The sequence below is a fragment of the Schistocerca americana genome, chromosome 1 (genome assembly GCF_021461395.2).
Source record: "Schistocerca americana isolate TAMUIC-IGC-003095 chromosome 1, iqSchAmer2.1, whole genome shotgun sequence".
Lineage (NCBI taxonomy): Eukaryota > Metazoa > Arthropoda > Insecta > Orthoptera > Acrididae > Schistocerca > Schistocerca americana.
In genome coordinates this window covers 313132275-313276453 of record NC_060119.1, presented here as the reverse complement: position 1 = coordinate 313276453, position 144179 = coordinate 313132275, and the positions used below count along the sequence as shown (strand labels likewise).

Sequence of the window (144179 nt, the reverse complement as noted above, 5' to 3'; positions counted from 1 at the left end):
ATGTCATCGGCGAACCTCAAAGTTTTTATTTCATCTCCATGAATTTTAATACCTACTCCGAATTTTTCTTTTGTTTCCTTTACTGCTTGCTCAATATACAGATTGAGTAACATCGGGGAGAGGCTACAAACCTGTCTTACTCCGTTCCCAACCACTGCTTCCCTTTCATGTCCCTCGACTCTTATAACTGCCATCTGGATTCTGTACAAATTGTAAATAGCCTTTCGCTCCCTGTATTTTACCCCTGCCACCTTCAGAATTTGAAAGAGAGTATTCCAGTTAACATTGTCAAAAGCTTTCTCTAAGTCTACAAATGCTAGAAACGTAGGTTTGCCTTTTCTTAATCTTTCTTCTAAGATAAGTCGTAAGATTAGTATTGCCGCACGTGTTCCAACATTTCTACGGAATCGAAACTGATCTTCCTCGAGGTCCGCTTCTACCAGTCTTTCCATTCGTCTGTAAAGAATTCGCGTTAGTATTTTGCAGCTGTGACTTATTAAACTGATAGTTCAGTAATTTTCACATCTGTCAACACCTGCTTTCTTTGGGATTGGAATTATTATATTCTTCTTGAAGTCTGAGGGTATTTCGCCTGTCTCATACATCTTGCTCACCAGATGGTATAGTTCTGGCAGGACTGGCTCTCCCAAGGCCATCAGTAGTTCTAATGGAATGTTGTCTACTCCCGGGGCCTTGTTTCGACTCAGGTCTTTCAGTGCTCTGTCAAACTCTTCACGCAGTATCTTATCTCCCATTTCGTCTTCATCTACATCCTCTTCCATTTCGATAATATTGTCCTCAAGTACATCGCCCTTGTATAAACCCTCTATATACTCCTTCCACCTTTCTGCCATCCCTTCTTTGCTTAGAACTGGGTTGCCATCTGAGCTCTTGATATTCATACAAGTGGTTCTCTTCTCTCCAAAGGACTCTTTAATTTACCTGTAGGCCGTATCTACCTTACCCCTAGTGAGACAGGCCTCCACATCCTTACATTTGTCCTCTAGCCATCCCTGCTTAGCCATTTTGCACTTCCTGTCGATCTCATTTTTGAGACGATTGTATTCCTTTTTGCCTGCTTCATTTACTGCATTTTTATATTTTCTCCTTTCATCAATTAAATTCAATATTTCTTCTGTTACCCAAGGATTTCTATTAGCCCTCGTCTTAGTTCCTACTTGATCGTCTGTTGCCTTCACTACTTCATCCCTCAGAGCTACCCACTCTTCTTCCACTGTATTTCTTTCCCCCATTCCTGTCAATTGTTCCCTTATGCTCTCCCTGAAACTCTCTACAACTTCTGGTTCTTTCAGTTTCTCCAGGTCCCATCTCCTTAAATTCCCACCTTTTTGCAGTTTCTTCAGTTTAATCTGCAGTTCATAACCAATAGATTGTGGTCAGAATCCACATCTGCCCCTGGAAATGTCTTACAATTTAAAACCTGGTTCCTAAATCTCTGTCTTACCATTATATAATCTATCTGATACCTTTTAGTATCTCCAGGATTCTTCCAGGTATACAACCTTCTTTTATGATTCTTGAACCAAGTGTTAGCTATGATTAAGTTATGCTCTGTGCAAAATTCCACCAGGCGGCTTCCTCTTTCATTTCTTCCCCCCAATCCATATTCACCTACTATGTTTTCTTCTCTACCTTTTCCTACTGACGAATTCCAGTCACCCATGACTATTAAATTTTCGTCTCCCTTCACTACCTGAATAATTTCTTTTATCTCGTCATACATTTCATCAATTTCTTCATCATCTGCAGAGCTAGTTGGCATATAAACTTGTACTACTGTAGTAGGCGTGGGCTTTGTGTCTATCTTGGCCACAATAATGGGTTCACTATGCTGTTTGTAGTAGCTTACCCGCATTCCTATTTTCCTATTCATTATTAAACCTACTCCTGCATTACCCCTATTTGATTTTGTATTTATAACCCTGTAATCACCTCACCAAAAGTCTTGTTCCTCCTGCCACCGAACTTCACTAATTCCTACTATATCTAACTTTAACCTATCCATTTCCCTTTTTAAATTTTCTAATCTACCTGTCCAATTAAGGGATCTGACATTCCACGCTCCGATCCGTAGAACGCCAGTTTTCTTTCTCCTGATAACGACGTCCTCTTGAGTAGTCCCCACCCGGAGATCCGAATGGGGGACTATTTTACCACCGGAATATTTTACCCAAGAGGACGCCATCATCATTTAATCATACAGTAAAGCTACATGTCCTCGGGAAAAATTACGGCTGTAGTTTCCCCTTGCTTTCAGCCGTTCGCAGTACCAGCACAGCAAGGCCGTTTTGGTTAATGTTACAAGGCCAGATCAGTCAATCATCCAGACTGTTGCCCCTGCAACTACTGAAAAGGCTGCTGCCCCTCTTCAGGAACCACATGTTTGTCTGGCCTCTCAACAGATACCCCTCCATTGTGGTTACACTTACGGTACGGCCCTCTGTATCGCTGAGGCACGCAAGCCTCCCCACCAACGGCAAAGTCCATGGTTCATGGGGTAAATTAGCCTTTTAAAAATTAAACAACTTATCGAATATTAACGAGGAAATGAGAGTAGCAATTGACGTCAGAAAATGGTCTTTTAAACAGTTAAACCAAGAAATTTGTCGAACATTAAGCGTATGTAATGTCCCCTCTGAAAAATTAGTGAATTACTGTGCTGATACACATCTTACATTATTTGCTTTTGAAACAGCTGAGCAGAACTGAATGTACTCAGACATTTCGCATTTCGCTCTTTACCTATTCTGATCAACACTAAACTGACACACAATATTTTTAGCGCAACGCAATCTGACTTTCAATAATCCCTACAAAAGAATGGCCCTGACTAACATTAAACTACACCTTTCACAAATCACTTACCTCACAAAAATCTTCGTTACTCGAACTACTCCAATACAGTGAGCGCCAATACTGCCAGCTAAATAAAAGATTCTAACTACTGAAGGCACTAACTACTGATAGGCATAGTTAGCAAATGAAAGATTTTGATAGAGAACAAACAATGTATTTACCTTAATAGTGTTCAAAAGTCATAATATATATAGCAGTTCATCACATCCAGTCTTACAAATTTACTCTCTCTGATGGAAACACGTCTAGATCATCCGCTCTCAAAACTCCGCCATTTCTCTCACCACATCCACCACTGCTGGCGGCTCACCTCCAACTGCGCAACGCTACGCGCTGTTAACAGCCAACTGCCCAACACTACAATGGCGAATATTACTCCAACAATGCAAACCAACCACAGCCTTCACACAGCACAGTCAGTGATTTTCATATAGAGCGCTACTTGGCGTTACCAACATGCAAACCTAAACGGCCTACTTACAAGCGTTACCTGAAGTCAGCCAAGCTTCTTGTTAATAACCAAATCCTTAACATTCATAAAATTTTTCAATTGGCTCGTAAGTATAAAATCTTAATGATTGCGGCAAATTTTTTAGCAAAAACGGGAGCCACACAAGCGATCTGTAACGTCTGTTGGTGACATAAGTTTAAAAGCAGTAGAAAATGGTTCAAATGGCTCTGAGCACTATGGGACTCAACATATATGGTCATAAGTCCCCAAGAACTTAGAACTACTTAAACCTAACTAACCGAAGAACACCACATAACACCCAGTCATAAAAGCAGTAGAAGTTAGACGGATACAAGTCAGTTCCGCGACAGACGGAATAACACGACGGGCAGGATGGGTGGTGTGAACCCGCCACTCACGGGTGTGCTGGTGGATGGGGCACGTCCGATATAACGTCAACTGCAACAGACTAAGAACTAACCTTAGAATACTGGTAACAGTGCACAGCTTTACAATAGGCGGCACATATTAAATTATATTCCCAACGAAGAGCCAAACATAAATAAATAAAAAACAAGCATCTGGCCAATCAGCGAATATGGTGAAGAGCAACCAAGCACTAAACAACTAGCTAGCACTCTGATTCCAGGAATGAGAAATCCAATAAATCTTACGTGCCGCCAAAATTAATTGACAGTTACGTGTACTACCTATCCAGCAGGAACAGTCTTTAAATACTATTCTGAAATGGAAGAAAATTCAAACTCTGCCTTCTAACATGTTTTGCAGTAAGACACTAGCCATAAGTAACGAATTGGGTAGCTCTTATGTTCAAATGTGTGTGAAATCCTATGGGACATAAGTGCTAAGGTCAGCAGTCCACAAGCTTACACACTATTTAACATAATGTATCCTAAGGACAAACACAAACACACCCATGTCCGAGAGAAAACTCGAACCACCGCCGCGAGCAGCCGCACAGTACATGACAGCAGCGCCGTAGATCGCTCGGCTAATCCCGCGCGGCGGCAGCTCTTAATAATGTAAATAATATTTGAAGCGGCTAAGGAACCAAAGCTCAGATGTCAAACCAGACTGCCGTAACTACAGTGGAAAATTATGTTCTTACTTTAGCAGGGTGGGTCAACTAACCACCCCACCAAAATGTTTTACGAATACTTAACTAAAATGATTACTGTGAAAACAACACTCTGATTAAATCTAGACTTGGCTGTATTTAAAAGGAAGAACAACACACAGCTCAGCACTTAACGTGGTTCACATTAAGCCCCTGAAATATAACCAATTTAAACAGGCCGTTCTGATGAATCGGTACGGCAGTGGTACACACGATCGGCACTGACAAATTTCCAGAGTCCCATCGCCACTGCAGCCAACCCAAAACACCGTCTTTGCCGAATGAGCTGTGCTGTACAAAAACCGTTTACTGCCGGCTCCAGATAGCAGAGGTAAACCGGCCTCGGGCCCCGCAAGTACTTCCAATTCGGTGCCTCAAATTCTAACTGTCCACCATCGTGCCCGTCAAAGCTCCACGCGCCATGAACCACCAAGAATCGTCCCCTGATACAGCGATCCTGTGATAGATGCCAACTGGCATGGCTGACCACGTACATGCTTTACATACCATCCTCTACTAGTGCTGCCATCTGCCGTCTGCGAATAGTACTGCATGTTGATGTGGAACACAGACGATGATCACCTTTAGGTGACTAGATCCTATGTAATTTAAGTAGAACAATTTTAAACTACTTACAAGGGAACCTCCCCATCGCACCCCCCCTCAGATTTAGTCATAAGTTGGCACAGTGGATAGGCCTTGAAAAACTAAACACAGATCAATCGAGAAAACAGGAAGAAGTTGTGTGGAACTATGAAAGAAATAAGCAAAATATACAAACTCAGTAGTCCATGAGCAAGATACGCAACATGAAGGGCAGTATGAGCTCAGGAGCGTCGTGGTCCCGTGGTTAGCGTGAGCAGCTACGGAACGAGAGGTCCTTGGTTCCACTCTTCCCTCGAGTGAAAAGTTTACTTTCTTGATTTTCGCAAACTTACGATCTGTCCGTTCGTTCATTGACGTCTCTGTTCACTGTCATAAGTTTAGTGTCTCTGTTTTGCGACCGCACCGCAAAACCGTGCGATTAGTAGACGAAAGGACGTGCTTCTCCAATGGGAACCGAAAACATTTGATCGCAAGGTCTTAGGTCAACCGATTCCGCCACAGGAAAACACGTCTGATATATTACATACGACAGTGGTCACGGCATGTGCGTCACATGACAGGAATATGCTGTCGACCCACCTAACTTGTACACTTGGCGAATGAGTAAAAAGATTCTTCTACCATGCCCGATTTAGGTTTTCTTGTGAATGTGATAATCACTTCCAAAAAAGTGATGAAAACGTAAGAGTTTGTCACATAAACTGCAACAAATGAATGCAACAGTTTCACAGTCGCACGGTTTTCCCTGTGGTCTGTCAAAACATATGTTCTTAACGTTTTCAAATTTTTCCGTGTTTAGACCGCCAAATCCTGCATATGTCCAAGCAAATCTGAACATGTCCTGGAATTTTGGAGAGCGAAGTTGATTATGTTTGAGTGCCTGAACTTTGATAATTGACACACGATCACGTAAACAATACTGCTCTGTGTACCTGTGCAGCTTCGCAAAATAATTGAAAATAAAAAATTAAACTTGTCACTTCAGGGAAGACTTGAACGAAGGACCTCTCGTTCCACAGCTGCTCATGCTAACCACGGGACCACGGCGCTCCTCAGCTCAGGCTCTCCTTGATGTTGCCTATGTTGCGCATGGACTACTTAGTTTGTATATTTTGCTTATTTTTTTCATAGTTCCACACAACTTCTTCCTGTTTTCTCGAGTGATCTGTGTTCAGTTTTTCAAGGCCTATCCACTGTGCCAACTTATAACTAAAACTGAGGGGGGTACGATGGGGAGGTTCCCTTGTTAGAACTTTTGATGGAGAGAGAAAAGACTATCCATATTATATAAATTGCAGGATGGGAAGGGAAGGAAAGGAACTGATACGAGCTGCATCGAGCTTTTTATGCGGAAACGTGTGCCGGACCGGGACTAACTCAGGATCTACCACTGAATAGGCAGCTGCGTTAAGCACTGCGTCCAGCGGCCACACTGTTTATCGCAAACGCACGGACACACTCGCCACCTATCCGCTGTACCCATTCGTGTCCTCCATGCTCACTAATATTTAGGCTGCCCCAGAGTTCGAACGATATGGTGCATCAGTACTGAAGGTTTTGGATTTATTGACCATCGAGGACAATCAATTATAAGAATACGTGGTGCCTGTTGTTTCGGACATATCCGAAATAACAGAAGCCACCCATTCGTATAAAATACTACCCATGAGACGACAGTACTTTCATCTGTAGAGGTTGAAGAGGACTACCTAAACAGATCATAGAACGAAGATGAGAGTGACATGTGAACGAGTGGGTATCAACATATTAGAAAAGGACGACAGTTATTTCTTTTAACGAGCGGCATATAGTAATTATAGAAACTATTTCTATTCGTTTGCTTATATTGTTACAACAAAACTTGTTATTGATTAATATTATAGGTTTTTCTGAGATTAAGATTTGCTATTCTGGATTCTTGTTTAATGACAGATTTGTCTACAAGCTTATGGGCAGTAGAAACGATTTTGTTCGGAGACTGTAAAATGCAGTATGATTGAAAATTGATGAAGCATGTCGAGATATTGTGGTAAACGGTGTGGTTGTGTGTGTGCGTGTGCGTGTGTGTGTATGTGTGTGTGTGTGTGTGTGTGTGTGTGTGTGTGTATGTGTGTGTGTGTGTGTGTGTGTGTGTGTAGGGTAGTCACCTGAAACATTTCTGGTCCTTTTTTCATTATTCAGAATACAGTCTGCTATTTTCCTTTAAATATTTCAATTATATCTTTTAGCGAATAATAGTTATCGAGTGTGGCTATTCGTGTAAGTAAGTAATCGTAAATTAGGCCACATTGTACGTACGACGGATCCGAATACGTCTCTATTTTCAGAATGCAGCATGGCTTCAAGTCTGTTCACGAGTTGTTCGCTTTGGTTATAGGTTTTGGTCCAGTTTATAGGCAGCAGAATTTTAAAATATTCACTACATAAAACACTACATCCGCCTCACGGACGACAGCCGAGACACGGCTCTTTGTGATGTAGCAGCATAACAGCGCATAATAGAAAAAGAAAGTCTCACAAACTGGCCGATTACTCGCTCGGAGAAATCAGTGAAAAGTGGATTAGCCTTCTTATCGCAGGACTGTGAAGGACAAATCTTTCAGGCTGTGCTTGTAATCTAACGTTGTTACCGTTTGAACTCACTTACGATTGAACTTCCAGTAACTGCAACATGTCACGAATGAAAGTAAGTTAACTGTCATTAAAAACCTCTATGTCGCCTCACTTCAATGCATGTAAGCATTTTAATTTGTTTTCCGCATAGTCGTAAATCGACAAAGCTAGGTGAATGTAGTATTTTAGGACAGAGCGGCGAGAGTTTTCGATGTGACAGTGCACCCAGTGCCAAGTTTTGCAACACAATTTTATCTCCAGCGCGTTGTCATGTTTATGTTAATAGCTTCGCCTAGAGCTGGCAGTCGTCTCATAAAATCTCTATCGCATTCCGTTATCATCTTGAGGACGTTAAACGCTCCGAAAGTAGCCATTGTTTAAAAATGAACAGTCATTTTCCTTTATCTTTTGCTTTCGTCATTGTTAGCAATCTATGTAATTTTTTACATTCTTTGACTGGTCTCCGCTGTAGTATATTCATGTCTTAATGAGGAGGATGAACGCATTTATCTGAGCGCGACAAATATGACTGACGATCTTAAATTTAGTTTTAAATACAGGCCGGCCGCGGTGGTCTAGCGGTTCTAGGCGCGCATTCCGGAACCGCGCGACTGCTACGGTCGCAGGTTCGAATCCTGCCTCGGGCATGGATGTGTGTGATGTCCTTAGGTTAGTTAGGTTTAAGTAGTTGTAAGTTCTAGGGGACTGATGACCTCAGAAGTTAAGTCCCATAGTGCTCAGAGCCATTTTAAATACACTACTGTTTAGAAAAAACAGAACACCTTGAACGACTAGAGATAGGACGTTCCTATTCACAGGACATGTACATCAGTACGTTCTGCGAAAATGAAGAATATTTCAGACATCTCGGTTCACCATGTGTCCTGTTGCCTCGTAGGTACAGAGTCCGCCAAGAGCCCTGATGACTTGTACCATGTTTGATGGCATCTATGTGTGTAAGGCGCGAATGGCGTCCTGTGGGATAGCCTTCCACGCTGCGTCCACCTGGTTTCAGTGTTCATGTGGAGGGTGGTCATACTGCTACACCCGTCATATTACCATAACATTTTCGATTGGTGACAAGTTTGGTGATCTGGCGGGCCAGAGGCAAAGGCTGACATCCTGTGACAACAAGAAGGCACGTGTTCGTGCAGCAGCATGTGGACGTGCATTGTCCTGATGAAAAGTGTCGTCTGGGGTGTTGCGCAGGAAGGGTATAGTTTAGGGTAGCAGGATGTTATTCACGTAGGTCACACTGGTCACTTGTGCCCTCACCAGTGGGTTGTAGCCAATAGCACCCACACCGTAAGGCCTTGAGCTGGCGCTATGCCTTGTGCGAATGCAGTCATTGTGATGCCGCTCCCTTGTCTGCGGCGAACCAAAATGTGGCCATCATTTTCAAACAAACAGAGCCTGAATTCGCTCGAAAACACAATCTGACGCCATTCCCGTCCCCAGTGACGTCGTTCCATTCACCATTGCCGTCTAGCATGTTTCTGCACGTTTTGCAAAGGTAGGTGGAGAAGTGGACGACGCCTACGTAATCCTTGCCGTATTACGCTGCGACGGACAGTCACCCTAGATAGGGTACGATGTATTACACTATTCCACTACAGCGCCAGAGCCGAGGAGGACGCATATCCGTCCTGCAATGCCGTTCCGATGAGATGTCAGTCGTATCAGGAGGGGGTCTGGGTGATGAGACGCGACCCATTTCGATGTGTTCTATGATCCTCATCACGTTCTCTCACGACGTTAATGCGCCCATTTTTAAACTTACTGATCTGACAATACGGTTCGCGTATACAGGGTGTTTCAAAAATGACCGGTATATTTGAAACGGCAATAAAAACTAAACGAGTAGCGATAGAAATACACCGTTTGTTGCAATATGCTTGGGACAACAGTACATTTTCAGGCGGACAAACTTTCGAAATTACAGTAGTTACAATTTTCAACAACAGATGGCGCTGCAAGTGTTGTGAAAGATATAGAAGACAACGCAGTCTGTGGGTGCGCCATTCTGTACGTCGTCTTTCTGCTGTAAGCGTGTGCTGTTCACAACCTGCAAGTGTACTGTAGACAACATGGTTTATTCCTTAGAACAGAGGATTTTTCTGGTGTTGGAATTCCACCGCCTAGAACACAGTGTTGTTGCAACAAGACGAAGTTTTCAACGGAGGTTTAATGTAACCAAAGGACCGAAAAGCGATACAATAAAGGATCTGTTTGAAAAATTTCAACGGACTGGGAACGTGACGGATGAACGTGCTGGAAAGGTAGGGCGACCGCGTACGGCAACCACAGAGGGCAACGCGCAGCTAGTGCAGCAGGTGATCCAACAGCGGCCTCGGGTTTCCGTTCGCCGTGTTGCAGCTGCGGTCCAAATGACGCCAACGTCCACGTATCGTCTCATGCGCCAGAGTTTACACCTCTATCCATACAAAATTCAAACGCGGCAACCCCTCAGCGCCGCTACCATTGCTGCACGAGAGACATTCGCTAACGATATAGTGCGCAGGATTGATGACGGCGATATGCATGTGGGCAGCATTTGGTTTACTGACGAAGCTTATTTTTACCTGGACGGCTTCGTCAATAAACAGAACTGACGCATATGGGGAACCGAAAAGCCCCATGTTGCAGTCCCATCGTCCCTGCATCCTCAAAAAGTACTGGTCTGGGCCGCCATTTCTTCCAAAGGAATCATTGGCCCATTTTTCAGATCCGAAACGATTACTGCATCACGCTATCTGGACATTCTTCGTGAATTTGTGGCGGTACAAACTGCCTTAGACGACACTGCGAACACCTCGTGGTTTATGCAAGATGGTGCCCGGCCACATCGCACGGCCGACGTCTTTAGTTTCCTGAATGAATATTTCGATGATCGTGTGATTGCTTTGGGCTATCCGAAACATACAGGAGGCGGCGTGGATTGGCCTCCCTATTCGCCAGACATGAACCCCTGTGACTTCTTTCTGTGGGGACACTTGAAAGACCAGGTGTACCGCCAGAATCCAGAAACAATTGAACAGCTGAAACAGTACATCTCATCTGCATGTGAAGCCATTCCGCCAGACACGTTGTCAAAGGTTTCGGGTAATTTCATTCAGAGACTACACCATATTATTGCTACGCATGGTGGATATGTGGAAAATATCGTACTATAGAGTTTCCCAGACCGCAGCGTCATCTGTTGTTGAAAATTATAACTACTGTAATTTCGAAAGTTTGTCTGCCTGAAAATTACTGTTGTCCCAAGCATATTGCAACAAACGGTGTATTTCTATCGCTGCTCGTTTAGTTTTTATTGCCGTTTCAAATATACCGGTCATTTTTGAAACACCCTGTACATCTGCGAGGCATTCTGCAGGTCTGCTCAAGTCAATGATCCATCACCTTCGGCTCATAGCGACAACGAGAGCAACCGGCACATTTTACCGTTAGACAACGTTGCGCCGCGATATTGATGTTGATCTTGAACCCGTGGGTCGACATGGTTCAAATGCTAATCATTTCTGCAAAACATAATGTACATGTCCTGTGAATATAAACGTCCTATCTCCAGTCGTTCAAGGCGTTCTGTTTCTTCTGAACGTCAGTTTAGGATGTTTTGTAGATATTATTTGCTAGAACAGGCACAATTCTTAAGTATCTTAAAAATGTGAATAGCCTGTGATAAGGTTTGTTTACGTGAATTCCTTACAGAGTAATTCTGACATCAGAGCTCTGTTAAACTCTTATATCAACGCTAGTGGGAATCAAAGCTCTGTTGTTGCGTAATTTGCATTGCTGATTCGCATTGGATGTCACTACATCTTCACCTATACCTACAGCCTGAACTCACCGTATGGTGCATGACGGAAGTTACTTTGTACCACTACACTAATCACTTCCTTCCCCGATCCACTCGCAAGAAGAGCAAAGGAAAAAGGAAAGACTATCCGTATGCCTCCGTATGAGCTCTGCTTTGTCTTATCTTTGCAGTTCTTGCGGGAAATGTACATTGGTGGCTGTTGATTCATTCTCCTGTCAGCTTCAAGTGTCTCGCCTGTCGTCTTCATTGATGTTCCCATGGATCCATTCATTTCGTACCAATGAGATAGTGGTAATGTGTGTATGGGCACACGACATTAAGATCTTTAGCACCGATAATAAATATTTACTGTCAAAAACAGTCTTGATCACAATTTATTTATAACGGTGACCGGTTTCGACCACTACTGTGGTCATCTTCAGACCTACAAGTCGTATACAAAGCTTTAATACATATTCAAAAGTAACCGATAATAAAGTTACAGGACATATGTGGATAAAAGTGGCAGAAGAAAAAAAAGCTTTTACTAGAACACGCACACAATCATACATTTCCTCATTTCCAAAACATAGTGAAAAGTGATTGAACTGAAAGAATGAAGGTAACACTTCGAAGATCTTTGGCTAGTTGATCATTAGAACAAAAATAACGAGCTTAGTCTCGAGTCGAAACACTACGCAGAAATACTTAAAAATTTTTAGCACGGTCTCGACAACAGCTAGGACAGAGGGCTTACCCCCATCTCCATCACAGTAACGCGCATTCTGTTGAAATGGCATACAGTGACTTCTACGCCACGGGAATCACCGACTGAAAGGTCCTAAAGCTGGAGCATGAAGTCACGTGTTCGGGGGCAGTGCCCCATCCACATTCGGTTTAGGGTTTCTCCATACCGCTGGAGCTACCAGAATGACGTACACTGTGGCACGATAGCTTCTTGGACTGCAAGTTTCTCGTTATGAGAATACTTAAGGGCGATCTGTTTTAATTTTTAAAAACTATTAAAAACCGAAGTACACAGCAATTGATTGAGTACCGTACATGTATCATAACAAGCACTGTGAGCAATATGTATGTTCATATGGCTTTTTTACATGGTGCTGTGTGTTTTTCAGTATTTTAACGATGACAAACGGTTATAACGTGCTGAGTTTTATCCACTTTACACCCTGTGCATGAGGTTAAACTTGAATGAATATATTTTACCACAAAAGTTTTTAAGACCTGAGATGACTGCTAAGACTGTTGAAACCGGTTGTCTTGAATAAAAAAATATTTTGTGCCATCTTGGCTTTTGAATGGTTTTTAAGATCTGCAATTTGTTGTCCTCACGGTCAGCCATACCTTGTGTTACAAATGTGAGACGAAATGACAGCCTGCAGGTGAGTGGGATACGCTGTCCCTTCCTGTTCCCTGTAGGCCTAATTCTCTTACGCAACGATTTCGCACTCTTATTATGTTTTCCTGAATGTTCGTGTGGAATGTTTGTGCTTGTTTTACTCGGCAACACCAAAATTGGTGATTATGGAGACAATAGCACTCATCAAATAAACGGTGGTATGACTACCACACACTGCTGATAAAAAGTTACTTGACACAGCCTACAAGCAAACAGAACTATGGTTTTTGCCCAAACGCTTCCAATTCACAAGTGTTCTAATTAGTCAATGACGCCAATGTGTCTCCTCGTGTACTTTATCGTCAGTCTGCAAATGCAGGTCAAATTAACTCACATAACGGAGCCTATTTCATGCTATCGACGGCTTCACTCGTTTCAAAGTACTTCTCGAAGGAAAAAAAGTAGACTAAGGGCCAGTTTCAGCGTACTTAGACGTAGGTTTACATGCGAATTTAAGATTTTTCCTAAGATATAAACGGAAGAATTTAACTTGTTTTCCTTATAGATATATTTGGTAGCGCCTTTTATACTTCGGGAATTAAAGGTTATAAGTCCTATCTTTTATTTATTTTCAAAACGAGTGAAGTCTATGTCGCACATACGCGATCCCAGGCCTAATTTTTCGGGTACCGGTATACAAGTAACTTGAGTGACTTGTGATCTGTTGTTATTACATAAATTTTGTAAAAATATTGTAAATAACCATGAGCGAGAATTGTTTAAGTTACTCCAGGAAAGTTAATTGTGGAATCCTGTGCAGCGGTTGTGACATATGGTTGCTTTACGGGGAATGTTGTGGCGGGACACTGTGAAAGTGAGTTTTCCATAGTATTGCGGAGTACGTTCAGAGGATAGGAAAATAGCTGAACAAAAAAGGAAAATTAGAGCCCTTAAGGCTGTACTGGATAGTTGTAGGAAGGAACTGATGCAGTTGACGGGGGAGAAGCGTGGAGACGGGGGAAGTGCTAGCAAGGAACAAGGCCCACAGAACAGTACCTTCCAGTTTAATCACTGGCACAAACAACAGATTTACCTTGCTACATCAGTCAATCAAACAAGTCTCAGTAATAAACGTACAGACTTTTACCAGGAATCCAACTGTTACAAAAAAATTAGAAAGTAGGAAAGGTCTGTTGGTAAAGGTAATGGCCAGATGTTGCAGGAAAAATTAGGCACCACATACCAAGTATTTTTTAAGCCCAGTGCCTGTCCTACCCAAGTGAAAGAGGATGTAGGATCATTGTGCATGGGTTTTACAAAGCAGGATCACGTAGTAATGGGTGGAGCGGCTAACAGTATTGATTGCGATCAGGGCTACAATACTGAATGTGACCCGATAAAATATCATCTGGAACGAACCATATAAATGTTGCCTTGGTTCCTTCTTTCATAAAGGATGATCGGCCCCAACTGAACAGCTCTGTCGGGAGGGTCAATATGGAGATAGATCAGCTGTTTCGGACAGCTACTTCGTCAGGCGTACGTTTAGCTTCTATTGGAGCTATTGGTAGGTGGGACTCCACAAGGTATGGCCTGTGTGCCAGTAGGAAAAGGGTAAATTGGCTGTGATGATAGCAAATTTAGTATAAGATCAGTGTCCAGCGATTTAATATTGCATAAAATTAAGCTTAATGAGAAGCTCAGAAATGCAGATACTAGAGATGTTGAACATCGCAAGGTTCTCAAAAAAAGTTAGTGAAAAATAATGTTAATAGATTGTATCGGAATATCAGGGGATTAAAAAACAAAGTAGATGAGCTTTTTTGTTTATAAGATTTAGAAACTCCGGGTGGGGTGGATGTACTGTGCGTGTCTGAACAACAGTCAGAGATATTGAAATGAAATGTAGGTGCATTTAAGCTTTCAGCACATGTAGGTAGACACACTATGAGGAGAGGAGGAGTTGCTATGTATGTTTATATTTGTAGAAACATTTAGAAACGAAAAAAAATTGTGTACATCAACACATAGAAGCATCTGTGTGTGAGCTTGAACTAAATAATGGTACGTTTATAATTGTAACTTTGTATAGGTCCAAACTGGGAAATTTTCAGCTATTTTTCAAAAACATGGTTTCTTTGTGCTATCAGAGGAAAGCAAATTGACTGTGGGGATTGCAATACAGATTTTCTGAAAGAGTCTAATACAGAGCTTGACCTTGAAATATTACTTGGCTCTTTCAGTTTCACACCAGTTTCCTACTCAGATGGTGCAGGGAAATAGCACACTGACAGGTAATGTTTTTACAGGCCAAGATAAAAATCAAATAAGAACTTTCAAACAATGGAAACCAATCCAGGATGGAAGGTGACAGTATTATGAGAAGGAAAGTTGCTACTCACCATGTAGCAGAGGTGCTGAGTCGCGGATACACACAACATAAAGACTCTCAAATTAAAGCTTTCGGCCATTAACGATGTCAACGACACACACACACACACACGTAAACGCAACTCACGTGTGTAAGTTTAAATCCAGTCTTACGTTCTTCATTGTTTTGTTGTCTAAGAAGTACGTGAGATTAAATCTTTTTATGACATCGTGAAATACAACGTAATTATTATGATTTCGTATCTTAATAAAAAATATGATTTTCTTACGACTGACACGAATTAGCACTTTCCACAGACGTGCTATCTTTAAGATGTTAGTGACAAATTTCGTTCTCTAATTCATCAAGACATGAACCAGTTAATGGAACGACGTCAGAATATGAGCCCAACAGCCAAAAAAGTCGGGAAACTAACAAAAGAAACATGATATCACTTTCCGGATAAAGTTTTGGGAATTGTATAAAGTGAGCCGCTTCCGTACATTGATGACTCGTGGGACAGGAAAAAAGATCCCTCCTCATACGGTAGGCGGTTCATCGATGAAATTGGAAAACCGATGTGTTCATTAAAAGTCATTCCGCCGAAGAACACGCCGTTATGTAAACCCTGCGACGTATACTGTTACTGACAGATGAATAATTACATACAGCGATTACAGAACTTCCGTACTCTCATAGCGCAGATAAAAAAGGAAGTAAGTAGTAGCGATGCAGTAGATTACAGACCTTGGTTCATAATCATTTACAGGCTCCAGCGTTACAGAAAACTCTTCGATATTCGTGGTTTACCGCGAAATTATCTCCAGATCGTAGGTGTGATGTGGTATATGTGCCTTGGCACATCATTCGTGGTGCCCCCAATTTTTATCCTTTGAATGTTTTGTGAATAGACTAGTTCTTCTGAAGGATGAAAGCCAAAGCAAAAATTGTTATACAAGTACTAGAATTATATTTCTCAATTCCAGTTACTCTTAATTATGTAAGATTTGTCATGACACACAGTATTCCTAATAAGACTTGAAATGTTTATTTCTTTTGTCAACAATTCCATTGTACTTTACGGTATCACAAATACTGTTGTGATGTACTTCCGCGGCAACAAAAGGAAAACAACACTTAAGATTGGATTTGAACAGTGAGCGCGTAATTTCGATATTGTGCTCTTAGCCGCTGCGCGAGTGTGCTGATGTAGCTTCAAAAGTTTGACCATCACTTTCTCAAAAATTGAGTGTTGGTATATACGCTGAAACAGGTATCCCTTTATTTTCGCCCTTCTTTCACCATACCAACCTTCGACAGCACCAGAGAGCGATTCTGCGCCATCTCCGCGATCTATTTCTTCAGCCATAGTCTAGTTTCTCGCTATAGCATATCAATTTATACAATTTTCATAAACCTCATGAGCCATAACATTCGCGTCCTTCGCTATTTCGTCAGTCGAAAACATTGACTCTCATCTTTATTAGTAATTCAGTCATCAGATCTGCCGGTCGAAGTTCCTGATTACCCGTTTCTTCGGATTCCGGCGTAGCATCACTATCACGTTCACGATCCGTGGTTCACTCTCAGGCAGTCTTCACCGTAACCTGCATTTATTCAAAAACGTAACATCACGATATTTAATGTAGCTCTTTATTGCCCAATTCTTACTGCTATAACAGCACTACATACGATTCAATCAGTTAAGAAGAAAGAACAATCTAGCTGCTCTTCTTCCTTTTGTGTTAGCGCCTGATTTCACTTGCAAGTAACTAAGTTCTTAATCGCCCCACGATAATTACCATGTTGCGAACGTGACAACTGCTGACTGCACTTTGGTCTTTTCTGAGTTGTCAAAAGCTGGCACAAGAAGGGTAGACCCAGATTTACACATCTTACAAAGCTCACGCTCATTAACCAAACGGCGACCATTCTTATACAATGTTGGCCATGTGAGATGCTGTCGAATTTTAGTCAGGGTCTTGTAGATACCAAGTGTCCACCCACTAAGGAGTAGTGAAAATAGTGGAAGTTGGAGGGAACGAGTTCAACGGGTAAACAAATTTTAGGTCCATCAGTTCTACCGACTTTGTATCAATATACCCTTTCGTAATACATATCGAGGAATCAGTTCGCCTCCTAACTATCGCTTCCTAACTTGGCCGAAATGGTGATCTTGAACCTGCTTAAGCCTGAGACTTGTTGATCTGGGGTACCTCAGTCGAAACATCACATATAGACAGACTGTCCAGTAAATCGTTGACCACCAATTCCCGATTCCCCTCATCAAAAAAGGGACTAGGCGCATCGGCCACCTTACTGTCGGTGCCTCTAATTTAAACTGGAACAGCTCACTTGACTATCCTGCCGTTATCCTGTGGGATCCTAAGACCCAGTTCAGTGCCTGATTGTCGCTTTCATACTCAAGCTCTCTGTGCTCGAAATAAAATCTGAATTTATCGGCATCGAAGAAGACAGCCAAGGCCTCACACAAACGGGATACTTAAGCTCAAGAACAGCCAATCTCCTGAAGGCAAAAGCTAAAGGGCGCCTCTAATCAGAATGTTCCTGGAGAAGAACAGCTGCAATTCCAGCATTGGACGCATCGCTTTGAACTCTTTTGGAAATCCGGAATGGCAAGTAAAGGAGGAAAAGGAAGATCAACGAGAGCAGTCTTTATGGCTTCAAAAGCGGCTAGCCGACTGTGGCCCCAGCCAGACAAAACTTCCCATTTCTCTCGGAGGTTGAGGGAAGCAGCAAGGTCAGCGAAGTGAGGAACAAATTTTCTAAAATAAGGGGGTCATGCCAACAAACCCGGCAGCGCGTAGTGTGAAGCAGTCGCCCTCCGTTTCTGCCGGTGGCGCCGCTGTGGAAATCGCGGCTTTGGTGTCTCCCTCTGGTGGGAAAGGGGAAAGATAGCCTGTTCACGTGCATTTAAGGGGCGCTATCAGCTCGGAAGGTGGTCAGTCGGAGTGAGGCTGGGTCAGTCTCGCGTCTCCAGTTGCTGGTCTGTCTCTCGTTCGCATTCGTGCTGCAGTTAGTGTCTGTCGTCCGGAGTGCTAGTATGTCTGTCGTTTGGATCAAACTTTAAAGCCAGAAACTTACTTGCTACCCGCCAGTAGCAGGACTCAGCTAGTGGTCGCCCGGTCGGGGCTGTGTTCAAGCATCTCAGTCTGCGCGTTAGGCCGCCAGTCTGCTCGAGTTGCTTGGGCAACGGTTATTGGCGGTGGGATCGGTCGGTTGGTCGGTCGCGCACTGAGACACAAGATGACTGGTCCGTCTTGAGCGTCGGCGCATGTGAGGTGCCCACTTGAGTCCAGTGGGCCGCGCCGTATAGCGAGGGGTAGTGGCTTCGCGGTCGACACGAGGGCAACACAAGTCAAACCACGACATCGGGCTGGCCGGGGCGAGCTGCGACGCCGTGAGACGGGAAATCGGCGCGCCTTCCTGCGTCCGATGAAGCGGCTGGCGGCGGACGGTTCGGGAGAGCGTTGGGGGTGCTGCGCCAGGTCTTCGCCAGAAATCGCAGTTTATTAGAAGTTATGTGATTGGCGATATGTTGTTTCATTTACCTGTTAAATTCTACTTGTTTTCTTGGTGAGGTCACCAGCCGCTTTGTTTTGGGGTCATCCCACCATTCTTCCCCTTTTGCCCACCCGCGGGAAGGTAGTTACTTATGAATTGGGTGGTCCGTTTTCCCTTGTGGAGTTGGGGCCGGTTAGAACAATCTGCGGTTCGGGTTGTTCAGTAACCCCTCTGTCAATCTGCCGTACGTTAATAGCTGCCTCAGTCATGTTTGTCGGATTCGGTGTTAACGAATTTATTGCTTAAGGAGTAAAGGCCGAATTCCTGAAATATGTTTTTATCTTGCCTATCATCTTGCGAGGTGGTATATGTGTAATGTAGAGCATGTTGGTACATTTTATGTAAAACTGCATTTCATGGATTTTATTTAAATGGTTATTTTAGTATATAAAGTTGTCACCCTTCCAACGTAAGATTTCTTTTAAAAACAAGTTGCACTTTCGGTGGCAAATAATTTTTAATGTGAGTGTGTTGTACCATTTTCATCCCTCTTACGGGGTGCATAGTTTATGTGTTTGTGTGAGTTGTTAAAAATTTTAGTTTAAAGTAATCTGGTGTGTTGTAGATTTGCACCAGTGTAGTCTTTCAGAGGTTGTTGTGAGCGATCGTGACTACAGCCGTGTTAAAAGGGAGCGGCAAGGTTCTCAGCCCGAAAGCAAATACTGTCAAAAAAAAAAATGTTATTTCTGCCTCTGAATAAATTGTAACTTGATATTTACAGGATGCTTTATGATTATAATTTTAAACCTGTTTTTTTAATGGCTTTTAGGAATAAAATTTCTATTTATTAATTTTTTTTTAAATTTGTTTCATCAGTTACCATTGGCAACTACTTCCACGCTCACATAGTGTGATTAAATGTGTTAACGTTCTTGATGAATCGCGAGTAAGTAAAGTAAATTCGTAAGAAAAGATTTTGAAAGTAAATCCACGGTTCACTCCTTGTTTATTCCAAAGGACACAAATGTTTTCAAGCCAGAAGTGCGCTCTTGACCTATCAAAATAGCGTCGCTGGGAACAAGATGGAGATCAGGCAAGGGCACTGACACCATAACTACCTTTTCATTGAGAGCTCTATAATCAACAACGGGTCTGTCGTCACCTCCTGCCGTTTGTGCACTAAAAATATAAGTGGAGCGTCGGGGGAAGTGGATGGTCTGACAGCCTTGTTGCGCAACGTATCATCGATCTTCTTCCTCAGTATCTTCATTTTGGAAGACCAAAGACGGTAAGGGGCAGGACGCAACGGAATGATGTCTGAGACGAAACTTATTGGATTTTATCAGTCACCTCCAGACGCTCCGTAAGCACATCAAGAAATTAATACAAGACACTTCTTAATTGGGTAGCTCGCTTATGATCAAAATGACTTATCTGAAAATGTGATATTTCTGTACTTGAGGAATAGACGTTACTCTGAAATTTGCATGCAAGAACTGAGTGCTGGGTGACAAGACGGACGGAATTTAAAATGAAAGTTATTGCTGGCAAAATTTAAAACTAAATCGGTAAGTTGAATAAATTTACATTCCGATAGTAAGGTGACTGACATTCCTTACAACAAATAATCGAAACTGCCAAGAAAAATCACAACTTGACGAACTCCCCTGCAACTCTCCAACCGTAGGCATCGCTTGGCCGTTTGCCACATTGCATCTCTGGGGTGAATTTACACCAATTTTGGAACAAGGTACCACTCGTAATCAAGCAATGAGACCGAACCACCCGAACCCAACAGTGCGCAAACGGGTTCGCTATTAAAACGCACAGAGACATAAGGGAGGTGGGAACTACGGACACCAAAAGTACGAGCACAGCGGGCAGGATGTTTACCAAGAGAAACTCCGGCCCATATCCGACGGCGTTAACTGTTAGGCCTGGGCCTCTGCCTAACAGGACACGCACCAGCGATTTTGGGCACCAAAATGAAAATAACTTCTTTCAGTTGGTAAACCACGAGACAAACGACAACCACCACTTCGAGCAACCACGGAGGGACTGAGAACCCTTATTTTGCTCGCGATGGTCGTCAGCAAGCCTGAAGCCCTCACTAGAGGCCAGTACCTGATTTAACTCCGAAAATGTTTCTGGCTGGCCAGTGTGGCCGTGCGGTTTTAGGCGCTTCAGTCTGGAACCGCGTGACCGCTACGGTCGCAGGTTCGAATCCTACCTCGGGCATGGATGTGTGTGATGTCCTTAGGTTAGTTAGGTTTAAGTAGTTCTAAGTTCTAGGGGACTGACGATCTCAGCGGTTAAGTCCCATAGTGCTCAGAGCCATTTGAACTAAAGGTTGCTGGTTTCTTATCGAATAGGAAACGCAACCTATCCTCCAGCCTCATGCCTTCCAAAATATTAGAGACGCTATCCTGTTCTCTAACATTCAGATCTAAGGCGGCAGCAGCCTGCGAACACACACACACCGTACTGAATCGCCGTCTTATTAGGACCATGACCTTGCCAATAATAAAGGCGCTGAAGTCTTTGCGAATACTCGTCGGTAGCTCTGTTATTCAAGCCCTAAGTAGACACAAGGAATTCCGATTTACAAGGACAGGAAGTTACTCAACAAAGCTCTAGAAAAAGGATACAGCAAGGAAAGAATAACAGTGTACGAAACTTGTAATGGGTCAGCATGACGCTCAAAACGCAGAAGTAACCACAGCGTGTTGCGAACCTGACTGATTTCATCGATCATCAACTAAGAAATACCACCAAGTAAACACATAACGGGATTCGGCAACTTAGAAAAGGAATCAGACAACGAACACACAAAGCCTGAGCTTGGCTTCACGTCACCCCCCTTACTTGACTAACACTTTGATTACCGTCTTTCACATTAACACTTTCACTGTGTAAAAGGTAATAACTGGCACTTTATCCTAGCAATTAAGTCATCAACACTTTTCTCTTGTTGGACGGATAGCTCACGGCACTTTAAGTCCAAAAGACGATATGTCATTGAAATAAATGTGCTTGAACTCTAAGAATTTGCTTCTGAGTCTGTTGACTGCCACGGAAGAACTGAACACTGCCATACAACTCATCTACGGTTACAGAAGCAGCTGCAATGGCCAGACTACCTCGTCAGCAGTATTAAGCATTACGTGGAGAGGGCTGTCCAACACCACGCATAGCCTGGCTGCCAAATCCGGAACGACGCCTTCAGCAGGCATGTTTGTATCTCTCAACTCAAATTGGAGATCTGTCCTGAGGTAGGGTAATCCTAAACACAATCATGAATCCGTCGCTATATGGGTCGTAAACAATTTGAACAACCTTTTAGGACAATTTGCCTCGAAAATTTTTTGAACACTAACAGAAAAAGCTATGGCTTCTATAAGAGGGAAGACAATCACCATCCCCCACCCCCGCCCCCTTCACTAGAGAAAAAAGCAAACGTGCGCTCTGCTACTATTGAATATAAAAACATAGGATGGACAGAGGATAGGAGACATGGAAGGGTGAACCCAGGCTGAGCACGTTTTCTTAAGAAATTATAAATATATTTCAAAATGTTCCAGTAATCAGAATGATAATTAAAAGCATGAGCTTCTCTTGCACCTAATGTATAATAAGGAACAGCAAGTTTCCCTTACATAAGCAGACAAGAGAATCATCAATTTTAACAACAAACTTCACTTACAGAAGCAAATTTAAAACTGAGAAACAATAACTGGAATAACTACTGCTTACCACAGCAAGTAGGCTGAAGCCACCCTTATCCCGCATGGGCCACTCTTAATATTTATTAGACAAGATAAGGTCACACAAAATTTTAAATGGCCATAAAGCCCACTCAAGTTTGACAGTGCCAACGGCCTTGCCGCTGTGGTCACACCGGTTCCCGCCAGATCATCTAAGTTAAGCGCTGTCTGACTGGGCTAGCACTTGGATGGGTAACGATCCGGTCTGCCGAGCGCTGTTGGTAAGCGGGGTGCACTCAGCCTTGTGAGGCAAACTGAGGAGCTACTTGATTGGGAAGTAGCGGTTCCGATCTCGGAAACTGACATACGGCCGGGAGAGCGGTGTGCTGACCACTTGCCCGTCCATATCCGCATCCAGTGACGCCTGTGGGCTGAGGATGACACGGCGGCCGTCGGTACCGTTGGGCATTCATGTCGTTTTCTGGAGGCGTTCAAGTTTAACAGTGGAATTAAGCAGAGGTTCCTAAATTAAACTGGACAACAACCAAGAACAAGAATAAATCCTCCGAGAAAGAATGAATTTTAAACTTTAAGTCTGGTAAACTTCCAATGAGCTACAAGAAGTGTGCACGCAACTCAGGTCAAGCTAACTATCAAGAGCAGTGAATTATAATGGAACTTTAACGTTCAAAAACTTATGTATAGTAAAATTTCGTAACCTCAAGTACAGAAAATAAATTCTTAGCTTCGATATGCTGGACCACGAGTGAGGGAAACCTCGAAAAGGCAGTTACTTACACCCACGCCTCAAACAGACTACCCGGAAAACTTAACTTGTTTAACAGCTGCAGCTGGAATCAAAACTCCAGCGAGAGGTAACGGCCACCGGAGATGCCGTCTGGGTACATGTCAAAGGTCGAAATACAGGAGTGCAACACGCGGGCAGGCGGCGCGTCAATTGCGTCAGGGCTCGGAAGCCAAGGCTGTCAACAAATAGCACACACGTTACGACACAAGTCCAGAGCTCCGGCATTAATGTGTCCAGGTATTTCAAGACTTAATGAAACCCTCAAGGTAACGTGACGGTCGCGAAACAGTTACTTAACTCTAAGTTAACCGAAATAGGCTTAAAACTTATAAGCAGAAAACTGATGATATAAAATGATAAGACACTTGTAATAACCGATAGCAGATTTACCTACAGACGTCGAATGCTCTTTCGAAACTACAGAATAACAGATATATGTTTGCCCGCCAGGCACGGAGTGTAGGCTTAACACTCTCAGGTAAGATTAAGGTTACAAACGCTCAAGATTTAAATTCATCTACAATAAATTTAAAATAACATTAGCTTAAAACACCAAAGGCTGATAAAAGATAGTTCAAAACTTACAACAGATAAGGAACGACTTACAGCTAAGGAACAATAAATAGAAACATCAGTGCATATTATGTACTGCCGGCAGAATAGTGGCAGACCTGTTCACAGAAAAATTTACCCATTCAGCCAGTTGCTCACCTAAGTAAACATTCACGTAACTCGATTCTATCTTTGAAGTGCTAACAGTCCAGCTGCTCGTCCCGGCTGATCGTATAACACTTCTTACACACACATAATCGGAAATCACTAAGCAAATTAGCAAAGTTACACTCTCGGCTTCAAATAGGCTACAGTAATTGCAAGAAAACCTCACCTTTCCAAGTCCATAGGCGATGATCACTGAGGGAATAAACGCGATACGCCTCATAACTTCTTTAATACTTCATACACCATCATTCGAAGCACTATTCTGGTTGCCAGCGAGAACATTCCAGAAGAGAAATTGCCGAAGCACTCTCTCTCCAAAACACAGAAATCAGCGACGATGGATGCTATCGTGCATACGGCTCCGAATACAGCAAGAGATCCCAACTTCCTGCCACCTCGAACCAACACAACTCGCCAACCGCGGCACGGGCCCATTCTTTTCGTCACTGGCAAACAACGATAAACCGAGCGGAATCAGTGCGGCACTAGCGCCTCTTACCGGGACGCCAGACAATCAAAGGATCCAAAGACAACCAACGCCGCCAAGGCCCAGACCCCCTCCCCCATTTCCTTCCACACCACAGAACCTTGTGCTGACGTTTACCTTCCACCCTGGTGAAACCCATTTCGATGGTTGCCGTGTGTGGTTGTGCTCCACTTGGGTGGGTCAGTGTTAACATCATTCACAATTGTCTTGTAGTGCTAGTGTTAAATGTTTTTGTTTGTATGTTAAGTGCTTCGATTGAGTCTAGTCACTATGTTGCAAAGGTGCAGACACTGGAACTGGTCTCATGCAAGTGCGTAGATGCCGCAGGCTGAATTATTGAAAAAAAGAGCAGTTAACTTGTGAGCTGCAAGTATGAGCACAGACGCCTGATGGCACGGTGGCAGAGCTCACCGGGTGGTTAGGATATGGTTTGGACAGACAGTTGCAGTTAGCTTTGGAGCGACCTGACTCAGTTGGTGCGCCGGTGGCGCCAGTCTCCATCAATTCTCAATACGATCGTCTAAGTCGATTTTCGATGCCTACTTGGCTTCGTATCTTTGGCGGATGGCTGTTTAACTGCGGTGCGTGCGCTCTCTGGGTCTTCAGTTCGGGTATCAGTTGTGTCAGCGACAGTCATGTGTGGCGTTGTGTCTGTATGCTGCGTGGCGAGTGGCCGAGTCGGTTCTACGAAGGAGCGTGGGCCGCTGCTGCGGCGTGTTTAGCCGTTGTAATGCAGATCCGCTGCCGACGGTGATTGGAGTTTCTTGGATATGTGAAGGACTGATTTACTTCGTGTATCTTGCATGTCATTCAAAGTCAATGAAATGAAATCGTCCTAGTGTTAATTTGTGGGTTCTGTTCATGATAATTGAATACCCCTGTGCACTGAAAACTATCTTGGGTGTTTCAGTTACCTTTGATCTTGCTGCCTGATACGTTGACAGCATGTAAGGGAGTGCTAGTGACGCACAACCAATAGACATGAAACTGTGTTTAATGCATACCAAGTAGTGCGTAAGATTGTACCTGGCGTTCAGAAGTGGGCCGAAATATTTTCCCTAATTATTTTTCTATTTTATTGTTTTATTTTTTGTTTTAGAGGTTGTCTAATCAATTCTTAAGAGCCACTATCACGTATGTTTAAGTCTGCTTAAGGTTCATTTGTGCCACATAGAATTAAAGGTTTATTGATAACTGGTTGGGTTTTATCCTTGTGTTTCTGATGCATCAGAATTTTGTCTGCCGCTGATGTGTTTATGTTTCAGATAACTGATAATTGGCGGTGATCGACGCGAGCAAGTTCCGATCGGGGTATCACGGTGGAACAGAGAAAATTAAGGACCTGCATCGATGTCTATGGTTACGTTGTCAACGTGTGGCAATTCCGTCTTGCCGGTGGAGCGTTGTGATTTTCTGCAAGCTTACTTGTAGATCAAAGTTGAGTATATTTTTATTTCACCTACTGGTCTGTCATTTCCTGTATCTGTGAAAACCTTTCGGTTTGCTAACGTCCATCACAAATTTATCGTAAACTTGAGGCTGTCCCGTGTTAAGGCGATTTCATATGTTTTTATTATATTGAATGTATTATAATCCTGTTAATTTGTCAGAAATTTTAAGACCAATTTTGGAAAGATCTGAGTTTATTTGACTTAAGTGTATTAATGTTCTTAAATGGGTCCTTACATGAAGACCAGTTTCTATGTTAGCTGAAGCATGTTTGAGATTTGATTAATTGTGGTTTTATGAATATTGTTTCAATTACTGAAAGTTGACTAAGCAAATTTTGAAAGATCTACATTTGTTGGACTTAATGCCCCACCTTATTTGCGGAAGTAGTTTTAGAGTTTTGGTGTGAATTATATGAAACACAGTTTCAATGTAAGTTATGAAACTTGTGAGGTTTAGTTATGGCAGTTATATTTTATTAATAATGGTTTTATGAATATTGTTTTATTTAATAAAAGTTGGTTAAGCAAATTTTGAAACTTTCTATAATCATTTCTACTGTTAGTTTGGTATGAGTAATATGTTTGTAACATAAAGGTGTGGCAACTACAAACTGGCTATGTGTTTAATTTCGATGTGTCGAAAAATTCCCACATATCACTGACGAAGCAAATCCTGCCTGTCTTATTGTTTTGTGCTGCGTAATACGACTGAAATTTCACGAAATAGTCACCTGTTTTTAACTCAGATGAACAGGATCAAAAAGCTGATTAATCATTTGATAAATAATTTCCAGGATTTGAAACAGTTAGGAGGATGGTGTTCTTTTACAAAAACTCGTGAATCAGGCCATGGAGTTACAATTAGATCTTCATGCTGTGGCAGGAGGAAGGCATTGAGGTTGAACAATGTGAGCCCAGTCCACTATTAGGTTCTGCTAGTCCTTCCTTTAGACACGGTGGAGGGGACCTTGTATCTGAACCTTTTGTTAAATTTCCTAATCCCGTTATGTGCCTGTTACAGGGTTTGTAGATGCTACATGTTGAAGATTAAACGCGAACAGTAGAGGTGCTGTGACTGCTATTTCTGTTGAAAACAGTGGAAGTGCTGTGGTTGCTACTTCGGTAAGAAAAACAGGTTGAAGCTTTGGGAATGACCCACCTTGTGATTTTGCGATCACATATCCTCTGCCCAGGGAGCGGTTAGCATCTGATATTGTGGAAATCTTGCGTAGACAAGGAAAACTGCAAGATTTAAGAAAACGCATCATTAGGAATAAAGTTTATCCTCAAACTAAAAAAGAGTTGGTTAATAGATATTTTCTTCGTGTTCATGACCAAAATGAAACTCTCCACGAACATATTGATGCATTACTGACTGCTATTAGTGCCTTAGAGGTAGGTGTGAGAACATCTTAGAATGCATTAAACCAGACGATAAGTGTGGAAAGTGAGGAAAGACGCGACTACTTCAGTCACACGTAAGACCATAGAGCTTTTCTACAGCTCGGGACTAGACACTACCATCAGAAGGCTTTACCCCATGGCACCGGCGCCTCCACGACTATATGGTCACCCGGAGATCCATACGACGAACGTTCCACTACGTCCGATACTGAACACCATAAACTCACCAACATACGGGATAGCCAAACATCTAGCACAACTACTAAAACTACTTGTGGGTCACTGCACACACCACATCAGGAACTCGATATAATTTGTCAAGGTATTCAAAGAGCTGTGCTAGATGAGAAGGGCTTACAAGTCCGCTTCGATGTTGTGTCCGTTTTGATCCAAGTGCCGCTGGACGATTCCCTAGCGCTTCTCGAGGGACACTTCAATGAAGACACAATCAGACTCTTTCATCATGTGCTACTTGTCTATTTCAAATGCGGTGGGAAATTCTATGAACAACTAGACAGGGTTGCCATGGGCTCCCCCTAAGACCCAGGTATTGCCAGCCTTTACATGGAGCACTTTGAAGATGTAGCCCTGGATACCACACACTTAAAACAAAAGGGGTTCTACGCTGACGACACTTTTGTGGAGTGACCACATGGCAAGGAAAACCTACAGGAGTATTCACATCATCTCAATGGCATACAGGAAAACATCAATTTCACCATGGAAGTAGAAGAAAACTGATGCCTACCCTTCCTAGATGTTCTAATAAGAGAAGTCGAGACGGTACGTTGGGACACTCAGTCTACAGGGAAAAAAGACGCACACGGACCTTTATCTTAGTGCTCAGAGTTGCCACCATCCAGCACAACGTAACTCGGTACTAATCCCCTTGCTATATAGAGCCAGGTCCATCTGCGACGGGAGGAGTTTGCCACGGAAGTTGCAGCATCTGTGGGAAACTTTCCAAAAAAACGGTTACAGCGAGACGCAGATAAGACACACGTGACGGACAGACAAGACGCGGGAGGACTAACCAGAAGTAGATGAAGCAATTCGTGTGACATTCCTGCCCTACGCTGGCCTGCAAGCAGCCAAAATCGCAAGAATACTGAAAGAGCACGATATAAAAGCCATCTTCCACATAAAGCGAAAAGTAAAGGACATACTTGGCTCTACCATAGACCCTTAAGGATTACAGACGCCCAGCATTTTCAGTATCGAGTGCGAATGTGGAAGGCAGTACATCGGACAAATACCACGCTCTATATCACAGTGCTACATGGAGCACATCTAAAACGTGCGCTTAGGGCAAATAAGCAAGTCCGCGGTAGCAGAGCATAGCGTTAACGAGCATCAAACCTTCAGCTTTTAAGTAACGAAGAAGATCTGCAGTGCCAAGTGATTCTGGGACTGCGCTTTCAAGGTTCAAAAATGGTTCAAATGGCTCTGAGCACTATGGGACTTAACTTGTCATTAGTCCCCTAGAACTTAGAACTAGTTAAACCTAACTAACCTAAGGACATCATAAACATCCATGCCCGAGGCAGGATTCGAACCTGCGACCGTAGTGGTCTTGCGGTCCCAGACTGCAGCGCCTTTAACCGCACGGCCACTTCGGCCGGCTGCGTTTTCAAGGAAAAAGTGGAAATATATCTCCACAAAAATCTGATCAATCGGGATAGTGAATTTCAGCTTAGCACAGTGTGGGCTTCCGCAGTTGAGAAGATACTTCAGGAACGCTCCGTTCTGAAGGTGGTGGCGTCCGCGGTCAAATAGACAGCAACCAGGACTCGACTCCCGCACCAGAGCCGCGCCATGATCCTCCACCACCGGCCATGCCGCTCGGCACCCGTTTCCGGCGGCGCGTCATTGGCCCGTCTGCAGAAAAGGACAGCGGTCAAGTAACTATATAGATATGTGCAGCACAGCATATCGATACTCGCTGAGTGGCAGTCAAGAGTGGAGCATCTATTCCGCTTACTCGCTTACGTTCAGCCATAGGCTCCCGCTTGTATGGGCGACAAAACAGGAGTCTCTGCCAGCTTTGCTTTTATTAAAGTATTGGCGGGTACTCACATTGAGGTCTCGCAGCATAGCAAACCGGCACTTGGGGGAATTTCTGCATTGCGTCATCCGACAGCAGAATTGTCGTGTCTTCTCGTCGAGTTTGGATGTCGAGCTTGGATGGTGTATTGGGTCGCAGCGGTCTCATTCACCCGGCGACACGAGGCGCGTTCTCTTGTTGCCGTGGGCCGCGCCGGCTGCCTTTTCAAGCATCTCGGCTGCTGCAGAGCCAGGCTCTGCCCCCCCCCCCCTCCCCAATAATAGGGAAAAAGTAGGCCAGGACCTGGAACAAGGCCGCAGAACCAAAGATAGGTTTTCTGCCACCATCGTGCTATTAGGGCCAGCAAAGCAACTGGGAAACCAATCGGTGCCATACAACTTAAGATTGTAACTGACAGTCCCTTGGCAGCAACCCCCCTATCCGCCCGGGACATTGCGACGTCTACACAAAATGTAAATACACACAAAACATAGATAAATAAATACATTGTCAGTATTTGCGGTCCTCTCCCTCCCTCTGCTCTCCTGAGTCCGCTCCAGCTTGCCAGTGCTCAAAACCGAGTCGCCCAATACATCCTCGACCTAAATGATGGAAAGCAGAAGTCCCATCAACCAACTAAAATCCTCCCCAAACCCACAACTGCTACCCAACTCCCCACCCGATCCCAATTCCTCAAATCCTCCCCACTGAAGTGCACGTCCACGAAGCAGCAGCGTGCAAAGGAGAACGGAAAGGACAGATATAAGAAGAACAGGAATCCCACCCCTCAAACCAAGTCGGCCCCCCTACCCCTGAGGAGCTGGCGGTTTCTGAGCCACCGACAGCACCTGTCGTCGCCCTGGAAGGGAACCAGGAAACCGTTACCCTGCAAGGGAACCATGAAACAGGGAGGATTTGGAGGGCTTTGTGCTGGCGAGGAAAACCCTTCGCCAGCCAAGAGTTCCACCTGCTCGGGGAGTGGAATCCACCCCAAACAGCTTTGAGGCTGTGGCCGATGCGTCAGACGAACAACATGAAACAACAGCACAGAATCACACATCACACCACCACCTACCAATCGTCCCAGAGATTCCCTGCAACTACAAGGAACTCCACGACATGATCAAAACTCAACTCAAGGGGGACAATTTCAAAGTAGAACCAACAGGAGGGACAAAATAAAGATCACACTACACAACACAGAAGACTACAACACCGTAAAAAAGGCCTCACAGACAAAAGTATACCACACTACACATTCCCCACCACCAAGACAAGAAACAAAAACATCGTCATTAGGGACCTCCCCAGATGGCTCTCTGCTGAGGCAGTCAAGACAGACCTGACTCCCCAGGGATTTGTTGTGAAAACTGTCCAGTAGATGGGCAACAATGGGGCAAGGAGTAAGTGGCCATTATTTCACGTCACTCTACCGGACATACCCCAGAACAGGAGCGAGATCAAAGCTGTTCTATCAGTCCCTGTCACCATGCAGCTGTTCCACCACAAGAACAAGGTGGTGCAATGCTTCAGGTGTCAGGGACTGGATCACACAGACGCCCATTGCCAGATGCCCATGCACTGCAGAAAATGCACAGAACCCAACGACACCAGGAGTTGCACAGTAAAACACAAGGATCCACAGTTAAGGTGAGCACTGTGTGGGAAAAACCACACGGAAGGGTACCAAGGCTGCGAGGTTCACAAAAAACACACACAAAAGGCAAAGGGTGCGAAGGCCAGCCCCCCCCCCCCCTGCCACACATACACGAAAACAAACACCACCACCCCATCAAACCACACAGAGGGACAAAACAGGACAACACACACAGACAAACCTTGGGTAAAACCAAGGCCTGACCCACCAAGGGGAAACATATGCAGAAGTGGCCTCTCCACCAAAGAGCCATGGAAACGTCGAGAAATCGACGCAAGCCCAGTCACCACAACACCAGACACACACAAGAACAACAACGGTAAAAACACAAAAACGACCAGATCCATCAAGACAGAGGAAGCTCTAGGGAACCCCACACTCAGTCCACCCTCTCAGATCAATTGTTAGGTATTGTGGTCCAGACCATGAATCTTGTCAGGGAAATGATGAAGGAATTCAGGGAGGAGCAGAATCAGAACACTCAGATCCTCGTTGCCTTTCAGGCAGCAGTCCTGCAGTCGCTCTCCTCTGCAACTTCCTCAGTTGTTTCGAAACCCCATCATGGATCGACGACCAAATATCCAAGGCCTGACAATGTGCGTCTTTAAGGCAGACAGCTTTGTTAATCAAGAGGTCGAGTTCAGAGAACTCATGAAGGAGTTACCCATCGACATACGCATGATGGAGAAACCCACCTAAAACTGGGAATAAAAGCGACAGTTCCCATCTACGCTAGCTACTGTAAAGATAGGCAACGCAAGGTGGAGGAGTGGCCATATACACAAAAAGAGGGATCCCCCACCACCAGGTATTCTTACCAACCACCAATAATATCGAAGCAGTGGCGGTGGAAGTAGCCACTGCTACTGGACACCTAACAATTGTTGCAATCTACCGACCCACATAAGACGAGATAGACGATGGAGACACACCTCCTCTAGGGCAAACTGAGACAAACTCATAATAGGAGGCGACTTCAATGCCAAACACCCTGATTGGAACTCTAGAGTAACCTCCAGAGCAGGCGCCAAACTGCAACAACTATCGCGCATCCACCACTTCGAAATATGGGGTCCGGTCGAGCCCACACATTTTCCAAAAAATGGATGTAGGTCGGACGTGTTAAACATAGCCCTCACTAGAAGGATCGCGGGGTTTGTGGGTGCAAGGACAATCAACAGAATGTCCTCCGACCACAACCCAGTGATTCTAGAGGTCGATGTGGAAGAATGAGTAGCACTCCCGCGGTACCAGACGTCTTACAAACGTACAGACTGGGAGCGATACCGAGAAACTGTCGCCTCTGATATCGCTCGCGCTCCGCCACCTACTGCCGAAACAGTAGAACAAGCGCTACAAGACCTAACAGGTACCATCTTGCAGGCAGCGGAAGATGCCACTCCTCCACAAATGGACGCCCAGCCCCCCTCAAGTACAGCTCCAGGAACATTTTCTGTCTCAAATTCGACAGAAGAACAGAGTGGCAAAAGAGTGGAAGGTCACTAGAAATGAGGCCACCAGGAGGCTGCTCAATCGTCTACAGAGAGAGCTGAAGGCAGCGTTCAGTGAGCACAGAAACCAGCAATCGCAAAACCGCCTCATAGCCCTCAAAGTAGACGATCATACACTATGGCAAGCAACAAGCAATCGGAAAAGCATGCGTTAGGATGCTGCCACTGCACAGCGAACGGGGTCTAGCCTACAGCCATGCTGGAAAGGCCAGCTCCCTCATCGACACCTTTGAGAAGCAGTTTCAAGCGGCAGAACCCCAGGATAACGAACACGAAGAGGTAGTCCATCGTCAACTGGCTGTCTTCCTCAATGCTGAGGAGGAACCAGAGGACGAACCCACACTTTTCGCCCCCGAAGACGTGGCAAAAGTGATTAGGTCCCTCCCAACAAAAAAGGCCTCCCGCCCTCAGCTGTCGAACACCTCGCGTACGTCTTCAATGAGATTACTCGTACCCGCGAGTTCCCAGCTTCGCGAAAACACGCGGAAGTGGTCGTGATACACAAACCAGGATAAGAGCCTTTATTCCCACTGCACTACAGGCCGATTAGCCTCTGTCCAGCTCTCAGCAAGATCTATGAGTGCCTCCTGCTTATTCTCATATGAGCCCACATCACCAGCGAGCGACTTTTGCCGGATTTCCAATTCGGATTCCGACAGAAGCACTCCGTCCCACAACAGATCATGAGAGTGGTGGAAGCAGTGACAGAGGGCTTCGACCAAAGAAGGACTGCGGGATAGTGCTACTTGATGTAGCGAAACCCTTCGGCTCAGTTTGGCATAAAGGGCTATTATACAAGTCAGGTTAATCCAAAGCTATCTCACGAATAGTTCTCTGTCAAGGTAGAAACAGCCACCTCCATCAAAAGGCGTGTTCGTGCTGGGGTACCACAAGGATCCGTCCTGGGGTCCGTTTTTTACAGACTGTACACTGCGGACACTACCAAAGGTTGTCCACATGGATCGATCTGCGTCCCCATCTTCTGGGACATATAATGTTAGAACCGCTCCTAGACTTACTTGAGGAGCACAATACGACAGATGGAGTTGTCGCTCACGCTGATGACCTGCTTGTGGCAGTGTCAGCAAACAACCGTGCCCAGTTAGAAGACAGAGTCAATGATACACTCAAAACAATAACACAATGGTGCACAGACAACAAGCTCAAGGTAGCAGAAAACAAAACAACATACACACTAGTAAAGGGCATCCTGCATAGGAACCCAACAGTCAAAATCGGGGACACGAACATTAAAAGATCAAAAGTAACATGCTACCTTGGAGTCTACATAGACGAACGGTTGAACTTCCACGAATACATACGAATATCCACGGACAAAGCAGAAAAAATACTGCACAAACTGGCAAGGCTAAACTCGGAACAATACAGACTACCACTGTCAGTCACACGAACATATCACTGCGATCTCTTCGAGTCGGTACTATGCTTTGCTGCCAGCACGTGGGCCCATAGACTCAGCCTCTCCACTAATAGAACCGCATTCTGCTTCGACTAACAGGGGCCTTCAACACAACCTCAGTCGACGCACTTTGCGTCGTGGTGGGAATCTTCCCAATAGACATAACCGTAAGATACCGTGCGGCAAGGTACTGGCTTAAGATGGGGAAACTAGACCAGGTTCGGCAGATCACTGGTGTACCATATGCTACATCACGTCAACTCAAAGCATGGCGAGTGGATACCTGGCAGAGCGAGTGGGCTAACAGCGAGAAGGGCCGACGAGTCTATAGCTTTTTCCCTGACATCAAAGAACGATTAAGACTAAAGCATATCGATCCTAGTCGCGGTATGGTACATTTTCTGACAGGCCACGGCCCTTATCCCACGCACCTGAGTCGCGTGAGTCTGCAACAGACTACCAGATGCACATTCGAGGAAGAAGGCTCCCCAGAACACACTGTCCTATTCTGCGGGCAACGCACAAACACTAGACACACACTGCACATTACCCGGCAGAGTACCCAAGATGAAATATACACTATCTTACGCGACCCAGACCTATGCGACAAACTCAATACACTAACTGACGAGCCCGCATCTCGTGGTCGTGCGGTAGCGTTCTCGCTTCCCACGCCCGGGTTCCCGGGTTCGATTCCCGGCGGGGTCAGGGATTTTCTCTACCTCGTGATGGCTGGGTGTTGTGTGCTGTCCTTAGGTTAGTTAGGTTTAAGTAGTTCTAAGTTCTAGGGGACTTATGACCACAGTAGTTGAGTCCCATAGTGCTCAGAGCCATTTTTGAACTAACTGACGAAATCTCCAGGACCCTGTATACAGAATATCTGACCAACAGACCATTCAGAAGGCAAGGCCGGGGACGCAGACCACAGAGTGCCCATGGGACGGATGGCAGTACAAACAACTCGGGCGAAGACTCAGATGTTGCGATGAGTCATGTCGGCGACCCATTGTGGCAACCTGCGTATGAGTAGTCTAGGTACCTGAACAGCATCTAACACAAAAGAACACACACATGCACACAAAAGTCACAAAATCGAGAAATAGCTAAAAGCCAGGCACCTACCCCAGGGACCTACGCATCCTGGCGAGAAGCAACACCCAGCTTGGATGGAAGGAATTGTGGTTCCCCTTAGCTGGGCCCAACCCGACGGATACTTAACGTAGATCGGGGAAAACCACCGTCCAGGCTGAGTCGCCAGGTAGCCGGGAGGCGGGAACTGGTTCAAATGGCTCTGAACACTATGGGACTCAACTGCTGAGGTCATTAGTCCCCTAGAACTTAGAACTAGTTAAACCTAACTAACCTAAGGACATCACAAACATCCATGCCCGAGGCAGGATTCGAACCTGCGACCATAGCGGTCTTGCGGTTCCAGACTGCAGCTCCTTTAACCGCACGGCCACTTCGGCCGGCTTGGAACTGGTCTGACATGCACACGTACACACATACACACACACGCATATGGCACCTAACATACAAGAAAACACGTATGAGGATACGTAGTCAAAAAGGTGAAACCACACCTGTAAACAAGGGTTAGCTCAAAGATAGGAACCTACCTTAGGAACCTACGCCTCCCGACGAGAGGCGACACCCGGCCTGGATGGAAGGATCTTAATTGTGGTTCCCCTTAGCTAGGCCCAACCTGACGGATACATAATGTAGATCTGGGAAAACCACCGTCCAGGCTGAGTTGCCATGTAGCCGGGAGGTGCCTACCATTCATCAAGCAAGAACTGGTCTGACAAGCACACATACACACCCACAAGCACACACATTGACACACATACACAGACCTGAACAAAATATAATAAAAATCACTCCATCACATCTAGACTAGTAGTAATAAGCGAATTAAGTATGCTAGCATATGTGTGAACTGTGAGTGGCGGCCAGCGTCTTGAAGGTCATTCCAAGACCCTGACCGCAATCCACACACAGGTGGTGGGAATTTCTCTTTCGTTTTCTTTCCTATCTTTCTATTTACTTCTTCTTAAATACAAAATGAAATTGTTTTCCATTTCCGTATTATTTATATTATTTGTAAATGTATTCAAAAGCTGCACAACGTAAAAATGAACAAATAGCGCAAAAGCCCGCCTCCACGAGGCGGGACATGGGCAACAGTGTGAGTGGGATCGAGAACAGGGGAGGTGACACACAAACCACTCCTGAGCCCGAGCCCAGTCACAGTGGCCAAGAGGCTTAATACGACCCACCATGAGCAATTAGAAGGTGGGTCAATAAATAATGAGCAGCAAGTGCAAAGAAAAACCTCCCACAGCCCTCCTGGTGCACACCCCACTGTATGCTGACGACACAGCCCTTTACACTCGTAATGTGAATAAGGACCTGGTAATTCGAAGGCCACAAAGGGTTTTAGATATCACAGAAACCTAGGCCTGTCGCTGGCACATCACCATCAACCCTGAAAAGACACAGGCTATGCTGATCACCCAGAGAATAGGGAGACATGGACCCCCTCAACGCCCCCTCCTTCACCTGCACCTAAATGCATCCCGACTCCATCTCGGCGTAACCTTGGACTCGACACTAACGTGGAAACCCAACATAGACGAGGTCCACAGGAAGGTCTGTGCCAGAATGTCCATCCTATACCCAGTCCTCAACACAACCAGCTTCCTTCCCTGCTCTGTAGGAGTAAATGTCTATTAGCCCCTTATATGGCCAGTAATTGATCATGCGTGTCCTGTCTGGGGATATGTGGCGAAGCAGCATCTGGACAAACACCAGAGGCAGCAGAACCGCGTCCTTAGGAGGGCACTGCATCTACCCATGCGAATCCCCAACGACGATCTGCACGTCACTGCCGAAATCCCCCTTCTCAAAGATTCGAAGATCTGGCAAGGGCCTTCTATGAGAGTTCCTCCAGATCTGAAAATAAGCTCATCCACTCCTTAGATTGATGTGACATGTCTCGTAATAAGCACAAACGCCCTATAACGATCTTCGACGACTAAGTCGAAGAGAAAAATCCCAAACTCTCCAGGTCCTAATACCACTTCTTAATCTTTAAAATGCCCAACATCTCGCCAACTTCAGGCAAGTACAAGACACCACCAGAACACCACCAAATTCACAGACAGCCAAAAAAATCAAAGATAATCACACACACACACAACACACATTGTAGAGTAAATGCCAACAGGCTACAAACTCCTCCTTACAGTTCCCCCAGGAGGAGAAAGTAAAAAGTGTGTATGTGTGTGCGTGTGTGTGTGTGTGTGTGTGTGTGTGTGTGAGAGAGAGAGAGAGAGAGAGAGAGAGAGAGAGAGAGCGTGTCGACACCTCGCTTGTGAATGATATGTACGGGACTCATAGAAACGTCGTGACAAGACGACGCCACCACTCTTCTCATCACCTGAGAAGAGGTCATCACAGGTCACGTCTAATGTCCTGTGACAAGCCAACCACCTTTTCCGAATTGGTCAGACATTGGACTGGACATCGATTATGTGCATTTTGCTAAAGAACGACGGGAAGGCGTAATCGGTATTGAGGCCGCCGGCATACCCGCCTCCAGAAGATATAGGAGTGTTAAAATGAAAAGCTGTTTCCGTTGTGGAGGTCCAGATCATTTGGTGAAGCGATGCTAGTGGCACGTAAGTCAAGACCCAACACCTGACGCCAGAGGGAAGTAGGTGTTTCGAGGATTAACCTGCCAATTATAGTTTTTAAGCCCATCAGGGCATCCGTTAAGTCGTCTGTGCCTTTTTCTTGTGCCGAACTCAACCATTAGCAGGTGTGCACCATGATCGATTCCGGGAGCAGTCTTTCACTGATGGTTATAACTGGTACCTTCAGAATCGCAGTATTTGCAAAGTTTCCCGCCTTGCAACCAGTCCGGCAGGGGATACCATACTGCCAATGGGCAACTTTTGCCTCTTGTTGGTGTTTGCAAGGCGAGCATTTCTATACAGGGGTTTTTTTTTTTTTTTTTTTTTTTTTTTTTTTTTTTTTTTTTTTTTTTTTGCCTTTCAGCTTTATGGTCACTAGGCAATAACGCACGACGCCTAATTCTGAATTATTTGAAGCGAGAGTTTTCATTTATGTTTTTCCAACAGCACCAATTTCAGTTGTGTCAATGCATGTCGTTAACGGAGGTTAACGCGGTCATGAGCCGAGATTTTTTAAATTTCAAGTGGACCGTCTTGAGGATGCTCTGGCTTAGGTCTTGCAACGGATTCTTGGTAAATTCCCCTATGCCTCGCCCGACCTTTTTGGTACCAAAGATTATCGGATATGAAATGGAAAGGTTGCTCTTGAGTCAGTCCCTATAACTGACTTGCAACACTGGTATACGTGGTTTTGTGGTACTCGCTTCTTTCTTGTGTTGGACCTTAATCACGTCTACTATCACATCCATTGACCCAGTAATCTAAACAGATTACGAAATTTTCTATGGACTGGAATTTAACTACGTTTTTTCGGCCTATAAACTAGTCCAGTGGTCCCATGTATACTGCTGGATAATGTCTTTGGAGATTTAGAGTTGAAATCTGTCTATCATGGTCGTCTACAACGCCACTTTCGAACAACACTTACATCATCTTGGGGAGGTTTGCCACTTCGGCGATGCCAGGCTTACCGTTAAAACGTCAAAGATTAATTGAGCTAAAGAGCAACTTTCCTTCCTTGGACATCTCGCCTTGGCTGGGGGAATCCTTATAGAACTGTACAATACCACGGTTCTACAGAACTTTCCTCCACATAATGTCAGGTAGGGAGTAGCCTGATTCATATGGATGGCGAATTTTTTATAGGAAATTCGTTCTCAAATTTTACCAGTTTGCGGCTCCTTTGGATCAGCCACGTAGGAAGGGTCAGGCATTTGAATGTGGAGAATCCCAGCAATCGGCGAGACCGTTTGGGTAGCTTTGGCAAACTCTACGGTCCTTGGGTTACGTGACTTCGATCGACTTTTAATTACCCAGGTCAATGCCTCAAATTCCGTAATTGCTGCTATTCTTCTTCAGGAAGACCAAGGAATTGCGCCGAACCACTGCTTATGCTTCGACATCTCTTTCAGCCGCAGAGCAGAAATACTCTGTATATGAGCGCGAGGCTCTGGCGGTAATGTCTGCGCATGAAAAATTCAAATTTTGTCTCGAGCACCGTGAGTTTTGTCTCGAAACACACAATGAGGCCTCGAACTGCGTGTTGGCTAGAACCAGGAAAACTGACCGAATTGCCTGATGGGCAGTCCACATTTCAGCACTCCAGCTTGCGACGAGGTATATCATGGAATCGGAAAACACAGTAGCAGACGCACTGAGTCGAATGTTTGAACAAGATAGTACCAGTTATGACAAGCAACAGAGAGTTTATGAACCAGGTCTGGTCGCCGGAATTTAACAGACGTCGCCGATTTGTTTGGAGACTTGAAGCAGAGGGAAAGCCAGAACTGTATTCTGAGTGAGATTAAGCAGGACATTTTCAGTGGGAGGGCTCCTCCCAGATCTATCTTACAAGAACGCGTATTGTGTTATCTGGGAATGAGCGATAGTGAAGCCAAAATTTGTGTTCCCGGAGACTTAGTGATGGATATTTATCATTACTTTCGCAACAGGTGGAATCGAGTACACCCTAAGTTAGAGAATTTCTCGGTTCGCCTACATTTTTTTTCCTTTTTTTGTCATCAGTCTTCAGACTGGTTTGACGCGGCGCGCCACGAAATCCTCTCCTGTGACAGCCTCTTCGTATCAGATTACCACTTGAGGCCCACGTTCTCAGTTATATGATGACTGTGTTCCAGTCTCTGTCTTGCTCTACAGTTTTTGCATTCTGCAGCTCCCTCTAGTACCGTGGAAGTCATTCCCTGACGTCTAAGCAGATGTTCTATCATTCTGTACCTTCTCTTGTAATAGTTTCCCACATATTCCCTTACTCTCCAATTATGCGCAGAACATCTTCACTCCTTAATGTATCGGCCCACCTAATTTTCAACATTCGTATGTAGCACACATCTCAAATGCTTCGATTCTCTTCTGTCCAGGTTTTCAGCCGGCCGCGGTGGTCTAGCGGTTCTAGGCGCTCAGTCCGGAACCGCGCGACTGCTTCGGTCGTAGGTTCGAATCCTGCCTCGGGCATGGATGTGTGTGATGTCCTTAGGTTAGTTAGGTTTAAGTAGTTCTAAGTTCTAGGGGACTGATGACCACAGATGTTAAGTCCCATAGTGCTCTAGTGCTCAGAACCTGTCCAGGTTTTCCTACAGTCCATGTTTCACTAACATCCAATGCTGTGCTCCAAACGTACACTACTGGCCATTAAAGTTGCTACTCCACGAAGATGACGTGCCACAGATGCGAAATTTAAGCGACAGGAAGAAGATGCTGTGATATGCAAATGATTAGCTTTTCAGAGCATTCACACAAGGTTGGCGCCGGTGGTGGCATGAGGAAAGTTTCCGACCGATTTCTCATACACGAACAGCAGTTGACCGGCATTGCCTGATGAAACGTTGTTGTGATGCCTCGTCTAAGGAGGAGAAATGCGTACCATCACGTTTCAGACTTTGATAAAGGCCAGATTGTAGCCTATCGCGATTGCGGTTTATCGTATGGCGACATTGCTGCTCGCGTTGGTCGAGATCCAATGACTGTTAGCGGAATATGGAATCGGTGGGTTCAGGAGGCTAATACGGAAAGCCGTGCTCGATCCCAACGGCCTCGTATCACTAGCAGTCGAGATGATAGGCATCTTATCCGCATGGCTGTAGCGGATCGTGCAGCCACGTCTCGAGCGCTGAGTCAACAGATGGGGACGTTTCCAAGACAACAACCATCTGCACGAACAGTTCGACAACGTTTGCAGCAGCATGGACTATCAGCTTGGAGACCATGGCTGCAGTTACCCTTGGCGCTGCATCACAGATAGGAGCGCCTGCGATGGTGTACTCAACGACGAACCTGGTTGCACGAATGGCAAAACGTCATTTTTTTTCGGATGAATCCAGGTTCTGTTTACAGCATCATGATAATCGCATCCGTGTTTGGCGACATCGCAGTGAACGCACATTGGAAGCATGTATTCGTCATCGCCATACTGGTGTATCACCCGGCGTGATGGTATGGGGTGCCATTGGTTGCACGTCTCGGTCGCCTCTTGTTCGCATTGACGGCACTTTGAACAGTGGACGTTACATTTCAGATGTGTTACGACCCGTGGCTGTACCCTTCATTCGATCCCTGCGAAACCCTACATTTCAGCAGTATAACGCACGACTGCATGTTGCAGGTCCTGTATAGACTTTTCAGGATACAGAAAATGTTCGACTGCTGCCCTGGCCAGCACATTCTCCATATCTCTCACCAATTGAAAACGTCTGGTCAATAGTGGCCGAGCAACTGGCTCGTCACAATACGCCAGTCACTACTGTTGATGAACTGTGGTATGGTGTTGAAGTTGCATGGGCAGCTGTACCCGTACATGCCATCCAAGCTCTGCTCGACTCAATACCCAGGCGTATGAAGGCCGTTATCACGGCCAGAGGTGGTTGTTCTGGATACTGATTTCTCAGGATCTATGCACCCAAATTGCGTGAAAATGTAATAACGTGTCAGTTCTAGTATAACATATTTGTCGAATGAATACACGTTTATCATCTACATTTCTTCTTGGTATAGCAAATTTAATGGCCAGTAGTGTACATTATCAGAAATTTCTTTCTCAAATTAAGACCTATGTTTGACACTAGTAGACTTCTCTTGGCCAGAACTGCCCTTTTTGGCTGTGTTAGCCTGCTTTTGATGATCTCATTTCTCCGTCGTTCATGGGTTATTTTGCTGCCTAGGTAGTAGAACTCCTTAACTTCATCTACTTCGTGACCATCAATCCGGATGTTAAGTTTCTGTCCTCATTTATGCTACTACTCAATATTTTCGTCTTGTTCGAATTACTCTCAACTCATATTCCGTACTCATTACATTGTTCCTTTTACGCAGTAAATCACGTAATACTTCTTCATTTTCACTCAGGATAGCAATGACATCACCAAATCGTGTCACTGATATCCTTTCACATTGAATTTAAATTCAAAACCTGAACCTTTCTTTTATGTCCATCATTGCTTCTTCGATTTACAGATTGAACATTTGGGGCGAAGGAATACATTCTTGTCTCACACCTTTTTTTAATCCGAGCACATTTTGTCGTAGGCTCTTGTACATATTTCATATTACCCGTCTCTCCCTGTAGTTCACCCCTATTTTTCAGGAATTTCCGCATCTTGCACCATTTTACATTGTCAAATGCTTTTGCCAGGTTAAGTCATGCTATGGATGTGTCTTGATTTTTCTTCCATTATTAAGCGCAGCGTCACACTTGCCTCTCTCCTGCTTCTATCTTTTCTAAAGCCAAGCTGATCGTCGTCTAACACGTCTTCAATTTGCTTCTCTATTCTTCCGTATATTATCCTTGTCAGCAACTTGGATGCATGAGCTATTAAGCTGATTGTGCAATAATTCTTGCACTTGTCAGCCCTTGCAGTCTCAGGAATCGTGTGGATGATATTTTTCCGAAAGTTATATGTTATGTTGCGCACTCACACATTCTACATGCCAATGTGAATAGTCATTTTGTTGCGACTTCCCCCAATGATTTTAGAAATTCCGATGGAATGTTATCTGCCATTTTTGCGTTACTTGATCTTAAGTCCTTTTTTAAATTCCGATTCTAATACTGGATCCCTGATCTCTTCTAAGTCGACTCCTGTTACTTATACTGTCACATCAGACCAATCTTCCCCCTCATAGCGGCCTTCAGTGTACTCTTTTCAATATCCGCTCTCTCCTCTGCATTCAATAGTGGAATTCCTGCTGCAGTATTAATGTTACCGCCCTTCCTTTTAATTTTAGAGAAGGTTGTTTTGACTTTCCTATTGCCAAGTAAGTCCTTACGATAATCACTTATTTTTCAATTTCTTCCCATTTCTCTTGCAGCCATTTCCTCTTAGCTTCCCTGCATTTTCTATTTATTTAGCTCCTCAACGACTTATATTTCTGTATTCCCGAATTTCTCTCAACATTTTTGTACTTCCTTCTTTCATCGATCAACTGAAGTATTTCTCCTGCCACCTATGGTTTCTTCGCAGTTACCTTCTTTTCTACCTATGTTTATCTTTCCCTACGTCTGTGATTGCCCTGTTTAGAGATGTCCATTGGTCTTCAACTGTACCGCCTACTGAGCTATATATTCTGTATTTATAGCCTTAGAGAACTTCACACGTGTCTCGTCCTCCCTTAGTACTTCTTTATCCTACTTCTTTACGTATTAACACTTCCTGACTGATCTCGTGAATTTCAGTCCACTCTTCATCACTTCTCCGTCATGATCTGTCCAGTATCTTAGTTCTGAATCTTTGTCTGACCATGATGCAACCTGATTTAAGACTTCCCGTATCACCTGGCCGTTTCCAAGTATACCTTATCCTCTTGTGAATCTTGAGCAGAGTATTCGCTATTACTAGCTGAGATTTATTACAGAGCTCAGTCTTACTCGCTCTCTTTCTTTGCCCCAAGTCCAATTCTCCTGTAACCTTTTCTTCTATAATCTTTTCTTCTACTGCCTCCCCTACAACTGCTTTCCAGTCCCCCGTGACTATTAACATTCGTCTCAGTTTACATACTGTATTATCCTTTCAATATCCCCATATACTTCCTCTATCGCTTCATATTCAGCTTGCAGCGTGGGCCTGTATATCTGAACTATCGTTGCCGGTATTGGTCTGCTGTTGATTCAGATAAGAACAAATCTCTCACTGAACTGTCACAGTAACACATTCTCTGCCCTACCTTGCTATAGATACGTATTCTAATCCCGTTATACTATTTTCTGCTGCTGTTGATATTGCCCTATATTCATCGTACCAGATATCCTTGTCTTTTTTTTTCCTTTCACTTCACTGACCACTACTATATCTAGATTGAGTCTTTGAAATTGCTTTTTTCAGACTGTCTAACTTCAGACATTCCAAACTTCAGACATCCATTCGTTGGTTATTGAGTCTTTTTCTCATGGTCACATCCCCCTCGGAACTCTCCCAGAGATCCCAATTGGTGTCTACTCCCGAATCTTTTGCCAATATCGAAATCATTATGACACTTTTTAAATTAGAGGCCACGTGTCCTGTGAATACAGGTTATGTGTCTTTAATGCAGTGGTTCCCCTTGGCTTCTGCATCCTCATGCTGATGAGCATTGCTGATTCATACGCCTTTAGGAGCATTTTGCCATCCAAGAATAAGAGAGTGCCCTGAACCCCTGTAGGATATTTTGACTGCTAATCAAAGACGCTACCCCATTTTTTGTCCCATTTGGTTCATTATTGTTTGTTGCATTTGTTTGGGGAGGGCGACCTATGAAACGAATTGAAATTCAACGCTGATTCATTCACTCAGCTGTTGTTTTATTAGAGTGCAGCTAACCCTTTGACTGGATACCGCTAAGCTACCATGCTGGCGCACCCTTGGACCAAGGGTCTAACTTATACAAGGGTAGACACTTGTTGGGGGAGGGGGGTGAGGGGGGAAGGGTGTGTCATGGATAAAAAGTGGCTAAGCCCAATTTCAATACTCGCAGTGGGTTTTTGCAATCACCTAGGGCTGATTTCACAATAGGCATTTCATTGACTACGTTCGCCCCTTGACATCCACTCGTTTTGGGTACTGCTACACTTTGGTTGCCATTGATAGATTCCTCCAGTTCATCTGATTGATGCTGTGAGATAACGGACGAGTTGTGACGCCCTGAAAATATTCTAAGTTCGTAGTTGGCGGCCAGCGCTGGGTCCGCTCGGCAAGCCACGGCTCGTGCCGCACGACAGTTGTACCACGTGGCCCATTGCCCACGTGGCTGAGAATTCCATGGTGACGCTGTATCGATGAAGGAGACATCCAGGGAGTGCCAAAGATGGCGGACTTTATGAAACCTTAATGGCAGACATTTCACAGTTCGTACAGAAATTAATAGTAGCCAGATAAATCATGATACCTTAAAAGGAAACATGTACATACCATTATCTGCGTGACGATTCTGATGGTGTAATCAGATTTTCAATATATTTATTAGTTTAAAGTTAAGTATCTGACAGTAAATTATACAAGTAACACCCAGCAACGAATTTCTAGAATCTAAACAGTTCATCAGATATTGTAGATCGACGTATCTATAGAAATTTATTAGCGTAAACCTAAATTGGTATAAATTACAGGCATGTAACGTGAATAGTACATAAGTTGTTGGAGGTCAAAGTGGCCGATTACGATCGATCGCGTCAGGCCATAAGTACTCCACAGTTACATGATAAAACGGTAGCAGCATGCTTATAAATATGTTTATTCCTCTATGTCTTTGTTTATATCCGATATATACTATTCATGAAGAAATTGGTCAAATATTTACTGTGTTTTAGAAAGCACAGAAACATTAGGCTACTGGCTTACTGCTGTGCTATTCCTTTGACATATGTTTATTTAATTTGTTTATGTATTTAATAATGTGTGTTAGAGCGTGTTTATGGTCAAGCAGTAGGAATATTTATTTAATTTCAAGTTCTTTAAATGTAAATCCAGTCTTTAGAATGTGTTTCAAAATTTTGTGAGTGTGCGTTGGCGTGAAGACATGACAGGAGTGCTATCGCCAATCACAGCGTTCGTTACTAAGTGTGGCGACTACCAAAGTGAATGGAGGAGGAGTTCTGAACAGGACGGGTACGGGAGAGGATACAGGAGAGTGCTGGACAGTAAGGCACGACGGACGCAGAATGGTGGGAAAGACTTGGATAGTGGAGCAGTTTGCGTGTGGTCATGAGAGACAGAAATATTTCGTAGCGCCGACTTGTGCACTTGTGAGACTTCCGTGGCTTCTGCAGTGAAGACGTAGTATGCGTTTAGAAGTGAATATCTCGCGAGCTATGTTGTTGTTCATAACTAATTACGTGAAGTAGGGATCTATTGTTTCCCTGTTATTTGACTTATATTTTATTTAATTGAAGGACCATCGACACCAATAAGTGTTTTACAGTAACAAAGGGCATTCTTAAAGATACTTGTGCTATCGTACCCATCATTTAAAGTTCTTAATATAGTACCTGCAGATTGTATTTAATTGCAATCTTTCATTTGTAAATTACTATGTTGCATTAAAAATTCGCAATTGCCGAGTAATTGGAACCTTCGACCATTCGATTCATGTGTCTATTCGTATTGTATACTTTAGACTCAGCAGTATTTGGCTTGTAATGCAGCAACTACGTATCCTCGCCCCTAGACAACGAAACCAGCCAAAACTTATAATATTTCAACTTTGATTCTGAGGGTACGTAGTTGAGGGCCACACATCGCACCTCATCATTCATTTATCATTTTTAAAGCCCGTAAGTGGGGGCTCGTCAGGGATTTGGATCCTGCAAAGTGGTAACGCCTTTGCTCTCTGTTATTCAGCATACTATGCGAAGTGTAAAAACCTTTGAAAAACCAACAGAGATATCTGTAGAGTGAACCTCTCACAAAAGGCAGCGTGAGATCTTTTTTTTTTTTCTTTTTTTTGCGCAAGTAGGTTTCTGGGAACAGTGAAATTAGGCAGTAATTTTCACAACTAACACATGCTATTGATAGAGGTCCTAATCTATCACGTTAAAAGCAATTTGTGTGGGGTCTCACAGTTTAATTAAGTAGAGTGCAGGGAACACTAGCGGTTAGCGCGTTTAACGGACAGCGGCATCGGAGACGGTTGGAACACGCGGTAACCGGCAGCAGCTACAACTACATCAGGCAACTTCTCCAGTGGCGAACGCAGGTCAGCGGCTGTACGATGGCAGGGTCTTCGAGTGCTCCTGGGCAGTCTTCGCTGTCGACTTCCACTACAACCGACGGCATCACCATGGCAGAAGGAACCATCTCAGATCAGATAAGTGCCTGCGCAAATAGTGAGATAGTGTTTGACTCTGAAGTTCAAGCTCCAATTATAGATCTCGCGAATATAAACAGTCACCTAGTATGTATAATTCTAAAACGGCAGTGAGCCAGTTAGTCCGAAATCAGAGCGCGAAAGCGTAACTAGTAGGAATTCAGGCAATGGGAATGAATGTGGGGGGGGGGGGGGGGATATGATGTATCAGCTAATGCAAATGATCCAGGGATTGGGAAATAATATGAATGCAGTGGTAAATAATATCAGTACAGTTCGAACACATATGGGTACAATGCGAACTGAAATAGGTACCGCTGTGAAAGAGGAAGTTGAAACAATTATGGGTAACCTTGAAAAAGCAATTGATGATAAATTAAAATGTGTCTGAGTGGATATGGGGAAAATTACACACGAAGTTTTAATAGTGAAATCTAAAATCGAATCAGTGGAAAAACATCTTTGGGAAAAATGGATAAGATGCAGGCGGAACTTGGGGGGCAAGGTAAGCGACTGTATAAAAGCGCAAGATGCTCATAAAAACGAAATACATTTAGCAGTCTGTGACATTGCCAATCGCGTAGGTGAGGGGGAGAGAGAAATGGGCAAAATTAAAGATAAAATGGAGTGTGTGTGTGTGTGTGTGTGTGTGTGTGTGTGTGTGTGTGTGTGTGTGTAAATATGATAATTTATATTAATTTATATTATATTGGTTTTTTTAAATAATTTTTGTTGGACTGAATTGAGATGGATGGAAATATTTAAAAGAAATCAGTGAATATAGTTACTATCATGATAAGGTGGCATCGGACATATACTTTGAGAATTTCGTCGCCGTAAGAAGGAGGATCGTGGGTCACGTTATTTCTGAGCTAAAATGAGATAAATACTGAAAATACAGTTTACATATAATGTTGAAATTTTAGGATCATGGATTAAAATAATGACATTTAATAACAAATAGCATTAATCACAACTATAATTACTGAAGTGCACTATGCTACTTACATTGGGAATACAAATTAATCACTAGTGATATGTTGATTATCCGCACGTCGGTATCTCTTCCGTGCGCAGTGGAAATTTCCTTATATAATTACTAGTATGCGCGAGTATGTGCCCTGCAGTACGCAGTGACTCTTTATAAAATTAAAGAGTTTAAATTAGAGCGGCCAGTGTAACGCGCGAGGCTCTCCCTCGACCCATTCCAGAACAGATAACAGAAGAAGTAATTAACAAAAGCCTAGACATCCTTTCTGTGTCTCACCAGCGATCACACGCGACCGCGCACAAGATAACTTACATTGCCTTTCATGCTTTATTAAACAGGGTTCTCTGATTAAAAAAATAGATTTACATACTATGGCTAAAAATGTGCCTTTAAAAAATGCAACAGATAAAAAGCGATTTAAATTCGTTAGCCTTCCAACTGGCCTCGCCGGTTATAAATATCCCTTGGGAAAATACCGAATCTGTGAAATGTTATACAGATGACGGAAGATATCACCCAGTAAATTTCTTGGCTGCGTGCAGGGACGCTTTTGTTCACGGCATGTCGGACGAAGCGGAAATAAAATACGTTGAACGGCATTTGGAAGGAGACCCACAGTCTTGGGCAAATGTTAAATGCAGCTCGTGCGAATTGTACGAAGAATTCCAGAAGTGTTTATTGAATAGATTTTGGAGCGAGGCAAAACAGACGCGGATCCAAAATGAATTCTTAAACGGGCCGAGTTACAGGTGCGGTAATGGGACGATGAGAGATTTTTGCAAGCGCGAACTTAGCAAGCTCAAGCATGTGAAACATCCGTTGGAGGTATTAACGGAAATCACCACGCAAGGGGGCGATTACCAGAAAATTTACACTGGGATGTGATTCTGTGGTCGAATTTCTAGAATTTGTAAAAAAATTACAGAGGTCTTTGAAGTTCAAACCTCAGAGAAAACCGGGTTGTACTTATCAAAATGGGTATCCAAATAATCATCACCAGAATAATAATCGTGAGAGAAATCAAACGAGTTCTCAGGGAGATAGTAGCTGGAATGAGCAGAATGGTCGGATAACGAACAGGAGTGATAACTTCCGTGAACGGGATCCAAGTTTCCTTTAATGTTTGGTCACCGTCTTAAATCAACTTTAGCCAACTTTTAGTCTGTTAATGACATCCTTCCTAAAAAGGTGACACCTGGCCTGATTCGGGAGAACTGGAGGAGATCAGGCGCGTCTTTGAAACCACAGATACCGAGAGTTTATGGCTAAGCTGGGGATGAAGTCTTCGTCCGTGTGCTGGGCAGGCTCGGCAAGGCTCTTCTACTTCTTATAAATTAGTTCCTCGTTTTGTTGGGCCTGACAAGTCGAAACCGGAAAGGTGACCATAGTACATGTTTCCCAAGTGAAGCCTATGGCTAAGTCTCTCCTTCCCGGCGCTCAGTGCGAGGGGATACTTCCCTTCAGCAAGGATATCTTTGAGAGAATTTCGAGAGGTCGAGTAGAGAAACTAGCCACGAGAGGTCGGCGTTGCAGTGCCAGTGTGAAGATGTGTGTGGACGGCGGTTGCGAGAGGAGATTTTGGAGGTGCTGGGGGCCAGTAGTCAGACAGCTGTTGCTGTCTTGGTCGGCTACAGCTGCCTTTCACTGAGGTGATCCGTGGAGCTCTGAAGTGGTGGCCTCAAGTTTATTGATACCACAGTGTACGCTGTCTGATGGCACCGATTCCGGCGATTGAAAATGGTGAGCCTTGCTGCGCTTCAGACAAATCTGAAGGTAACGAATATTTGTAAAGTGGCGCGTTGGATTGCAAGACGCAACGTTTCTCATGAATCGAGCTTAATGCTTGGAACTGTGTACGCTGGCTAAAAGTGTCACAAGTGTAGTAGCCTCAAGTAGACATTTGCATGTGACTTTGTGATACAGCTCGTTCAGCTCAATTACGTGGGCTAGTCTGTTAGTATTCACAACTGTAAACGCTCCTTTGCCCAGTCATGGTTGCTATAATTACATACATTTAACCTTATTAGCCTGACTGGCTGTAACTTGGTACATTCAGGTTTTATTCTTGTCAGATGACGGAGTTTAGCGTCGTGTCAGTGCTGATACGCCAAATGTCCCTTTAAACAATATAATCCTTCGGTGTGGCCGACTATTACTCCATAGTAATGTTTAAACTTAGTCTGTTTTAATGCACTACACCCTGAGTACTGTAAATGGTTGCCTTTCCCTCCATGTTGATGGGCTAGCAATTCAAATTGTTTACGGCGGTCAAAATGGTCTGAGCCTATCAGTTGATGGAGGAAGGGAACAGCCCAATGCAGTAATCGTATTTGTATATTTCTGTGACAAATGACAATGGGTTGGCGCCTTGGCCTTGGATTTTTATGGACTAAGTCATGTACATAAGTGATGCGTTGAAGTTATTCTGGTTAAAAGTTTCTGTTAAATTGTCTCGATTGATTTGCTTACCATTTGGCAACTGGCTGCATTTGAGTGTGTGGCTAGCAGTATTTTCTTACATTCTGTGCGAGTGCACGAAATTCATTTAATCAAGTCTTAATCTCTGTGAATTATTACTAGGCAGTTATTGAATGTTGGTTTTTACGCTTTTAGCCAGTCGTGTATCTTGAGATATGATTGTTTCTGAAATGGACAACGGTCTTGTTTGTGTTGGTATTCTTGATGCTATAAATTTAATCTGTCATTTTCTACACGTCAGTATTTGTTAGTCTTTATTTTTGGTACGAATTCAGGACGCCGTTAGTAGTTCGAAATGCTGATTGCCTTAGTAACTGCTAGATATGTAAAGCAAATGTCTTACTTAAATACAATTATTCTGAATATTTTCTTCGGATTTTTTAAAGCTATTCATGATACAGGATGTTTAAGAAAATTTTATCTTCTTTAAGGGTATCATTACTTTTACCTTGTTCTATTTTAAGAGATTGTTATTTTACATATATTCGAGATTGTTGAAACTGAGCGAGATCTGAATTTTTTTTTCTCCCTCTTAAGATTTCAGCAGCATAATTACATGCAATTATTTAAGTTTGCTATCTCAAATTAAGCTTGCAAACTATTAAATAAATTTCTCATTAAAAGATTTTAACTGTGAAAGCTGTTACTGTTACGTTACCCCTGGGTTTCCCTTCCACACCAAAGCTCTTGTGCCTGCCTTTACCTTCCCTTCTGGTAAAACCCATTGCAGTTTCTATAGAGTGTATTCAGTAAACTTTATTTCCGACACAGCGTCAAATGGCTCTGAGCACTATGGGGCTTAACATCTGACGTCATCAGTCCCCTAGAACTTAGAACTACTTAAACCTATCTAACCTAAGGATATCACACACATCCATGCCCGAGGCAGGATTCGAACCTGCGACCGTAGTGGTTGCGCGGTTCCAGACTGAAGCGCCTAGAACCGCTCGGCCACCAAGTCGGCCGTAAATTCTATCATCACCACAACGTAATACTCCCAGCTGTCCTTCACTAAGAGGGTTAACCATAACCGAAAGGCTATGTTGATTACCTGTCTTGCTAATCCCAGACTAAATGGGACCGCTCTTTGCCCTGGCTGTTCTTAGCTTTCAAAACAGCTAATCACGAAGTTCATATTATAACTAAAAATTATATTTCTTATTCCTTAAGTTCACCACTCTCCAATCTCTGGTCTGTCAATGATTTGTTAGCAGAAAAGGTTACACCTGAGGCTATTCAGGACAACTGAGGGAGGGCCAAGTTAAACATAGAGCATGCCCATCGGAGAAAAGCATTGCAGTACAATCGATGCTGGTATCCCATAAACTGGGGATTCTGTGTTCTTTACTAATTTTGGGGGTCGTTCCCAGTCTGATAAAAAGTTGTTTATGAAATTATGGCTCCATTTTGTAGGAATCTGCAGATGTTCACATTGTCACTCTCCTGGTCGAGATTCCTTCTACTGGGCAGAGTTACCAAGTACATTTGAAGCAGGTTAGGGTGGTGGACCTAATTAAAAATAGTCGTTATTGTACTGTATGCCTCGGCCATGGACGTACTTGAGCTTACGGGGCAGGCTGAGCCATGCTGCGAGAATCAGCAGTTCCTGGTATGCTCTTTGCTTCCACAGTCGCTGTTTCAGCGAACTTACACTGCCAGGAAGTAGGTGGGCTCTAGAGGGGCTAGATGAGCTCTAATAGTTGGCAAACACACAGTGGAGCGAAGCAGTTGCTGACAGCACCCACTTGGATGAAGGGAAGAGTCTACCACCACCCAGGGCCATTCTGCCGAACAGAGTCGAAGATTCGCTGTTGAATAGGGGTGGGCATACTACCCAGGTGCAACGTGTGGGCAGGGCCAGGACAAACAGCATGGGGCCGAGCAGATAGAATGAGCTGTTAGTCTTGAGCAACCAATGCAGGAAGCACAGGTGTCCTCAGCCTGGTCTGTAGCATGGCTGGAAGACTAGCATTTGGAAGACATTACGCCAACTGCTTTCCATCTGGCCAGACATCTACAGGAGGCTGTGCGAGGAATTTCTCAAATTATGATTGTACTGTTACAGTGTAACCCTTTAACTGGGTTAGATGCGTGCATTATTAACAGTTATTGATGTTGTCTTTTATATATTGTTGCCACAGGCAATCATATGGTATAATCGCAAGTGGCCTTTGGCAAGACTGAAAATTTGAATGCTTCAAGAGAAACACATAGCACCATGATACTGTTCAATCTCCTGTTCTGGGTGTTTACCAGAGTATTTGTTACTGTTCCTTTACTTAGTAATGAAATTTTGGGAGTCATTTAACTTGTGCCATTATTTGAAAATTTTTTGATGATCAAGATTACATTGTACGAGATTAATAATATGCTCTTCTGCTAATGCTCAGCTTGTTAGTGAGCATAATTCCTTATATTAAAAGTTTATCCAATATTTGTAATTGTTGAAACTTCCTGGCAGATTAAAACTGTGTGCCCGACCGAGACTCGAACTCGGCACCTTTGCCTTACGTGGGCAAGTGCTCTACCAACTGAGCTACCGAAGCACGACTCACGCCCGGTACTCACAGCTTTACTTCTGCCAGTATCTCGTCTCCTACCTTCCAAACTTTACAGAAGCTCTCCTGCGAAACTTGCAGAACTAGCACTCCTGAAAGAAAGGATATAGCGGAGACATGGCTTAGCCACAGCCTGGAGGATGTTTCCAGAATGAGATTTTCACTCTGCAGCGGAGTGTGCGCTGATATGAAACTTCCTGTCAGATTAAAACTGTGTGCCCGACCGAGACTCGAACTCGGGACCTTTGCAAAGGTCAGTCATTCTCAAATTTTGGAGGTGTTAATAAAATGAATGCACTATAGTACGGTATCTTAAAGGGAGAGTTTGTAAATCTTATTATTTTAAAGGAAGTTTGTTTTTCTTAAACTGTTCGCAGGGCGGATCGATCCGTGTTTTTTTTACATGTTTTGTGATCTACTATTAAAATACTAGTATATTTGTGTCTGTACTGGGGACACATTCAGACTAGTGGACAGTGTCAGCACTGGGTAGAATTGTGGTGAAATTTGGTGCGTATATGACATCACTGACCAACCGAACAGCTCACATGAGCTTCTGAAGTGTGTCCTGTTTTTCGTATGTGTCTGAAGCGCCGACGAGCCAGAGGGTGGAACCGTAGAGAGCCACACTTTTGTAACATTACAAGGGAAGATTTAAGCATCTTTTAGCCAAACATCAGTTTTATGCTGTACAATGGAAGATTATTACAGAATTCCGAAAAAGAAGTCCTTTAATTTTATTGCGAAGAGTATTTATATCATTTACATGTGCCAACGAGACTATGTCTGTTAACGACCTGTTATGTTATGTTATGTTATGTTAACTGGGGACCTAGAAACGACGGAGAGGCTTCGGCCCCACCGCAGCCGCAGTGGTCCACAACCACGTCGACTACCGCAGTCCACTTCTCCCCTCCGCCGCCCCACACCGAACCCAGGGTTATTGTGTGGTTCGGCTCCCTGGTGGACCCCCCAAGGAGCGTCTCACACCACACGAGTGTAACCCCTATGTTTGCGTGGTAGAATAATGGAGGCTTACGCGTACGTGGATAACTTGTTTGCGCAGCAATCGCCGACATAGTGTAGCTAAGGCAGAATAAGGGGAACCAGCCCGCATTTGCCAAGGCAGACGGAAAACCGCCAAAAAACCATCCCCAGACTGGCCGGCTCACCAGACCTCGACACAAATCCGCCGGGCGGATTCGTGCCGGAGTCCGTCGCTCCTTCCCGCCCGGAACGCCGTGCGTTAGACCGCACGGCCAACCGGGCGGGCTAACAACCTGTTGGTAGTTTGCAGTCTCCTCCTTTTCTCGTCAGTAATCAATTTATCCGAATTGGCAGTCGAAAGGTCGTGCGGTAGCGTTGTCGCTTCCCGCGCCCGGGTTCCCGGGTTCGATTCCCGGCGGGGTAAGACATTTTCTCTCCTCGTGATGACTGGGTGTTGTGTGATGTCCTTAGGTTAGTTAGGTTTAAGCAGTTCTAAGTTCTAGGGGACTGATGACCATAGATGTTAAGTCCCATAGTGCTCAGAGCTATTTGAACCTTTTTGGCAGTCGAAATCTGTGCAGTAAGAGAAGAAGAACCAGACGCCATCACGGCCCAGAGGGCAATAGACTATTAGGTGGGATCCTAATCTAGTGGAAGGGAGGACGGTGACCGGCAGAACTCGCTTACTTCTTTCATTTCAACCCCTTCGAAGCGAAGGACAATCGAGGCGCCAAGCGACGCACGCAGCGGTTCGCGTCGTGTTCACGGTGCCCCGGCTGATCTGCTTCTGCGCCTATGTGAACGCCGGGTGCTGCCCCAGTCGGTTGACCCCCCTGAGTTGGGAGCTGCTGGCAGCGGCCCGCAGTCCAGCACGAGCCGCCGAGCCGAGCCGACCACGCAGCGTCTCGCAGCTCCGCGCCACTTGTTGACAAGTGAGTAAGCGGCCGCTTTTCCGGTGCTGCTGTTACGCTACCACGCAGCGGTCGCCTCATCAAGGCCGTGTCCAGCGTTGGTGGGGCTCAAGCGAATGGTAGCAGGCTTAGCGAGGCTCTCCGAGGAAGGCTACTGGACGAAGGCGTCGTCTCGTACAGGGGCACACCTCACTACGTGGCATGGGGAAAACATGATATCTGCGATTTTTTTTCTTCCCTTAGAAATGTCTCTGACAGTGTCTTTTGACCCCCAGTCCTTATAATTTAACACACTTTTTTCTTTTATTCCTCTCTGATCGAAAAGAACAGAACCAGTTTCGGTATCGCTTCGGAAACCATCACTATATTTTACGACATAACCCTGGGTTCGGTGTGTGGCGGGGAGGGGTGAAGTGGACTGCGGTAGTCGTCGTGGGGTTGTGGACCACTGCGGCTGCGGAGGGGACGGAGCCTCTCCGTCGTCTCTACATCCCCGGTTAAAATACAATACAATATTTTATGACCCATGTACGTGCACTAAAATGGCCTATGATGCACGTAGACTTTTCATTCGTATGCCGCACGATCTGTCTTGGTTTTACTTGTGCTGTACTCCAGTGTACAGGTTGGTTCTAATTAAACTTTCGTTACAGCAGCCAGTGTAAACGCGAAACTATGTACTATGTCGATACTCAACTGTATTGGTATTATGTTCAGACGGTGCACTAGAATTTGCGTTGTTAGCAGTGTTAGTGTCCTGATTTGCCGCCAGGCGCCGCTACTGGTATGACGATGTTAGAGAGCCTGTATAGGGAGAGAGTGGCCATAGGTGAAGTTGCCCGTGATTGGTTGATTAGCTTTGGCACAAAAATGGCGTCAAACGTCTCTCGCGCTTCCTATGTTCGCCGTGCTTATGAGTTGAAGTTCAGAGGACTTTTGGAAACGATTAAAAGGTATTTGAATTATTGAGAGACTTGTTATGCGTTGTGCAGGCATGTTCGATTTAGTTGTATATCGTTTTTAGAACGTAATTAGCGTTTGCGATCTTAAATACGAGTTGAAATAATGAAGCGTTTTGTGATGAAGTCGGTAGGCCTACATGTTTCAAGTAAACACGTTATTAATTGTACAGTATTGTTTTTGACATCTGTAATTCGTTCTGCAGACGTTCCTAAACGATGCCAGGTTGTGCTGCATTTGGTAGTTCCAATAGAGGCGAAGGTGCATTTCGCATGTTAGCATTTCCACGCAATGAAGAAAGACGTAAGCAGTGGGCAGGCGCAGTCAACAGGGCTGACATAAATCAAACAGGAGCCTTGTGGGAACCAACCAAGTACTCTTATCTATGCGAAGTAAGTCGTTTTTCCTTTTTACTACATATAAAACAACTTGCAATACACATAGTTAAATTTGAAAAAAGACCTGTAAATTGGCTGTGTGAAAATTATTATAACACATTATTCTTATAAACAAAGGCATTTAACGAATGATTTCGCCATATTGTCTTGTGCTTTTGATTCGGTGAGTGTGTACTCCACTACTCCACTACTGGACATACAAAAGTCCCGGCCGCAGTTTGGCAGAAAAATGGCCGCCGTATCGTCCGGTTGGCCACACTCTCCCTATACAGGCTCTCTAGACGATGTAAGGCTGTGAAACACAAGCGTCAGTGTGCATTGCATTTGCAGGCACCCAGCGTGTGACTTGACAGGGTGACCTTTGAAAGCTGTTTCCTTTTCCAAACAACAGTTGCAATATATGCGATTTCAGTCTTTCTCGTCGTATTCCACTAATGAATTCTTCTCGGGTTATCAGCCGAGTGATGGTGTCGTCTTCCCGAAACGTTTCAACGAATTTCGTATCCATCATCTTCGCCGAAGTTGTAGTGGTGCCGCTCTTCGCGAGTATCGATGCATTAAACCAGCACGGAGAGATTCTCTTCCCGCCCTGGGGTTGGACAATATGATTCGGAAGGTCGAAATACCTGGCGATTTGGGAATTGCTTCTGGGAGAGGCTGACGGTCAGTTGCCCCCAAAAATTGTTGAGGAAGATATTGTTGCCATGGCTGAGAATGCTGGACGCAACGTGCGATCTTCACGTAGTGTACAAGCTGCGTAGCGTCAGCTGAACATTCCACGGTTCGACGTTCGAAAAGTGTTGCGAACGGTAATATTGTGAAATGATATCTCTAGTACTATTCCAGGCTGTCTTGGATGCAGATAGTCGTCACATCGAGCAACGACTGCAACTTCGAAGGCATACATTGTGCGCTATTAACAAATGTTACCCTCCGATGTGAATATTAAAATCTGTTTCTTCGAATGGTTTATTGCTCACTTCTCTTCCCCATGTGCCTACAAATGATTCTATGAAGTTACGTTGTCCTACAGTTACTCGTTTTTCGTGGGGACCCTCTCAAGTACCCAAATTTTAGTTATAACCTCCCTATAGATGCGTGTGATTTCTCAAGTACATTTGACTATGAAATGTGTATGCCAAAATCGACAGAGTTCATTTCACGAATAACGTACAGTCTGAGGTAACCGCATAATGCAATATGTGGCGGCTGCTTGTTTCTAAGGTGTCAATAACACGAAAGTAAAGAAAACCTTCGTGAGCCAGAAGTTGATAAACTGTTATAAAAATTTGGTTTTGTTATGTTGTGTCCTACATACCGTAGAGTAATGTAAGTCATGTGTCAGTTTAGTCGGCAGAATAATTTTGCCGACTCATTAATTTAACTAAGTCACGTTATAGGGAGCACATTGTGCTTATGTGAGAGCGATCTATATGGTTGTAAAACAATAAACTGGTAGCCAAGATCGCAGGAATTCTTTTTATTCCATGATTACCGGTTTCGGCGAAACTAAAGCCGCCATCACCGGATCTTAGCACACATACATGTTACGTCAAGGAAAACAATAGTGATATCATCATAGTTTGCCTCGATGTTGTAACCATAGTTTGCCTTGATGTTGTAACCCGTATATGTCCTAAGATCTGATGATGGCGGCTTTAGTTTCGCCGAAACCGGTTATCATGGAATAAAAAGAATTCCTGCGATCTTGGCTACCAGTTTGTTGTTTTATAAGTCACGTTGTGTGTGTGTGTGTGTATGTGTGTGTGTGCATGTGTGTCTGAGTGGATATAGAGACGAAAGGGAAAGGCAGATGTGGGTTTAATGTCTTGACGATGACGAAGTCATTAGAGACAGAAAACAAGCAGGATGCCAGTCTTGTGAGGGTTTACCATTGCGCCACGTTGCTCTGTTCTCAAGCTTGAGTGAATGACGTAAATTCATCGCCAATAAAAACTTGCTAACCGGCCCTGAAGAAAACCTCTGCAAGGACTATCGAAACGTTGGTAGTATAGTTGCTTTTAGGCGCGTCGTAATAAATAAATTAATTTTATTCAGATAAAATTCTATGTTTACACGATTTGTCGCCAACTGAAATGCATCATAAGTTTCTAAGCTTTTTTATGTGTTAGTGAGGATCAACAGCCGAAATAATTGAGAAACATAATGTATGATGTTAACACAGTCACTGCCGGAACATTTTGACACATTTATTAATATGGCCGGTTTCCAGATTTTCTATCTCGATGTTTCCTTTACTACAATAAATGAAAGATCCAGTAAGTACATATAGTACTCAACCTGCAAATTACCAGTTACAATATGTAGACGCTCACGTGCTTCGTTTTGTTGAATACCGAAAAACTGAGCATAGTGACACAGTGGAGCTTGAGTGCCGTTTTTGTGTATTTTTTATATTTTGTGCTGTTGTTTATGTGTATTTGTGTACTACATCACACCGAACTACGATGTAGTATACAGTGTATGTGTGAAACCCTGGTCGGATATAAGGGAGGGCCTGATTAGCCCTAATCAGATCAAGTTAAGTAAACAATAGAAAGGATGAGAAATTTCCAGCGACATCGAAAACAGACGCAAGTGCTGTATACTTGAATCTAGAACAAATCGGGGATAAGTAAGGATGATCAACTAAATAAGTATGGTCTGCTCAATACTAGCCCAGTGCCTTCGCCAGTACTTCGATTCAGTTGAAACTACGTTCGGTAAGCATACAATGCCCCTTATTCCAAGCTACTACACCATCGTGAAAAGTGCATACCGGTGTGTAATATCCCGTCACGGACTTGAATAGGAGTATTACATGTGCCGGTACTGAATGGGCGTTCTCCGTTCATACAAAACACAACTAAATAATTTAGAAATGATTATTTTGTAGCATATGTGATTTCAAAACGCAGTTTAAGTTATCTGAGATTTACCCGTCGATAATGTTTCGGAATGGTCAAGTAGCCACAAGGTAACATTCAAAGTTAATGAATCATCTTGCGTTATCTGTCACTTTTTTCGGTTTAGTTTCGTTGTTGTAGTAATGTTCTTAAAATAAAGATCAGTTTAAGAGTAATAAACGTGATGCTTGTCTTCAAGGTCAGGCTTCCGATCACGCCACATAATATAATTCAGATAAACAAAACTTTGCTTAGTTTTTCGATTGCAGTTTTAGCTGAGACCTTAATGACGAAACCCTCACTCCCTCAACCACTCATAATCACCTTGCCGTAGTGCACTTCCATTCTGTTTCAAGTTTTGTTTCTATCTTGCTTCTTTCACGTCAGTATATCGGGTGATCAAAAAGTCAGTATAAATTTGAAAACAAAATAAATCACGGAATAATGTAGATATAGAGGTACAAATTGACACACATGCTTAGCATGACATGGGTTTTTATTAGAACCAAACAAATACAAACGTTCAAACAATGTCCGATAGATGGCGCTTCATCTGATCAGAATAGCAATAATTAGCATAACAAAGTAAGACAAAGCAAAGATGATGTTCTTTGCAGGAAATTCTCAATATGTCCACCATCATTCCTCAACAAGAACTGTAGTCGAGGAATAATGTTGTGAACAGCACTGTAAAACATGTCCGGAGTAATGGTGAGGCATTGGCGTCAGATGTCTTTCAGTATCCCTAGAGATGTCGGTCGATCACGATACACTTGCGACTTCAGGTAACCCCAAAGCCAATAATTGCACGGACTGCGGTCTGGGGACCTGGGAGGCCAAGCATGACGAAAGTAGCGGCTGAGCACACGATCATCACCAAACGACGCGCGCAAGAGATCTCTCACGCGTCTAGCAATACCTTTTTTTGTTCTAATAAAACCCCATGTCATTCTAAGCACGTGTGTCAATTTTTACCTCTCTGTCTACATTATTCCGTGGTTTATTAAGTTTTCAAATTTATACTGACTTTTTGATCACCCGATATATTGCACTAAACCTGTCAGATTTAACAAACATTGAGTGTATACTATAATGAAGATCTGTTTCGAGCTGAATTTAACTTTCGAGAAAGAGTTATATATACAGAAACGTTTTTAATTTACAGTGTTAATAATTGAAATGAATAACACGACGTCTATCAGAAGCAGAGGAATAAGGGAGATGGATGATTTCAGAAACTGAACGTATATTAATCCGAACGTTCTTCGCTTATCACAGCATAAATTTAATACTTTACATTTTTGATAATAACAGGTTTTCAATATCCGACCAATATTAAATCTCTATTCATTCATTACTTTTTTAATGTAACCTTTTATGGATCGTTGCTAACAGATTTATGTTAGAAACGATTGGCTACTTAATGTACAGTTTCGTACATGCGCGCCGGGAAGGCGGCAGTAATGGTAGTCAACAGGAGGGAAGCGGAGTGACGCGTTAAGTGGCTCTACGTCAAGTACCAGAATAACGTAAATAAAGCCATCTGGACAGTGAAGCTCCAGCACTAGGCAGTCAATCCAGCAACAGAGAAGAGCTCACCACACACTGCCTCGAAATAAAAGAGAATGGCGTGGGAAATCTTATATTTAGCTTATACTTCTCTCCTCTTCCGCAACACTCATTTTCGTGCACTCCTTCGCAAAAGTGGCTTAATAAATTTTACATGATATGCCACTCTCCTAAAAGAGAGAAACACGTGGAGCTCTTTCACTGTACATTTATGAATCGTCCGTGCTTTGTCATGTTTGTCGTGAAACGCATCTACGAAGCATGATTTGAAAATCAGCATTCGCCAACCTTGTGAAAACCATGAAAAGATACAAGCTAAGGGCAGTCCATCTCAATTTTTTGTGAACAGTCGTAATTCGCAAGGTAATGGTGGCGTAACATTTCATCTTCTGTATCCTATCCCTTTACATTTATGCTCGTCCACACAGACAGAGAGAAACACAATTTCTGTGCCCTTTTGACTGTTCGCAGAGGGCACCTGCACATTTCTCTTTTACAGACACTCACTCCTCAATGATACTATGCACCAAGCGAAATTTTTGTTAACTTAATGTTGGCGGAAATGTATGGCTCGCTAGTTTCTCTCTATGTTGCCTTTGACAGTGCCTCTTTATTTCCGATCCTTCGCATTAAATTGAGCTACCAACTATTTACGCGCAAGCTAATCTCAGCTTCCCACATAGAGGATATTATTGGGAGGAGCAGGCGATAACGTAAGCTTTGGTTGGATGTGCGGAAAGAGGACAAAGGGAAGGAGCCTTCGGAAGGAGCGGAGGGGGTCACAGTAGCCTGTGCTGGCAGTGGTAGCACCCACTGTACGTGTGTGTGTCTGCATGTTTTGTGTTAGGAGCCAGATCGTAACCTTGCCCTTTAGAACAAGTGACCCGTCTGTGTTGGCGATAACATTTTAGTAACGCCTGTGCTCTCAGACTTCATTTCTAGAGGCTATTTACTGCCTCTCGTCATAACAAGTTAATACAAATCCTTCCTTCATTCTAGTGTTCATCATGTATTTTACCAATGCTATTGCTTTCCCTATTTAAAAAAGCTAAAGATCTGTTTCCTTCTCGATCAAGGTGAAACAACTATTTTGCCAATAAGGGCGAAAGGAAGCATATGCAAACAACCTGTTTCGCACTACCTGTACCTTCTTCTGGTTCTTCATGTAATAAACAACTCATTTCAGATAAGGATATTTTTTTGTGGTAAAAACGCAGCAAAAATTATGGTTTAACATTCCGTCGACCATGAGATCATCACAGACGGAGAATATGTTCATACTAGAGAAGAGTGAAAAAGGAAATCAGTCATTTTTTCTATTGAATTTTTCTAGCTATCGCGTAATGTTATGAATTTGTAGTATTTTCCCTCTACTCCGTATATATTTCTGTTCTATATAAAATTTTCGAAAACGATAAGTAAAAGGAAAAATACTTAAAGATACGAGTGTGTAATGTGAAGTGAATATAAACGAATCGTTGCATATCAATTCTGATTGATAGTACAAGTTATTGATGAAATATGAAACCAAATCACCATGGGCCGTGTAATCATCACAGAGTATTTCCATTTGCTGTTATATTATTTAAGTAGCTGTTACCCGCTACGTCGCTTGCGTACTAGTAGTTTTGTTACGATGAGCGGTTGTGTGTAAGCAAGCTAGTAATTCTATGAGATGTCTGCGTATATAGATAAATACGTATAAAAATGTACACAGTACCGGGATGTAGGCACATAGTGAATGTTTCTTACTTTGCTGCATGTCGCATCTGAAAGCACGCATTATATTTCATAATTATATTTTAAAAAGTCTCGATTCTTTACATTCGCTCTGAAGTAGAGTTTTTGGGGGTTCTGGCTCACCTTGTACTGGATCTGAGATAATGCCACCGGAGCGATAGATACCATCCGCTACTTCCTTCTATTTTAATACCTTATGGTGACTCTATGGCGATTAATTAATGATTATCATAGTGTGTTCATAGATCATAATCAAATGCAGCCTCACCGAAAGCCACCCACGTTCTACACGTAAAGATGCGACTCTCTGTGTGTCGTACTGCCTTTAAATGTCGCCGCCGTTGTGGGTCTTAGAGCGTGTTGCAAGCAGTGGGAGGCGCGTGAGCTCAGCGTCTGAAATGAGGCTCGCTCGTGACTGTATCTCTTAAGGCTACCCGACGTTCTGCATCCAATTTCCGGCGGACACGAGATTGCTCTGACGTTTGTTGGATTCAAGTAACTTGGGCGACCTTAGCTGTCTTAGATCTATGTGCTAAACCAGGCTTACGTTTGCGAGGCGTATAGTAATAGTTTTCAGTGTGGTTCTCCGCTTACAGTCTGATTTTATTGTTTAATCTCCACCAAAGCTCTCTAGCTATGCCAGCTGGTGTAGAAACTTAATATCAGAAACCAAGCCCACAATAACATTGGATATACACTGTCGGGGAATAATCTACAGATACTAAGAGTCGCCGACCATCGTAACAGCGTCAACTGTCTGCCACTCTCCTATGTCGTATGTAAAGTGTTAACAATACTCATAAAGGTATAACTTCCTAAAATAGCCTATGGCCTTCCTCAGGGTTCAAGCTGTTCAAATTCAAATGGCTCTGAGCACTATGGGACTTAACTTCTGAGGCCATCAGTCCCCCAAAACTTAGAACTACTTAAACCTAACTAAGGACATCACACACATCCATGCCCGAGGCAGGATTAGAACCTGCGACCGTTGTGGTCGCGCGGTTCCAGACTGTAGCGTATAGAACCGCTCGGCCACTCCGGCCGGCAAAGCTGTCTCCATACCAAATACCATCGGAATCGGTTAAGCGGTAGACTCATGACATAGAGTGAGCTATTTTCGCAAATTAGTAAAACTGGAATTAGTATGGAAATACTGATTAAACACGTTGAGAATTCAATAAGCATTGTATTAATTACGTTGAGTCATATCAGTCAATAAAAGCATTTTCTCAATATGATAAATTCAAAAGTGAAAGAATAAATACCTTTTTCAAAGGGTAAATATTTTTCCTTAATTTACTTAATATTCTTCAAATCAATAAACATCTTGTATTATACAATTTACAAAGTAACCTATCTTCTTCATCAGAGATCAACCTTTCTCATGCCATACTTCATTGATATCGGTTGTGTGGTTCAGTGGCAAAAACATAACCAACAGTTACTTTCGCATTTATATTGTTAGTAGGGAAGTATGGATTGGTATCAACTAAACACGTTGAAGATTGTGTAAACATTCTATTCTAGCTTACCCACGGCGTAGTTTGCTTATCAGTAAAATGAAACTAAATGCGTATATCACTGTATTGCCCGGGAGGCCTTGATTCAGAAGTTCCAGAGTTTCTTACAAGTCTTCTTATTTGACAGCACTCCGGTGACTTACACGTCAATTAAGACGAAATGATGATGAAGACAAAGCACATATCCAAAGCGAGAGAAACAAAAAACCAAATCCCGACCTCGGTGGGAACTGAATCCGGGAATACGTGGTGACGGCTGCTGTGACCGAGTGGTTCTAAGCGCTTCAGTTCAGACCCGCACTGCTGCTACGATCGCAGGTTCGAATCCTGCCTTGGGCATGGATGTGTGTGACGTCCTCAGGTTAGTTAGGTTTAATCAGTTCTACGTCTAGGGGACTGATGACCTCAGATGTTAAGTCCCATTGTGCTTAGAGCCATTTGAACCATTTTTGAATCCATGGTCGTGAAACAGCAACGCTAACTACGTGATCACGTGCTTTTCACGCACATTCGACGCAAGAAAGAAATTTTAAGGGAATATGGCGCTCAGCGCCTAAAAAGTGAATGTCTGTGAATAACAGTAAAAGGGAAGTATGGATTAAACCCGTAGAATATTATGTAAACATTGTATTCACTACGCTGAGTCGTGTTGAAACAGTAAAAGCATTTTCACAAGTATGATAAAGTTCAGAACGCAAAGAGCAAATAACTTTTTCAAAGAGTAATTATCGTTCCAAGTTTCACATTATATTCTTTAAATCAAAAAATATGTCAGACTGCACACTTTCTAAAGTATTCTGTGTTCTTCCTCGGCAGCCAAGCTATCTCCATGCCAAATTTTATCAAAATCGATTCAGCGGTTTAGTCGTGAAACCATAACAGAATTACTTTCGCATTTGTCGTATTAGTAGTAGTAGTAGTTGGTTTGTTCTCTTACTAACGCCGGTGTTCACGGCATCGTCTAGATAGACACTTTAGAAGCAGATCAGGTGATTATGTAGGATCCAGTACTTTGAAGAGAATCTAGAAGCAAGTAAAATATATGTTACAAATAGTGGTCGATACACGATAAAATGAATAGGCATTAAAAAGTGGGAGAGAGGAACAAAGTGTTCGGAAAACAGCTACCAGAAGAATTTCTATGACCGCGGTGAGGTGTTGCCCATCACGAATCAGAAAAATGGGAACAGCATGTCAGCTAACCGAAACAACAAGAAAAAAATCTATACAGTTAATGCTAAATACGACATTACTGCACGTTAATACGATAACAAGTCCTACACGCTGCAGAATACCTTGCAATTAAAAGAAAAAGTCTGATCAAGAAATTATAAATATGAGAAAGACATGTTTCGACGAAAGAGTTCTAGGCATAATGAAAAAAAAATAGACTAATGAATTCCTAAGAAAATAAAACCATGAACTCAATACACATGAAGAAAATATTACATAAACCATTCATAGGAATGTGATTTTTTTTTATGGCCACAATGCACATGTGAGTCCTATAAGGTTAAGCAATCGACTCTTCCGTTCGTTTGTCAACAAGACAAGCAGAGAGAGATAGAGCAGATTAATTGTAAAAAGGAGAGAGATCACTGGAGGATATCCATAAACACATTCCGCTCAAGAAGAAACTCCAAAGATATGTTGGTCTCCAGTAAATTCCAAAACTAAAAACTGACAAAACATGGACTAAACCGAGGAGAGAAAAGCCAGGGCAATGTATGCGGGAATAATGAGGTAATTTTAATACCCAGGCGCAATAAAAGGGGCCGCGAGAGGTAGCCGGTTGATTGGGGCGTCTTGTCGCGGTCCGGGCGGCTTCCCCCGTGGGAGGTTCGAGTCCTCCCTCGGGCATGAGTGTGTCTGTTTGTTCTTAACGTAAGTTAGTTTAAGTTGGTTTAAGTAGTGTGTAAGTCTAGGGACCGATGACTTCAGCAATTTGGTCTCTTAGGAACACACACACACACACACACACACACACACACACACACACACACACACTCGCGCGCGCGCGCGCGCTACCCTTTCTCCTCCGTAGCTTTAAGCTTCTGCTTAAAATTCAGATTAAATAATTCTGACATATTATTCCTTAATAGTAAAATACTGACAGAATTAACAGCACTCTATGTAGAGAGTGATAAATGTTCTGCCGATCATCTTACATTTCATGAGGAGGAGCAGAGGAGAGCTGTGCTTACATTTTTAATGTACCCTCCTGAAAGTGCTGGTTTGGTCCTTTCGGCTTCCTGCAACTTCTGACGAAATCAGTGGAAACGAAAATCGCGCTGGTCGATATTCTCTCGGCTTGCTGTCTCTGTGTCACAAAGAACTACTCAATGGCTTCCGGATGGATTCGGGACCGCTATGGGACGCCGATGCTCGGATCCTATTGCTAGCGTATTGTTTCTCTAAATAACAGCGAATTTGTACTTGTTACAGTCGAGGTATTATTACAGGCACCGGCTACTCTGTAGAAATACTGTCGGCAGGACATCGTGACGTCCACATCCGGATGATGCTTATTTCTGCTGGTGTATGTGCCTCACTATATGGTACATGTTCAGCGCCAGCTCAAAACCAAAATCATACTGTGAAACGCTAATGTGCAGGCTGCGTAATATCTTGTTGCTAAAATATTTGACATAATTATGTCGGCAAGAAACCTGTGTGTAAGGCTACTGTTTTGGATGATTATACTCTAAAAGCCGGGCGGTCGATAGAAAGTAATCTCAAATCAAATTTTATCTCAAAATGGCATCAAGTAGAAGTTCCCTTCGCCATAATCATGCAAACAAATGCTCGGTAGTAATTTTAGGCTTGATTTTCTTCATCGAGATATGTGGTGATATTTCTGATAAGTAAAACATTAAGAGAAATGATGCTGTCGATCATACCATACCGCCCTTGGGTAAAGCTTCTCGTTCATCGTTTTTCATTTATCGTTCTCTGTGGCCATCCATCTGGTATGATGATCTGCAGCAGGGCGTCTTAATGAGACCATCTCCCCGTCACTTCATTTAGCTGCATCTTGAACGGAGAAACGAATAAGTGACATTTTACAAGTTTTTGCACATAAGATGCTTTTTTCGTGACAAGTCCATCATGTCTGTACTTATATGCGGGGTGTAACGAGTATAAGTGCTGATACTTTTATATATAGTCCGCAGCTTGTTGTCTCGCGGTAGCGTTCTCGCTTCCCGAACACGGGGTCCCAGGTTCGATTCCTGGCGGGTCAGTGATTTTCACCTGGCTCGAGATGACTGGGTGTTATTGTGTCATCTTCATCATCATCATTCATCCCCATTACGGCCGGAGGAAGGCAATGGCAAACCACCTCCACTAGGACCTTGCCTAGTAGGGCGGTGCGGATATCCCTGGTCGTCTCCTACCCTCTGTCACGAGTATGGAACATCATCATCACCACTTTAATATGTTTAATTTTTCTTCCAACAAAGACCTTACGTAATTTACTACCTGATGTTTTCTCCACAGTCGTAACTGCATTACTAACTGGGCTACACCTGTTAGTTCAGGATAGTTGTTTTGCGTCCAGGTAAGCATTAATGGCTTGCTCTTGCCACATGTACTTGGGGATACTAATCATAAAAAAAATCTTGCCCCTAATAGCTACACTTCTGAGTCTTCAAAAGACGTAAATACTGATGACACGTTGTTCAGTACACTGTCCTGTGTTACCGATAAAATATCTGCACATATACCCACTGCCCCTGTATTTCAACCAGTTCTAAACACCACCTGATCCACTATTCTCCAGTGCCTGTGTCTTACATGGAACTAAAGATATTCGAAAGAACAGACGCAACATATATGTTTAAGGTAAGGACGACCAATCGACCACTTCAGTGCAGATGCAAACTACGCTTGAGCTCTTAAGGGAATCAGCGTTATCCCACGTGTAATGAGGATACCGGGCAAGGGCACTACATCGGTAGTGTGTGGATAAGGTGAGAATTTGATACTGACAAGAGGCGTGCTAGTGTGGTTGATGCAGTTGCGATGACCACTGGGTCCGGATGGCGCAGTGATCAGCACATCTGTCCCGTTAGCGGGAGACCTACGTTCTCAAATCCGGCTTCGGCACCAGTTTCAGTTCGAAATAGCTCACGGGTGAACTTCAGACGCCAGTCTCTGACGGGCACAATATTTCGGCAAACGACCACGTTGACTTCATCAGGTGTACTGATTAACTGACAGATGGGGAGCTGGGGCCGGGTTTTTGTCTCCTCCCCCTCTCCTTCTGATTGGCCGCCCTATCGGCCATCAGCGCCCAGCACCCCTACCCCCAAATCTCCCACCGACGCAGTGTTCCTTCAAAAAACAAAACGTTCAAACGTTTGTGAAATCTTATGGGACTTAACTGCTAAGGTCATCAGTTCCTAAGCTTACACACTACTTAACCTAAAGTATCCTAAGGACAAACACACACACACCCATGCCCGAGGGAGGATTCGAACCTCCGCCGGGACCAGCCGCACAGTTTATGACTGCAGCTCCTGATACCGAGTGTTACTTCCTAGGTTCTCGAAAGAAAGCTTGCTGGCGGCACTTCTCCCGTTCCCCCACGTGTCCCCAATGTCAGTTGGACACTGACATCCGGCTGTTCGCCCGATAAATAATTCCACATGAAGTACGCTGGAATAAGCTAAGGATCTCCCCACTGACTTAAATCAATGCCTAGTAGCAGCTAATGCCAGTCATTTCTTTGTGTCTTAGCTAACGATTTTTCTGTCTCGTTCCTGTAATAAACAAGGACATTATGAAAGTCTTCTTTCCATGTAGTTCCCGCCTCACAGCTGTACATCACTCAACGTATGGAAGCCAGGCAGACTGGCTGATTTAAGAAGATTACGATTGTACTAAAAGAAGTTCTTGGATTCTCTTGTTGATCTGTGTCCAGTCTCACTGGCAAATGCCCCCAGGTACATCACTTCTGTGATACGATCGAAGGATTGTCTCCTTATTGTACAAGTAGGTGCGCGATCTCTGTTAAGGCTCATAAAGTCTGTTTTGTCTCCTATACGAAAGTGGCAGTCCAGTGCGCTACAACCTCCATGTCTCGCTTAATCCTATCAGTTCTTCCCTGAATCTAGATGATGAGGCCAGTGAATAATGCACGTTAATTACATTGGTTTTTAGGAGTTGAAGTCCGTTCGACTTCGTGAATATTTTCTCTGATGTGACTAGGAAAAACACTAGCCACAAATCATCTCCTAGCTCAAACGCGTTCTTATGCCGAGGGTACCAGCAATTTTGTTCTCGCTTCTGGCGAAACTATATTATTTTGCAGCTCTCTATCAAGTGTATAATATATTTCAAAAGGTCCATAGTATTTAGTGCTGACCATTTTGTCACCTTTCTTATCAATCGAGCAGATGATCCCAGGTCCCAATAAGAAGTATTCCGTCAAATTGTGCTTTTCCCCTGAAAAATACGTTCGTCGCAGTCAGTTCTCTTCTTTTCTTGTTCTTTTTGTTGACGTTTCAACGTAATCTTCTCTAAATATCTTATGACCGTATTACACCTCTTAATGACGGTGTTCTCTACACCAGTTATTGAGTCGTTTTCTTCCATTTATATTTTGAGTTCTCTCCGCATCATGTTCTCGTAGTATCTTAAAGTCCATCATATGTTACACACAGTGTGATACTACTTTCCTATATTGCTTCTAACTCAGTCATTTATTACGCCTTTGAGTAGGAAATCTCCTTTTCCATACTCTCTAGTATGTACTGTGTTCATATCTTGTTTTTATTTCGATTTCGACTTCATATGTCTAGCTAATCGTCTTACCATCTAGTGTTTAGTTATTCTACGTCGTTCAATATTAGTGTTACTAACGGTCATTCCTTTCTCTGTACATTACCTGATAAATCTGTGGCCACTGCCATTTTTTCGTCCCGGGAAAACCGTTTCTTCCATCGGTTTAATGCCAGATAGTCACTCTTTCAACCTTGATGCTCACTTTAATTTTGAAGGTTTTACCATCGCCTTTAGTTCCACATAGAAGTCATACTTTTCTTCTGGAAGAGTTCCTTCCATAATCACATGACCATTCAAGACAGTCACTATGTTTTCCATCGTACATATGATTAATACCGATTATTGTGAGGTATTAAAGCCGTACTGCACCACACAGCGAAACCAATGACTGGAATGACAGCTTGCATAAAATACTGCCGAGTTTTAAATTATAATGTAGCCTGTTTCATCCCAGCAAAGTTACTGCAAAACGACAAGATACAATGTATACCTTTCGAATTCATAAACAAAATTGACTGCATCCCCAGGTTTGTAAACAAAATTGACTGCATCCCCAGGTTTGTAATAACTGCTAATTTCCATGGTCCAAAACGCACACGTACCTCTGGCACACGTCGCCTATTTTATACACCGTCAAGCTGTGCTGCACGAAGTCTGCCGTACAGGTCAGCGCCGATCACTGGCTGCATGCGGGTAGTTCCTACAAACTCGACCACTAACAGTTATTTGCTAAAAGGACTGATAACGAAGTAGCATGTTTTATTCTCGCGATTTCCAGTCACTTACTGCGAGAGAGAGACATATTAGCTCATTACCAATTCTGTCAATAAAATTGCTAGTGGCTGGATTTAAACTGGCAACCCGCAGCACGCGAGACAGCCACGCCAGCTACTACGCTCCACTGCCTCTGCACAGCTCCTGCCACTACACCGTAATGCAGAACGTTACAAGCAGTTTTTTATTGCTACTGAATATTTCTGCTTCAAGATGAATTGCTTTAACACTGTCAAGTATTTTAGCCTCCGTCTTTCTACTTGTTGGTCATCGGGGATGACTCGTTTGACTCTTACCACCAAGGCTGGCATTCCACTGCGGATATTTGCGCGTACGTTGTCGTAAATTACCAGGATCCTCCCGAGAAGAAATGATGTAGTTGCTGCTTCTGCTAAAAAGCGAACGTGTTACCAGGAATTCCCAGTCCTAAGGATTCTTAAAATACTTTAATTTCATGTTCCCAGCTTACAGTTTTATGTAAGTAATCAACATACCTGCCCTCTCTCACTGATTTACTGAACTAGTGATATGTTTACGTGTCCGACACGCTTTTTGATTGTATCTCTAAAGGGCGAAAATAGGCTAAGGAGAAAGAAAAAAAAAAAACAAATTCACACCTCCATTGTGTCCAATGTTTTTCGTACTCGGAGAAAACTTTAGCAATGCTATTTAGCTTCAATTTTGTGCATCGAAACTTCCCAATTGCTAGTCTGAAAAATTGAATGAGCATATCTCCACATTGAGCAAGATGTCGTGCTCAGGAATATGGTAAGATGTTAGTACTACAGGCTCTGAGCGCTGTGGGACTTAACTGCTGAGGTCATCAGTCCCCTAGAACTTAGAGCTACTTAAACCTAACTAACCTAAGGACATCACACACATCCATGCCCGAGGCAGGATTCGAACCTGCGACCGTAGCGGTCTCGCAGTTCCAGACTGTAGCGCCTAGAACCGCACGGCCATTACGGCCGGCTTAATATCACAGGTTGCATAGGTTTGGGAGTAAGTCTTTCCAAAAAAAAAAAGAATGTGAAAAGCGTTACGTGAAATTATACATATTTTACTGTTGTTGTAATTAATATTTACTTGTGTTTCATTTTTTACCGAACCGCTTACAATGTGTTTTCTAAGCAATCCTTCACTGTACAAAATGCATTGCTTAACGAGTACTTTCTAACTTTCTTTTTAAATAAGTTCCTGTTAGTAATCTTTATAATCTTCTTGGGCAGTTTATTGTACACTTTTATTCCGTGGCAGAAAATATTGTTTAGAATTCTATGTTTATTATTTTCTAATAAATATAAGTTCAGTCTAGCTCTCATTCCATGGTCATGGATAAAGCTCTTTGCGCGTATCAGCCTTATTTGTTATGAGCGCAACTTATTGATGAATATACCTTCATTGTACAGTTACAATTGCAGTGTTTTGAACAGATGTTTACAGTCAGTTCATGATTGTTCTTATGACCCTTTTCTATTGTATGAGAACAGTGTTCAACCTGGGGTACATTTGGCTTGGTTATGTCTACGCATTTCATTATCGTACTTACATTATTACATTGTAGTTTTTGAATAATTCTTTAATTATTTGAAAGCATTTACATAGATTAAGAACACCACTGGACTCATTACCACACATTGTAGCATCCTTTTCTTTGAATTCTCCGAACGAAATTTATTTCTACTCTGTGACACACCTCAAGGTAGCCCAATCTATAAAGATATTGTTCATGCAGTCGGAAATACTGGCAACGTTTCAGAAAACAGAAAGCCAAACAGAGAATCAGTTAACAAATATTACTCAGAATAATGGATCTGTGTCGTATTGTATGGCAGTTTATAAACGAAACTCGTTCGTAAGAGGGGTTGCAAGTTTATACACTTAACAATCAAAATAGGTTTAGCTATTCAAGAAATTATGTGGCATTTGACTGCAAGAAAATTATTGTTGACACTAACATGCTCAATTTCTTTCTGTGTCACTACTACGGCGAATATAAACAACGGATTCAATAATCTGACCAAAAGTGTCTGGAGATCTATTGCCATGCGGTGTCTCCACCGTTCGCCTTTATGGCGGATTGAATTTTCTGGGAATCCTTTCATTGAGGGGTTCGAATGTCCGTGGAGGAATGGTAGCTCATCCTTCTCAAGAACCTAAATCGGAGAAGGCAGTGATGTAAGACGCTCTGTCTGGAGCGAATGTGTTCCACTGAGGTCGGGTTGGGACTCAGGGAAGCCCAGTCTATTTTATAAATGTAATTTTGCACAAATCATTGTCTCACATATGCTGCTTAATGACAGGCTACATTGTAATGCTGGCATAATCGTCGTCTCCGAGCGTTTCCTCTACCGTCCACTGTACACTACGCTACAGAATGTGTTCATATCCTTGGGCATTTAACGTTTTCTGAAACGAAATAATGGGAGCAAGCGGTAGACCACGAAAAATGGACACATACTGTAACATCACGTTCTCCATACTTCACTGCTGGCACTACAGGGATGGCATTCGTTATGAATAGTACTGTAGACAGAGACTTAATTACAGTGAACAGTATCAGAATCGATAGCAAACCAACACTGACAACAAAAGTTCAGGTATACATGCCGACGACTCCGGAAGGAGAAGATGAAGAGATAGAGAAACTATATGAGGACACTGAAACCGTAATCCAGATTGTAGAGGGAGATGAAAATCTAGGAGTCATGGGGGCTGAAAAGCAGTATAGGGGAGGCAGCAGAAGAAAAGGTTACAGGAGAATATGGAATTGGGACAAGGAATGAGACAGGAGAATAATTGAGCTCTGTGATAAATTTCAGCTAGTAATAGGGAATACTCTGTACAAAAATCACAAGAGGAGGTGGTATACTTGGGAAAGGCTGGGTGATACGGGAAGATATCAATTAGATTACATAATGGTCAGCCAGAGACTCAGAAATCTGATACTGGATTTTAAGGTGTACAGAGGAGCAGAAATAGATTGAGATCATAATGTAGTAGTGATAAAGAGTAGCCAAAGAAGTGGGATGCGGAAATGCTAAGGAATGACGAGTTACCCTTGAAGTTCTCTAAGGCTGTAGATACAGCAATAAGGAATGGTTCAGTAATCAGTACAGCTGAAGGGGAATGGACACCTCTAAAAAGGGATATTACAGAATTCGGGAAAGAAAACATAGATACAAAGGAGATAACCGCGAAGAAACCATCAGAAATAGAATAAATATTTCGATTGAACGATGAAAGAAGGAAGAACAAAAATTCAGAAATATAGAAATACACGTCACTTAGGACACGAATAATGTGAAGAAATCGAAAAAGAAACGATTGTCAGAAGGACTGACTCAGAATACAGAAAAGTAAAATAAATAAATTAAATAATAGCAAGGAAGTTATCATTTAGAGTGCAGTCTGAATTACAGTATTAAACTGCAGAGGAGAGAGCGGATAGGTCGAAAGGGGACAATGAAGGCCTCTGAGAGGAGGGAAGACTCGTCTGATGATGTAACACTCCACTGGAATTAACGGTCAGTATCAGTGAAATTCTCCGACAGCCATGTAATTAAGATGTTATTTTGACGACAACCAATCATCTAATGAAGCACTTGTGAAAACGGTCTGAATTCACGAAATCCGTCGATATATGACACTGTATGGCATTATCATTTATTTTGAGAGATGCATGTGGTGCCTGACGATAGCATAGTGGAATGCCTAAACTGGTTGTCGTAAAAATAAAATAGTATAGTATCTTAGTTACACGGCGGTTGGAGAATTTCATTGATACTGACAATTACTTAACCAGTTGATTTCCCTCGTCCATGAAGGACCAACAGGGACTCCATCGGAATCTCTAAAATCATTGAGGGAAATTGCAACAAAACGATTATTCACGCTGCTGTGTAGAATGTATGAGATTGGGAATATGACACTGGGCTTTCGGAAAAACATCATCCACAAAATTTCGAAGATGTAAAGAGCCGACAAATGCGAGAAGAGAATAACCACACATTCAGGTTAACAGCTGATGCATCTAAGTTGCTGACTAGAATGATATACAGGAGAATGGAAAGCAAAACTGAAGATCTGTTAAATGGCGGTCCGATTGGGTTTAAGAAAGGTAAAAGAACAAGAGAGGCCGTTCTGACGTTGCGGTTGAAAATGAAAGCAAGATCGAAGAAAAATTAAGACACGTCTATAGGATTTGTCCACCAGGAAAAAGCGTTAGACAATGCAAAAGAGTGCAAGATGTTCGATATCCTGAGAAAAATAGGGGTAAGCTATAGGGAATGACAGGAAATACAGCCGGCCGGGGTGGCCGAGCGGTTCTAGGTGCTACAGTCTGGAACCGCGCGACCGCTACGGTCGCAGGTTCGAATCCTGCCTCGGGCATGGATGTGTGTGATGTCCTTAGGTTAGTTAGGTTTAAGTAGTTCTAAGTTCTAGGGGACTGATGACCTCAGAAAATGTCCCATAGTGCTCAGAGCCATTTGAACCAGGAAATACACATTATGTACAAAAACCGAGAGGGAACAGTAAGAATGGAAGACCAAGAAGGATATGGACGGATTACAAAGGATGTAAGACAGGGATGTAGTGTTTCACCCCTGCTGATTAATCTATAGGTCGAAGAAGCAGTGAGGGAAGTAAAAGAAAGTTTCAAGAGGGGCATTAAAATTCTAGGTAAAAGTGTATCAGTTTTAAGATTAGTTGGTGCTATTGCTATCCTTAGTGAAAATGAAGAACAATTGTACTACCTGCTGAATGGAACGAAAAGTTTGATGCGTACAGAATATGGATTGAGAGTAAATCGAAGAAAAGCGAAAGTAATTAGAAGTAGCAGAAATGAGAACAGCGTGAAACTAAACATCATGATTGGTGCTCATGAGTTAGATAAAGTTTAAGAATCCCGCGACCTGGGCAGCAAAATAACCCAAGATGGGCAGATAAAGGAGGATATAAAAATCTCACTAGCAGTGGCATAAAGGACTTTCTGGGCCAAGAGAGGTCTATTACTTTCAAACATAGGTCTTAATTTGAGGAAGAAATATAGGAGAATGTACCTTTGGATCACAGCTTTGTAAGGCAATTAGACATGGACTATGAGAAAACCGAACAGAAGAAAACAGAACCATATGAGGTGTGGTGCTATGGCAGGTAACGTTCTCCAACATTCACAAAACACGAACCCTTTCACGGGATGGTCGGAGGGTGTTGCGTGATTCATCACATTAAATCAGTTGTTTCCAGTCATCCAGCGTCCAGTGGTGTATCTCTCTATACACCATCTCAAACATTGCTTGGCACTGACTACGGAAGTGTGTGCTTGCGAGGAGCTGCTCCACCATTATATCCCATGCTAATTACAACTCTCTATGCACTGCAATTCTGCTATGTGGACTGCTAGAACACTTTGGAATCCACGAGTGAATCTTTCCAACGATGTCACGCGATTTTTTACAAGCACCCTCCGCAATGCTCGACTGTTTCTGTCCGTCTAATAAGGTCTCTCTCGTCTTGGTTCAGTTGTAGCTGTTACTTCATGTTTCTATTTCACACTCAGCTTTAGGAATTTGAAATGTCCCTAATGGATTTCTTACTCAGGTGATATTCAATGACTAGCTCACTACTGAAGCCACTGAATTCTCCTGATAGATCCAGTTTTCTGTTACTCCTACTGAAAACACAGTAGTTGCCACCTCCTTTTATACTGTCGGGTCTACTTTCTGGGACGACCAGTGGTCAAATCCGAATTAAATGGGAAACAGTGCCAAGAAATATTGTTTCACATTCTAATCAAACGAATAAATTATTACTGACAAGGGGAGGCCGCCAGTTGTGAAATTCAGATTCGATTCATATTACGCATAATAAAAGCTCATTGCCAGAGGTGTAATGTGACAAAGCACCAAGGTGCACTTCTCAGCCGTTTTCGAGAAAATCGACAGTTAAAGGAAACCGTTACGGTGAAATACTCTCTACGGTTAATAATGTTCTACAACGGTTAATAATTTTCTACAGCGTCGTGGCGCAGCGGTAAGCGCTGGGGTTCGTAATCTGAAGGTCGCCGGATCGAATCCCGCGGCATGCAACTTTTTTTTATTATTAGTTTTTTGTAATTCAAATATATATATATATATATATATATATATATATATATATACATATATATATATATATATATATATATATATTTGTATTTTTTGTAATTCAAATATATACAATTACAAAAATATATATAATTACAAAAAACTAATAATAAAAAAATGTTGCATGGCGGGGGATTCGATCCGGCGGCTTTCGGATTACAAACCCGAGCGTTTACCGCTGCGCCACAACGCTGTAGAAAATTATTAATCGTAGAGAGTATTTCACCGCAACGGTTTCTTTTTAACTGTCGGTTTTCTCGAAAACGGCTGAGAAGTGCATCTTGGTGCTTTGCCACATTACACCTCTGGCCATGACCTTTTATTATGCGCAGTATGAATCGAATCTGAATTTCACAATTGGCGGCCTCCACTTGTGAGTATAAGTTCTTCATACTATTGCAAGAGGTGATAAGAGAAAAGCAGAGTTGATCAGCTGGGGCGTTTTATGTTTCAGACGGGACACGATGCTGCCTCAGCTGAACCACTGCTGCTGCGGCTGCTCCCTGCAGACGGGATCCATCCTGATCGGCGCCTACCAGCTGGTGAGCGGCGGACCACCCCGTGGCCGTGCACAGCCCCAGAGGCTGACCATACAACAAAGCTCTGGAGGGTCACTGCTACAGTGCTGGTGTCGTTGGGTTGCAGTTCACTCACAGAAAAGTGTCTGAGGCTCTGTGTGGTACAACGAGATATTAATTTTTGATTTCCCTCTAACATGAATAGATTTTGATGCAAGGAATCTTAATACTTTCCAGAAACAACCCTTATTTGAGTAACGTTTTTCCTGACGACTACTTTTAAAAAGAAGTTTTCAGTTTTCACCTCCATAACAAGTATAAACGTTTTGAGAACTGCTTAGTTTCTAGAACTACAATGAAACAAGATCTCTTACTATGGACATGAAGCTTTTACAGAGGCTTTCATAGGTTGAAGTTCAATAAATTTGCCTGAAAGTCAGTGTACATTCGATAAATACCATCAAGGCCGTACTCGCCTATTAATAGTAATGCAGAAATGAACCTGCAAGCTCCTGCCCAAAAACTAAGACGAAATACTACCAGCATGCTTTCCTGTTAAAGATATACAGTATATTGTGATTATTACTTCCTCCTCAAGAAAGAATTCGTGTGATTTCAGATCTTATCTTTTTAGACATTTACTGCGAACTTCCGATAAGAAGAAATATTCAGTTAGAAGTTACAGATGAGCAAGTCGTGCAGTAAGATGCTGGTGTGATTGTGGCTAAAGAATTCATGTGATTTCAGATCTTAACGCCAGGGAAAAAGCCAAGGAATGTTATGAAAGGTTGAGGGTAGGATACGACATCATTCATCCAGTTGAGCGAAAGTAGAGAAAAGTATACTTATTCTTTGATGTGGTACCACATCCCCTTAACGTTCATTTACGTAAAAATAATGTTTTTGACAAAGAGCATCTCTTCTTCACCAAACTCATCCTAACTTTCGAGCTGCAGGGGTCCTGCACTCATCGGAAAAGTGAAGTACTTTAGCATCCTCTATTTCTTTAAGCTTTTGAAATTTAAATCAGCATTACATCGTATACTATATTATAACGCACTCAAAATATCCACTTGTGTCTGCATTTTCTTAAGGTCTTATACTTTTGCCTAACCACGACTGTGGGTAGCTTCTGTGTCCCCATGTCTGTTTTTTATAACTAAATTCCTTCCCAATTCACAGAAAGTATCTTAACCACCATGGAGATTGTAAAGGTAAAAGTATAGCAATAACAGACTGCACAAAAGACACAAGCATCAGTGAGAAGAAACGTGGAAACGCACATCTCTTAGATATTTCTGCGGTATTGTATGTCTGGTTATTCAGATATTGATGCTTGATTCTTCTTTCTCTATACATCCAACGAATTCTCATTTTGTATCCAATGCCACAGATTTTCTTGTATCCATCACGCTTCACATTTCGTTAGTTCTTAATTCATTCTTCATATATCATTCCTGCTTTTCCTTCATCAGTTTAAGACGTAGTCGTGTATTCCGTCAGAATGGCAATTGCTGTCGGTTTGGTTACAATTCAGAGAAGAACAGCTCCACAACATACAGGCAAGGAAGAAGATTTGAAACTGAGCACAAGCTCCGATTGAGCAAGAGTAGAGACGCAAGTCCATCGCGTTCATTTCGAGGAATCCATCATAGCATATCGATTCAGAGGACCTACGTATAACCCGAATGTTGACTGTCGGTTATGTATTTGAACCATGCTCCGTAGGAATGTAAGCTCGGTGATTTAACACTGTGCCATTCCACTCAGTTGTTGATACTATTCCAGTACTCACTCGTGTAATTAAGGAAAAATGATAGTTAAGAACGATTCACATTGACAGATCGAAACTCTGAGGCTGAATTCCCACACGCAGATCGAAACTCTGAGACTGAGAAGATTTCAGTTAAGACACAGTCTAACAGATCAGGAATTTATTTGTTGTAAATGGTCGTGGAAGCTAACATATAAGGTGTTTCTAAATTACCATTACACCTTTTTATGTCATCTATTTATAACCAACTGTCTCATGTCCGGAAACGAACCGTTCACTGTTGTGAGTGAACACTCGGGTTAATTTGTGGAAAATTTGTTGACGGTCACAGGAAACCAATTGGATTTCCTAAACATTCCTAGTATTTCCTTCCGCTGCATTGTTTCTTCTGAGACCTCGTTCAGTGTCTCATTTGCGAAACCCCAGTGGAGTTAGAAGAAACTTTGGTGCCGCATATAGCGACAGTGGCAGATTTTGAAGCAAAACCTCTATGCAGATAGTTTCTTCGTATCAAAATAGCTGTCTTCGCATCGAGACGTCGACGCAATGTGGCAAGAGTTGTCCTTAGGATCATATGCTAGAGGTGTGGTGTTGTCGTTCTTGTTATTATAATGAAACGATCGTTTGAATTCTTACCAAAAATGTTAGAAATTCACACCTAACCGAAGTCCTCTAAGTGTGCGATGGAAAATCGGGTACATATTGCATACTACGTTGTATGTTCCTTCACTACGATGCCATTACACCATTCGTTGTTAAAAACTTGATATTATAAGTAAAAGCAAACTGTAGCTAGAAGAAATAACCCGTAGAAAGACTGGAAATTCCATTCGACAAAAATTGTTATTCATCAGTTTATTAGAGCCAAATTCACGGTCCTGTCTTTCATAATGAATGATAAACACTCTGACTGTAAATACTGTAACTTTGTAATCCAAAAAACATATTACAGGTTTAGCGTCACCTATTGCAATCCCCTGTTGTATGCACTCCTAGGCGTATACTGCAGCCAAAAGTCTTTATTACGAGTCCAAATCTATAGCTGAATATATACGTGCACTTCAGCAGAGTGCCTTTCATGACCCAATGCCATGGGAGTTGCGAAGTTACATAGTTACGTTAGTGTAGTTTTACATACCTTATTCGTACTGTTATCGGGCCATGTTCTGACCTTCCACTGACGTCACATAGTCGCCTCTGCATTGAAACATGTTCCGCATATGTTATACTCCATCGTGCAATACGCTGACGCTATAGCCTTTCCTTGACTTGTACATCATCATTTGCAATCATTATATAAAATAATGTGACGAACTGTAATACTTTGGACTAACCGTTGGCAGTAAACCAACAAGGAAATTGCATCTGTTAAAGATGGAATAAAAATTCCGCAATAGACAAAACTACTAAGTTGTCCAACAGTAGTGAATGATCCCCATAGCTTTTCTAGTAAGACATCTTACCCATTGGTCAGAGTGAAAGCTAGACCAATGCTCGTTCGTACAGAGTAAGTCTCAATCAATGAAGTCTTTTAAATAACAGAAAAGTATATATTAAAAATCGTAATCGCAAGGCAAAGCTTGATGTACGTTGTATAACAATGACCACTTCATAAGCCGTAATTCAACACATGGAAACAGTATAGCACAAGTAAAATGGGAAGGATTCGTCAGATTACATGCACACGTGCATTCGTATCAACAGTTCACACGCAGTAAAAAGAGAAACCATGCGGATCGTTCCGTACACCATACTTACGCACGGTGGGCCAGAGTGTGACAAGCTTTACAGATCAACCGCGTGGTTAGTAGCTCGCATAGAAATTCTGAAGTACAGGAAATACGTAAACATTTAGAACAAATACAAAGTGGCACAGGGTTTGAAATTCGGGTCGAACAACGAACTTCAATATATTATTATGTTGAACTGAAGGCTAACCACGTGATGTGAACATACGTGGTCTAATTCAAATACAAACACAATGTGAAACACCTAATCCACGAAAGATATTCGAATAAAATAAAATTACACCTACACAGAAGGTTATTATAAGAAGGCAAAATAAGAGAAGATGAAGGTTCAGTATACCACACGAGAAGCACTTGGTTGCTATCGCCGTCTCACGCGGCACAGAAAATGTGAAACTCACGAAATGAAACAAAACTCAAACACGTAAACAGATTTCTATCATGAACATACGGACAACACACAACAGGTTCACACATAAGACTCTCACACTAACTGAAATGAGAGATAAGCTGGTCAAAGCAATCTCCCATCGCTAAGCTGCGATAAGACGAAGAATCGAGTTAAAGAAATTAAATATTAATAAGCATGATAGCACTCCCTAACTGAACTAAATTCTAAGGTGTGATTCACCGTGGCTACGTCTGACGAAAACGTGTTAGCTTCTCAAACTTAACCAAGTCTTACAAATTTGTAACTTACCGTACTAGAAATGACCTGAGGAGGCACCCTCACTTACCGAAGTCCCAAAGTACAGTGCTGCACACACATTTCAGGACCGAGGTGCACAGGTGGCAAAGAAAGTACGTCCTAGCTAACTACAACAACCTGTAAAATGGCTGCTGACTATTTTCCACTAATGTCTCTTTGACGCAGCAGAGCTCTACTTAAACTCTAACAAAAGTTGTCCAAACTGCCACTGCCACTCAGGGAACCCCTACCTATGAACCAAAGTATATGGCAGTATCACGAACTGATACCTATACTCTTTCTCTAGCTGTTGAGATAAGGAGCACAAAACGTAACACACGAATATAGCATGGATACATAATAAACATGTTTGTAGGAGTTCATGTATAAAAAAAAAAGTTCAAATGTGTGTGTGAAATCTTATGGGACTTAACTGCTAAGGTCTACAGTAGTGGTAAGCTTAGAGGCTGCTCTAAGCTTACCACTACTGAACCTAAACTATCCGAAGGACAAACACACACACCCATGCCCGAGGGAGGACTCGAACCTCCGCCGGGATCAGCCGCACAGTCCATGACTGCAGCGCCCTCGACCGCTCGGCTAATCCCGCGCGGCAGTTCATGTATACCTAATATACCTATTGATGTGTGAGACGTAAAATATAAGTAGAGAAATAGCAAAGTATGAATATTAAAGTGCCACTGTACCTGTTTAATGAAACACTTTGCTGTTCATCCTTGTCCCCAGATTCAAAAGCACAAGTGCATAGACAAAGAGATTGCTAAGGCATACAAAAAATCCCAAATAAGGTCAACGAAGCCATATAGAGGCGTTTCAGAAGGACTGCATCCCTCCACAATAATCCACACATATAAAGTCTTAATCTGACCAATACTCCCTTTGGTAATAAAACGTACTTCGCATATTTCCACTCAATAATGTCTTATGGAAGAGTTTTCTTGGGTAACTCACCACTTAGACATAAAGTATTGATTGCACAAAAGAGAGCAGTGAGAATAATTAGTGGTGTTCACTATAGGACATCATGTAGGCACCTTTTCAAGTAGTTAGGTATTGTTACTGTACCATCAGAGTACATACATTCTCTAATGAAATTCGTTACAAATAATCCATCTCAATTCGCGAAGAACAGTGATGTTCATACGTACAACGCTAGAGGGAAAAATGACCTTTCCTATCCGTTATTGATGCTGTAAGTTGCTCCAAAAGGAGTACACTATTCAGCAACAAAAATATTTGATCATTTGCCCAACAACATAAAGTGTCTGGCAGGTAGCAGATAAAGTTTCAAATCTAGCTTAAAATCATTTCTTTTGGACAACTCCTTCTACTCCATTGTACCGCTTAATGTAGTTGCATGTGTAGAACTAAACATTTCAGTAATATTAATGTTAACACTATTCATGTGTCTATATATAAAATGTAATCTGACTTTTTCCACATCATATAGATAAAATAATCGGGAAAATGATCTACGGAACATGACAAAACTAAAACTAAACTAAACTGCGTCAATGTCACATGGACTACCGTTCCACTAAACTTTTGACATACGTAGCAACAAAAACATCACTTGCAGTGTGTATCAGATTTATTTATTGCAGCCGGATTTGGTGATAAAGGCTACCTTTTTCAACCCTCTCTACGGCACAGTGTGATCAGGCTTCAATGGACAACATCACTGTATTTCTAGTAAAAGGGGCGTGTCGTGCACGTTTTTGCAGCATGTCATCTTAGGTATTAATAGAAAATAGCGCTTACCTGAAGATGGTGTGTGTTGTATCACCGTAGTGCAATTAAACAAAAATAAAAAACATGTCTAATAAGACAACAATATTTGACATGAAATTTACAATGTAAACCCTACTGTGTCAATAATTTTGAGAAAATGTAGATATCTTACATTTTAAATTGTTTCAGAATATTTTGCTTGTTGCAATTTCTATTAACGCTGCTCGTGGCCGGCGAGAGAATGAAGTGACAACAAAAAGTAGCTTTAAGGTTCGCGTCAGCTAGACTGCAGTTTATAAGGATTACGACGCGCTCACTCACCATAATCAAACAATCGAACTGTCCCCTTTTAAAGCCTCAAGATATGAGAGTGTAGTTATCATATCTTCTCCTCTTCCAAAAGTTGTAATGTGTCTAGAACGAAAAAATTTAATTTTTATTGACATGCAAAAACATTTTGTTACTCCCAGTGTTCTCCGCTCAGTCCAGAGTGCAGTTTTATTTTCTTTCTCTTTTTTGTGGTCTCAGTATGTACGAAATGGCAAACATCTTTTATTTATTTTCAGGTACGAGGCTTATTCGAGATGATAAGTGAAATCCTTTTAGGTAAGCATATTTATTTACTTTTACGTGCAAGCAGGTTCTCGAATCTATATTTGTACAAACAATAAATCTGTAAAATTGTCTGTCTGTTTATCTGTTTGAACACGCTTCACCTAAACTAGTCGACGGATTTTCATGGGATTTTGAACGTTAACTTGAGCATACCTTGAGAAAACATATGGGCCTTACTTCATCAAAAACAGATTTCAGAAAAAGAACACAGTGATTTAAGTTTCACCTAAAACAGTTGTATTTGTTTCTCTGCCTGAAAACGCTAATCTACGAAACCACTTGAAAATTTTCATGGGGTTTTCATAGGTAATTTGAGCATAGTTTAGGGGCACGAAACAGGATTTACTTCATAGCCACCCCTCTTTCAGGGGGTTTTCAGACGTAACTTGAGCCTTTCTTTGCGCACCGTATAGACTTCGTTTCTTCAAAATCGGATCACAGGAAGAAAGAGACTCCGTAATTGAAAATTTTATCCACAATAATATCATATATGCCAGTCTTTAACAATCTGTCAAAATGCTTCTATTGATTGATATGAGCTACATGACAGGAGTCAACGTTATGATTACAATGCATATACAACGTTCTATGCGTTTAATCAATGCTTCCACGTTATTTTTTGCATAATGTTCACGTTGTATAATGTATGACTACCTCAATACCATGCTACGTAGATGCGCACTCCTGCCCACACTTGTCTGTATGCACTACTCGGCAGCAATGCTGCACAAGCCAACGCATTGTGCGTTGAGACAGCTAGGCAGGGGGAGATCGGGATGCACATGATGAGCTATGCTTACCCAAACAGGCAGACACGCGAGGGCAGCTGACGTTGCTGCACGTAAAGTAGTTTACTTACTCACCATCACCCATCATAGCAACATTACTGATATGTAAAAACTGCCATGAAAAACAGATGAGTTTAAATAATTCTATACGTTACAGTGATTCTTTCTAGCTTCGTAAGAGACGTTTTACTTCGTAACGAAACAGACTCTAAGAGAAAAAAATATGCACCATCAAGGATTTATCCGAATGGGATGGATATCAGTAGATGTGGTGCACATGTACAAAAAAATAATTATAACTGCTGAAAAGCTGGATGAGCTATTCATATTCAAAAGAGAGAACTTCACAAAGTCAACAACTCATTGCTCCACCTCTGACCATTATGCCAGCAGTTATTCGGAGTGTCATTGATTGTTAGAGTTGTTGCTTGTCCTCCTGGTGTATATCGTGCAAAATTATGGCCAGTTGATGCAGTAAGTAGTCAAAATCAAGAGTTAGTGGGAGGACCCTTTCCCTATCTCTGTAAACTTTCTGAACTGGGAAGACACCTTGAGACCAAAATGACGAAGATAGGGTTTGGCAAGCACGAAGACAAGCAATTGAAACTGTCGTCGTATATGGGCAGGCACTATCGTGCTGAAATGTAAGCCCAGGATGATGTAATGTAATAAAATAAAAATTATTTGTGACTCTTTTTCTTTGCTATCAGTGTAATGTAATAGAATGAATGTGAGCCGTGACTTACATAAAAAAGAAACACACATTAATGCAATGGCTCAGCACAAAAGAGAAATAACTAATGTAGGAATATTATTAACAGTGTAATATGTCGTTTAATTTAGCCCGACGTGTATAAGCACTCAGTAAACTAGGTCCGTTCTCAGGGTAGTTACGTAATCGTCGATAATTAATTGTCCTTTTCTTATTTACCCAACACTACAGATATTATTTCAGGCTCGTGAGAAGTCGTGTGGTTGTTGCTCCAGAGAATATTTCCCAAGTCTGTTCAATGTACACTACTGCAATATGTAACTTAACATCATGGTTTCGTCTCGATTCCACAATATAAGATAACAATAGTAGCATCTACAAATGAAATCCTATAATGGAACTGGATTCCTGTGACAAGACCTTTTCAGCCTGGGATGTTATCTCGTTACATAAAGAAAATCTGTAAGTAAAATTGTTAAATTATTGGTAGCTGCCTCCGGTCTCGTGGGATCTGAAGTAAAGTTAATTGTCCGAACCGACGGTAAGTCTCGTAGATGAGCTAAAAGAAAAATGTTAGAGAGTTTTCTAAGATGGCGCCTAACAATGAAAATTCTTTGTTAAGGCCCATATCTACTTAAGACAATCCAGGTATCAGACTACCAATTGATTGTCCACAAACACAAACTCTTTTGACAAAATAACCATCACATTTTTCGGGTTTTAAGTACAACTTACATTATCAGCTGGTACAGCAAGATGAGCTTTACACAAGAACGTCCTCTTAGGTCCGAAACCAAGCAGATATGCGAAAGACAAAGGAAAGATAGTTCATGGATATAAGCGCAAGGGTCCATAGAGTAACATGCCCATTGTAGTTCTATTTCTTCTTCTTTGGCGCACTTGTCGATTATTTATAAAATTTATGGTAATATTTCGTTTACATTTTTTTAAACCCGAGTCCACCCAGGAGAAACAGTACAATGAATTAGCTTGAATGGCAACAAAACAGGGCGTAGAATGTCGTCGACGTACCTCTGTGCACGATCGTTGAAAAGGAATGGCACTCCAGACCAACACTCCTGGTTTTTGGGCCGTTTGGTAGGCAACGCTGAGACTCGTATGCCACCACTGTCCTGGGCAACTCCAGACACGTCTTCTCTCCGGATTCTTGTCTTCAGTGATGAGTCCCAGATCGAACTGAGCCCTGATGATCAGCGAAGACGTATGTGGAAGCGCCCAAAATGGCTGTGTGATACCAACCCGATTATCGCCCACCATACTGACCAACAGTGACGATAGATGTGTGTGTGTGTGTGTGTGTGTGTGTGTGTGTGTGTGTGTGTGTGTATGTATGTGTGTGTGTGTGATACTTCACAGCGGTACGTCGACGATATTCGACGTCCAGTTTTGTTGCCATTCAAGGCAAGCCATCTTGGGCCACCATTTCAACAAGACAATGCCTGCTCACGCTTGGCGAGAGGTTATGCTGCTTGTCTTTGTGCTTCCCAAACGCCGTTTTGCCTTTCCAGCTTTAGGGGCAGGGCTCTCCAACCAGCTCAGCAGTTGGATGATCTAATGTCCCAACTGTATAGAATGCATTTTTTAAAAAGTATACTACTGGGTGGTAGAGCTATGAAAGTAGGACTATCCCTGCATACCATTTTGTCACTGTTTTCTAGGACCGTTGTGTTAAGCATTACACATACAAACTTTGTCTTTTGCCTTAATCACAGACTGCTTTAATCAGACTGAACTAATTATCCAGTTATTGTTACTATGAATAGGTCAGTTCGTGTTTCAAGAGTTACAGTACATCTACAGGTATAAAGCTCTTTCTTAGAAAGCTACGTGGGAGCTTAACAGAACTTCATATTTCATGCACCAAAACTGCGTCAAGTATAAGCGGATGACATCAGCGTACTGAGGAACGACGAGAACAGTTCCTGGAAGTATAACTGGTGCTTAGATGTAGAGGGTAGACAAAAATATGGAAACACCAAAAACACAACATTAGGGATATTTTAGAACCGTGAGTGTATATTGAATGTAAGTAAATTATACAGAACTGCAACCAGTCACTTTTTTGAATAGTTATGTTTTATTCCATGAACCGGTTTTCGAACCTTTTCAGGTTCATCTTCAGATGGTTTCAGGAAGTTACATCATTACTGGTAGCATAATCCTGGGTGCTGGCTCTATGGCAGAAAGATGGGTCACACTTTAATGTATCACCATGACTATAGCTTATCTGTCGATATGGATGTAAATTTAGTTTTTACATACTGCGACGGTATAGGCGGCTTTTTTCGGTTAGTGTCCATCTGTCTGCCTCCAATTTGATGTCTAGTAGTTATATCAGTACACACACTTCCACACGAACTATATTAATTTACAGTTTGACGGGATGACTTTTCCAGCATCCAGCATGCGCTTTACAACTGTTGGTTGTGACAAAGATCCTGACAGAAAGATATGGCATAGGCCTACTTTGTACAGAGATGTAAGTTGTTGCTCTTCACATGTATTAAAGTCGATATAAGGGCAAGTATTTTAATTAGAATGGCGATAACATGAGAGCATAAGATAAATTAAATAAATAAATTACTACAAGAAAAAACTTCAGATGATCTGATATCTTATTTCTAATTGTATATTACATGCCGTTTATAGCATTTTTTTCTTTTTTTCATGTTTGGCATTAACATGAATACAGAGTTATTGTATCTGCAGTGAGATGCAGCTGTCTGTATGACTAGGACCTTTGTATTTAAATTAATAACAAATCTTCAGATGAACTGTTGACTTATTTCTGTTCCTAAGTTAACATGATCTGGGATATTATCAAGAGTAGATTCTGTTTATTTTAGTTAAATGTATATGTATAAAAGTTATAGTGATTGTAATGGACTAAAGCTGTTTGTTTGGCTGTATACTTTATATTTAAAAAATCTTGAACAAAAGTTCTTTAACTGTTGACTTATTTTTATGCTTACGTTAGAATGATCTGCAATATTGGTAAAGGCAGCTTTAATTTTTTCCAGCTAGAATTAATATGTATAAAAGTACTGATTTATGTTAGCAGTAGAGGGCTGACGCTCAAAATGGTTTTCAGTCGTCTCAGAATGGACACAAACGGGTCCTGTAAGGTTTTCAAGGGAATCATTCTTCCAGAAAAACAGAACCAGTTCAGGTAACAATGACGGAGTTGGATAGCGATCACGCATTCTTCTCTCCAAAGCAAACCACAAAGGCTGAGTAGTACTGAGATGTTCTTACTTTGGTAGCCCAGAAGAATGCGACAGTTCATTCTCTTGTTGGACGATGCGAGATGTGTTTTAAGACACAGCTGCACCTTTGGGTAATAAACGTGGTACCATGAAATGGACGTGATTAGAAAACATCTTCACATAGTCCTCGATAGTAATGCGACCTTACAGCGTAGTCATGTTTCCATGGAATACCTAATCAGCACCATGAATCCATAATTCATTCATTGGGTATAAACTCTACCTGGAGTTGGTCACACTGTGCAGTAAGACTCAATCGACTCAATGATGTGTTTCCACTGCTCGATAGTCTAGCTACGGTATACTTCTGTAGGAATATTTTGCGGCATATGTGAATACTGCCTGCGCAATTTGTTCAGAATACAGTCAGAAACACACAACCTCATACACGATGCTGCAGTTTTCACGTATCTCGATGTTTATGGCGTCTTATCTCCTGAACTGTAATAGGTAGGTGGTTCTTACCCCCAACAGCGATTGTTGTCTGACAGTGAGGTATAAGTGTACCAAATTTGGTTGCAATCGGTCCAGTAGTTGAGGTGTTAAAAGTCGTGTGATACACCCTAATGTCATGTCGGACCTCCTTTTGTCCGGTGTAGCGCAGCGATTAACGTGGCTTGGACTTAATAATTTGCTGGAAGTCCCCCGCATAAATACTGAACCATGCTGCCTCTACAGCCTTCCATAATTGGGGAAGTATTGCTAAAGTAGGACCTCGTGCATGAACTGACCTCTCGATTATGTCCCGTAAATGTTGTATGGGACTCATGTCGAGCAATCTCGGTGACCAAATCATTCGGTCGAACTGTCCAGATTGTTCTTCAATCCAATCGCGAACAATTGTGGCCGAGCGGTTCTAGGCACTTCAGTCTGGAACCGAGCGACCGCTACGGTCTCTGGTTCGAATCCTGCCTCGGGCATGGATGTGTGTAATGTCCTTAGGTTGGTTAGGTTTAAGTAGTTCTAAGTTCTAGGGGACTGATGACCTCAGAAGTGAAGTCCCATAGTGCTCAGAGCCATTTAAACCAAGCCAATTGTGGCCCAGCGACATGGCACATTGTCATCCACAAAAATTTCATCGTAGTTTGAGAACATGAAGTCCATGAGTGGCTACAGATGGTCTCGAAGTAGCTGAACATAACCATTTCCAACGAACGATCGATTCAGTTGGTCCGCAGCTCGTGGGCGTGCGGTAGCGTTCTCGCTTCCCGCGCCCGGGTTCCCGGGTTCGATTCCCAACGGGGTCAGGGATTTTCTCTGCCTCGTGATGACTGGGTCTTGTGTGATGTCCTTAGGTTAGTTAGGTTTAAGTAGTTCTAAGTTCTAGGGGACTGATGACCATAGATGTTAAGTCCCATAGTGCTCACAGCCATTTGAACCATTTTTGATTCAGTTGAACTGGAGGACCCAGTCCATTCCATAAACGCAGGGCACACCATTATGTAATCACCACCGGCTTGCACAGTACCGTTTTGACTATCATCAGCTCTTACCAACTGAAATCAGGACTCCCTTGATCAGGCCACGGCTTTCCAGTCGTCTATGGTGCAACCAGTATGGCCAAATCAGGGATGTCGCTGCAGGCGATGCCGCGCTACTAGCAACGGCCCTCGCGTCGGTCGTCTGATATTTTGCAATCACGCCAGATTTTGCCGCACTGTCCTAACTTATGCTTTCGTCATACATCGCACTTTGATTTCTGCGGTTATTGTATGCAGTGTTGCTTTCCTGTTATCGCTCCCAACTCTGTGGAAACCCCGCTGCTCTCAGCCGTTAAGAACATTGTCAGCGGTGAGAGGTAATGTCTGAAATTTGGTGATCTCGGCACACTCTGGACAATGTGTATACCGGAAGATGGAATTCCCTAATGATTTTCGAAATGGTACGTCCCGTGCGTCCGTCTCCAACTACCATTCCGCGGTCAAAGTCCTTTGATTCCCGTCGTGCTGGGTGAATCACGTCGGAATCCTTTTCGTATGGATCACAGACCTGCAGATGCACTGCCCCTTTATACCTTGTGTACGCGATGCTACCGCCAAATGCACATGCGCATATCGCTATCTCACGACTTCTGTCACCTGAGTGTACATCCAATTTTATGATGGTTCAAATGGCTCTGAACACTATGGGACTTAACTTCTGAGGTCATCAGTCCCCTAGAACTTAGACCTACTTAAACCTAACTAACCTAAGGACATCACACACATCCATGCCCGAGGCAGGATTCGAACCTGCGACCGTAGCGGTCGCGCAATTCCAGACTGTAGCGCCTAGAACCGCTCGGCCACCCCGGCCGGCGAATTTTATGATGTATATGGATTTCAGATATCTGAATAAAAATCTCAAAATTCGGAATTTAATCCGCAAACTGTTTCCGGGTATTTTTCGGCCGCTTTTCTCTTCTCTAACCTCTTGCAAATTAGTTACGTTCGTGAAAATTCACATCGTAGTCGAGACTCCACGTCAAACACTAAGCCCCCAGGAACTTCCTGGGTACGTCAGTTCAAAGCTAGACAGAGGATAAGGGTATACCACCTCGAATACGATCATATCCAGTTGAGAACTGTGGCCTGCATGCCAAACTTCGGGTTGGAGACAGGTTCACTTAAGGTCAAGTTCGATTCTGAACGCTGTATCAGGTGTGCTGTTATCTAAAATGTTTCCACAAGAGGTCTTCATTTACTTTGCCAATGAAAACGCCGATTTCCTAGCTCCAAACGGAAAACAAATCACAGCCATTGGCCTGGCATACACCAAGTCTACACAGGAGCAGAAGAGAACCAAAACTTGTACTGCGACACTGTGAAGATTCATCTTACTAACCCGAAAAGTAATGACGCGATTGCATCACACTTAGCGGCGTCACGCATCCTTTGAAATCGATGGCTTCTGAGAAACTTAAGGATCCAGAAAACTATGTGCTTTCGAAAGATCATTCCGTCACCGAACACCACACCTTTGCAGCAGAGCGCAGAAAACGTCTATCATAACAGCTTTGACGTTTAGAACACTTCAGAGTTACGCACTTCCTGTAAATTAACATCGTACACTTCATGACATTTCCATTTCACAAAAATGTTTTTAACAGTGAACCTGACCACATTTAACTCCTGGTTATTCTTTGTGACATAATGCCTGATGTTTTGCATCCCTGCAGTCGCGTGCAGTTTCATAAAGACAGCCTTTTTATCACACAGTTACAACTGATAATAATGTAAATCTATTAATAATTATAGTCCTGGTGAACATATGCGATGGCAGGCTCTAGTAGCCATCTTCAGAATTGAAGATGGCTCCTGGAGTCCCAAACCTGTTCACTTGCTTCTGTGGTAGCAATAAATAGTTTCACTTACCTCTGTCTGTTGATTCGTTCTGACAGAAAATGACGTTTTAACCCTGACACAATCCACCGTCTCTCTTGTTAGCCTTTGAGGCGCACAGCCAGCCCTCAGGCAGTTAGCATCCAGTGGATTCGCAGACCACCCTAGTTCAATGCCCTCCCCAACACCAACATTAATTCGCACCTCACCCCAGCGTGATTTTCCCCTTCTTAATTCGTCAGCTTTGTACGTAATGGGGAGAGCTTGCTTATGCGTGAGTTGAAGTTTGTGTTAGGGAGACACTGGACTAGGGTAGTCCAGGCAGAAGTATTAGTCACAATGCCACCGTGAAATTGTGGATAGCACATCCAGTGGCTTGTCCAAGCACTTCTTGCTGCTTAGCGTATAGTTGACTTGCGAATGTTCATTCAAGCATAATGATACAAGAAAAGTATCCCCCCACAGACACTTTAATTTGAAACAGCTGCGTGCGATGTCTCACATTTTAGAGTGACAGTTAACTAACGACTTTTTTTTTCAGGTATCGCAGGAGGTCGTCACGGGTACGGGTGGGAATACCGTAAGTAGTCCATATTTTAGAGATTAAATGCTTCCGTATTGATTCACTTGGGCACTTGTAATATTTTGTATTAAATTTGTCCCCTGTTTGTACGGAATTTGACTGCATTGGAGTTGTAATCTGTAAGTACTATGACAAAGTGCATTGGATTCGGGAAATTCTGAAGACTGATGTGGGTGAATTTCTCTTTCCTGTGCAATTAAGTATTGCTGGATAATTTGGAGACGTTTTTCTGTGCACAAATCGTGACAAATCGCGTTACCCATTACTGAGGGTGATACATTCACACACGACATACAGATTTTAGTCTGAAACACTCAGGGAAAGCTATCTCTCTTCATCGGCAAACACCTTTGATACTCATCCACAATACCGTTTAATGCCTAAATTACATAAACACATCCTTATTGAATATACACAAGAACGTTATTATCAACACATTTACTCGACCCTACCGCATCTGACAGATTCTGGTCTCAACATACGGCGAGAATCTCCACCCCGAAAATTCGAAGGTTGTTCGGGCATATGTTCTGACAATTTCGGCTTAACGAACTCTTGTCTCCAGCGACTCGTCAAAGAGTATTAATGTAATTAGATACGAAGTGTTGAGAGTTTTCGACATAAGCAAAACGGGCCGTATCTCAACACGCACTTGTTTGTGGACAAATACACTGAAGAGCCAAAGAAACTGGTACACCTGCCTAATATCGTGTAGGGCCCCGCCAGCACGGAGGTGCCGCAACACGACGTGGCATGTACTCGACTAATGTCTGGCGTAGTACTTGTGGGAATATGTGCCAGAAGCCTGCAGAGCTGTCCATTAACCTGTAAGGGTTCGAGGGGATGGAGATTTCTCCTGAACAGCACGTTGCAAGGCATCTCAGATATGCTCAATAATGTTCTTGTCTGCGGAGTTTGGTGGCCAGTGAAAGTGTTTAAACTCAGAAGAGTATTCCTGAAGCCACTCTGCAGCAGTTCTGGACGTGTGGGGTGTCGTATTGCCCTGCTGGATTTGCACAATGGACATGAATAGATGCAGGTGATCAGGCAGGATGCTTACGTACGTGTCACTTGTCAGAGCCGTATCTAGATGTATGAGGCGTCCCGTATCACTCCAACTGCACACGCCCCACACTATTACAGCGCCTCCACCAGCTTTAACAGTCACCTGCTGACGTGCAGGGTCCATGGATTCATGAGGTTGTCTCCATACTCGTACACGTCCATTCGCTCGATACAATCTGACCAGACAACATGTTTCCAGTCATCAACAGTCCAATGTCGGTGTTGACGAGCCCAGGCGCGATGCAAATATTTGTGTCTTGCAGTCATAAAGGGTACACGAGTGGGCCTTCGACTCCGAAAGCCCATATTGATGATGTTTCATTGAATGGTTCCCACGCCGACACTTGTTGATGGCGCAGCATTGAAATCTGCAGCAGTTTGTGGAAGGGTTGCACCTCTGTCACGTTGAACGATTCTCTGCAGTCGTCGTTGGATCTTTTTCCAGCCGCAGACATGTCGGAGATTTGATGTTTTGGTTGATTCCTAATCTTCACGGTACACTCGTGAAATGATCGTACGAGAAAATCTCCACTTCATCGCTACCTCGGAGATGCTGCGTCCCACCCTAGAGCTCCGACCACAACAACACGTTTAGAGTCACTTAAATCTTGGTAACCTGCTATTGTAGCGGCAAGTAACCGGTCTAACAACTGCGCCAGACACTTGTTACATGGGCGTTGCCGACCGCAGCGTCGTATTCTTCCTGTTTATATGTCTGTATTTGAATAAGCATGCTTACACGTTTCTTATAGGCCTTTTTTATAGTTCTGAGTAGCAATTACTACTATATGGGACAGTAATTCTAATCAATACTCCCAGTCCACTTTACGGTGTTTGGCGGAGAGTACTTCTGGTACCATTACCTCATTCCTCCTTCGCTATCGCATTCGCAAATGGCGCATAGGATGGATGGTTGTTGGTAAACAGTCGTATTATCCTTAATATTAAGGATAGTCTCGTTGAGGTTATTTCACGAGATGTTTGTGGGAAGCAGTAATATGTTACGCAATTCTTCCTGGAACATACTTTCTCTCCTGTTGAAATGGTTCCGGTGGCTCTGAGCACTATGGGGCTTAACATCTGAGGTCATCTGTCCCCTAGACGTATAACTACTTAAACCTAACTAACCTAAGGACAGCACACACATCCATGCCCGAGGCATGATTTGAACCTGCGACCGTAGCAGCAACGCGGTTCCGGACAGAAGCGCCTAGAACCGCTCTGCCACAACGGCCTGCTTCTCTCCTGTAGTGCCTGCCAGTGGAGTTTGTTGTCCATCTTCGTAATGCGTTCTCTCTTAATAAACTATCCTGTGGCAAAACCAGCTTTTCTTAGTTGGGTCTTCTCCAACCCTTTCATGAAACTAACATCGAAAGTGTCCCAGACAGAGATGCAAGACTCCAGATCCGACCGAATAAATGTTTTTCAAACCACTTCTATCGTGTATGACTTGCATTTTCTTAAGATTCTTCCTGTGACTCTGAGCTGGGCATCTGTTTTTCGTACATTTTGTTTTACGGTACTTGCTGTTTCCAGTGGAGTGTCACAAATAGTAAAATCGAATAGTTTTGGATGTCCTCTTCTATTTATGCGCAATACGTTACGTCCATTAAACATTATTTTCGACTGCTAGTGACCACGTTCCGGGTGGACTACCAATTCGATTTACGGCTTGGGCCCCTTACCTAGCTTGCATTTACCGCGAATTGCACGGCCAGCGCAAAGTCCCAAGGGACTGGAGAAAAGTGCAGGTGACTCCTGTGTATAAGAAGGCCAAAAGAACAGACTCGAAGAATTACTGACCAATATCCGTGATGTCTGTTTGCTACAGAATCCTTGAACACATTCTCAGTTCTAATATAATAAATTTTCGTGAGACCAAGAATCTTATTTCCACGAATGAGCGTGGTTTAAGAAGTTATCGCTCATGCGAAACTCAACTTTCCCTTTTCTCACATTATATAATGCGAACTGTGGATGACGGGCAACAGGCTGATTCCATATCTCTATATTTTCGGAAAACTTTTTACATGTGCCCCATTGCAGCCCGTTAAGGAAGGTACTAGTGTAAGGAACATGTTGACATAAATGTCAGCGGATCCAAGACTTCTTAAGTTACAGAATCCAGTATGTTGTCCACGACGGCGAGTGTTCATCAAAGTTTTCGTCAGGAGCGCCCCAGGCCAGTGAGATAGGAACGCTATTGTGCTCTTTATAGTTAAATAATTTGGCAGACAGGATGGGCAGGGTGTTTGCCGAGGTGTGGTGTCTGAGTTGAGTGACTGCAAGAAGATACAAGATGACTTACACAAAATTTCTAGTTGATGCATGAATGGCAGCTAGCTCAAAATGCAATAAATGAAAGTTAATGCGGGTGAAGAGGAGAATAAACCCACAATGTACGGACACAACATTAATAGTGTCCTGCTCGGCACAGTCAAGTCGTTTAAATATCTGGGCGTAAGTTTGCACTGCGATATGGGATGCAACGAGCATGTGATGGTTGTGGTAGGGAAGGCGAACGCCGCGCGGGATTTGCCGAGCGGTCTTAGGGTGCTGCAGTCATGGACTGTGCCGCTGATGCCGGCGGAGGTTCGAGTCCTCCTTCGGGAATGGGTGTGTGTTTGTCCTTGGGATAATTTAGGTTAAGTAGTGTGTAAGCTTAGGGACTGATGACCTTAGCAGTTAAGTCCCATAGATTTCACACACATTTGAACATTTTGAAGGCGAACGGTCGATTTCGGTTTACCGGAAGAATCTTTAGGAAAGTTTAGTTCATCTTTAAAGGAGCCCGCATATAGCACGCTAGTGCGGCTTATTCTTGAGTACTGCACGAGTGTTTGAGAACCGTGCCATGTCGGATTAAACATCGAAGCAATTCAGAGGCGGGCTGCTAGATTTGTTAATGGTAGGTTCGAACAGCATGCAAGTGTTACGGGCAGCCTTCGGGAACTGGAGAGAAGGCGACATTCTTTTCGAGGAAAAATGTGCAGAAAATTCAGAGAACCTGCGTTTGAAGCATATAGACTGTCTTTTTCCCTCGCTCTATTTGCGAGTGAATCAGGAAAGGAAATGACTAGCAGTGGTACAAGTGGCGTTCAATAACTATTGCAAAACACCTGTTTTTACTCAGCCAATTTCAGTTCAAAATACGCGGAATTTGTTGTAGGGCGAAGTGGAATATTCCCGCTTCAGCCACTATAGTTTCAAGAAATTCCTATAGGTTGCGGTGCTATACGTAGCCTTCAAAATGGAGCCTGTAATCGAAGCTGGCTCCAAGCAGACAGCTGTCACAGAGTTAAAATGGGTTCAAATGGTTCTGAGCACTGTGGGACTTAACTTCTAAGGTCATCAGTCCCCTAGAACTTAGAACTACTTAAACCTAACTAACCTAAGGACATCACACACATCCATGCCAGAGACAGGATTCAAACCTGCGACCGTAGCGGTCGCGCGGTTCCAGACTGTAGCGCCTAGAACCGCTCGGCCACCTCGGCCAGCGTCACAGAGTTACTTTTGATGGAAAACCAGAGCGTCAAAAATATTCATAGATGCTTGTAGAATGTCTACGGAAATCTGGCAGTGAACAAAAGCGAGGTGTGTCTTTGCGTAAGGCGAATGTCATCTTCGCAGTCTTCGCAACAAGGTTACGAGAACCAGTCCGATCTTTCGCGTGCCGTGCGGCCTCATACAGCTGTGACTTCTCATTGTTCGGAATGTGGACACTCTCTTTCCAGGTCATCGACGGATCACAGTCAATCAATCAATTCCCTCGCTGCTCACCTAGACGTCTCTGTGGTAGCCCTGTCACACTCGCCCATTAATTGGGATAGTCAAAGGAGTGTGCCAGCGACGATACCCAGCGGGCCGCCTAACAGAACACCGTAAAGAGCAACGAAGGACCGTCTGTGCGTAATTGCTTGCGCTTAACGAAGCTGATCGCGACAGTTTTTTATCGAACAGCGTCACAGGCGATGAAACGTGCGTTCATGACTTCGAACTGAAAAAACCGGTAATCGATGGAGCGGCACCACACCGTCTCTCGTGCTAAGAAGAAGTTCAAACCACACTCTGCAGGAAGTAGCGGTGTGTGGTGGAGAGTTTATTAATGCAGCAAGACGTTGGCTCCGGCGTGCGTGTAGAATGGTACGATGCAGGTCCTCCCAGTAATGAGGCGTAAGGCCGTCGCACTGGGAGTATGATGAAAAATATGGTTTTGTAGCTATTAGAGTGGGGAATAATATGGTACATTTGAATCCTTAATAAAATGAACTTCCTTTCAGAAAAAAATGTGTTGCATTACTTACTGAACGCAGTCGTAGAAGCCAAGAGGGGGCAAACGTGGGTCTCGCTTCTCGCGCTTCCCTACTGGCTAGCCAGTGGCAAGGGTACGTTAGTGCATTCAGCAGAGAGCTGAAAGCATACCCTGTCAGCAGCTTTTACTGGAATGGACTACTTCTGTACTGAAGGACAGGCTGGCTTGGCACATAGGTCTTGCAAGAACTCTCTGGAAAGCTGCGTCTGTAGCTTACTTGCAGCTACACATATGAAAGTAAATTTTAAATTCTCAATTCAAAGTATCGATGAATTATCAAAACTTACTAGGCACCCCGTTGGTTAGCCTCCAAGATAAATCACAAGGTCACTTATTTAGAATGTAAAAAGACTAGGTATACAAACATATCTGAGATGAATTTCTTTTTATGGGGGGGCGTGATTAAGTCTTTAGTATACAAGACTCCAGAAGAGATAGTTGCCAATTGGCTGAAACTGCAGCGATGGAGCATGTTACACAATTATTAGCACGCAGATGCCAGTTGCGCATTAATGTAAACGGAAGACATTTTCAGCAACATTTCTAAAACAATATTCATCCCACCGGACTCTGAGGACCATCTCTGGAAACAGCTAGCACCAAAATCTTCATGATCGCCTAGCCAGGAAAAAGTGCCTCTGTGACAGTTTTGCGATATTAAAAAGTGTTCTTTTCATCTCGTCTAAAATTTTGTATCCATCGTTCTTTCACACAGGTATAAGTGCAGACGTTTCTACTGGTGACTCAGGACGATGTACTGAACAAAATTGCACGAGTATTTGTGTCATTTGCAGACTAGTAATTATAGCTATTACGAGTACACTACTGGCCATTAAAATTGCTACACCGCGAAGATGACGTGCTACAGACGCGAAATTTAACCGACAGGAAGAAGATGCTGTCATATGCAAATGATTAGCTTTCCAGAGCATTCACACAAGGTTGGCGCCGGTAGCGACACCTACAACGTGCTGACATGAGGAAAGTTTCCACCCGATTTCTCATACACAAACAGCAGTTGACCGGCGTTGCCTGGTATAACGTTGTAGTGATGCCTCGTGTAAGGAGGAGAAATGCGTACCATCTCGTTTCCGATATCGATAAAGGTCGGATTGTAGCCTATCGCGATTGCGGTTTATCGTATAGTGACATTGCTGCTCGGGTTGGTCGAGATCCAATGACTGTTAGCAGAATATGGAATCGGTGGATTCAGGAGGGTAATACTGAACGCCCTGCTGGATCCCAACGGCCTCGTATCACTAGCAGTCGAGATGACCTCATGGCTGTAACAGATCGTCCAGCCACGTCTCTATCCCTGAGTCAATAGATGGGGACGTTTGCAAGAAAACAACCCTCTGCACGAACAGTTCGACGACGTTGGCAGCAGCATGGACTATCAGCTCGGAGACAATGGCTGCGGTTACCATTCATGCTCCGTCACAGACAGCAGCGCCTGCGATGGTGCACTCAACGACGAATCTGGGTGCGCGATTGGCAAAACGTCATTTTTTCGGATGAATCCAGGTTCTGTTTACAGCATCATGATGGTCGCATCCGTATTTGGCGTCATCGCGATGATCGTACATTGGAAGCGTATTCGTCAACGCCATACTGGCGTATCACCCGGCGTGATGGTATGGGGTGCCATTGGTTACACGTCTCGGTCACCTCTTGTTCGCACTGACGGCACTTTGAACAGTGGACGTTACATTTCACATGTGTTACGACCCGTTTCTCTACCCTTCATTCGATCTCTGCGAAACCATAATTTCAGCAGGATAATGCACGACCGCATGTTGCAGGTCCTCTACGGGCCTTTCTGGATACAGAAAATGTTCGACTGCTACCCTGGCCAGCACATTCTCCAGATCTCTCGTCAATTGGAAACGTCTGGTCAATGGTGGCACAGCAACTGGCTCTTCACAATACGCCAGTCTGTACTCTTGATGAACTGTGGTACCATGTTGAAACTGCATGGGCAGCTGTACCTGTACACGCCATCCAAGCTCTGATTGACTCAATGCCCAGGCGTATCAAGGCCATTATTACGGCCAGAGTTGGTTGTTCTGGGTACTGATTTCTCAGGATCTATGCACCCAAATTGCGTGAAAATGTAATCACATGTCAGTTATAGTATAATATATTGGTTCAATGAATACACGTTTATCATCTGCATTTCTTCTTGGAGTAGCAATTTTAATGGCCAGCAGTGTAGTATGCTTTTAGTTTGGGTAGTTCCTCCATGTACATGTGGCAAGGGCAAGCCATTAGTGCATATTTTCCCCCGAATGGCTGCTCACTTTGTGAAGTCGGGACATATGGACGCAAAATGGTTAGTGTATACTGGCACGCGTAGCCCACCTAGTGGTGTAATTATGACCAAGCAGAAAACATGTGGTAGAAAATTATGTGGCATATTTGCGGGAAGACTTTGACTCAAAGAAAAAACAAACAATACCATAATGTGTGCGTATGTCTTAACGTAACACATATAAAAATATCTGCACTTATACCCATTACATGTTATACACTATATAGTAAAGAATGTATCACACATTCCTGGAATAGACTGAAATTACTTTTACATTTATTCCGTTAACAACGACGTGTTGAGTTCTGTCTGCAAGGAAGTCTTGAAACCAGTCGCAGATCTGGTCCGACGGAAAGCTCGTATTTACTTTCATTAAACGGTTGCATGGGACAGTGTCAGATCCCTTCCTGAGGTAGAGGAACACGGCATCAACCTGAGCGCCGATGTCTACCGCGCTGTGAATCTCACGGACGGACTGCGCGGCTTTCGCAAGATCTCTTGTTTGGCGAATTCATGTCCATTTCCAGTTGAAGATATTTTCGTTCTCCAAAAATATCACAATACGCTGGCGTAATACGTGTTCCAAAAATCTGTAACAAATTGACGTCAGCTATACGGGCCTACAATTATTTGCATCTACGACTGTTCTGGAAAACGTGAATAACCTGCACTTTTCTGTAGTCACTGGTAACTCCTAATTATTCCCACGATACATTACAGCTAGAAGTGGAGCAAGTTCTCTCACATAATCTCTGTATAATCTCACAGGTTTCTGATCCAGTCCATACGTCCTTCAATTATCAAGCGACTGTTGTTGCTTTTCTATTCCGCGATCAGTTTTCTAAATATTTGCCACATCGGCGTTCATGCGGTAATTGAAAGGAGGAACCTGTTACATCTTACGGTGTGAAACAGTTTCGGATGAAGGGTTTCATTACCTCGGCCTTATCGTTCTCATACTTTTTTTTCGTTTCGGTACTGATATGGTCACTGAGCGACTTAACACCTGATTTAGATACGCTTATTGACTTATTCGTAATTTCTTACAATTATAATCAGATCTGCTGGGAAAATTTTAATTAAAAATTCATTGTGTTCTTCTCTCATAACTCTCCTTACGTTCATTTTCGCTTCGTTCAACTTTTGTTTGAAGCTAAGCTGTGACTTCACTTAAATCTGTGATGAAACTCTCTTTGCCTTCGTAGCAACTTTCTAACATCGTTCATTAAGGCACGGTGGATCTTTCTAGTTCCTTAAAACCTTGTTTAGGACATATTGAACTATGCTCCATGTCTTCGTTCACATCATTGAATGTTTGATGATACTCCGAAATTTGAATACATCAACCTTGCTAATCAAAATATTTGCCTACCTTTCTTAACGTTCCTTGGAACACCTTATACGCGGAAGTGTTTTCACTCAGGGCTGTACATTAGATAGTACATTAGTTTAGCACGCTATTTTAACAAGGACGCCAGTCGTGGTGTTGTGAGAGGTATCCAGCTGATTGTTACTGTACATACGTATATACGAGAGTGTGGTATCGCCTTCCATATTCACAACACTGAACGTTATGTGGCTGCCGATGGAACGGACGAACCGTATGTGGATGATTTCTTGTGTTTAAGTGAAACGCTTAGGAAATGAAGAGATTGCATACATTTTTTTCCAAATTTGGTGTCCACACAGAAACGTTTATGTCGCTTATCGAGAACAGTAAACTTGTCTTCGTAGACTAGACTTAAAAAAGTAGCAAATTTATCTACCTTGTTTTTTTTTTCCTCTATAGCATCACATTGCATCATGCGCTCCTCGCAATAAAACACTACTAGCCCAACTATCTATGCATTTTCTTTCATAAATATAACCCAGTCTGCGAGGCAACTCTGCTACAGCAGTAATTGGGTTTCCATATTTCTTCAGAAACTCTTGTAGACCGTCTATTGATTTTTTCTAAGTCCTTCATTTCCAAAGAAGTGTAGCTAACTGCCCCGTATCGCTTACAGCAATTTCCAGGACACTCAGAAACAATTAGATAAGTGGTTTCAGTTGTTGAACAACCATGTTCAGACATAGCCAAATAAAGAGCAATGGTTATCAATAACGAAAGATGTAATATAATTATTACTTTTAAACATTTAGCGGTTAGGACAGTGTTTCACAGTTCCTAACACTACCGTATCACAAAGCACATAGTGAGGTACAGCCAATAAGGATGCATTGGAAACGGGAAATTATCAGGGTGCTCAAAATGTGCCCAATGTACTTTGTCACTAACAAGAGTTTCCAAATTCAGAAAATGGAGATACGCATTTACAATATAAGCACAGTAACAGAAAGTGTATTTAACATTCAGATTAAATGATACGGAATAATGAAAGATATCAGTTTTTTTAAAATTGAATAACAACAACCTAATGCAAAATTTCATGAAGAATTGCTTATAACAACGTTTATTAAGGGATGTAATGGTTAACAGTATCAAGAAGAATGTAGGAAGGAAAATCACGCATGAGAACCTAGGACATGGAAACAGAAATACTCTTTAGATGTGGGAGTGATAAAATCTGACTATAGCCCCTGTTAAGAACCCAGAAGTGGAACTGGCTAAGGACGTATGTGTTCGGAAATTACACAACGTAATCACAAATTTGCTATAATGTGTATAATAAAGAAAGGAACACAGAAGAAAGAAAGGTAAATTTGTAGTGATTAGAGACTGCGTGTGTCCTTAGCTAACTAAACAAGAGTTACAGACAAAGTTAATGAAATGAAACACTTGAGAAGACTGATTGTCAATTAATACAGTTTTAATCTATGTCGGATATTTTTCCTGTTGACTGAATCCCTCACTTTATAGAAGAAAATGTTTTAAACTACGTAAGTAAAACATTGTACATGCTTCAAATTGCCTCCAAAAACTTCATTTAACTGTGCAGGAAAGTCAGAAAAAGTCTGAAAAGCTCGTAATCGCGTTGCACAGTAGGTTTTACTAAGAAATAATTGTTAAGAAAAACAAAACGGTATGTTGCGCCGTTCCGAGTTAATTAGCACTGAAATTAGCCAATCAAGTCTTTGCGCGCACAGATTCAAGCGGCCAGCCAGACACAATTAATGTCAGTTGTTCACATAGCACTGATTGTAGCGAAGGAGACAGTTCAGCCTCTGGCCAGGGTTCGTTCCTTACTATCGTCTCATGTCCAGTTTTTGAATCAGTCTCTTGTTCGGTTTTAGGAAACCAAATGAAGAACATGTTTGGCGGCACCCCTTCTGGCGAGCTGCGTGAACTTGAACGCGTAACGCCCTGACTGGCTAACTTCAACTTTAATTAACTCGGAAACGGCGCATATAATCAATTGTTTTCGTAGCAATTATTTCCCAGCGCAGCCTACCCTGCAGGCTTTCCAGACTGTTTCTGACCACCCTGTATAAGTAACGTAAATTTTCACTGTGCCCACCTGCGACTCGATGCGTCACTTGCAGAGTAGAGTCATAACGAGCCTTCGTCAGATTCAGCATGATGTACAATGTTTCCCTCCCAGACACTCACGGACGGAAAAATAATTATGAAGTGTTACATCAAAACTAGACATCATTGTCTGAATGGGAATTCCGCGATCGTTCATTATTAAAATATGACGTTTCAGTCTTCGATCGCTATACTTTATTTTCAATTACCGGTTTCGGGCTAGCTGCCCATCTTCAGATCATATATGGTAGTTACAGAGTAACCTGTCCATACAGAACACTCGGTTCACTGTCGCTTATGACAGCGAACCGAGTGTTCTGTACTGACAAGTTACTCTGTAACAACAATATATGATCTGAAGATGGGCAGCTAGCACGAAACCGGTAACTGAAAATAAAGTATAGCGATCGAAGACTGAAACGTCACATTTTATGAAGTGTTACATGTCATGTACAACACCGAATGTCCTTCGCTGCGTAAAAGGTGTGTATTTGATGTAGGCAAGTGATTCTCTGAAGGGGGAAAGCAGTAGGTACAGAATGTGAAGGCAGCAACTGGCGACAGATAAATTATCGACTTCTAAGTTGGACAGTTGTAGATACGAGGGCTGGAAGAGGCGGGCGGTTGTAGCTATTGGTGAACCCAGGCCAGGCCGACGATAGAGTTTTGCCCGTTAGTAGGAATCGGCTGCGGCCTTGCTAGTGGCGCATCGTTCTGTGTCGGTGCGGCTTCATCACGTGAGGGGACGAATCGGCTTGCGACAACGGTGGTTGTCAGCAGTGGCCCAGGGACCCTCAGCTGGAAGGAGGTGGCTGACACAATCGTTCCCCAGTATCTCGAAGCTGGGAGGACTCCAGATCGTACCCCGGCCCTTCCAAGATGGCAGAAGAACGTACGCGGTCTCGTGGTGGCAGCCGACCCACAGCGGACACCAATTCGAAGGCCAGCTGTCGCAACATGCACAGCATGGACGGACAACAAGCGTTTGTATACGACGAGGCACGTCTTATTGCGGCTGAGGTGACGTACGCGTCCTGCCATGTAATGTCAAACCGTCTCGAGACGCTGTTCATGGCACCACTGCTCAGTAGTTGCAGAACCAGTGCATTGTTGCAAATGCTGAGCTGGCGGGTTTTGGGAAGCGCCTGGATTTCGGCACTTGGCCCGGGCTTCACCCCATGCCACTCCAACTCTCCCCTCCCGGAATAGCTTGGCTCACCAAAAAAAGATATTAAACGTAACACCACTTCTGTTTCAGCCAGACTATCTAATTGATAGTCTGGCTGAAACAGAGTTGGTGTTACATTTAAAATCTACTCTTTTTTCCCTCTTTATATTTACTCTATCTACACCATTCCGCGCTCATGGGACGGTGTCACAGAGTCCTTGATTCTTGACTTCTACACACTTCAATTCTCCAAGATTCGGTCGTTTCCTTACATGTGCCAACACTGTCGACGAACGGGTCAAACGATGGAAATGGTTCGATTTGGGCCAGCCTACGCTCTTCTTGGTAGGAACAGATAATGTCTGCTATCACCAAAATGGAGAATGCAGCTAACATGGTAATTCTTACTGCGATCAGCCAGTGCTGACGTTCAGAATGGTATTTCTTCGTGTGACCAAGCAGATGTTCCAACGATACGTGGCCATTCTGAACGGACTGAATCTCGTCCAGGGAGACTATAAGAGTCAGGTATATGGTGACATTCACCTATGCTAGGTATCGTTTAGGCAGAATTTCGAAGGGAGGATGTGGTAAGTAAAGAATAGAGCAGGTAGTGTTCGCCGTTGTGGAGATGATGACAGGTAACTGGACACTAAGAAAGGACTTCAAGTACAAGCAGTAGGACACAACATTCGAGGGCTGGAGGGAACCTTTGGGAAACTACAGCATATGATGCAGAATAAATCGGTGTAGAACGACACTCGAGGGGAACATCAGCTGTTACGGTCCTCCTTTGCATGGTTGTCGGAGCAGCAATCCCAAACAACAGACTGATTCCCCCGAGTCCGACTGAACAGAAACTGGACAGAAGCAGGAATTAGACTCGTAAAGACAGTCTGGCACCACTGATGGGGAAGACTTAGAAAAAGTAAACATGATACAGCATCAGGTGCAGCCAGACGTGGAGGGTAAAAAAGGCATCATAGAGCTGCATACTAATCATCTGATAAGTGTCGAGGAAGGCGTGGTAAATAATATCTGACACTCCTGTTCCGTGGCCGTCACACATGTGACTCTCATTCAGGAGTCAACCCACGATAAAACGCAACATAGGCGTTATCAGGGTTCGCCTGCTTAAAGCTGACGTCCAATTAATCATTATTATTCTCCTGATGGTTTACCAGCACAACGCCTAGTTGCTGGATGATTACTAAGCCAGCGACACTGTTATAGGTTACATGATAGAAGTGAACACTTTGACACAACAAGAGCCAGCCAAGCCCCTATAAACACACCTCATCTTTATATGGGAGTATATAGTCTGGCAGCCACCATCTACTAAGAGAAAGTATCCCCAACTTACGAACCGGACATTAGTCTGCAAGTTGCAACTGTCAAACTCTACTTCTAGCTGCGGGCCTACCAGCTCTGCTGAGTTGAGTGCTGGTGTCTCAGTGCCTTCCAATCAGTGGTCCTACTGCAGGCCAAAAATCAGATGGTGCCTGTCTCCTAACTCGGCAGCCTACAGTTCGGATCCTGGGCAGTGCAGTTACTCACTCGTCTTGCCTGGGTGTCATATGACAACGCTGCTTGCGGCTGCCATTATGTGTCAGCGCTGTAGCTGAAAATCATCTCGAGTGCGCTGGGACATTGGCTGGATTCCGATCACCAAATAATGCTGCATCCTGGGCAGTCAGGTTAGTTGTCTCCCATCTGCAGCGCGGGCGACCGCTGCTGCTGAGGTCAGCTTCTAGGTGGGCCACTGCCAATACTGCTCTCCCAGCCATGTGGCTTGCGGCTGTGGAGGAACCTGCTAATGAGGCACCTCTTGTTACGTCATAAATGGGTGCACCTTGGAAGGAGTGGGCGCACCCACGCACCGTCACATTTCTATAATTCAAGGGGTAATAAAATATTTTATTATTAATGACGTTCCCATGAACAAAAATTGGTCAGAATGCTGTAAAAGACCCACCCTTTCATCACAACCATGCCACTGTAGAGTTTATCTACCCTGAGCCTCTGCCATCCTACAATTTCACAGTGGGCCCTAGACTGTCACAATGTCAAAGTCTATCGACTTCACAATTCCCTCTGAGTGAATCTCGTTGCCAAGACGTTGTGCACCCACCTGTCATCTTCTATGAATTTTTTCGTGTTAGGTCCAGACTGTGCCCAAGGGAAAGCGGAAACCTCCCAGTTTGATCGTATGCATCTTCTCAACCTGGCACCTCCTACCCTTTATTTCGTTAAGGAAAGTTCTTAAGAAGATTACATCTTGGTTTACACATATCAAAACAGGATAGCTTCTTTTGCATCAACGACCTCATTTAGAGATAAGCCTGCACTTTCGTGTGACTTTGAATTATGAGCTGCTACTATGTACGGTAGTAAAGCATCCCAGTCACAATGGTGACTATTTAATAATAATTTTCTTTATTGTTCGGTGCATCTGTCCTGTCTTCCCATTGGCTTACGGATGTAGTGTACTAGTCCACAACTTCTTACTTCGAAAAGTCAACACAATTAATTAATCAGTTCCAACTTAATATCAGTGCCCTGATCTATTATTATAACCTATGACAACCAAAACCTTAATTAGTAGATGTTAACCATTGCCCGAGCAATTTTGCTTTTTAATTTAACGCTTAGACGCATACAAATAAACAATGAACAGTGCCGTACGAAAAAGTGTGCTGTGTAAAACGTAAAATTTGCATCGTTCGGCAAGGCAGCGAAAAATTAGACCACAATTGTGTCTATTGAAGAAGGAAACCAAAGACTTGCTAGCGGACAGCGTTTACTGATCTAGGCAAAAACCCAAGCGGAAATTACCGTAAGTAAAAATCAACAAATTACCATCGAACTGTTGTTCGGTCTGAAAAACAAATCAATTTGCAAGTCTCTTAATTACAGACCGCTGATGATGCTTAACTCAAATAAAGCGAAATGCTTCTGGTGAGAAAAACAAGCATGTTCTTGTAACGATTGAACAAAAATACCCTCAGGAATTGTTAGGTAGCTATGGATAATATGGCTACACAAGTGAATTAATTGCTTAAACGTTAGGCACCAATAATTTTCTGCAATCGATCATTCTGCAGATAATCAGCCTCCATGCCCTGCCAACATAGAATCACGAGCCTGCCTCAACACTATATCGTGTAAACTTGCCAGCATGAGCATTAGCGACCTCACCTTGTTTGTCTGTATAATACTCCATCGTCACCACTTAGCTGAGCTTCCAACGTGAATTATTAACGATCTTGGTCTTCAGCGTCAACCTTTCACCACTTGTCTGCAGATATACCAACACATTCCACAACGTGTGTTGAGACGTTTGTGTTAACATCTTTCCCTGGACAAAGTATGACTTCAAAATCGCCCTAAACGTTAAAGCCTATAGAATCAATGTGCTAGATGGCTCTTTATGGCCTAGAAGCCACTTCAGTGCTCCAAGATCTGTTACAACTTTAATATGCCGATCTTACAAGCATCAAAGGAAATAAGTGATTCTACAGATCAAACTGAGCATCTATTTTTCGGTAGTTAGTAAATTTTCTCTGCCTTTTTTAACAGTCTAGGAGCATAAACTATTGGGTGCTCTGCATCATCAATCTGCTGACTCAAAAAACCCTCCACAGCATCACTGCTCACACCACAAGATAATATAAACTGTTACGATAATCTGAGCAAGCAGGGATGAGACCAATGGTCAATAAATCTTTTAACTGCACAAAAACCTCTTCGAATTCTGGCGTCTATTGCAACTTCACCTGTTTCTTCAATAAATATATCAGAGCTTCCTATTTCTGTAAATTTTGGGACAAATTTCCCATAATAATTAGCTATCCCAAAATAGGACTGCTGCTATTTCTCTGTTTTCCCTGTCACGAATCCTTGGTCAATAATATGGCAAAATAGCGAGTTTCATTTTCTACTAAATTACTCTTTGTCAAATTCAATATCAGTCGTGCCATTTGTAACCGACTAAAGTTGTCATGTCATCCTACCATGTACTTCTAGAAGTCCTTAGAGAAGGCAATAGTATTGTCCAGATACATCATGATTTGTCAACTCCATCCAGTAGATATTGAAATGTCACCAGCGAATTGTTAAATTCTAATGGCATTCACCGGTACTGAAAACGACCATATGGATCGATAAACGCAGTCTAGATATTTTCTGCAGCTATCTCTAACTAATGTAGATCAGAGCCCACACAGAGGCTTACCGACAGTCCTTTCCATGAACAATACGAGACTGGAATAGAAGGGAGAACCGATAGAGGCACTCAGGGTACCCTCCGCCACACACCGTCAGGTGGCTCGCGAAGTATGGATGTAGATGCACTTCACACATCCATTGTCATAAAGTAGAGGAACTGCATCCGTAACTGTCCTTTTATAAATCTTTAGACCTAACTTTCGTCTGAGCTCACCGGCACAATTCCTATCGCTGCTGCCCAAGGACTAATGTCGTGGAGCTGCTGGTTGTAGATGATGATTAATTTGATAAGGTTTTCTATACACTAGTGATTCATTTCCATTGGGAACCCTATACTATATCAGCGGCGCAGCTGTCAATGACCCGAGAGGATTAAACAGCGCTGCGAAATCCTGTAGTAATCCTTCCGTTTCCTCACTATCATGTCCTTCTAAACACATAAACCCATTCACCCACAATGTAGCTAAATCGATAGATTGTTCTGATTTCGAATATTCGTCCCCGAAATCTCTGTCTAATTCTTCCTCCTCCAAACTTCCACGTTGGCTATCAGTGCACCCCTTGATAGCTACATTTCTTATTTATTTATAATTCAGTCATCAGTCGCCCGACTGGTTTGATTTGGCTGCCACGAATTTCTCTCTTGTGCTAACCTCTTCATCTCAGAGTAGCAATTCCACCCCAAGGTCCTCAATTGTTTCTTGGCTGTATTTCAGTCAACGTCTTCTGCTACAGTTTTTACCCTCAACACCTCCATCTAGTACCACGGAGGTTATTTCCTGATAAATCGCATAATCCTGTCCCAACTCATCGTTGGTATTTTCCGTATCTTTCTTTCTTCGTCAATCCTGCAGAGTACCTCCTCATTCCTTTTCTTACCAGCGCTCTGTAGCAACACATCTCAGATACTTCGATTCCCTTCTGTTCCAGTTTTTCAAATGTCTGCAGTTCACTACCATACACTTCTGTGCTCCGAACATACATTTGAAGATTTTCTTTCTGTAATGAAGTTGCATTTTTGTGTTTTGTCTGCTTTTTATGTCCGTTTCCTTCACCAGTCATTGGTTATTTTGCTTCCAAGTTATCAGAATTTCTTTGTTGACTTTGTGATGTGTGCGATGTCCTTAGGGTTAGTTAGGTTAGTAGTTCTAAGTCCAGGGGGTTAATGACCCCAAATGTCCTATAATGCTTAGAACCATTGGAACCATTTAGTTGTTCAATACTTTAATTGAAACTGACGGAATCCAGCAGAAGCTGCTGAAAGTGTTGCAGGGTTTTTTCTAGACACTTTAAGATAACTGCAAATTCCATTAGATTCATTAATACCAACTTCAGAGGGCGTCATCAACGCGGCCAGCAGTCGACCTATATGTTTCACCAAATTAAAGAACATCTAGGGAAAAATGTAGAAGGAATTGGATGCCCTGCCCATATTCCACAATACTATGTCAACCGCTGCTGGACTCTTAACTATCGACAGTGAAATGATCATCAGAAAAAATTTCATTATACACTCCTGGAAATTGAAATAAGAACACCGTGAATTCATTGTCCCAGGAAGGGGAAACTTTATTGACACATTCCTGGGGTCAGATACATCACATGATCACACTGACAGAACCACAGGCACATAGACACAGGCAACAGAGCATGCACAATGTCGGCACTAATACAGTGTATATCCACCTTTTGCAGCAATGCAGGCTGCTATTCTCCCATGGAGACGATCGTAGAGATGCGGGATGTAGTCCTGTGGAACGGCTTACCATGCCATTTCCACCTGGCGCCTCAGTTGGACCAGCGTTCGTGCTGGACGTGCAGACCACGTGAGACGACGCTTCATCCAGTCCCAAACATGCTCAATGGGGGACAGATCCGGAGATCTTGCAGGCCAGGGTAGTTGACTTACACCTTCTAGAGCACGTTGGGTGGCACGGGATACATGCGGACGTGCATTGTCCTGTTGGAACAGCAAGTTCCCTTGCCGGTCTAGGAATGGTAGAACGATGGGTTCGATGACGGTTTGGTGTACCGTGCACTATTCAGTGTCCCCTCGACGATCACCAGTGGTGTACGGCCAGTGTAGGAGATCGCTCCCCACACCATGATGCCGGGTGTTGGCCCTGTGTGCCTCGGTCATATGCAGTCCTGATTGTGGCGCTCACCTGCACGGCGCCAAATACGCATACGACCATCATTGGCCCCAAGGCAGAAGCGACTCTCATCGCTGAAGACGACACGTCTCCATTCGTCCCTCCATTCACGCCTGTCGCGACACCACTGGAGGCGGGCTGCACGATGTTGGGGCGTGAGCGGAAGACGGCCTAACGGTGTGCGGGACCGTAGCCCAGCTTCATGGAGACGGTTGCGAATGGTCCTCGCCGATACCCCAGGAGCAACGGTGTCCCTAATTTGCTGGGAAGTGGCGGTGCGGTCCCCTACGGCAATGCGTAGGATCCTACGGTCTTGGCGTGCATCCGTGCGTCGCTGGGGTCCGGTCCCAGGTCGACGGGCACGTGCACCTTCCGCCGACCACTGGCGACAACATCGATGTACTGTGGAGACCTCACGCCCCACGTGTTGAGCAATTCGGCGGTACGTCCACCCGGCCTCCCGCATGCCCACTATACGCCCTCGCTCAAAGTCCGTCAACTGCACATACGGTTCACGTCCACGCTGTCGCGGCATGCTACCAGTGTTAAAGACTGCGATGGCGCTCCGTATGCCACGGCAAACTGGCTGACACTGACGGCGGCGGTGCACAAATGCTGCGCAGCTAGCGCCATTCGACTGCCAACACCGCGGTTCCTGGTGTGTCCGCTGTGCCGTGCGTGTGATCATTGCTTGTACAGCCCTCTCGCAGTGTCCGGAGCAAGTATGGTGGGTCTGACACACCGGTGTCAATGTGTTCTTTTTTCCATTTCCAGGAGTGTATTTCCAATACGCACGGTAAGGAGAAAGAAGCTGACAGAGTTCTGCTTATCCGTTGCGGCAATAGTCAGTCTCTTCTATCTCACAGAAAAACAAGATGGCTGTCGTTAATGCCCGCAGTTGAGAGAAATCTTAAGCTGTGGATTTCGATAAAACAAGACAGGCCACCTAAAATAATTTCACATTTTCTTCAGTAGTCCGATCACTGAAATGTATTTCACGTTTCTGCAGTCAAACTTGACACTGTTTGAAAGAAAAGTGTGGAGGAAAATAAACTCTCGATATCTGGAATAAGAAATATATTAATCGACACTCGAAGATGCCCGAATGAAAGGAAAACTGCCAATTTTATTGCTATTCAGACCAATATGAATAAAAAACAAATTAAAGAATAAGATCTGTAACCAAGAAATATTTTTTGAGTTCGAAATTTGAGGTAGAAACAATGGCTTTTCATACCATAGCATGTGCTTACTTATGGAAGTGAGGTGTTTCTTCTAATAAACATCAAGGTCAAATGGATCAAATGGCTCTGAGCACTACGGGATTTAACTTCTGAGGTCATCAGTCCCCTAGAATTTAGAACTACTTAAACCTAACTAACCTAAGGACAGCACACACATCCATGCCCGAGGCAGGATTCGAACCTGCGACCGTAGCGGTCGCGCGGTTCCAGACTGTAGCGCCTAAAACCTCTTGGCCACTCCGGCTGTCTGAAACCCCAGATTGGATGGTGATTGGAAACACTATTATATGCCTGACTAAACATGGTGTGAAAATTTCTGGCGACAATTGTTTTCAGGAGTATAGGTATGTGAAGAGCGTTTTGGTAGCTAAGAGTGACTCGAAAGAATGGAAGTCCAAACACACCGTGGAAGAAAGGTGGATTTATTTTCGTAAGGAAACCGAAAATCACGAAAGCAAATGACGACTGTTAAAATTGTGCGAGTATTTGTTTTCTATTCCCGGACACAATGTCACTGTGGAAGGAATGTTTTTACTAATGAAAGAAATCTGCTGATGCCAGGGACTGTTGAATCAATCTTACAGTGCCAGTTTAACTCCAAGCTGACTTACTACGAGTTTTATAAATACCTAAAAGGGAAAAAAGACTTGCTGAAAAAGGTTAAATCATCCTAAAAGTGTCGTGTGCAACTTCTTCGGTCGCAACAAGTTCTTTGTAATTGTGTTCCAGATAAAACACCCCTATCTCATGGAGTCCCGACGATGTCCCAACTAGGTACGGCAACTATGAGTAGGGCTGAAATATTGCATCCTTCTCTTAGATCCTTTTTAATTCGAGCACTTCGATCTCGGTCTCCCAGTCTCATCGCTCTCTCTTTGTTCTTCTACATATTGCAAATCTTTTCCCACAGCTCAGAATGTCAAACGTCTTGCACCATTCTACATTGTCGAACAATTTTTCTAGGTCGACAAATCCTATGAGTGTGACTTCATTTTTCTCCTATCTTGCTTCCATTATCAAGCGCTACTGCTTCGCTGGTGTCTTTACCTTTCCAACAGCCAAACTGAGTTTCGTCTAATAGATCCTCAATTTTCTTTTAAATTCTTAGGCTCACTTCTAGTGAATTCAAATTTTCCTCGCTGGTGGCACTATCCAATTTCTGTCAAACTCTTGTACATACAGTAAACTACGGCAAATAAAAGACTGTGAGTTATCCAGTTCTTCGTTTTCCATCAAAGACTTATCCATATACAAGTTGTTAAGAATAAAAATGCAGATATTTCTACTGATAACTGAGGACAGTGTACTAAATAATATTACATCAGTATTTACTTTATTTTAAGACTAATAATAATAATATCTAATGCAGGTTGAAAAAATGGTTTCGACAGGATAAAAATGGAAAATTCTTGCCAGATCAGAATATCTCATGATGTATGCAATATTGAAAGCAAAAATTTACCTAATTTACAAAGTACAGTTGTTTGTGAACAAAAAATTGATTAAAATCATTAACGTAAAGCACAAAGAAAAGATGCATTAACAACGAAACGCGATAAATGGAATGCCTTCGTTGCTAGCAAACGGGAGTATCCAACGAAAACTTTACAGTTTTTTGAGGAAAACAACACTTTCGTGCTACATGAGGACGCCACTCTAGTTTTGCAAAGAAAAATTGAATACGCTGTTAATGGCGCCAATTTCCTACTCAGGCAGTTTCATAAAATTCGGTTGATTGGCATGAACCCAAAACCTCCAAAGTTATGTTCTCAGCTTAAAGTCCACACAGTTCACCCAGTTTCAGACAATATGAAGAGTGATTACCATGGCGTTGCAAAGTTTCTTAATGACAATTAAAAAATATTATGTATTTCGAATTAATTATTAACTTTCCGTCAAAATTTCGTTAGTAAAGTTAAAGACATTGTGATCAAAACACCAAACTGATGTCATTCGATATTAAAATTTTTACACCAAAGTATCTGTGCAAGCAACTTTAGATATTACAGAAAAAATTACATCTTTATAAAAAAAAAATCCTGATAAGCAGATTTCTGACTACATGAATTTCATTCAAAATGTAGTCAAATGTAACTGTTTCGACTTCAGTGAGTAGTTGCATCAGAATACAACCGTCTTGCAATGAGTGTGGTACTCTTGCAGACATATTCATAAATTACTTACAAGAAAAATATTTAAAAAATTTCACTCGCTAGTTTAGGTGTTGTCTCATGTTCCAGATATGTAGGCGAAATTTTGAGTATTCACAGAGTGGCTAGTAACGGCAACGACCACCTCCTCAAAATCTTTTTCGGACTTTAAAAGCAAATCGCTTTCACATGTGAGCTCAAAAATTAATTTAGTTAGTTAAATTACTTGGATCTAAAATTAAGAATAGTTGATTACAATATTTGTTTCAATATTTTTGGCAAAAGAACCTACAGTGATCGTGTGGTACCGTCCTGTTCACCAAAGTTTCATGTTCACAAAAAAATCTTTTTTCTATTTTTCCATCCATAGAGCTGTTTCTACTCCTTTATCTGATGAGAACCTTGAAGCTCAGATTAATTTTGTTAATATTTTTGCAGTCAGTTATGGATATGAACCAACCATAGTGGCTAACATTTTCAAAAATAAAGACGATGATAGAATCACCATTCTTGGCACTTTTCCCAGTATCGAAGGCAATGAAAGGGAAAAAAATTCTGTACAATCTTTAGGACCTGTATCTTCTGGGAGTCAGCGTCTCCTTCAAAACAAAAACGACTTTAACGTAACATTTTTTGCTAACAGTACTTTGAAACATAATCTTATCCGTAATTCATAAAACCAGTGCAGTCTCCCTGGCAAAACTCAGGTGTCTATAAAATCAGCTGTGATACGTGCCCAGCCTATTAGATAGGGCCAACACGACGAGCAATTACTGTGAGATATAAAAAAACATCTCTTAGAAGAAAAGGTAAAAATATGTGTAGCTCATTTTTTGCTGATCATTTATTAACTACAGGCTACAAGTCTAAACAAGTCCATGACGTCAGTATCCTGTGCACGTGCTTGAGACTTGATATCCTTGAAGAATTATAAATTTTCAAATACCTTCCTCTTAATGACGGTTTCATTCTGAATGAATATTGCGTAATAAAAATTTCTTCAGTGGTATAAAGCCCTTACTTAGAAACGCATAAAACTAACTCCTCTTTTCCTCAGATTAGATTCTAAAATATCGTCTTCGTCTCTCCTTTTTGTTTTTACGTTGGGTACGTTTTCATACAAAATGAATAGACCAATTACTATTGCGTTGTAGTGTATAAATTTCAGTTTGAATAATCCTGGCTCTTGACTTGTGAGATGATCGCTTATAGTTTTTTTTTTTTTTTTAATATTGATGTAAGTACCTGATTTCCTCGATTCTTAATAGATGGTGCGACTTGTTTCTTGTCCAGGTTGCGGCAGCTTCGGCCTGTGAGTCTCTTAGTCTGATGACACCTACAGCGCCTTTCTTCTCTTACAGCTCTTAGCGGCGAGTAGTGCGCTACGCTGTGTAGCGATAATATTGGCCACCTAGAAAACAGGTCTCTTATGTCTCCTGCACTTCATGAGTCAGTTTCTACCAATTTTGGGTCGATAAAAACGAATATGATAATGAAACATTTTCCTTAGCTTTAGTTTATATGATACACACTAGATGGAATTATTTAATATTAACGGATTGAAAGAAAAAGAGGCGTGTCAATTCAGTCGGTGAGTTCAGAAACCAATTCAGTCACCAATTGCAAATTTTTCAGGAGAGAGAAGAAACGTCATAACCTCTCCAAATTATCAAATATTTTACTTTTTTTCCCTCTGTCATAACGTTCATTTATGTTGCTCTCATGCAAAACTTTCCTAATTTCGACTTAGATTAGGCTCAGGAAAATTTAAAATTTGAACCGGACTTACGCTGTTTCTGCACTCAGCTGTTTTTACTGACAGCTGAAAATTGGAAAAAGGTAATCATTCGTTTAAAGTTTATATTTTTTCATATTATATCAAAAATGAAATAACGGTATTGTAAAGTTATCAGAAAACAGGAATATAACAAAGTAAAACGCTCTTAAAGTAGATAATTCTCGACCACTGTGTCATTGTCATGTGCAGTGGTTGGCCTGGTAAATAGTTTATCATAAAAAACTTTGGAGTTTTCAGGAATATGAATTATCATCTTCTTGATGTCTTGGTGTTGATTGGACCTTTCCCTGAGGGGTAGGCTGCAATACTTGAAGGAAAATCTATATCTACGTTCCGGGAAGCAGGTTTCAGCAGCTGAGAGCTGTGCTATTGTAATCCATCTATGGAACTCTGTATATCGAGTGAGAGCAAACTTTTGGCACACTCTTCCCTCGACACTCTCTGCTAGTGGGTTTTTTGTGCAATATTCCTTCCACCATCTATCAAAATATTTTATGTCAGTGGTGAGTAGCTTGGCGATGTGAAGGTTGTTACTGGACTGAGTACACAAATCTTCATATTCATCAGGTGTATATATCCGATCATTTTTAAATATCATCCTCTTAATAGTACCAAAATCTCGATCGTTTGGAAGATATGAATGCCCTCGACCAGAAAGCAGTGAGAAATTTGTTCAAAACGTCCTGTATCTGCAGGAGCAAGGCAGAACCTCATCATGATGTGATTCCGATTCTGTCCGCAGGTGCCATCGGAAAAGAAATACAGATTCTAATATTTTATGGAATATTAATGTCAATGTATTTCAATAGCATGCTGTATATCTCATTGGCTCCTTTGTAGGCTACTCCTTCGTGGTACAGGAATATTTCAGATTTCGTAGAAAAAGACACCCTGTATCTACTGATCTACTCAACAGACTAAAGTGGTTCTTTCACTCAACACGCATCTTGCCTTTCTAAGCATCTTTACATCGAAAACGAATTTCTGCATTTTTGTGACTAAGGTGGTTTCTGCACTCACCCATTTAATTTCACATGCTAACAACATAGAAAGTATATTTGAATTTTTTGAATGGTAGTTACATTTTAAGAGTTCTAAATTGCTGGAAGAATACCTCGCAAACGGTTGGGTCTGAAGAGTGTCATGTGGTGGCTGCAAGAGATTGTCGTCTTTTAGCTTGGCTCTTGAAACTGAGTTCCGGAACATACCTACAAGAAGACCAACAGTAATCCGCAAGTTTTGCTTCATTCCAATAGCCCTAACATCAGTGTTCCATAACAGAAATGTCCTGATGGGATATTCCTCCATGTTCATGGCTGACAGCTCTATAATTAGGAGGGGGAAAGTCTAGGTTGGGATGGAGAAAATGGATTTTAAGGGACTTGTTGCATCCAAGGTTGTGGTACTTTTTCAGGAGCACTGTCAGCAGCTGAGTGTAGTTAGTATCTCTTTTGTTGCCTAAGAATCCACTCCCTTGAAGGCTTCCCAAGCTTTCTTTCCTTTCCGCTTCAAAACTTGGTCAAATGCAGGATCCTTTACAAGTTCTCGAATTTGTGGCCCGATAAATATACTTTCCTTAACTTTTGCATTACCTAATTTCGGAAATTTCTCTCTTACATACTTAAAGGCCTGTCCTTCTTGGTTCCTACCTTTGACAAAATTTTTCATTAAACGCAGCTTGGTATGCAGGGATAGAAGAAGAACACCTTTTGGGTCCACGAGAGGCTGGGCAACGACATTTTTCTCCCTAACGTTAAGATTTCTTGCAGGTCAGTCTGCTATAATATAATGCGTTTCCCTGTCCGTACTGTCTCACGCACATAAGAAGCTGCAATACTTTGTGTACCACAGTTGCATTTCTAAGAGTATGGCAATGACTTCTAAATCACTAGAAATTTTCCATTTGTGTTCATGATATTTGACTAAGTCCAAGTGGGCTGTCATATTTGCATATGTCTTCTTCATGTGAACTGCATGACCAACAGGAATAGAAGGAAGACGGTTGCGATTGTGAAGTAACACAGCTTTCAAACTCAGATTGAGTCTACGAATAGTCTCCATTGAGTTGGATCATGGCTCAAAATCGAAGATTTCATCAAGCCATTAATGACACAGCAAGCAACAAGATTGTTTCTCTTCTCAAAAAAGGGAAGCAGTTTTCTGTGTACTGTGAGGCTGTGACATCAGTTTCGATAAGATTCCATTGCTATAGTCGAGACACAAGAATTCTTGCCTCTCCTTTGACAGGTCAAGGTCTCTAACGAGATCACACAATTCCGCGCTACTCAGTATGTGCGGTTTATCATCTTTTCCGTCAAAATCAGGGTAACGGAATGTGGAAAGTTCGTTTGGTTCTTCTTCTTGTTCCATACAGTCTTCATTTTCTACTGCAAACACACAATTTTCGGGTGGATCAGGAACTGGTAAACTATCTGAATGCGGAATGGATCTATTGGCAGATTGACGATTCGGGTACTGGCCTGTTATTCATTTCTTCAGAGAAAATCCTGCCTTTATCGTGGAGTCAAGCAGAAATAGCTGTCGTCGCTATGATTTTTAGGCTCCCGCCACACCACAGGCACAGCAAAAGCCGTAGATCGTTTCTTCTTTTTCAGCCATTCTCGCAGTGTAACTGAACGTGCGATACTACATATATATGGCGGCCGAGACTTATCTTGTTCCTCTACTTTCATACCGGCATAATGCTAATAGGCAGTCTTCACAAGAGGCGTCACACTGCGCTTCTGTGAGAAAAATATTATTTCATCAGAAATGTAACAATAATTATTTGCCCAAAACAACTCTCAAACCAAAAAATACTGCTTTAATCACAGCAGAAACTATATGAAACTCTCAGCCACAGCAACAATATCTATGTTTATGACTTACAAACAGCTTAAGAGCATTTGCGTTTTGTTATTCGGCATGCGTGCCAACTCCTAAAACAAAATTTCCTTCAATCTGAAAATGTTGGCTATAAAAATGAAAAGTCACTTTATCTCCATAGCAAGAGCTAATCTATTACTTTCATGGTGATATTTTTTATCCAGCCGAGGGAAATACACGCGAATTAACTATTTTTGAGCCCGAAACATCTTCATTGTTGGCCAGTGTAACTTTACTACCAATGAACAGTTTTACGTCATTTAAAATGTCTATAATTTTTATATGGTTTAAATATCACATTTTTGTAAAATATTTTATACAAAGAAGGCATTTTCCTCGTAAATCTCTTCGACTGTTACAACATGAGATTATAGTATTCTCACTAATCTCTTAGGTATAATAACCATCTATTGCAAGTTTTCTCTTTGTTAATGTTTTGTAATCTTTTTATGTATTTGTCTGGATTTTCTGATGAAGACACCCATAATCGGTGTTGAAAACAGGTTAACATAAAATCTTGTTGCAACTGGTTGGTTGTATTATACGAGGGTTGCCCAAAAGCTAATGCATTGCCTTTTTTTTTTCAACAGTTCTTTATTGAACGTAATGAAAACTGTACACGCGAAAGAATGGTATTCTATCTACATGCCGGCCGAAGTGGCCGTGCGGTTAAAGGCGCTGCAGTCTGGAACCGCAAGACCGCTACGGTCGCAGGTTCGAATCCTGCCTCGGGCATGGATGTTTGTGATGTCCTTAGGTTAGTTAGGTTTAACTAGTTCTAAGTTCTAGGGGACTAATGACCTCAGCAGTTGAGTCCCATAGTGCTCAGAGCCATTTTTCTATCTACACACCCTGTTTTACCTCGTAATCTCCTTCCCGTTCTATGGCCGTCCTCCAGCACGAAACAAGGGCGTCGGTACCAATCCCTGTCCTGGTGGCTAAGCCAGCGCTTCACTGTGTAAACTTCCTTTGTTGATTGGCAGATGCGGCGCCAACTGCCGAGTCGTAATGCGTCTGTCCTCGCGAATGACATCACCTCGCTGCAACATGCCAGGTGTGACAGCCGTGGATGGTCTCCCCGACAGCTGCAAATCGTGGACCTCCGCCGAAGCGTCTTCTGATTACCTCATCCTCCGTGCCCAGCGATTGGCTGAACTTCTGTCCACAGCAGATGCTCCATAGACTCCACAAAAGCTTTTGTGAATATTGCCCACAATTTATTTCTGTGCAGTGAGAAATTCAATGATGGCACGTTGCTTGTAACATACATCTCCTACAGACACCGTTTTTAAACTATCCTGCAGCTATATTATCTGTCGGAAGTAACGGAAACTTGGCGCGCTCACTCAGGAGACTTCAAATAATATATACGTAGCGTTTCACATTCGTAGCATTGTTTTCGGCTGAGAAAAAAACCTGAGAAAAAAATTTGGTGCATTACTTTCCGGGCAATCCTCGTACAAATCTAATTATAGCTATTACGAGTAGCATGTTTTTGGGTTGATTCGTACTCCAAGTACGCTTGGCACAAGCAAGCTATTAATTTCAATTTTCCCCTGGACAGCAGCTGTGGTGTGGACACAATTGACGGGAAAGGAAGACTTTATACTGAAAGGTGTTGATCAATTTACGGCACAGTTACTACTGTTCCGAAAACAGCAGGAAGTAAATTACGTGATTTGTTTGCGGGAAGATTGCTAGACGCAGAGAGAAACCAACTCACACACTGAAGTTGGTACACATTAAAGTACAAATAATCATAATAGCTCTACCCTAGCATCCTGTTTAATTTAGTAACTGGTGTGTCTCATGAATTGAGTCTAAGATACCTTGTCTTCAGCGTAGTTGACTTCCCCAATGGCCGGTCGTTGTGGCCGAGTGGTTCTAGGCGCTTCAGTCTCGAACCGTGCTGCTGCTAGGTTCGAACCCTATCTCAGGAATGGATGTGTGTGATGTCGTTAGGTTAGTTAGGGTTAAGTAGTTCTAAGTCTAGGGGACTGATGACCTCAGATGTTAAGTCCCATAGTGTCCAGAGTCATTTCAACCATTTTGGTGAACTTGCTCAATGTCTGACGTGTGCCTTGCTACCGGTCTGTCCTCTTGGCAGTAAAATCGAGACGGAGCGATACTTCATCCAGCTCCACAACGCGGTGTTGTAGATCTACTTTGGTTTCAGTAAATCTAGCACAAGTGCTGAACATAGTCTACCACCGATTTTGCGTGGGAATGCTTCGTGCTGTTCGCTGAGAACGCTATACAATGGCTGCACCGTTCCATCTTTTACTTAACGCTGTGGTGCGAGATACCCCTTCTCAACCCACCCTCATGTTAGCGTATACCTGTGCTGGAAGCTCGTTCAGGGTGTCCAGCCTTTATATTTCTTACATTGCGACTTACTATATTTTCGTTGTATGTGGACTGGCTGGCCACATCAACAGTAGTCTCAGTGATAAAAACTACTTTCCACTCTCTAGGCTTGATGAGTGCATAAATCTCGGCCGTAGCTCCCGCAGCTGTTTCAGCCCCGTTTACAATTTATGCAAACTCTATGCGCACTTTACGTGACATCACAGCAGGAAAAGCCAACAAAAATACATCCAGAACCCTCTGTTTTGCCCCCTGTAAAATAGCCCTATTGACGTCATCTGCTTCTAATGTCTACCTTCCTTATTCGATCCACAAGGCTATTCACCGACTCTCCTGTTTCTGACTCACCTCTGGTGACTTGTTACCAGTAGTGTCTAGTTGCGCTGTTTCTTCTACAATGCTCCACTACTTTTTCCGGCAACTACTGGAAGGGCTGAACATCTTACAACTCCTCTACATCTACATTTACATAGATACTCTGCAAATCACATTTAAGTGCCTGGCAGAGGGTTCATCGAACACATCACATAGATTCTGGTGCTACCTGCTAATTTCAGTCGACCCATACGTAATAACTGCTCGTCATTCCTCTTCCGTAATTTTGCAGATGCATGTAAATTATCAAACAGAATATCCTCTTCAGATTTCCTCCAGAATGGACTCAATCATGAGGCAGTTCTTGCATCTAGGACAGATGAGAAAATATAACGAACTGACTGTTCCCTTCTTGCCTCCTATGCCTGTGTACCACCTTACGTAAACCCATATCAGTCCACACTTGAGCTAACTCATCTAGCAAGAGATAAAATGTTTACTGAGTTGACGGTTTTGCAGTTACTGTCATTTTCCTCAAATATCGTTATCAAAATGCTACAGTACACCTTAGAAATGAAAGAGAAATGACCATACTGGACTACACAAAAAAAAACTCAAAGTCAGTACTTGGTTGTACATTTTTGTCGACCGAAACAGCTGCACTGCCATTGCCGCCATCGTCATACCAACCTCCAACCATCCTCTGACACGACTTGTAGACTGTGTGTCTATTGGGTGTGGGTGATTAGTTCTCTGGTGTAGGAAGAGAGTAGGTACAGAAGAAGAGGGCACCAGTGGTGACAAATTATTTATTGACTTCTACGGCGCCCACAGGGGGCACCCAGGAGGCAAAGTCGGATGCAGAAGTGAACAGAGGCTGCATCGTGCTGGCAACATTACATCGGTGTCAGCGCTTTGGCCAATACAGCTCGGCTATCACCTTCATAACGACGCATCGTTCTGCATTGGTGTTGCGTCGGTTAATGGTGCTTCACCTCTCGTAGCTGCGATCGGAGCGAGAAGGCGTACAGCCCCAACGGGGCTGGGGTCTAACACGGTTCAGTTGGCTGGAGGGCGATGGCTGCTGATGTTGGCCCCAGTGGCTCAGAGCTACGAGGACGTTACCTGGACCCCTGGCTACCCAGGCTGCGGCTGGATACCTGGCAGACAGTCGTATGTGGATGGCGGAAGAGCTCTGGTGGCCTCGCCCCGTGGCAGCCAGCAAACAGCGGACGCCGATTCGAAACCCAATTGTTGCAACATGCCTAGCCTGGAAGATGATCAGCTATTAAACATAACAAGACTGGTCTTGTTACGGCTGAGCTCACCTGCATGGCCCGCCAAGAACCACCGAAGCATCTCGAAACGCCACTTTCGCCCCAGTGCCCTGCTCGCAGATGCAGAGCCGCTGACAAGGAGTAAGTTTTGAGCATACGTACGTTGCCAACCGCCTGGATTTCGGCATCGGGGCCCGGCTAGAGTATACTCTGCTCCACTGGAAATGAGTTTAATTGATTATCACTTTTTGTGTCTCTGGAGATGGGTTGTAGTTTTAAAATACGCTACTAGCCATTAAACTTGCTTCACCAAGAAGAAATGCAGATGATAAACGGGTATTCATTGGACAAATATATTATACTAGAACTGACATGTGATTACGTTTTCACGCAATTTGGGTGCATAGATCCTGAGATATCAGTACCCAGAACAACCACCTCTGGCCGTAATAACCGCCTTGATGCGCCTGGCATTGAGTCAAACAGAACTTGGATGGCGTGTACAGGTACAGCTGCCCTTGCAGCTTCAACATGATACCACAGTTCATCAAGAGTAGTGACTGGCGTATTGGGACGAGCCAGTTGCTCCGCCACCATTGACCAGACGTTTTCAATTGGTGAGAGATCTGGATAATGTGCTGGCCAGGGCAGCAGTCGAACATTTTCTGCATCCAGAAAGGCTCATACAGGACCTGCAACACGCGGTCATGCATTATCTTGCTGAAATGTAGGGTTTCACAGGGATCGAATTAAGGGTAGAGCCACGGCTCGTAACACATCTGAAATGTAACGTCCACTGTTTAAAGTGCCGTCAATGCGAACAGGAGGTGACCGAGACTTGTAACTAATGGCACCCCATACCACCACGCCGGGTGATACGCCAGTATGGCGATTACGAATAAATGCTTCTAATGTGCGTTCACCGCGATGTTGCCATACACGGATGCGACCATCATGATGCTGTAAACAGAACCTGGATTCATCCGAAAAAATGACGTTTTGCCATTCTTGCACCCAGGTTCGTCGTTGAGTACACCATCGCAGGCGCTCCTGTCTGTGATGCAGCGTCAAGGGTAACCGCAGTCTTGGTCTCCGAGCTGATAGTCCATGCTGCTGCAAATGTCGTCGAACTGTTCGTGCAGATGGTTGTTGTCTTGCAAACGTCCCCATCTGTTGACTCAGGGATCGAAACGTGGCTGCGCGATCCGTTACAGCCATGCGGATAAGATGCCTGTCATCTCCACTGCAAGTGATACGAGGCCGTCGGGATCCAGCACGGCATTCCGTTTTACCCTCCTGAACACACCGATTCCATATTCTGCCAACAGTCATTGGATCTGGACCAATGCGAGCAGCAAAGTTGCGATACGATAAACCGCAATCGCGATAGGCTACAATCCGACCTTTATGAAAGTCGGAAACGTGATGGTACGCATTTCTCTTCCTTACACGAGACATCGCAACAACGTTTCACGAGGCAACGCCGGTCAACTGCTGTTTGTGTATGAGAAATCGGTTGGAAACTTTCCTCCTGTCAGCACGTTGTAGGTATCGCCACCGGCGCCAAACTTGTGTGAATGCTCTGAAAAGCTAATCATTGGTATATCACAGCATCTTTTTCCTGTTGGTTAAATTTCGCGTTTGTAGCACGTCATCTTCGTGGTGTAGCAATTTTAATGACCAGTAGGGTAACAGAGTCATTTTTTTGTAATCCGTTACTGCAGCGTTCAGTGGGTATCGTAGGGTTTGTCTCACACTACACGCTATGTGTTTCAGTCTGGGACGGTTTCCCCTACATTGAGGCCATTCTTGGAATTCTCAAGATCATCGCCGCTCTAGTGCTCATCTTCGGAGCCAACAAGGTAAGCGTGATTAATGCTTTAAAAATAGTTTTATAAATTAGTTTTACAAATTTCTGTGAGTAATAATGATGCTAATAACAACAATAACAATATTATTTATTCATTCTTCGAAGGTTTTGTACAATGATAAGGGCTACTCACATAGAAAGACGTGCAGGGTGTTTCGAATGCATAAATGTATTAAGCTGTAAAACAGACAACTAAGAAGCTTGGGGCACGTTATTACAGAACTCTCGAGTTTAAATTTCAGGTGGTCAATAAGTCCTCCACCAGTGAAACGAACAATATCACATCAACACTCGAATTCTTCCCCAACTCGAGTAAACATGTCCATCGTCGCTGGTGTTATGGCAGTAGGGACAGAATTCTTCAACTCTTCCAGGTTCTCTGGAACTGTTGGTGCAGAAACGTTGTCCTTAATGAAACCCCACAGAAAGAAGCCACAGGGCGTCAAACTGAGTGACCATGGAGGCCGGCTGAGAAATGCTAAGTCGCCGGCTGCTTGGCGACCAATCCAACGGCTAGGTACAGTTTCACTCAGTTATTAACGCATTTGGCGACTCCAGTGAGTAGATGCCCCGTTCAGCCTCGGACAAAATAAGTAACATAGCGAGATACTGCTGAACGTTAACCTTATAGCCACAATAGAAAAATGGGCTGTAAACTGGGATGGCGGACACAACAGATTGACTAAGGGTGCGTCTCGTACATGTACAGTGTCTGCATGTGGGTCCTGCAGGCGCCAAATTCGAAATTCAGAATTTTTTTCTTGAACTTTCTCTCGCTATGGTGCAAAGTAGCTTCATCACCGAACACGATGCGTTGTGCGAAAATGTTATCAACGTCAATAGCATTCCGACGCTCGTTAGAAAGTGCCACACGTTTCCGTTTGTCTTCATGGCATAGAGCCTGTGACTCCTGTAACTTGTACTAACCAACCGACGACTCAAAACACGCCAGACTGTTGTTGTAACTCCCGATTGGTAAGACGAGATGATTTTGTAGGACTACGTTGGAGAGCGGTATGGATTCATGCGACACTTTCGAGGGCGGCCAGGACTCTTTCCTTTACAAACTGCAAACATGAATAAGTTAGAATTCAATATCCTTTGTGTAGCGACGGAGCTTAAAACACTTCAGAAAGGCAAATCTTCCGATAACAGGTTACGTAACAGTCGGGTTCCTTTCAGAGTATGCTGATACAGTAGCTCCATACTTAACAATCATAGACAATTGCTCGCTCCGTAGAATGATCCGTACCCAGAGAATGGAAAATGCGCAGTTCACACCAATACCCATGAAAGGAAATGGAAGTAATTCAAAAATGGTTCAAATGGCTCTGAGCACTATGGGATTTAACTTCTCAGGTCATCAGTCCCCTTGAACTAAGAACTACTTAAACCTAACCAACCTAAGGACATCACACACATCCATGCCCGAGGCAGGATTCGAACCTGCGACCGTAGCGATGGCGCGGTTCCGGACTGAAGCGCCTAGAACCGCTCAGACACTCCGGCCGGGTCTTTCCTTTACAAACACATCTTATGTGTACATACTCTCGATAACATCTGAGAATGTTCCATCCAGTCGGAGGATCAATTTGGTACGTGAGCCTGAAACGCCTTTGCACTGTACTCTCGGAAATACACTTCGCAAACTCGAGAACATAAAATGATTTCTGCTGGGGAGTGGCCCTTTTGCAACATGTGCGGTAACGCGGAAACAGAAAACAGCCAGCGGCAATAAATATAAACTAGAAAAAGTATTGACATTTGATGACGTACAAGGTATGGTGGATGACTGATGACGGTGAATCCAAGGCGTTGGATTGTGCAGTAGTCACAGCCCTTACGTGTGGTATGGAATTGTCGTGTTGGAGAGGAGTGCGCCTCTCGAATCCGTGCTATCAGTTTTGTGAGCTGTTTGTGTGCACAAGAAATGCAGGTGAACATAGCATTTTGTCAGTACACAGTTGGACAACAGAGGAAGACATTGCCTGCGTATGTTATTCAGTACCCAAGAGTTGACAATTACTGCCATCGACACCAAGACACAGCGCCTTGCTGAGAGCTTTGGGGGTTTCCAGGAACGCCATCGGCTGATCTTCTGGTGTCTCATCATCAACGTGGCTCTCCTCATCATAGACGCCGCTCTGTTCCCGTTGACCATCGTCATATTCTTTGTGTATGCGAATACCGTTGATGCGGTCGTCACTCTACTGCTTGGTCTCGGAGACTTCGGTAAGTAAAGCTCTTCTCCAGAAACATTATCTATTACCGATTTAGGAAAACGTATCTGTTTCCGTCTAATTTACTCATAAATGATGACTCACTGAAACCCTCAGCTGCCGACAGGTGTTGTTGGTATACCTCGATGTGGACAGCTGAAAATGTGCGCCCCGACCGGGACTCGAACCCGGGATCTCCTGCTTTCATGGCAGACGCTCTATCCATCTGAGCCACCGAGGACACAGATGAATAGCGCGACTGCAGGCACTTATCCCTTGCACGCTTCCCGTGAGACTCACATTCCCAACTGTCCACAATTCTACCTATGTAATGTACCTTATAGACATTTGCCCATCCACTCATTACTCGCGCACGGTTTGGCGATTCCCGTAATAGTTTGGGCAACCTGTGCGCATTCGCACAGACGAAGGTCAATGGCTGGGTAGCCTTTTAATTATATATATGAAGACAGTACCTGTTCTCGAATGAACAGATACTGTAGATGACCGTGCAGCTTTTCCCTGGAATAAATGATGACTAACTGAAACCCTCAGCTGCCGACAGGGGTATACCTCGATGTGGACAGTAGAAAATGTGTGCCCCGACCGGGACTCGAACCGGGGATCTCCTGCTTACATGGCAGTCGCTCTATGCATCTGAGCCACCTAGGACACAGATGAATAGCCAAGCCAAAGCGTGCGCGAGTAATGAGTGGATGGGGAAATGTCTATAAGGTACATTACATATGTAGAATTGTGGACAGTTGGGAATGTATCACGGGAAGCGTGCAAGGGATAAGTGCCTGCAGTCGCGCTATTCATTTCTGTCCTCGGTGGCTCAGATAGATAGAGCGTCTGCCATGTAAGCAGGAGATCCCGGGTTCGAGTCCCGGTCGGGGCACACATTTTCAGCTGTCCACATTGAGGAATACCAACAACACCTGTCGGTAGCTGAGGGTTTTAGTAAGTCATCATTTATTCCAGGGAAAAGCTGCACGGTCATCTACAGTATCTGTTCATTCGAGAACAGGCACTGTCTTCATATATATAATTTACCCATATTCCAATATCTGACAGTTTCTCACTTTGATTCATGCTCAAGTATTCTCTAACAAGTCGCCGTTGTCTGTGAGCTTAAAGCGTTCAGTAACACGATTACTGGTGGCCTAATACTTCATTCACTGTAACGGACTGGATTACCTGAGCAATGTTTTCCGTTTGTGCTCTTATTTACATGTGACTCAAATTCGATATTCGATGCATCTCCCTTTCCCCCCCCCCCCCTCCCCTCTCTCAATATGTTTGTCTGTACGTACACATATGGTGATTCGTCACTGATTGCGTACTACACAATATAGTATGTGATTTAAGTCCGGTACGCCAGCAATTAATGGAATGGACCTCCCTAAACATTTTATGAAGTTTTTAGTTAATTTATGAATTCCTTCCAATGAACTGAATAAAAACTTAATACGTTGCCTTATATGTCCTTCCATCACAGATTACGTTGAGTACAATACGTGAGTTAAGTCTGGTACAATAGCAAATGACGTAATGTAGACTACCTCTTCCACGTTGCTATCGACTGTTTTGCAATGTTAGCCGTAGGAGTATCTTCAGGATTACGTAACAGCTGTTTATAGTTTTCAGTCTCGAATACTCTTAGTTACAGTTGTTATTATGTGACATTTGATGGTGTAGCGTTTGGACAGGATTCTGTCCACACGTATTGCTTAATTATGGCGTGTGACCATATTTGTGTAAGACAAATCCATTATATACATATTGTAAAACGCAATGCACTTACTTTATGCCACGCATGCAAGTAGAACTGTTATACTTTATTGTTGTTATGTGTACGTAATCTGTTAATGTTTTAATCTATATTATTATGTATGCAGACAATGTTATTCTCTTCCATGTTGGTATATCACGACTTCACGTGCTTGAAAATGACGCAAAGTCGAAATTAGCTAACCGCACAAACTATGTACATAAAGAATGTTAATATACAAGATACAGCGATCCATATTTCCATTTGATAAATTTATATGATTTGTGAATTGGACCATGCTACAATACTGCTGTCACCATCTTATCTCCTAGGGAAGGTTAGGGGTTACGCTAAGAGAGAAAGGGCCCAGTGAATCGTAACGTGCCGTCTCCTCTACCAACAACAGAGCCTATGCAATAATTAAACTTCATATCTTTACACCTTGCAAGACGTCAGTTTCTCTCTTTGTCACAGATAAAATGGATTGTCAAAGGATACTATGGTTTTACGTTTCTCGAAGAGTGCACCTAAGCGTTATTCTGCACTAGCAGTAAGTTGCCAATATTTCAGTAGGCTGGCGTTTTTCCACTAATTGGTTACTGCTGTAAGTTTTAACTGACACAGTTCCCTCATTCATAACTCCATCATCTGCGAAAAGCTCAAGATTCCAACTGACGCTATCTGCTAATTTTTTTAATTTTGAACATGAGTAGCAGCGGCCCTAATACTCTGTTCTGGGGCATACCGGATGTTTTATTTATTGATTTTATTTCAGATGGCTTTAAGGTCTCATTTTACAAAGTGTAATGAACTTAAGAAACCCTTTATAAGATTGACAGTTCCTAGTACTTATATAATTATTGATAACTTCATGTCCAATCCGGTTAAGAAAAGGGCATATGTTCATGGGAAATTTTCTTTTTGAAAATCACGAATACTATCACTCCTCAAACCATATAGCTCACGATCTATATCGATTTTGGGTAATTTGCAAGAATGATTGCCTATCGAACGCGTGGGCTCCTAACGATATGTATCGAACGTGCGACTCGATATAGACCATACGATTTTGGTGGCGCGAATTATGGTAAACGCGTAGTGTGTTGCCAGGGGGACATACTTTATCGTTTGCAGTTTCGAGTTCTGAGAGCCGCACATGACGAAAACTAGCTCCTCGTTCATATAGCGTGGAAAGTTGTATCTCTTCAGATATCTATATTTATATAACTTGAGGTTGCCTGGAAAAATTGACCCTACTGATACTCTCCTGCTATCTCTCGACTGACATAGCAAGAGCGTACCCGGGTTATGGGAAAAAGAATTGCTGCTGGCAGCTTACACAACACTAGCAGTAGTGCACGAATAAGATGTGGCTGACGAGTGAAGTAAGTAAAGTTACTACTCGTACTTTCATTTGTTATTAACTGTAACTTAATAAACGTTCGTCTTTTGTCGTTGCTCTAGTCAGTATCCAAACTCACGCCACCAGAGTCGTGTGGTCGACATCGCGTCGCACGTTAGATATACATCGTTAGGAGCTCACGCGTTCGATAGGCAATCATTCTTGGAAATTAACCTATTTTGGAACGGCTGGTACCAAGTGTTTACAAAAGGCTAGAAAATACCGGCCAGAGCTGCATTCTTCGATAAGGTAGATGAGCAAGGTCGATTCTCCATGAAGCTGTTTGAAAATCACGGACGTCATTCGTGCTGAAGATACGTAAGATGTCGTGTTGACAAAGGAATATCCTCACAGTCCTCTGGTAGCACATTTTGCAGGAAATCAAAAAACCGTATTCCATCAAGAGCGTTATCTAATACAACTGGAGAGAAGAGTTGGCCATCAATAATACCGCACTACACTTTCACTGAGAAACGACTTTGAAGATCTATTTCCACAGTAGAGTGCAATCTTCGTCTGCCCAAAAGTGAAAGCTGCGCGCTATCACCTTTCGAAGTAAATACCTTTCCTCCTGACTCACCCTGTGAAACGTCCCCTTAGAAAATTATAAATGAATTATTGTGCTGATAAATCTCTTACATTATCTGATTTTCAAACAGCTGAGCAAAACTGAACGTACTCAGACATTACTCACTTTACTTATTCTGATCAACACTAAACTGACACACAATATTTTTAGAGCAACGCAATCTGACTTTCAATAATACCTACAAAAGAATGGCCCTGACTAACATTAACCTATACGTTTCACAAATCACTTACCTCATAAAAATCTTCGTTACTCGAACTACTGCAACACAGCAAGCGCCACTACTGCCAGCTTAATAGTGTTCAAAATTCATAATATATATATCAGTTCATGACATCCAGTCTTACAAATGTACTGTATCTGATGGACACAAGTCCACTTCATCCGCTCTCAAAACTCCGCCATTTCTCTCCCCACATCCACCACTGCTGGAGGCTCACCTCCAACTGCGCAACGCTACGCGCTGTTCACATCCAACTGCCCACTACAATTGAGAATTTTTCAACAATGCAAACGAGACACAGACTGCACACAGCACAGCCAGTGATTTTCATACAGAGCACTACTTGGCGTTACCAATATAAAAACCTAAACAGCCTACCTACACCTGTAATTTGGACGAGGTTGAGCTTCGTAAGTCATCCACGGATCCCGTTGGTTTACTAATTTGACAATCACGCAATTAATGTGGAACAGGACTTTGAATATCAGTTGACTGGTACCACGTTTCCCCGATAAACACGAAATTGGCACTGTTGTGACAAATATCCTACGACCTTATCCTGTTAATAACTGCGGTTTGTTTTTATTCTTGCAGAATGTTTCTTTCCTTACAAGACAGAGTAATCTAGGCAACGTCTATTCAGATGAATGATCTGATGATGATCTTGCTCTCGACATGAACCTTGAAGTTCGGTGTTTGCGATTCGGGCTGAGTAGGGTGGGGGGGGGGGGGCACCCGGTTTTGCTTGTATAGTTGAAATCGCCGCTGTTAGACCACCTAAGACGTCTGTGTCTGTAGATGACTTCTCATCCAAGTCCTGTGCTGTGTTCTGGCTGTCGGCAAATTTTTGTGTTCACCACAGCCTCTGGTCTGAAACAAAGGTTGCAGTGCGTTTGTGTCGGTGTTGCAGGTCTGGAACTGTACTTTCTGTGGGTGGTATTCAGCTACTACCGCATCATAGAGGAGCGAGCGCCGGGCGTCGTGGCCTCCGTGTAACACGGGACAGCTGCCAGCCGTGCTACGGTGGTACGGCGGGCACGTCTACATCGGGACGATGGAGCACCAGAAGCGCCAAATCGCCAGCCGAAGTCCTGCGTCCTGGAGGGAGAAGTTGCTGTCGGCGTAACGCAACAGTGATACCCACGTCACACACATGACAAAGTCAACCGTTATTCTACTCGTATTAGTTTGCTAGGCAAAATCATGTGCAGCACGAATTTCATGTTAGTCAAATGACTACTAATATTATGTTCCTGATCCATCCACTATCACCCACTGATCCAAACACTAACATTATTCGTACTTGTATGACTCACTTTCAAACACTATATTACAATAACGCGAAGCATTATGGTCAGGTAGAAAGTTTGTTAAACTTATTATATAATTGAAACATTCTTTGCAAAATTTACTTCCAGTCATAGGCGTCTGCATGACGGGGAGGAGCAGAGGTAATCCGGAGTACAGAGTCTTTGCTCATTACATACACTGTAGATAAACATCGATTCTATGAGATGTAACAAGACTTCGGTATCAACTGTAAAATTTAGTTCTTGTGGCAGGAAAAGTATCGAAACTGACAACCCCATTTATAGCAAATACGAAAATTTATAACATCCTTCCTCCTCCCTTCCACAAATAAATTTAGGCGAACACCCATGGGCCCAATTATAATACATACTATATATTATATTTATGTGACATTATTCCCAGTGATAAAAGTAGCTTGTTTCCAAATATTTTCCTGCTCAATTAAGTGTTCCGTATTGTAGATAATATTATTATGTAAATAAATTCCAATTAACTAAATCAATGACACCATTATGCCAAATGTCACTTTGGGGTGTCTAACTTACCTCTCTAATACCTGGTCTCCTGCAATGTGAACAAACATCTTCATTGTACAGATCATTCTTTAATGACAGCAGAATAAAACATTGTTGATCCCTTACTTTCTCCAACACTTGATTATTTTCTGAATTATTACTGAATAAGATTCGATAGGAAAGTTGAGGTACACAAATGTTAACTTTTGTATGCCTCCTGTCAAAAACCCAAAGGTTTATTCGACCACTGGAGTTCGTTATAGAAACAGTTGTACTGTAGGTGGTACGTCAGTGCCTTCCTAATGGGAAAATTCGAGAAATTAGTGTTAAAACAGACGCTTACCGACAGTTATTCTTCCAGTGCGTGTAGAACAGGGAAGGAGGGATCAGTTAGTCGCATCAGAACTACACTCCGCCACACACTGTCAGGCGGCTTGCGGAATATTGATGCTTACGTAGATGTCATCAGAGAAGCGACAGCTCTAGCGAGTTTTTAACGTACAATCCCCATTACGGTGCAACGTGTCGTGTCTTACACTGCTACAGACGAGAGGCTATCTAACGTTTCTTTGTTGCGACTTGTAAAAAATCTGTTTTGCTTAGCATCCTCACTGCCTCACTGATAAACTAAAACCTCTGTTTTCCATATGAAGGTTAGCGAAGGTTTGTAGGCCACGTGTCGTACTTAGGATTTTTTTTTTTCGATAGTAAAACATACGAGAGGACTGCTATAAACGAGGTCAGGTGGATGTTTACGCTATATCTCATTACTTCTTTCTGCATGTTCCTCAAACACATAGTGGAATAAAACATTTTACTTACAAGTCATTTATAAAAATAAAGAGTTTCTGTCTCCAATATTTCTAAAAGTACCCGATAGTTACATGTAGATATCTCAGCTCCGACAGACCTATCTGCTAGAGAAATATAAGTTTTATGCAGCTGTGCAGGCAGTATGTAATAATACTGAGCAGAGCTACCGAGAAATGCATAAGCAAAAAACGCATAATTGGGCAATATACAGCCTTCTCCTTTCACAGGATGGCGTTTTAAACCACTTGTTGTTGTTGCGGTCTTCACTTTTATACTGGTTTGATGCTTCTCCGTGCTATTCTATCCTGCGTTATTCTCTTCATCTCCGAGTAACAACTGAAACCTACATCGTTCTGAATCTGCTTAGTGTATCACCTCTTGGTCTCCCTCTGCGATTTTTACCCTCCACGCTGCCCTCCAGTACTAAATTGGTGATCCCTTGATGCCTCAGAACAAGTCCTACCAATCGATCCCTTCTTCTAGTCAAGTTGTGCCAGAAATTCCTATTCTCCCCAATTCTGTTCAGTACCTCCTCATTAGTTACGTGATCTACTCATCTAATCTTCAGCATTCTTCTGTAGCACCACATTTCGAAAGCTTCTAGTCTCTTCTTCTCTAAACTAGTTATCCTCCATGTTTCACTTCCATACATGGCTACATTCCATACAAATACTTTCAGTAAATACTTACTGACGCTTAAATATATACTCGATGTTAACAAAACTATCTTCTTCGGGAACGCTTTTTTGCCATATCCAGTCTACATTTTATATTCTCCCTACTTCGATCATCATCAGTTGTTTTGCTTCCCAAATAGCAAAACTCATTTACTATTTTAAGCTCCTAATTTAATCTTCTGATTCCCTCAGCATCACATGAATTAATTCGATTACATTCCATTATCCTCGGTTTGCTTTTGTTGATGTTCATCTTATATCCTCCTTTCAAGACATTGCCCATTCTGTTCAAATGCTCTTCCAAGTCCCTTGCTGTCTCTGACAGAATTACGATGCCTTCGGGAAACCTCAAAGTTTTTATTTCTTCTCCCTGGACATAAATTCCTACATTTTTTTTCTTATGTTTCCTTTACTGCTTGCTCAATATACAGACTGAGTAACATCGGGGATAGACTGCGATCCTGTCTCATTCCCATCTCAACCATTGCTTCCCATTCGTGCCCCTAGGCTCTTATAACTGCCATCTCGTTTCTGTAAAAATGGTAAATAACATTTCGCTACCTGTAACTTAGCCGTAGAATTTCAAACAGAGCATTCCAGTCAACATTGTCAAAATCTTTCTCTAAGTCTACAGATGCTATAAACATAGGTTTGTCTTTCCTTCACCTGTCTGCTATGAGAAATCGTAGGGTCAGTTTGCCTCGCGTGTTCCTACATTTCTCCGGAACCCAAAATGATCTTCTCCTAGTTCGGCCTCTACCAGTTTCTCTATTCTTTTGTAAAGTATTCGTGTTAGTATTTTGGAACCGTCACTTATTAAGCTGATAGTATAGTAATTTTCACACCTGTCAGCACCTGCTATCTTTGAAATTGGGAATATTATGTTCTTCTTGAAGTCTGAAGGTATTTCCCCTGTCGCATACATTCCCCCTGTATCATACATTCAGCCTGTACTCCTGCCCGTCCACGTGCGGACACACAGCAGTGGCCAGTATTGCGCCGCGTCGTTGCTGCTCGCTGAGCCGAGACCTATGGAGCCGACATCCACCATGTTGTTCCTGCCCGGCCAACTAATGGTGCGGGCCAATAGTACAGCGCCAGCGAACCACGCGTGGTTGCACTATAGAATCACGTGACTGTTGACAGAACACTGGCGGGAGATCAAGGCAGCATTATAACTCCCCACCAACACCGGATGGAAGAGTTCTGTCATCCGCTAGTCCTCCAAGGCTGACGAAATGTTATCTACTCCTCAAGCATTGTTACCACTGAACTCTTTTAATGCTTTGTCAGATTCGTCATGTAGTATCATATCTCCCTTCTCATCTTCCTCTGTGTCCTCTTCCCTTTCCATAATATTGACCTCAAGTACCTCTCCCTTGTACAGACCATCTATCTACTCCTCCCACCTTTCTGCTTTCTCTTCTTTACTTAGGACTGATTTTCCATCTGAGTTCTTGATATTCAAACTGGTGGTTGTCTTTTCTCCAAAGGTCTCATTAATTTTCCTGTAGATGGTATCTATGTTACTGCTTGTGATATATGCTTCTACATCCTTGCATTTGTCCTCTAACTGTTCCTGCTTATCCATTTTGCACTTCCTGTCAATGTCCTTTTTAAATGTGTGTATTCCCTTTCGCCTGCTTCGTTAATTGTTTAATCCCGTGTTGTGGCTGTTTCCTTATGCAGAATAATTAACCATCTTAGAGGGAGTACATCCGACTAATCTGTGGACAGGAAAATTACCTGAACGGAATGTACAATCCAGAGTTACCCACAAACTAAATTTTTCCACATGACGCATCATATACGAAGCACTTATCTTCAACTAAAATTAACTATAGTATGTGCTCGAAAACAATGATGGTTCTGATACATTACGGTCATGCATTTGTTTGTTTCAACTTTTGAGTAAATCAAATGCAAAAGCCAAGAAAATGGAAAGTAAGCATGAGTAATAATCTTGTAATCATAGTATTTAGTGATTTTTTAATTTTTCACATCACGAAAGGGCAAAGAAATAGCTTAAAGTTTTAGATTTACATGATGTAGAAATAACATTCTCTCTTTGTAATAATGTAGCATCAGAACAGTCAAATATAAATAATATTTAGTGCGAAACACATGATGGAAATAGCAGTAGAAGTACTGACAAACTTTTACGCATGACAGTTCTAATATTTTAAAAAGCATGAGTGAAGTCGACTTTGGAATAAATGGTTCAAATGACTCTGAGCACTATGCGACTTAACTTCTGCGGTCATCAGTCACCTAGAACTTAGAACTAATTAAACCTAACTAAGGACATCACATACATCCATGCCCGAGGCAGGATTCGAACCTGCGACCGTAGCAGTCGCTCGGCTCCAGACTGTAGCGCCTAGAACCGCATGGCCACTCCGGCCGGCCGACTTTGGAATAATTTATAGGTTTACAGCCATGTGTACTAAATGGTCCGTTGCATTTCCTAAATGATAAAAGTGAATAAAACAGGAACAATAGTAAGTACGAGAAATTCACATTTAGTGACAAAGAAACATAACTCATACTTTTTTATTATTGTCATTCACAAATCAACAATACAAATATAAATTCCGGGGCCAACCTGACTGAATCATAGGCTAAGTGATTATGCACATATTGGTGGTGGTGGTGCTGGTGGTGCATGGGAGAGGAATTAACCACCTTATCTTGCTACCTGATAGAGTCGGTGTGTGCGGATGGCTCTTTTGATGTCAGCATGAAAAGTCAACGCCCACTGAACCTTTATTTGTCACGTGGTATCTTGCTGCCAGCTGCCAGCTGTCATCTTCGTGTTTTGCGTGTTTTCTGGGTAGCTTAACTCTTTCCTTATTCCGATCTGCCCGGCGATCGACATAGTGTTATTGTATACGTGCGTGGCGTCTACTGTCTGTAGTGATGAATTGCAGGGAAGTGTGAATTTTATATTTAGGATCTGAGATCACACGAAAATAGTTCAGACATTATGATTAAAAGATTCAAGCATCGAACCACATGAAAGACTATCAGCTGCACAGTGAAAAATGGGGATGTAGCAAAACCCAAATCGACGTTGCAACAAATGTAAGGATTCAACTCCGAATCTAAAAACTGAGTCGACATTGTGCTGATATGCTTGGTATAGCACAGGCTAATGGATGAGAGGACTGGTAAGACTCTGGCCCATAAACGGCAACAACACTGCATAAACCATCCTTATTCAACAATAAAAAATTTCTTTATCAAGGCGTTACTCATACTAGCCCGTGGAAATAGTACTAAATTACAACAGGTCCACACCATTGCAATTTAAGTCCATCAGAGATTAGCACAGACAGACACTCGTTAAGACGCGACGTGTGTCACCTTAAATAAAACAAGCATTCACTCCAACAGAATCAAAATGTACAATTTTGCAAATCGTGACCTATCTCATCTTGGAGAAACACAAGACGGCCTAGACCGAATCAAGAATATAATATAGCTAAACGTGACGTATGTCGCCTTTAAGAAACCAGGAATTTATTCATCCAGAACTAAAACATATAATATAAATAAATGTGACCTATGGCAACTTTAAGAAAACAAGAATTTAGTTAAACAGGATACAAAGATAAAATATAGCTTACCGTGACGTGTACGTTTTACTTGAACACAATCAAAAGATGTAATACAGCTTGTACGTGACATAGATCATTTTTATTTTTTTAAAAAAATAAAAGTTTACTTCAGAGAATCCGAAGATATGATATAGCGTACAAGTGACGTACGCAATCCCAGGATTTAGCAAAAACAACACCTTTAATTAAAACCACCTCAAATTGTACACTAGCTGGATGTGAGGTGCAGTACCCTTAAACAGAAGCGAATATCCCTTTGCGTAAACAATCTATACCCATGTCAGTGTGCAAAACCATATGCCCACCGGTCAAGCTTGAATAGGATGCAATAAGAAACTCGTAACTGCCAAGGCTCGCTATGAAACACGCTTTCCAGGCCAGGGACGTCTCGCCTGTACTCCTGCCCGTCCACGTGCAGACACACAGCAGTGGCCAGTATTGCACCGCGTTGTTGCTGCTTGCTCAGCCGAGACCTATGGAGCCAACATCCACCATGTTGTTCCTGCCCAGCCAACTAATGGTGCGGGCCAATAGTACAGCGCCAGCAAACCACGCGTGGTTACACTATAGAATCACGTGACTGTTGACAGAACACTGGCGGGTGATCAAGGTGGCATTATAACTCCCCATTTCCGTTCGTATTTGTCAATGGATTTCCTGCTAACATCATTACGTTAAATGTGGCTTGTTAAAATACAAGTATTTGTGATGAGTTATTGTTTCAACAGCGTGCCTATTCGGTTTTACAGTAGTTACTCTTTGATTAACTTTGCGAACTGCTGAAGCACATACGGTGTTCCATTACGCACACGTGCTATGTACAGTGTATAATGTAAATACTGCTTATGAGTAGAGACTTCGTCTGAAAAAACGTTTCTTGTAATTGTCCAAATAATACTTAGACTTAATGACAACATAATCGACGTAAACAAAGAAACCTGTAATGTAAATACACTCATCGTCATCGCATTTAACCTATCAATTGTTCCCTCCACACGCGAAATATAACACATTTTTAATGGAAAGTTCTTTTCTGGTTTGAATAGTTTGCTACTAGAGAATATCAGCTGCCATTGAAATTCTAAGTCACTGCTTCGCATTTTGAAAGCTGTGAATACGACTCGAGAAACTACTACAAAATTTCAACTATCACTCTTGCTCAACTCTTACTGGAGCAGACCAGAGAGGAAGCAGAATGCTAAACACTGAAGTGATCATTTGTCAGTTGCTGAAGGAGATCATTAAGCAGACTAGTAATACCACGTCGTGAATGACAAAGAGACGAGAATAACAATTATATTTTCACGTAGAGGAAGGTGTAATTAGATGAATGACGAACACTAACTTCACTTAACGAAGGTTTATTCAGCACTTCCACATACAAGAGCATGGAGCACACTGCCTCCGGCCAGAACACATACACTATATATACATCTACAGAACATTCCTGTACAATGATTCTTGACATCTGTGGATACTTCTAGAATCTACTCGAACAGAAAACAGAAAATAAAATTGTACAGTCCAGGTGAGTTCTGGACTCACGACCCTCCATGCAACATTCTACTATCATAACCAGCACACCATGGTGCTACTCGGGTTCTGCTGCGATTATATAACAATTTTTTTTTGTTACAACTTTATTTTCAACAAAATTTAGTATAACAATGAACTCAGCACTGATCAAATATTTCGTAAGAAGATAACAAAAACTGACCACAAATTAATTAATGTCAATTAAATAATATTGTTTTTCTAAGTTAGCTCCGTACACATAATTTCTGGAAAGCTTTTGTCACCCGTTTTCCCAAATGGTGATTTTGTATCTTGAAATATTCAAATAAAATTGATTTTGTAGTACGACGGCTTCCTGTTGATTCAATGTTCATTATAGCTTCATCAATAGATGTACATATACTGCTGCGAAATTCTAACATAGCTCATGACAAGAGCACTAGCACTACATTTCTTTGCCAGCTTACCCTTGCCTTACTGCAAGCGGTACGGTGTCACCATTCTTGACCCGTTAATCGGGTGGCCACAAAATTCCAGTGTGCCAGCCTCTACGGCTCAGAGTAGTTCGTGCAACCTAAGTTCTCAATTATTTGGTGAATGTCTTCCAATCTGTCTTCATCTTCAGTTTTTGCCATTTGTCACCGTTTTCCACACATTCCTTCGATTCTGCGCACAACATCCTCATTTCTTACCTTATCAATCCACCTAATTTTCAACATTCGCCTGTAGCACCACACTTTAAATGTCCGATTCTCTTGTGTTCAGGTTTACCACAGTTAATTTCACTACCATACAGTGGTGTGCTCCAGACATAAACTCTCAGAAATTTTTCCTCAAATTAAGGTCTATGTTTGATACTAGGAGACTCCTCTTGGCCAGGAATGCCTTTTTTTGGAAGTGACAGTCTGTTTCTAAGGTCCTCCTTGCTACGTCCATCATTGGTTATATTGCTGCCTAGGTAGCATAATTCCTTAACTTCATCTACTTAGTGACCATCAATCCTGATAAGTTTCTCGCTGCTCTCATTTCTGCTACTTCTCATTACTTTAGTTTTTCTTAGATTTACTCTGTCCATATTCTGTACTCAATAGCTTGTTCATTCCACTCAGCATACTATGCAATTCTTTTTCTATTTCGCTCAAAGAAAAAAGATAGCAATGTCATCAGTGAATCCTATCATTAATATCCTTTATTTCCATAACTACTTATTCGATGTATTGATCAAACAGAAGAGCAGAAAAGACTACATCCCTGTCTTACACCCTTTTTAATCCGAACGCTTCGTTCTTGGTCGTCACTCATATTCCGTCTTGGCTCTTGACCAATCTCTCCGTATAGCTTACTACTATTTTCTCAGAATTCCGAACATCTTCTATTTTACATTATCGATAGGTTTTTCCAGGTCGACAAATCCTATGAATGTGTCTTGATTTTTCTTTAGTCTTGCTTCCATTATCAGCCGAAACGTCATAGTTCCCCGCTGTGGCACCTTTACCTTTCCTAAAGCCAAAATGGTCGTCATGCAACACATTCCAATTTAATTTTCTTTCCTACTCTTCTGTATATTATTGTTGTCAGTATCTTGGGTGCGTGAGCTGTTTATTGTGCAATAATTCTCGCACCTGTCAACTGTTGCACTATTCTGAATTGTGTGGATGATATATTCCTGAAAGTCAGATGGTATGTCACCAGACTCATACATTCCACGCCCTAACATTCATAGTCGTTTTGTTGCCACTTCCCCCCAATGTTTTTGGAAATTCTGATGGAATGTTGTCTAACTCTTCTGCCTTATTTGATCCTAAGTCCTCCAAAGATCTCTTAAATTCTGATTCTAGTACTGGATACCCCGTCTCTACTAAATTCACTCCTGTTTCTTCTTCTATCACATCAAATCTTCCCCTTCTTCACAGACGCCTTCAGTGTACTCTTCCCACCTATCCGCCGTCTCCTCTGCATTTAACAGTGGAATTCCAGTTGCACTCTTAATGTTACGACCGTTGCTTTTAATTTCATCGAAAGTTATTTTGACATTCCTGTATGCTGAGCCTCGCGACGATCATTTCTTTTTCGATTTCTTCACATTTGTAATTCAGCCACTTTCTCTTAGCTTCCCTGCACTTCCTAGTTAATTCATTCATCAGTGATTTGTTTTTCTGTATTTCTGAATTTCCCTGAACGTTTTTGTAATTCCTTCTTTCATCCATCAAGTGTAATATTTCTACCATTGCTGATGGTTTCTTCGCAGTTACCTTCTTCGTAGCTGTGTTTCTCTGTCCAACTCCTGTGACTGCCTTTTTCAGAGACGTCCATTGGTCTACAACTGTACTACCTACTGAGCTATTCCTTAATGTTTCATTTATAGCGTTAGAGAACTTCAAGCGTATCTCGTCATTCCTTAGTTCTTCCTTATCCCACTTCTTTGCGTCGTCGCGCATTAATTCTTCCTGACTAATGTCTTAAACTTCACCCTACTCTTCATCACTACTACGTTGTGATCTGAGTCTATATCTGCTCCTGGGTACGCCTAACAATCCAGTTTCGGAATTTCTGTCTGACCATGATGTAATCTAACTGAAATCTTCCCGTATCACCCGGACTTATAGGCGCTCAGTCCGGAACCGCGCGACTGCTACGGTCGCAGGTTCGAATCCTGCCTCGGGCATGGATGTGTGTGATGTCCTTAAGTTAGTTAGGTTTAAGTAGTTCTAAGTTCTAGGGGACTGATGACCACAGATGTTAAGTCCCATACTGCTCAGAGCCATTTGAACCATTTTCACCCGGACTTTTCCATTTATACCTCCTCCACTTGCGATTGTTGCACCAAGTATTCGCTATTGCTGACTGAAATTTATTACGATCTCAATTACTCTTTCTTCTCTCATTCCTTGTCCCAAGCCCATGTTCTCCTGTAACCTTAACTCCTTTCCCTACAACTGCATTCTAGTCCCCCCATGATTATTAGCTTTTCGTCTTCCTTTATGCACTGTATTGCACTTGCAGTATCAACATATACTTTCTCTCTCTCTGTCTCTCATCTTCAGTTTACGACGTCGGCATGTACACCTGAACTATCGTTGTCTTCGTTGTTTTCCTGTCGATTCTGATGAGAACAATCCTATCACAGACCTGTTGACTGTAACACCTTTTGTCCTACCTTTCTGTTCATAACGAATTCCATTTCCATTATACCAATTTCTGCTGCTGTTCATATTACGTGTACACTGATCCAATACCGCATCTAGATTGAATCTTTGCATTTCCCTTTTTAGATTTTCTAGCCTCCCTATCACATTCAAGCTTCTGACATTCCACGCCGAGACTCGTAGAACTTTATCCTTGCGCTGATTATTCAATTTTTTTCTCAGTCACTTGCCCTTTGGCGCTCCCCTCCTGGAGATACAAATGGGGGACTATTCCGGGATCTTTTGCCAATGAAAAGATCATCGTGACACCTTTTCAGTTACAGGTCACATGTTCTGTGGATACATGGTATGTGTCTTTAATGCATTGGTTTCCACTGCCTTCTGCATCCTAATGCCATTTGTTCTTGCTGATTCTTCCGTCTTTAGGGGCAATTTCCCACCACAAGGGGAAGGGAGTGCAATCGCTTATAGAAGCTATTTAAACCACCTTATGTAACTTGTGTTAACTTGCCTCGAACTTCCTGTTCTGTCAGGACTACCCAGTAAGTTCGCTCTTACTGGTTTATCGACATGAAATCAATCTCACACAGTTACTATCGATTTGTATGTTATTGATGTTTTAATTGTATCTTGTTTAATAAAGGAATACAAACTATTGTGAAGCAACAAATGGCTTTCTGTAAAATCTGCCTGCACTTTCCTCCCACCTCTTATCTTATCCTAGGGCGTCCATTGAGATTTCAGCTATGTTCACAACAACATTTTTTATACATTTTGACAGTCTTTCAAAGCAGGTAAGAGGTATGCTGTAACAGCATGAGACACTGTCTCAACAACTGGAATTTCAGCATCAAAATTTATACATGAAACAAATGGATTTGTCTGTATTATACCCAATGCTAAATATACATTCACTGAAGATGCTAAAGACACACTCTTCAGTGTCGACACAAGTTCCAAATTCTGAACCTCTTAGTGGCTGGTGAATGAGTAATGTTTCGTAAGCAGCTTTGAGCTTAGTAACAGTAGGATTACTGTTATCATCACACCTCCTGAATGAACTGAAGAACGGGTCAATGTGGTCTTGTAACCCTTGTATGTCTGTAAGAATTAAAGTTTTGGTGTTGGTCTGTTATAATCTCCTTAAACTCTGCCTCAACGTAATCAAGGAAATCAGTCTTTCGGTTTGTATACAAAACGGAGGGTCCATTTGCGCGCATCCTTAATTCCTTTTTCAGCTTCGTCCTGTTATCATAACATATGGTTAGCTGTTTGCAATGACATAAGTGCTTCATCTCCTTTGGCAACAAGTTCC

At 42.8% G+C, this 144179-nt stretch overlaps 1 protein-coding gene and 1 non-coding gene across 3 annotated transcripts; one reads left to right on the top strand and one right to left on the bottom strand.

The window, feature by feature from the left end:
• The first annotated feature begins 54760 nt into the window (after nucleotides 1–54760).
• Nucleotides 54761–133218, top strand: LOC124596619 (lysosomal-associated transmembrane protein 4B-like). Of its 2 annotated transcripts, XM_047135847.1 has the most exons (7): nucleotides 54761–54878; nucleotides 77115–77202; nucleotides 83707–83746; nucleotides 92404–92442; nucleotides 124967–125052; nucleotides 127139–127292; nucleotides 132178–133218. In XM_047135847.1, exons 2-7 carry the CDS (start codon nucleotides 77125–77127, stop codon nucleotides 132261–132263), a joined length of 483 nt encoding a protein of 160 aa, XP_046991803.1. In that variant the 5' UTR covers nucleotides 54761–54878; nucleotides 77115–77124; the 3' UTR covers nucleotides 132264–133218. The 2 variants fall into 2 exon arrangements, with proteins under 2 accessions (XP_046991803.1, XP_046991811.1); XM_047135855.1 differs by lacking the exon at nucleotides 92404–92442.
• On the bottom strand, nucleotides 127447–127520 carry Trnas-uga. The gene has a single exon. It is a non-coding gene; the product is annotated as a tRNA-Ser (tRNA).
• Nucleotides 133219–144179: the final 10961 nt, after the last annotated feature.

Excerpts from the sequence above, each read along its gene's own strand:
- LOC124596619 (XM_047135847.1), top strand. The coding sequence starts at position 77,125 with ATGCTGCCTCAGCTGAACCACTGCTGCTGCGGCTGCTCCCTGCAGACG. Across the intron at positions 77,203-83,706 it reads TGATCGGCGCCTACCAGCTG|GTACGAGGCTTATTCGAGAT; the intron begins GTGAGCGGCGGA and ends ATTTATTTTCAG. Across the intron at positions 92,443-124,966 it reads CGGGTACGGGTGGGAATACC|TCTGGGACGGTTTCCCCTAC; the intron begins GTAAGTAGTCCA and ends TATGTGTTTCAG.